The following is a 144,179-nucleotide window of genomic DNA, read 5'->3' on the forward strand; positions in this document are numbered from 1 at the left end:
GCGGTTTTTCTGCTTGACTCTGCAAAGTTGGGCCCAGGACATTGCTTTTTGCATGGGAGAGGCAATCGTGGGAAAAGGTGGCCCAAGAGAAGAGGGTAGAGAAGGCAACTGCAGGAAAATCAGGGAGGAAAAAGCGATCAGGTGCCTGTGAAGTACAGTAATTTGGCCTTTTCCTGCTTGTTGGGGGCGGGGGGGGGGCGGTGAGGGGGTGGGGGAGGGTCAATGAGTGGAGCAAGGGAGCCGAGGCTGGCAAGGAAGTTCTGAAGCGTGCTCCCTTCAGCTCCCACCCATCAAACTTCTGGCTGCTCCTGACCTCAGCTCCCTGCCTCCAGTGGAGAGGAACCTACCCTCCAAGCGCTGAAGCCTGGAGGAAAACGAGCCTCTAAACCCCGGAAACCGACCACTCCCTGCTGGGCCTCAAGTCGCTCTTCTGTCTACACAGGAGGAAAGTCAATTCCCCAGCGCAGGGAATCTGGGGGCTCCTCTGGGCGCCCCATCATCCCAAGTCAGAGCTGAGGACAATGAGCAGGGAGGGGCCGCCCCAAGACCCGAGGCCTGGGGTTCTCTTCCGGGGGCTGGGCCCTCGCAGCAGGAGCGGACGCCCCTCTTAGCCCTCCAAGGGCCCTCGGAGGAGTCTCCTGGTGGGAGGAAATCACTAAATTCTGAAAATCCTCGTAGATGGGCGCTGGGAGTTCTAACAAGGCCTTTCGCCTCCGGAGTAGGAGGTGAGGCCCGGCAGGGGAGAGGGGCTTCTGGGGCCTGGGGTGCGCGGCGGGGCCCCTGAGGCTGGAAGCCGGCTGAGGAGGAGTGGGAAGGCGGCCAGGGCAGAGGCAGGGCTCTGGCGGGGCGCAGATCGGTGCTGGCGCCCAGCCGGCCTCCGCCCGGCGCGCCGGGCCTCCTGCTCGCTCCCGCCGCGCCCGCTCGCGGCCACTCACCGGGCCCTGCGGCCAGCCCGGGCGGGGACGCACGCAAACAAGGATGCTTCTATTTACTCGCCTCTGCCTGTGGATTTCTAAGACATTCAGCAGGCACAATCATTAAACTAATTTGTATTTGATTGTTTGGGCGGACGGAGGGTAGTTTTATTGCGCTAAGCATTCAAGCAGGCACGCATCGCTGATTACCAGTATACATTAAATAAAGTTGTTTGTACACATTGTCTTACCACATATAGGCAGAGGCTTATTATTCTAATTACTCTAATTAGTGCATTGAAATGTTTTCTACTTGATTTGAGGAGACAGTGATTAGTTCTATTACTTCTTTTAACTCGTATTTTATGGAAAACTGTTGGTGCATGTTCAAATTACTTTATTTGCCCCTGGAATATAACGTTGACCCAAACGCAGTGAACTGCACGGCCCTTGTGGGGCTCCAACTTTGATGTGGGCCTCGGCTTGGAAGAGGCGTCAGTTATTTATTATCCCCCCCGCCCCCCCTGCACTGCCGCGGCTCCCAGAACAGGTCCCACCGCCCCCTGCCGCATCCTGAGCCCCAGATGCGCGCCCCACGCTGGCCGAGTCCGAGCAGACGCGGATCCGAAACTCGCTCGGACGCCGCGTCGCTGGCCTGCTGCCCGCTGGTTCCCTGGGTGCGATTACTTTTAAAAGACGCCCTAAAGCATATTTTCCGTGAATCTGTTTCTTGAGCTTTAATGTTACTATTAATTGATAAGATCAGCTCATCAAACATACTATTTCGATAGGGAATTGTAATTAAAACCTTAATCCTGTTTGAGACTCTTTTCCTTTAAATTCCTTTTTCTTATGGAAGGGGTGCAAAGTTCACTATAAAAAGTATTATAACAGGGAGATTAATTCGTTATCTAAATAACAATCTTTGCTATTGATCCAACGTACTTTCCGCTACCTTTTGTGTTGGTCGGGGAGGCCCTTAAAAAGGAGAATATGACAAAGCAGAAGATTTGGACCGAGCCCCGCAGACTCGGATCGACTTGGCAAAGCGAGGGGGTCCGCGGCCCTCCCCGCTGAACCACAATCCGAGGAAGCTCCCGAGATGGGTCCTGGCGGGCTCCAGCGATGCCTGGGGGATGCGCCGCGCCAGAGCCGCAGGCCTGGGAGCCGGGCCTCCTCCGCGCTCCTCTCCCCTGGCAAAAGGAGATCTGCTCAGTTTCTAGGTAAATATTCCACCGGTTCTGCTTTTACTGTTAATATTTAAACTCGGATTATCCCGTCTCTAAATGTGCGTTCCTAACCTTTGCCGGTGGCTGGGATGTAATAAACCCTGGCGGGGCCGGGGCGCTCAGCCTCCCCTGGTCGCGGCCGCCGCCTCCAGCCTCCGGCCTCCCGCCCCCACCCCGCCCCGCCGGCCCCCGCCCCTCGCCGCCCGCAGCCAAAGCCGCCCCGGAATGAAATCAGCGCCTCCCGGCAGCTGACGGCTGAGCATCCAGGACGCTCACAGGCTGGGGGGGGGGGGGGGGGGGGGGCGCTTTACCCCGGCTGAGAAGTCCTCGGGGGCTGCAGATGGAGTTGGGCAACCCCGGGGCGCCCAGGAGGAGAAAGAGCCCGGCGTCCTGGAGGTAGCAGACCCCACAGTGGGGTGGGAGGCGGGGAGCTTGGGCGGGGCAGCTGGTGTGTTTGTGGACAGCAGATTCTCTCCAAACCTGAGTCCCCTCCTCGAACGCCCCCTTTAAAAGAGGTCGTGGCCTCAGTTTGAGAAGACGCCCAAGAATTTCTGAAGCGAAGAAGAGCGTCTGTGCTCCTTGGTCAGTTCGGTGGTCCGAGATTTTCTTCTTTTCTAAGAGCTCGCCCCCTCCCCCAACCTCCTTCTTCCCTTCTAACAAAGTCTTCTTCCTCCACGCACAGACTTGTTATGTAACAAAGTCTCCCAGGCGAGTTTAAGTGGAGAAAAAAGGACACCCCAGCCCCACCCCCTCCTTTCCTTTCCCTTCCCTCCTTCCTCCCCCCTCTCTTCCCCCAGTGCATCTGTTCTCCAGGACTTCTGTCCTTGCACCCAAGACGGCTGCAGGCCTTAGCCGAGTAGAACTTTGGCGCCCCACAGTGGCATCGGCTCGGAATGACTCTTGATTTTACAGCCTCCTAATGTGTTCAAATGTTTTGTTTCAGTTCCAATTCTCCTTTCCCCTCCCCTTCCTCTCCCTCGTCACCCTGCATTCTTTCCCTCCACTCCTCCTGGCCAAATCTTTATGAAGGTGACTCTATGCATACGACTCATGCAAAAGTTTCTAAACATCCATTTCTAAGTAGTTCCTGAGTAGGGATTTGAAAAGCTTCCTCTGGGAAGGCCATATATTCTATACCAGAAAAGTTCCCCAAGGTAAGAAGAAAAACATCGCTCCCCCAATTCTTGGTTCCTACATGTTTGGACTGTGGTAGGCAAGTCTTCAGTCTCTCAGAGAAGCCCCAGCTTCTCAGGGCCATCAGGACCCAAATACCAGGTAGGAAGCAATGGTTAATAACAGGTAGGATCCTTCAGCAGGAAAAAGGCAGCCCAGTGAATGCTATTTTAACTAATCCCAGGTTTCACCTGTGACTTCTTCCCATACAGTAGGTTTGTTCATAAGCTTTAAGGTTCAAAAGTGAGTTTCCAGCTGTCACTTGAACAGGGACCTATCCATGGAAGAACTTTCCAGAATGGAGAGAAAACATCCCCCCACTCCTAGATACAACCACCAACGATGTCAATTCAGCACGCGGAGCAGAACTTTGCTCCCTTCAGAGCCCAGTGATTTAGTCCTTCTCCCACACTATAGGCCGTTTCCACCACAACTGGTGATTTTTCCTTCTGCCTTTATCCCAAGTAACATGACAAGAAGGAGGAAGAGGAGAACAAGGCCCACAGGCAGCCCCCAGCAGACCTAACAGAACGGGAAATGGGCCTGCATCAGAACACCTGCATTTGTGCACCAGCTCTGAGCTTATGTGTGAGCAACCTCGAGGAAGTCAGTTGACACCTGCGAATCTCACTTTCTTCACATGCAGAATGTGGATAATCCCACTTCTTTCTTTCCAACAGGATTTAAGTAAGTCCCAGAGGAAACAATGTCTATAAAGTGCAAGGCCAACGTGAAGTGCTGTTGTGGCCAACTTCAGGGGAGGCCTCTGCTGTGACTGTCCAGCAAGATATGTTAATTTAAAAATAATGATGCAGCCTTACGTGTATCAGTGTGGGGAAAGAGAAATGCAGCGACAGCCATCTCAATTGCATTATCCAGGAAAAGCACTAGTGATTCTGATGAGCTTTAAATCAGGGCTGCCACCGCAGGGGATTTTTTTGTATTTAGGATGTTCAAGCCCTGGCTTGTAGCTAAAACCATCATTAGTGCCTCCAGCGCCACACACCAGTAATCACAGCGATTGTAGCTCCAGTGCGATGCCAGGGCTAGCCCAGTGCTCCTGCAAACCACTCCATTCCTTTAACATCTTACCACCGCTTGATGTTTATAGCGTCCTTCTCTGGGTGTCATTTATAGCAGCCTGCATTCGTCAAGAAGGGATACTGGGATCATACTCTTAAAACCAGTCACACACACACACAAAGCAAAGCAGCAGCAGCAACAGCACTAACCACCAGCAGCTTATCTTGTATGGATACAGGCCTCCCACCTGTGGAGAGCTCCAGCGGGCGACGGCCACATCCGGTCCCTGGGCTTGGAAAGACAGTTTGGATCCAAAAGGCGCTCCGCGACATCCCGGAGTCGCCCGGAGGGGCGCTGTGGCGGAAGCCGGTCCCCAACTCTGGGGTCCCCTCCGCCACTCAGAGTTCCCATCCCACTCAGAGCGTCCTTCCACCACCCCAAGGTCCCTTCTGGGGGTCCCTCCGCCACTTTGGCGGAGGAGGAGTGGCCCGGCCGGTCCCTCCCTTTGCCTGCACACGGAGAACCCCCGGGGGCACCCAGCCGGTCAGAGTGGGAGGAGAGGGGCCGGGCGCTCCCCGCCCGTGGCGAAGCCGGGCCCCCAGCGGGCCGGGTGCGGGTGAGGCCGGGTCTCCGCGCAGTCCCCGCGCAGCGACCCGACGGCGCGGGCGGGCCCCGGGCGCCTGCAGAGCAGACAAGGAAGGGTTTCGCCCCGGCCGCTCCGGGGCTGCCTCCTTCTTCTCCTAGTTGGCAAGGCGGGGGCGGCAGCTGCTCCAGGGCCAAGGTTTACAAACACTTTGTCTCCCCAGGAATTCTCAGGGAGGGGGTGGCGAGAGGCGGTTGGGGACCAGAGCCGCCACCCCGAGCGGAGCAGCGGGGCCCCAGCACCGGGACACCCGCGGGACCCGGCAAAGTCGTCTCACGCCGACCGGGAGGTGGCCAGACCGGGAAATGACCAGCGGCCTACGGTCCCCTCCTCTCGGCCCAGCCGCGCTCCAGCGGCTCTCGCCTAGATGTTTCCTCCTGAACCCCGGAGGCCCCCGAGGCTCCCCCATCCCATCGCGCGGGACGGGAGAGCCGCACGGCCCAGGCTGCAGATGGCCCCGACGGCAGGCAGCGCGCCTTGCCGGCGGGAAGGGAAGTAGAAAGACACCAAGACGGTCTCCGAGAGCCCGCCTATCCTGCCTGAGCCGAGCACCTTCATCTGCTGTTGGGAAAAGCCAAACCACTAGCCGAGGTCAGCAGGACTTCTGCCAAATGCGGAGTCCCTGAACCCAGCGGTGTGGGCACTGCCCCCGCAACCAGGCGTCGATAATGCGGATACGTGACACGCGCGCATTCCCGAAAGCACAGATCCAAGTTCAATCCATCAACATTCTTAGTTGGAATAACCCAGGTTGGAAGGGAAAGGTAATTTAGCAATCGTTCTTTTTTTTTTTTTTTTTGGGTTGAGAGACAGGGAGCTTTGGCAAAAAGAAGAAAGAGGTGCACTGGGCACTCTGGGTAGGAGGCAACTGGCACGCTGTGAGGCAGGGAGGCTGGGCCGGCTGGGCCGGAGAACAGGAGCCGCGCCCGGCGTGAGAAGGCTGCTAAGGGAGCCTGCGTATGGAGTTAATTGGTAGAGGGTCTTGAAGAAGTTTTAATTAGATTCAGAGGCAATTAAGAGCCATTGTAGAGGAGTGATCCGATGAAAATAATGCTTCAGGAAGGAAGAGAGTTGGTGTAGTGCATCGGATAGGTTGGAGAGGATGAAAAGCTCGGAGGTAGAGAGGAGGCTGCGGGAGGAGTGATGCTAAGTGGTCACAGAGGTCTGCAAAAGAGGCGGATGATGGTGCCGGAATGGCTGTAGGGGCTCAAAAGGAGAGAGAAAGAATATCGAGACCATGATTACGTTCTTGCGGAATCAGATGGACAAGGATAGAGAGATGGGAACCAAGGAGAATTGTAGAAATTGCGTTCGGTTTCAGATATGCTAGTTTCACTACTTGTTCTCTCTCTCTCCCCCTCACACACACATACACACACGCGCACACACGCACATGCAGACACACAGAGTATCATGAAGCCATCAGGATGGCAGGTTTGTCAGCAACATTTATCTTATATTGAACCCACCTCCAACGCTGACCCTAGTAAAATCAACGTAATTTCAATTCAGGAAATTTGTATTAAGTATCTACCACATGCTAGGCCCTTTCCTAAATGATGTGTCTGTAACCGAGCTGGAGAAAATAGGAAGAGAAAAAAGTGAACTTAAATCAGAGGCCAACGTTTTTCTTACACGGTAGGCGCTAACCACGGTGCGGAGAAACCTTTACAGGAGGACCGCAGCCAGGCTTCCAGCAACTTCCCAGAAGGAGGCCTCCTTGAGCCACAACACTTCTTTTTTCACGTATCTTCTACCACATATTTTCATCCAAATCTTTATTTGCTTCTAAGGGAGTTAAAGAAAGGAGTCTATTTTAAAGAAATTTAGACGGACATTAAACTTTCCTTATTTAACGTGTCAAGTCAACTAAAATTATGAAGGGTTAGATTTGGGGATAATATATTTGTTTATATTTACTATTATTTCCCAGTTAAAAGATAGGGATGCTCTACTGGATTACTCTGAGTTAGGAAGAAAGGACGGCAATCTGAATAGAGGCCAGTGGAGCACAAGCATGTCGATATCCTCTTGAATATAGTTTAAAGTAACTGACACTGCCTGGCTTAAAACACAGAGCATGAACGGACTTCCATACCATTTCTCTTCCTCTTTTGTGTGCCACAGATAGTCAACCTACATTGCTTCTATTTTCCACTTCTTATTTAAAATCAAGCTCACCAGAGGACCTTAATTTTCTTTTTCTTGGAAGCATCCTAAGTAATATTCAGAAAAGGACTTTCCACCTGAAAACGTTTGTTAGATATTAATATTTTGGGGATACTGGGGAAAGAATGAGAAACTATTTTCAGCAATATATGTCAGAATAAGATTTAGCCCTAATTTGTTAAGAGGATTAAAGTTTACTGGAGTCCTTTCGCAAGCATCTTTTTCAGATGTTGACATACAACTCCCAGCCCACCCCACCCCCTGCCATGTTTTACAAAATGTACCATATAAGAAACCTTTCAGGTGCAACTAAGTGGCCGGGAGAGGCTTGTGGCTCTGAATGAGAAGATGTGGCTCCGAATGAGAAGATGTATGTGTGCAGTGGAGGAGCTGCCGGATGCTGCCTGCCTGGCTGCTTGTCATTACCATAATTAATTTGGAAAGAAGAAGAAATGGCATTATGGAATGGTACTGCATGTGGGCTGAATTATCAGAATTATCCGTATAGTGAGGCAACACTTTAGAAACCAATAGAAAAATTATTTCTGGAAGAGTTCCAGGTAGCATAGATTTGAATGATAATTAGAAGATAATTATGAAGTATTAAATTCTCTTTATAATTTTGTAGTATTTAATATAGAAATATCTTTAAAAAAAATAACAAATACCTGCATAGCTGCCACACCATTTAAGAAATAAAACATTGCCAATACGTTATTCACCTCTCAGTTAGGGGTCCTCGATGGCCTTCTCCTCGCTTCCCCGCCAGAGGTAACAACCATCCTGAATGTAGTATTTGCCATCCATGAGTTTCTTTCCATTTTTACACAAATATTTTTATTCTTCAGTTTCTTATGTATTAAAACTTTATATAAATTATATAAAACTTTTGAATAAACCACACCATAGGAAAAATGTTAAATATCTCAAATGAAAATAACGGCATTGTGGCTACACTGCTACACTTCTCAGACTTACAGAATGCAATGTATTGGTTCAAAGGCCTGTATGACTCTTTCAACCTAGTTATGTTTTCAAAAACTAAAGCTCTACAGAGCAGAGTAAAAGGCAGAATGGATAGTAATTACAATATTTATGTTTTGCCTTTTCCAACAAGAGCAGAATCTTTCTTTTTTACAAATTTATCAGCTTAGCTGTGTATATAAGCCAAAGAAAATAGACTAGCATATGTGTGTACTTATAAATAACTGTATGTCCTAATACATGGCACTTCAGAAATATTTACTTCGCAATGAAAAGCATTATTTTTCATTTTGAGTACTTTTATAAGTATTAAATGGTTCAGGAAGGATTCTATTGAATGCACCAAGAGGATTTGGAAATAAAAAGGTGCACTGGTTTTTCTCCAATTATAAATAACAACAACAGGGTTTCCACAGATGGTCACCACAATAGCCCGCATCCTGCACAGTTTCTGTGATGAGGCTTTGCCACTCCTCTCGTCAACTGGTGGAATTATTCCCCCTACCACCAGTCCTGCTTAAGCTGGGCTGGTCCTTGCTTTGATCAAGAAAATGCGACCATGCAAATGACTCTACATGGGTTGTAAGATGAGCTTCTAGAGACCTTGAAACTTCTATTTTTGCACTCTCAGAACCGCTGAGGGAAGAGGAGAGGTTACCTCAGCCACCAACCTGGCAGAACCCAAGCCCGGCCAATCAGCTAGGTGAATGCAGCCATAAGTGAGCTTGGGCAGGAACAGAAGAATTGCCCAAACAACCCACAGAATCACGGGAAGTAATAAACCATTATTGTTTTAAGCCGTACATTTTGAGGTGGTTACAATGCAGCAACAAGTAACTGAAAGAAAACAATATGAGAATGGGCTCGTGCTATAGGTCTGGCGTATTTGCACTGTAAGGTGAGGCCATAAGAAAACGTTCACAAAAGGAAGTCTTCCTAGTTCTACATCACAGCAAAACTCAACATTTAAAGGTTCTTGGGGTGTCATTCCTGCCCAACTCCCAGTCCTCCGAGGTATGTCAAAAGTGGGTGAAAAATTTTCAACCAACGAGTCCAAATGACACAGTCCTTGTTGCTAAGGGTGTGGGGAACCCTGAACTACTCTGATATCAATACTATTTATAACTGCCACAAGAAGCTTATAATCCAAGTACACAAATACGTATCAATTTCCAGAACAACAGAAGCATGTGAATAGTATGTGTAAGCTGACTCAATTAGAATTCTGAGTTGGAGGAGAATTCAAAGCTAGGAAGGGTAATATAAGAAAATGGTTCAGCAGTGTTTAATAAAATGAGAGATGTGATTTGGCAGGAAGAAACGGGATGGTACTTTACAGAGGGAACAACTGGAAAAGACACAAAGGGAACTTGCCCTTTATGGGAAATGAGTGGGAGAATTATAAGAATATTTTCTTCAAAGTAGTAATATATGACTAGTAGTATATGACTTTCATTTGTAAGTAACCGAAACTAAATCAAACAGATTTAACAAACAACTAAAAAATAAATTTATTGGGTCATGCAACATAAAACTTCTGAAATGACTCGATCCAGGAGGACAAGAGCATCAACAGGACTGAGTCGGGCTCTCTTCCTCTTCTGGCAGGTGAACTCATTCTGGTGACTGGAACTGCTGGCTTGATGATAGGTTAGGTTTGTATCCTGTCCAACAAGGAGCCGCACCTTGAAGAGTTGCACAGGAGGCCCAGAATGAGTCTTATTGCCCATCTTTTTAAACACTCCGTGTCTGGGTGATTGCAGCATGAGTGCATGGGTGAGCGTGCGTGTGTGGACACCTCTGCGTAAGGGGGTTGCAATGCTCTGATTGGCCAGACCTGAGTTCACGTGCCAACTTCTAAAACCAAGGAATTGGCTCCATCCAAACCACATGTCCTGAGAGTCTGAGAGAGGTGTTTCCCCAAAGAAAGGCGGGGTGGTGGTTCAAGAGGAGTCAAAAGATGGCTAAATAGGAAAAAAAAAACTAAAGAAAAATGAAAAGTGTCTACTAGAAGCAGTGCACTTTCAATACAGTAATGCTTTTATTTTAAACATCTGCACGCTAAGACCTAAAAGTAAGGGTATTTGGAAAGCTCTTTTTCTTCTCTATCTTGACTTAGCAACTTAAAGGAAAACGTTATATCAATATTTAAGTGAGTTAGAACAGTGAAGATTATTAGTCTCTTAACCCACAGTTTCCCTATTTTTTCCTGTAGAGGTAATAGACCTTTCTAGGAAACTACGCTTAGAAGATTAAAAGATTTCAGCTAAAAAAATGTACTTATTTGAAATTCCACAACATTCTTAATGAAAAAAATATTATCTGCATAATTACATTAAATGGCTTCTGGAATACATTACCACTAATGATGCTAATAGAGTTAGTCCAGATGCAAACTATAAAAACATCCATTATCTTTTGTCCTTGAAGGAACTTCAAAAATTGCTTTTTTTTCCTTGTAGGAAGCCTACTAATGGTATACTCTAATTTCTTGTATGTTGTTGTGTAAACTGTTCTACAGAGCCTCAATATCTCACAGAAGTTTCTGAAATGATTCTGAAAATATATCCCATAATTTTGTAATTTTTTCTGTGGCCTGATTTCATATTGATTTAATGAATGTAGTAGCCAACGTATTTGAGTCTGATTTTCACATTCCTTCCTAGCTTGTATTCAGCTTACCAATGTTAGGTAGCACCATACACAATAAAAGCATTTTTTACTATTTTGTAAGAAATAAGTTACCATTATTGATAATACATAAAGTTGAAAACAAATTTCATTGAGCATCAGTGTTATGTTAACTTATAGAATTTACAAAATATGTCTGCAGTGATAAAGTGTTTAAATATTCTGGGTCTCAAGTTCATTAAAAAAGTCCTACGAAAATGCTGTTTATTAAAAATAGAGTAGATGTTTGTAAGGTAGGCAAGATCATGGCGATAGTTCAGTCTACACGCTTAAAGCTCAATGAATGACTAGATCTCTCCAATAACGTATGTATAATGCAAACTTCTGCTACCTTTGAGTGATTGTATGACACGGTCATTAGCACAAACAAATGTTTTGAATCTAGTTAATAAAATGTCATTTCCTTGTAAATAATTTTAGGTCACAGACTTTTTTGTCCTTGTTGGGAAGTGTATTAGTCAGGGTTCTCTACAGAAATGGAACCAACAGGATATGTATGTATGCATGTATGTATATATATTTATACAATATTAGGAGGAATTGGCTCATGGGATTATAGAGGCTGGCAAGTCCAAAATCTGCAAGGTAGGCTGACAGGCTGGAGACCTGGGAGAAGCAATGTTCCAGTTTGAGTTCAAAAGCAGTCTGCTGGAGAACTCTCTCTTGCCTGGGAGAGGCCGAGCTTTTTGTTCTAGTCAGGCCTTCAACTGATTGGGTAAGGTCCATCTACGTTAGTTAAGCTTTACTCAAAGCCCACCAATTTAAATATTAATCTCATCCAAATATAGAACACACCCAGAATAATGTTTGAGCAAATATCTGAGCACTCTGTGGCGCCAAGTTGACACATAAAATTAACTATCCTGAGTGCACCCCTTGTCAACTTGGCATCCATACACACCTCTTGAAACCATACTTAATCTCCAAAATAAGAGAATAAGAAGGGCATAATACCACTCAACATGAAACAACTATTCTGCATACAACCAAAACCACACTAATGCTTTCTGCAGAAGAGGATGCAAAGTCCTTAGACGATGATCGCTCGTCTTGATATCCCGTAACTTAAATACTACGACGTAAAGTTAACAATACTTAACTACTCTGATATAAAGTCAATACATCTTATATTACATGATAAGGAGATAAGAGAGAAGACAAAGATATTTGCTGTACAGACACACATAAACATATTCATAACAAAATAAAGAGGAAATACTCATGAGAATTACAGTTCTTATTTCTGAAAGTGTTCACATGGTCATATCCATGACCTCCTCCTTCCACTCCTCATTCCATATTCCCTTTACCTTTAGCAAGCACCTCTGCTGGTCCTGGTTCTTTACCTGGAAGGTGATCCGCCCTTCATTCCCGACAGTTTACTGGCACATAGGGCATTTCTAGTACCTGGTCTGGTAAGTAACAAGCAGGGAAGTCTAGGCCAAGGCAGGGAAAATGTCCAAATAAGTGGACTATTTTAATTTTATTTTAGTAAAAATGTTGTAAACATTGCAACAGCTACTTTTTCTCCTTTAGTTTTCAAAGTGCTTTGGACCTATTGCCTAAATAAGCTCAGTTCTCTTATAGTCAGTTATATTTTTATGGCATAAAAACCTCTATTGATACATATGCTTGTTTTAGAGGGCATGAATCAGAGGATGCTAAGGAATAAATTATCCTTTTAGTTAGTTAGTTTGTTTTTTAATCAAGAAGATTTCTAGTTTTCAGAGGAAATCCAGAATGCTATTACCCACTCATATACCTACCTCATATACGTAGCACATAAAGGTAAGTGCTCAGTTTTATGGGAATGTAAATCTGGTGCCTTTCACCAACAGTGAATTCATAGTTGGAGTTTCATATTTCAATTAAGTAATTAAAACTTGTTGAAATGAAATATCAACTTTAAATTGCCCATAATTCAAAATAAAGTATCACACATAATTAAAAAATAGACTAGAAAAAGATGGAAAGAAGAGAGTTTGCAAAAAGGATGATGAATCTGAAAGTAATAAATTAAAATGGCTTTCAAAATAGATGGGAAATTAAGAGAAAATAAAAAGCCTTTAAAACATTGTCTACTTTATAAAACTTAGATCTTAATAGTCTTGCCTTATACTGGAGACAGGCCAAGCTGCAGAGAATCTCCAAAATTTATTCAACAAATATTTATTGAGTACCTACTATGTGCCAGGTATTATTCTAAGCCCTGTAGATACAGCAGTGAACAGAAGAGTCCTTGTGCTTATAGACCTAAAATTATAGAGTGGTGGGTATAAATCAATACATAATATGTCAAATAGTTATAAGTGCTATAAACAAAAATATAGCAGAGAATGAAGGTTAGTGATTGATGGATAGAAGGGAATATGCTATTTAATTTTGGATGGTCATAAGGGCCTCTCTCTGAGTAGTTAATATTTGAGCAGAGACCTGAAGAAAGTGAGAGCTGTTATGGTGAAGCTATATGGAGAAGGGTATTTCAGCGAGGAGCGAGGTGCAGAGGGCGAGTGGGGATTTGGGGAGATAAGATCCTACAGGAGCCAGGAAGAGGGCTTTGGTTTTTATTCTGGAGGATTTTAAACAGAGAAATGACAAGATCAAGTATGTTTTAAAGGAGTACTTTGGCTGTGGAGATTCGACTGTAAGCTAACAAGAGAAGAACAGGGGGGCTGGATGTAATAAGCCAACTGTAGTCTCGTTTCATAGCATTTCATTCTGAGATGAATCTGCCCTGTATGCATTTAGAGAATGTTAATACCAAAGCACTTTCACTTTAAAGGTATATTAAGATATTTTGGTTTCCACATTTCTAAAATTTATATATGAACATAATTCCGTCACTTACAGAGGTCCAATACACTAAAAGTGGTAACAAAAAACATTAAATTCATGAAGACAAAATATGAACACCCAATAAAGAATGTATAATTGAGAAGCATGCTATTATCAACAACTAATTTTAAATTATTATGATAAGTATATAGGATCCCAGTATGTGGGGTTTTATTATTATTATTATTATCAAAATAATTTATAGGGTTTGTACTGCTTAGACTAGTTTGGACACCTGGGGTGCTTGTTAAAAATGTAGTTTTCTGGGTTCTATCTAGTTTCAGAAACTCCAGGGGTTTGGGGACTGCAAATTTACATTTTAAACAAGCTCCCAGATGATTCTTATATATAATGATGTTTAAACCAGCAAATCTCAGAGTAACGGAAGAGGACTAGTTTGAATATCAAGATTAACAACAAGGAGGACTGTATTTTATCACTTTCCCTCAAATACATTTTTGAATAGGGTAGGATATGAACAAAGGAAAATTAAAATTGCTCTGCTATAATTCTAAGAAAAACAATGAATTAAACTATAATAAAAATTGCAGAAGTATATGCTTTGTTAATTAAATGACAATAAAAAAGCAGTAGAATGAGAGCTTTAGAGTAAGAATGACCTTAGGAAGCTTGTGAAACAACTTTCTTATTTTACAGATGAGGAAATTGAGACCCAGAAAAGTTAAATAACAGCCAAAAGGCAGTGCAGTCCAGATTGTGGACTCCTCATGACTCCTGTTTCCCCTCTGTCATTTCCATTGCTACACCATCAGTTATCTAGGAATGTCTATTAACTTACATTTTTTATTTCCTACAGAATTAGGTGATAGTGATATTGGGAAAAATTTCTTTTATTTTCCAAAAACAAAATAAAGAGAGTGGGGATCCTTTTAAAAATTCTGATTCTAAACCAACATAATCAGTAATACATTTCTTTTTAAAAAATTCAGAGGTAATTCCATTTTATATTATTTTGACATCCTTGGGCTACTCTTGGTGAGCTCAAATATTTGCGGTACACTATGTTACCTGGAGTACTATTGGTTAAAATTATTAGTTCCCAACACTTTTGGCTATGACTTATGATGGTTTCCTCTAGGAAGGGGAGTCTTTTTGCTCAATGGCTGGGCTTGGCCACGTGACTTGCTTTGGCGAACAGAATGTGAACAGACTTGATGAGCAGTATGTCTTAGACACTTTTAGATAAATTTAATGTTGCTGCCAGTTCTCCTGCATCTGTGCCCTCTGCCACTAGAAGGGCATATCCCAGGTAGGGCCTTCTCTTTCAGCCTGGGTCCTGGACGGAGCAGGCCTGAACCCAAAACACAGCCTGGAGGACAACCACAGCAACCCATTTACGGTAGCCAACATGCCACATGAGTGAGAAATACATGCTATTGAAAGCCACTGAGATTTTTGAGGTTGTTATTCATTGTAGCCTGACAAAAGCTAATATATAAATGCTTCCAAATCTGGACCAAAAATGTGGTACCCGAGGCAGAAAGATATCAAAAGTAAAAATTCTGAGGTTCCTAAACTAAGAATCTTTGTTATAAAAATGTGTAAATATCTTATCAATGTGCCTGCATATATATTAGTGATAGAATGTTTTTATGCAGTTTAGAGTTCTGTATATGATAAGTACATATTTGAGTTATGGTCATTTGCGTTGGGAAAATAGGTGTAATGAATCTACGTGACAATTTCATAATATAAAATTGGACCAACATGCAGAAAGGAAATGTCAGAGTTTATCTGGGGATATAGTTTTCAAAGTCTGTGAAAATATAGTGGGAGGTTTTTTAAAATTGTAATCCCACAAACACACACTGCCCCATCCATTTACGTGACCAACGTCAGATTTACATCAGCAAAAACAATTTGCTTCTCGTCATAAGTTTTTTCAAAGTTTTTCTTCTTAATATTCTTAGTTCTCCTACTAATGATTATTGGATATTAGTTTAGGAAAATTTATTTTAATTTTATTCCTTCAGTGTATTCTGTGGCACGGAAGAATTGCACAGATTTTGAAGGACCACTTGACTACGGATGTTACCATCTCTGGGGGAAAACCAGCTATAGTTTATTATGACTACTCTTCAGAAATTATGAGATCAATTTCAATAACTTTATCTGGCAGTGGTGAGCTGGAGCCGGTTCATATCAACTCAAAAGAGCAAAGTGTGTGCATCTGATCCCAACCCAGCACTGAGCGACTTCACAGTGAGAGCTTGAAATCCGTCACAGTGGGAGGACATATTTACATGACAAAAATTGGAAAGCACTGCAACTCGCGGCTTTCCTCAGCTCCCCCACCACCACCCAGAGAGTTGGTGGTTAAACATTTATCAGTGTACCACTAGGCTTAAAAATTCACCTTCCTTGACCTTTGGTACTTTCACGTTCAAAACATAAAAATTAGGGGGCCTAATTTGATTTATGGGGGAGGACTGAAAGCCAGAGTTAACACTGAAGCCAGTGGCTTGTCACAGAGGGTTAGAAGGCTGGAGGCTCTCAGGAATGAGGCCTGATAACGCTTCAGGAACACTCCTGCTCCGACTGTAGGCCCTGGTAAAAGAGATGCACCGGGAGGAGGAAATGAGAGCCTTGACTTTGGCAAGGAGTGTCCCTAGATGGAAAATCAGAAGATATTTTGAGAGACAGAAGGAAAACAGTAGTCTCATAGTGTTTCTCTCTTCTGTGCAGATACCCATGGTCAGACACAGTGCTGACAAACGGGAAGGGAGCATCTGCTGGGAATACACATTTCGCGGGTCTCTCAAGTTTACAAATATTTCTGATTATAAGGACTTACGAATATTCACTTTAGGTTTTATTGGTTGAAACTACCTTTAGGACTTTTGAAAAAGTAAACAGGGCTTCAACACTATCAATTCTTTATTTGAGGTATCTATCAGCAGAAACATCTCAAGTGAGAACAATGGTGTGCCAGAATTTGTGTTAGTATTAATTCTCTAGCTTTTGTTGTTGTAATCTTAGTGGCAATTTATAAATATTCTATAGAAACCATAGCAGAAATGTAACTTCCCATTAAAAAATAGTTTAACAAAATAAACACATATTTCCTTGATAGACTGAAATGAATATGTGTGTGTGTATATATATATGACCACATATATAAAATAGGCTTCATATAAAAGTATCTATTTGGGAAGAAATGATTCTTGTAATAAACTACCGCCTTCCTTCATTCACAGACTTGAGTAAAACAGATGCTGGTAGTGAATTTTTACTATATCTTTCTTTAAAAAAATTATTACATATTAAACATTTTTTAAATAGTCGCTCATCAGAATTTAATCTAAAATTTGTAATTTTTTCTATTACTACAGAATTGATTAAAATAGTTAATGGACTAGCACAATCTATAAATATAAATAAAGCCACTTGACAGTGATATCCTACATTCAAGTATTAAAAGTCATCAGATAGCACAGCAGTCCCTTTAGCCATTCCCAATGACTAGACTCGGATTCATATTTCACAGAATTCTAGGATACTAAAGGTAACCACATATTCTAAAAAACCTAATATATGAATAAAAATTGAGTTAGGAATTGTGGGCCAAAATAAAAAGTAACCATGCTCAGAAATATTTTGTGAATCACATCACCCAAGTATTAGTCAACTTCCTCATCTTCTTAAATAATAAAGACATTTTTCTTAGAAACAAATTACAATGCATAATCTTTAGCAAGTATATTAAGTTACTGTAGTGAATACTTTTTTTTTTTTTTAAAGATTTTATTTTTTCCTTTTTCTCCCCAAAGCCCCCCGGTACATAGTTGTGTATTCTTCGTTGTGGGTTCCTCTAGTTGTGGCATGTGGGACACTGCCTCAGCGTGGTCTGATGAGCAGTGCCATGTCCGCGCCCAGGATTCGAACCGACGAAACACTGGGCCGCCTGCAGCGGAGCACGCGAACTTAACCACTCGGCCACGGGGCCAGCCCCTGTAGTGAATACTTTTTATAATACATCATATAATGCTGCTTAGCAACATTGTCCAAACTGTACTCTGAGAAAGTGAAGTTTCCACAGAAAACTGAGAAACACTACAAAACTTAACTCATTCCACCTTCACAGTGTCCATGAGATATCAAAGGTTTTGCAGTTCCGCAGTAAAGAAACCTAACTTTGTTGAATTCATTGTAGCCCATGTTTATTTCACCATAGAATTTTTTCTTGGCATATAACCATTTTTGAAAATTGCGCTGTGGTTTTTATACGCATTCTGTAAACCTGGCCCCATTACCCCAAGCTGTGCCTAGCACACAGATGTCAATATATATTTGCTGTCAATATATATTATTGACTAAATAGATGAATGAATGTGTCTTGTGTTTGGGTGTGACTAAGAACCGCTGAACGATTTGGGAGCTAATTAGCAATGAAGGAATTGGCTTCTACAAAAAGCAAATACCACATTACATGATAACTTAGAAGTAGGAAAATGCTGTATCAAAACTTTGGTTTGTTCTAAGTAACAAATCAAACAAACTTCAAGTAAATAAATCTTATTTGGGGAAATTACTGAGAGAGCAGAAAGAAGTAAATAACAGAGTGAATGCCGTTTACAGTTTAATTGCAGACTCATGTAATTGTAGAGTTTAAAATGCATCTGAGCTGATGTCATTTTATAGCCTGAGGACGGGCTGTTAGTGTTCAGCATGTAGATGACAGCTCATCTTCCGGGCTTAGCCTCATCTCATTTCAGAGGCTGTGACACAAACCTATTTACCCAAACCTTCCATTACATTCAGCAGTGTCCTGAAATGATCAATTTTGAAAGTGAGCTAATGAGATACTCAAGCTTATCTTATTATTCTAAAGTACAGAATAATACAAACAATAAAAATCATTAGACATTGAACTGCATTTTTATACAAATAAAATTTTAAATATCTCAGTCTATACAGATTCTCATTTGTAATAGAAAGAGCTGTCTTATCTTTGGTGTAATCTACTCGTCTGATCACATGACTGCTTTGCTTTCAAGTTTTTCCTTAAAAATTTTATACCTCAGACTGCACTAATTTGCTTTTTACCAAAAACATTAATAAAGATCTTCCTTCCTCTGAAAATGTCAACTTCGACATAATTACTTTTTTCCTTTCAAAATGCAATCAAATAAACCAGTAACAGTATTCATAAGTACAAAAATTCAAGCCAAAAATTCAGACTTACAGGCAAAAATCTTAAATACACTTTCTGCTGTGCCAAGGGTAAAATCTTGGCCTCTATCCATATTTATAAAAATATATATATAATAAATCATGATCTCTGATTAAAGTATCTTTTCTCTTTGACTTGTAGCTATTGCTGTCACTTATCACCTCATTTGCTTATTGACATTAGTGCACCACTAGGGAACTAGGCTGCAAGTATAAAACCATGGTTGCTAGCATAGTTTTTTGGCAATAGTTAACATTTTAAGGGTCATTGACAAAATTTTCAGAGTAGCTGAAAAGAAAAATTCTTCTCAAGTATCCATGTGTTAAAAGCTGGAAAAACTAGATGCAACACTGATAAATCGGCATAAACGGCTTTGAAAATGAAAATTACTCTATAACAAGCATCCTTTAATACCCTAAAGTGAAAAGTGAAAAGCCAAACACTCATTATTAATATACATGGTAACCAAATGTAACTTTTTTTTTTTGAGGAAGATTAGCCCTGAGCTAACATCTGCCACCAATCCTCCTCTTTTTTGCTGAGGAAGACTGGCCCTGAGCTAACATCCATGCCCATCTTCCTCTACTTTATATGTGAGATGCCTACCACAGCATGGCTTGCCAAGTGGTGGCATGTCCGCACCCGGGATCCAAACTGGCGAACCCTGGGCTGCCAAAGCAGAACATGCAAACTAAACTGCTGCACCACTGAGCTGGCCCCCAAATGTAATCTTTATTGAGTCTCCTTGCTAGTGTTATTACACTTGAAAATATGAGCTTTCAGTCGTTAGTTAATTCCTGGGAAATACCAAAAAATAAAGACTTCTGCAAAGAAATCAGTTTTTCTTCGCTAGGTATTGGTTCAAAACTCATCACTCCAAAGGGAAGGAAGAATAGTAACTGTCTAAATGTTTTGCTACATATTGTATATTTTCAGGGTCTTATTTCAGAGCAATTTACATTGAGAGGCTCCTTTAATTATCCTCAGAGAGTCAGGGATATATCTTTACTATTACTAGCCAATGGGAAGAAATTTATCTTACCAAAATGCTAAGATAAATGATTATTACAAAGTTTAAGTCAGCTGACAATGTTAATAACTCACTCGGCTTCAAACTTTCATGGTAGTCTACATATTCTCTCTTGTTAGGGGAATCCTTGTACACTGTTGGTGGACTGTAAATTGGCACAGCCATCATGAAAAATAGCATGGAGTTCCCTCAGAAAATTAAAAATAGAAATATCATAGGATCCAGCGAAACCACTCCTGGATATACATCCAAAGGAAACGAAATTAGGATTTGAAAGAGAGATCTGTACTCCCACATTCATTTCAGCATTATTCACAATAGCCAAGAAATGGAGACAACCTAAATGCATGTCAGCAGATGAATGGATAAAGAAAATGTGGTGTGTGTGCTTATATATACACATCATTATATATATATATATAAATGGAATATTATTCAGATTTAAAAAGTAGGAAAGGGGCCGGCCCCATGGCTGAGTGGTTAAGTTCGCACGCTCTGCTTCAGCGGCCCGGGGTTTCACCGGTTCGGATCCTGGGTGCGGACATGGCACCACTGGTCAGGACACGCTGAGGTGGCGTCCCACATGCCACAACTAGAAGGACCCACAACCAAAAAAAAAATGTATACAACTATGTGCCAGGGGGCTTTGGGGAGAAAAAGGAAAAAATAAAATCTTAAAAAAAAAAGTAGGAAATACTGCATTTGCAACACGGATGAACCTGGAGAACACCGTGTTAAGTGAAATAAACCAGACACAGAAAGAAAAGTACTGTACAATCTCACCGACATGTGGAATCTAAAATAGTCAAATTCATAGAAGCAGAGAGTAGAATGGTGGTTACCAGGGACTGCGGGAGGGGAAATGGGGAGATGTTGGTCAAAACGTACAAAGTTTCAGTTATGCAAGATGAATAAGCTCTGGAGATCTAATGTACAACAACATGAGTACGGTTAACAATACATTATCGTACACTTGAAATTTGCCAAGAGGTTAGATTCTAAGCGTCACCACCAAAAAAAAGTGGTAACTCTCTGAAGAGACAGATACGTTAATCAGCTTGAACGTGGTGATTATCTCACAACGTACATGTATTATCAAATCATCAAATTGTATACCTTAAATATATACAATTCTTTGAGTTAACATACACTGCCAATCCTCTTTTTGGAGGTGAGCTGCTACCACAGCATGGCTACTGACAGATGAGTGGTGTAGGCTGGTGGCTGGGAATTGGGCCTGGGCACCCGAAGCAGAGCACGCTGAACTTAACCACTAGGCCACCAGGGCTGGCCCCAAATATATACAATTCTTTATTGTCAAATATACCTCAATAAAAAAGAAAAAAATTCCAAAATTCTCTTGTTATAGTAAAAAGTTTTTGTTTTCTTTATGTCCATAAAATACTGTTCTTCATTTTAAAATCTAAATGGTAGAATGAGAAAGATAAAGGCTGAGAACAGGTTTGATTGTGGTTTATAAAATTAGGGATGGGCAAACCTGGGTTTACTAACTGATTTGAGAATATCCTAGAACGGGGGTTGCAAATCCAGTCCACAAAGCAAATCCAGACAGCCACTTAAAAATGGTTTTTACATTTTCTAATGGCTAAAAATAAAAATCAGAGGAAGAATAATATGTTGTGACACATGAAAACTGTATGAAATTCAACTTTCACTGTCTATAAGTAAATAGTTTTACTGGAATCTGGCCACACTCACTGATTTATGCACCGTCTATGGTTGTTTCCACACTACAATGGCAGACTTGAGTAGTTGTAGAGACCTACCTGGTGCTCTTATCCTTTGCACTGCTGCTTGACACATTACAAGTTGCAGCTATAACTACCAGCATTTTGAATGCCACACATAGTCACACGACAATATTTTTTAAATTTTTTATTATCAGTGCATACCCATAATGTCCTAACAAAAAAAAGTAGACTTCAAATGTCATGTATTTAAGGCACAGTGGAGTATGGATTATTTTGTTACCGAATTAGATGGCAAAGCATTGTGTTTAACATGCAATGACACCGTAGCTGCTCTGAAAGAATACTTTATATACATCGGAATGACCGGACGAAGTACTCATCACAATATTCTCAATTCATAGGAATGCAGTGGAGAGAAAAGTTAGAAAATTTAAAACAAGGTATCTCATCACAGCAGGGTTCTTCACAAAACTAAAAAATGAAAATAAAGCTGCAGCCAAAGTGAGTTTTTGAGCGGCTCATTTATTAGCCAAGCACGGGAAGCCTTTTACCAATGGTGAGTTAATTAAATTGTTTTTGATTCATCAGCTGAAGAAATATGTCCAAAGTAAATGTGCTTAAGACTATTTAAATTAGCCATTTGGCAAGAACAGTTGCTCGAAGAATTGTGAACATTGGGAAAAACATCAGTAGTAATAAAAAAACAAGGCAAATGATTCTGAGTGGTTTTCCTTGGCCCTTGATGAGTCATCAGATGTTACTGATACAGCCTAGTTATTGTTTATTTGATAAGTCAAGGCCAAGGTTGAGGTGACTGTGAGTTAGTTTCTATGAATAGTCTGAGTGGAACAATGACAGGCAAGAATATTTTCTAAGAGGTAAGAAAACATGAATTCAGTACAATCTGAAGTAGAATCTGGTAAGATGGATTACAACTGGAGGTGGTGAAAATGCATATGGAATAAAAAAAGGCTTAGTTGGTCAAATTTACAAAGCTTGTGAAAATATAAAGTATTTAAAACCAAGGGTTCTTTACTGTATTATTCATCAGCAGGTACTCTGTGGAATATCTGACTCAATCTTGTGTTACTGAAGCAGTTGGGTCAACGGTGAATTTCCCGTAACCACCATCAGTTATCTTTTGTCAGGTAGAGAAGCTGAATACCCAGACTGGCCCTACCCCACAGCAGTTTGTTGGCTTAGCAGTGGTACTTTTATTGTGACTTTTTGAGCTCAGAGCTGATACTGAAATTTTTCTGGTCAAAAAGAAATACCCTCAATCACTATTAAGAGAATGCTGATGGCTTTGGAATTCAGCTTTTGTTGCACACTTGAAAATGTTTTGTAATGACTTCCATCAAAAATTGAAACAGTGCAAAACAACACAAACTGTTATTCCCACTGTATGTAGGATTCATTGGGGTTCAGGAAAAGGCTCCAGACTCAAAGAGAGTTCTAGAGCAGTGCTTCTCAAAGGCAGACCAGCAGCATCAGCATCACCTGACTACTCAGTAGAAATGCAAATTCTACTGCATCAGAAGCTCTGGAGGTGGAGCCAGCAAATCAGTGTTTATACGTGAAACCTACTAAAGTAATTTTGATGACAACTAACACTGTGTGAATCACAAAGTAACCCAGCAAGCTGCTTTGTATACTTCCTGTGCTATCAAAAGGTAAGACAAGAAGTGAGATCTCCATTCTCAGGCGAATTTGCAGCAGACATATTCTCTGAGGTTTCCTCACCTGTAAACGGGAGTAAGTGATGGTATCCATCCTACAGGGCTGTGGTGAGGATGAAGTGAGCCAGTAAATGCAAAGAACAAGAAACAGGGCCTGGCACACAGTAAGCATTAACTCAATGTCAGCTGTTGATTTAAGATAAAAGTACTGCTTCATCCAGTTGGTAGTCAAATGATAAATCTCATCCTCCTAAAAGGTCCACCGAATACAACCTTTAAAATGCTTACATATATTTGTGAGTGAAAAGAAAATCCAAGTGCATGAAGATAACAATGGAAGATAACCAAGATCTTTTCCAACTGCCCCTTGCTTCTGCCATCAAATAGAAGAAAGGGCGGGGCAAACAGGACAATTCTCACACAGATGTTTCTTACATGGAGGAGATCATTTTAACATTTTAATATTTTAAATGTCACAATATTACTTTATATTCTATAAAAGAATAAACACAGTACTACTAGTAATAATTTATAACACCTACATTTTTAAAATTGGACATATTGTATGGCTTAACTCAATAATATATTCTTATTTATTCAGTAAATATTTATTGAATGCCTAGTATTTGCCATACGTATAATTCACTAGCTTAATAACTTTGGGGGGAAAACGCTTTCATATACGTACTGTGGAGAATACCCTCAAGAATTGCCTACAGATATATATATTAACCATGCTAATTTTTTAACTATGTGCTTTTTCTTAAATGCCTATATCTAATAACACAAGAAATTCTAGAATAATGCTGTCTGATATGATAACCACTAGCCTCAGGGGACTAGGGAACACCCGAAATGTGTTAGTACAAATGAGGAATGTGTTAGTGCAAAAATGTGCTAGTACAACTGAGGAACAGAATTTTTTTTTTTTTTTTTGGTGAGGAAGAGTGGCCCTGAGCGACTATCTGCACCCATCTTCCTCTATTTGTCTGTAGGATGCCTCCAGCATGGCTTGCTGAGTGGTGTAGGTCTGTACCCTGGATCTGAATCCATGAACCCCAGCCGCTGAAGCAAAGTATGCTGAATTTAACCACTACCCCCCCAGGTCAGCCCCAGGAACAGAATTTTTTTATTACATTTAAGTTAACTGAAATTAAAACAGCCACACATGGCTCATGGCTACCATACTGGACAGCAGAGTTCTACGAGATCACTCTCAGACTTGCAGATGTTAGAACATTTTGCCCTATGTGGGAAAATAAATTTTGTTACATTATACCCTTAATATCAGTTTGCTATTCAAAATAGCCCTGCCTTTTCATGCCACAGAATATTCTGTCTACTTTCTTGGCAGCAGAACTAAATCAATTCACTGTTTAGCAAAACAATGTTTCTTCTTCCACTATAGCTGACTTCTAATTATTTAAGGTGCTAGGACACAGAAAAAGAAAACCCATAAAATCCACAAATAATTCAAGTCTTAAACCTTTCCCTCTGGCAAATTTTTAAGGCATCTGCTTAACAGTTGGAAAGCTAGTTTGTTCAGTAGTTTACATCTTGTTCTAGATTATGCCCATATTTTTATACTGGTATTATCCAGTTATAAAACAGATAAATACATCAGAAGAAAAGTAGAAAAACTAAAAATTTTCAAGTTGAGGAGTTACTGTATCAGCTTAAAACAATAATCTTAACAGATGAAAAAGTAAGACTCTTTTCTCCAGCTAACTCTGACAATTTTGTACATATCAAACAAAATACTGGCCAGGTCATAAGGCTTATTAATAAGGCATCCTTACATGCAGGTGTGAAAAATTCATTTTATTTTGCATAAATATCATGACAGTTTATTGCCCAACGTGTTCCTTTAAAAATAAGTTAAAATGTTTCCATAATACCTTTTTTATTAAACACATAATTATTGACTAAAGCATAATATCACTGATTAACATAAGATAAAAATAATATGAGCCCCTCAAAAATTCTTGAAGAAAAGTGCTTGCAATATTTTGTGAAAACATTTGTTTACATTTTTACTTGATTTAATGGACAAATTCATATTTTTCTTTAAAATCTACAAACGTCCTAATTCCCACCATTATAAAAACTAAGCAAAACAAAAAACAAAACCACCCCCAAATAGAACCCTAAAAAAGAGCATTAATTTTATTATAGACTATACATTAAGTCACTGAGTAAAGCTCTTTTTTATGAACACTTTTGGAAAGCTCGCATTGAGTTCTAGCACAGCTCTATTATCAATCTGTGAACAGAAGGACACATCAAGTAAGGAGAGATCTCTACAAGATTCCAGGAGTTTTCTTAAGGATGCTGGACTTACCATTCTTGTCCCTGTTTAAAAAAACAAAATCAAACAAAACACCTTAAATATAACATTTACATAATATCCTGATAAAGAGTCACTTAATTATTTATTGTTTAAAATGCATTTAAAATAATTTGCCTTTTAAAAATTTATTTAAAAAAACATTTTTTAAAAAAACATTTCTTTAAACAAAAGACTTCATACTGAAACAGTCCTCTAAAAAAATACAAACTGAGTCTTCCCAGCCAACTCGGCATCTAGGACCTGAATTTTGTCACTACTCTATCCACTATCTTCATTCCTGCCTCTTCTCCCTTCCGATCAGCTCTCCAGACTTTCCTATTTCTGTCACCCCAGTTCAAAAGGATTTGCACATCTCAGTTTCCTCAACCCATGGGTCAAATCAGGCAGCAATGCTTACAATGATTCAACCTCTAATTCTGAGCAATTACTGAGCAACATCCCTGTAGAAACTTCTGTTTCAAGCACCCAAGATGCAAAGATGAATAAGACCTGTGTCTGCCTCAAGGAACTCTTGGATCAGAGTTGAAAGCAAATGACTACAACACAAGGTGATCGGTTTTACAGTAAGTGGTGGGTATAAAATGGCACTACTGGAAGATGGACGATGAGTACTATTTAGCCCATATTTAATCTGAAGTGATTATGGGCTATTTGGATGGAAGCTAAATTATAGAAATTATGTAAAGCACGTGATACATGGCAGGCACTCACTAGGCTCAGATGATACCGTCAAAACATACCTTGCTTTAACTACAGCTTCACTAGGGAGGAAAAAAAAATCAAAATTGTATTATATAGACACATCTACTGGGATGGGGATTAAAGTTTCTGAAATGTTAACCTATACCTTTTTTTCTGAGAACGCCTTTCTTACTCTCCTCTCTGCCATGGGCTCCAGAAGCTGTAACTATACTGTTACCCTATACTGCTGTGAGTGGCCCCACACCAAACCAATACAGATTCTCCTGGGAATTTAGAACTGGAATTCAGCAAAGCCTTCAGTGTCCACAGATCCCTTGAACTAAAGACATGGACAACTGGGTTGGGACCAATATATTGGGCCATGGTACCTGGAGAAGGAGACATGAAGGTCCTTGTGAGAGTACTGTGCCTGAGGGCAGGGGTAGGGCACAGGGCCAGGGGACAGGTGCCTGAGCATGCAGGATAGGAAAACGAAGGAAAAAGAGAAAACAGCTTCCTTGCCTTTTGATGGTTTTCCAGTACCTCCTGAGGGCTGACCATAGCTAGCTCCTAACCATGGGATCTGAGAGAGACACCTGTATCTTTATAATAATTTTCTTTGCTTTTGCTTAAGTTATCCTGAGTGGGTTTCTGTGAGATAAGATCAGAGACCCTCAACTAAGACACTTGGCGATGGGGTGCTCTTCACGTAGGGTTGTGACTGTTCTTTATTTGCCTGTCTGGGTCATTAGAATCTGAGTTTCCTGATAAATCAGGAGTTCCTAAAGCCTGAGAGAATGCCACGGAAGGAAGCTGGAGACTGAAAATTTAACTAGGCTAGCATCCCCTGTCCTATGCTTCCAGAGCACCCTGTAAAGCTTTTCTTTTGTTATCCACTGATGACACAACTATGTTTTCAGTCAGCTTGATCCTTCACGCAGGGGCCATGTCTGTTTTGTTCACTGACATATCTCCAGTGTTTAAAAGAATGCCTGACACAGTATATGCTCAGTAAGTGTGTAAAGAATGGATGAATGAAGGGATGGTAGTTAATTTCCTAATACTATCACCCTGGTTTGGACCCTCATTAGATGGATTATTGCAGCTAATCTCTCTGATTTTGATCTCTTCCTTCTCCAATTCACCTACTACTTGTTTCCAGATTAATATTCCTAAAACACAGCTCTAAATATATCACTCATACCCCTAATTAAACCCAATAATAGCTCTTGCTTGTTTAATTTTGTGCAGATTCCTCATCCTGGTATTCAAAATGCTCCATGAAAGCCTCATTATACTAACATTCTAACTCAAATTAGATTGCCTATTCTCTGAACATATTCTGGATTTTTAAGTCCTATGCTTTTGTTTCATTCTATTCATTCAGGCTAAAATGCCCTCCTCACCCTATTTCTTACTCACTTTTCAAGGATATCTTTCAAATACCTATTAACCTTTTTAATTAAGCTTTTCCTTATTTCTCTAATCATATACACTCTCTATTCTTTGAGGCCCACCAAAATGGACTTGCTTCTGGCTTGCATTACAGTTATTTATATATTTGTTTTACTCCTCCTTGCTGTGTCATAAACTCTCTGAAGGCAGGGACTGTATCTAATTCAGCCTTGAACTGATCAGGAAGCATTTTCAGCATGAAGAAGGTATGCCATTTAACACTCAAATGTGCTCATCAGAAAATGACAAATAAAATAACTATGAGCTTTATTTGACTCAGAATCCTTAAAAAAAAAAAAGGGGATTCCAACACTTAAGGATGAAAGGAAACCAAAAAACAATAAAAATAAATAAAATACAGCATAGTGGTTAAGAGCGTACATTCTGGTTTAAATCTGGATTCCTTATTAGCCATGAGACTCTGAGCAAATCACTTAACCTGTTTCAGGCTGTCTCTTCAATTGTGGCTAACAATAACGACCTCATAAGGTTGTTGTGAAAATTAAATCAGCTAATATACACTTAGAACAGTATAAAGAATACAGTAACACTGCTATTAACATTACCATAAATTATTATTATTGATATCATTTTTTACTATGCTCTTTATATTTGAAATAAGATATTCCAATATATTGGCATGATGGCTGTCTGCCATCTATAATTAGTTTTGACATATAGATAATGATACTTCCTTGCTCTTATGCTCATGAAAGTTACAAATGTTTTCAAAAAGAAGTCATTATACTTCTTACCTATTTTTCTTTTATGTCTCTGCCAAGTAATTCATAAACTTACAGGCCAAAGCTAGGTCACCTGACAACAGACCCCACTGTTCATCATTGTGAACAGTGCTTTTGTTTTAGAATCAGTGTTACTGATGTCTCTGTGGTTCTGTAGCATCTCTTTTAGACACGAGCTACTCTTCATCTCTAGCGTATGAATCTGGTATTTTTTTCTTTTTTTTGGTGGGGGAGAGTTGTAAAATAGATCTTAACCAACAATAGCACCATCCTCTCAAGTGAAGCCTGATGCAATTAGTGATCCATTTTAAAAGCGCTAGCCGCCTTTCTTCATTCTCCCTGTAAATTCATGACTCCTTGAACTTTTCAAAATATTTCTCTTATAAAAGGTCTAGGCTAATTCCAGGAGAAGGTGGGTAGGAAGGAAGGAAACAAGCAAGGTAAGTGGGTATGCTGTAATGAAAAAACAGTACGGACTGTGGGGTCAAAAACCTTGGGTTTGAACCCTTGCTCTGGCACATACTAACTGCTGGGTTTCAGTACCCTCATTTATGAAAAGACAATGATGTCCAACTCCCTGAGCCATGAAGATTAAGGAAAATACAACACAGATGAAGTACCTAGCCCCAAGTGTGCATATACTAGGCAAGAATTTCTCCCTAAATTTTTAGCTTAAATAAGTAACATACAACTATATAAGCAACATCTATAAATGTATCATCAACCTGGACTGTGGAGAGATTTTAAGTGAAACCACAAACACAGGTGTTGAAATCTCCAGGTTTTCCTTTTGTTCAATGTTTAATAAACAGGAACAGATATAATTAGCACTTCATGGACTACTCTATCAGTACTTAGTAATGATTAGCATTAGTAGCAATCCACTGGTAATAGATTACCAGAGAACACAGTGCAAGTGCTCTGTGGGTTCACAAAGTCCCAGTTGTGTGGGCAATCGTAACTGTGGCATTGCTAGCATTTCTGAAAGTTAAGGTAAGAAGGCACAAAATCTCCTGGGGCTCCTGGCTGATAAATTGCAATAAGGACACAAGAAATCCCAGAACTGGGAAGGATTTTCAATAGACCTGCCTTGGGGTAGAACTATTCCTAAAAACTAGAATCATCAGGGATGGAGATCTTCCAATAGTCCTTAATCAAGTTTAACATCAAGAATGAACCTGAATTCATTTTACAAATGGATTAACTTCTTACCCGGCCTTCATAACAATGGAGAACACAGCTCATATAAGTTCTCACTCTTCTTACTAGAGCAAGAACTAATGGTCATTTAGAGCTTTCTGATAGGTTTAGACTAAAAAATTCTGTTATTGTCCTCACTCTTTTACTTAAATTCATATATAATTACTCTCTATATCAGCTGGCCTGTCTTGCACTTCTGATCAAACCAAACAGTCTTAGTAAGACAAAATTTTTACTGCATCCAAGAAGTTTTTCTTTTCCTTGCAGGAAGTCTGAGATTAGCTTTTATGTCAAAGAAATAGACGTTATCACAAATTTATATATAGCATCCTTACCTAATATGTCCAGTTGCCGTAATCGGGTACAATTACATGCCAGCTCTTCAATGTCTGTGTCACACACAGACCTGTTAGCCGTGAGGAAGAGTTTCTGCAAGTTGGGGAGCTGGCGCGCCAGTCTAGCGAAGCACCCGGTGCTGCTCTGCAGAGTGGGACACCAGCCGAGGTCAAGCTCCTCCAGCAGCGGACACCCAGCAGCCAGCTCTGCTATCCCGTTCTCAGTGATGTTCTTACACCTCCACAGATCCAGAGTGCGGAGTTTTTTGCACTTGGCTCCTATCATGCTAGCTATCACATCATAGTCTTCAATCTGGAAACCAAGAAATTCCAATCTTTCACATATTATGCTCAGAAATGCAAACTATTGAGAGCAAGTTAAGACATTCTTAATCATCTCCTATTGTTTGTTTCCATGTAAACATACCCACATTCTCATTAATACAGATCTGCCCACTCATCTCACAGATCTGCCACTGTTTCATAAAACAGCAAGAGTAATCACTTACTTAAAAATCCATTTAACAGAACTCCAGACAGAGGACGTTAATGAATTGAATCCCAAGGCAGCTGGAACTCCTCAGTCCCTCAGGAAGAATTTGAGGATTCTGTGCTGTTCTTGTAAGCCTCCCATTCTGACCTTGCTGCTGCTACTCATTGAGACGGCTGGTCTCTCCTCTTTTATATATGATGATTAATAAACTGGTAGGTATATAAGATCTCCCTGAGAAGGGTGTGCACTTCGCTAGGCTCTAAAATAGTATGTGAATACGTTGATAGTACTAAAAAGGACCTAGTTTTGGGTTAAATGAGGCATCTGGGGACTGAATATACGAGACGAAAATAATTGAGATTAGGCTATGTTCACTGTTGTCAGTTACTGGAGGTGTCACCTGATTTATCTCATGATCACAGGATAAACCTCTACTAATCAAGGATTAAACACTTCCGTTCACAGGCTTTATATGCTTCAACAACGTTTCTTTAAACAGGTTCTTGTAATTGTTTCATTTGATTTTGTTATAAGCAGGTGTCCAACCTACACCAGAAGTCAAAAAGAAATAAAATAGCAAACATTTCCAATGATTATTTCCTTTGGATCATTTGATTATTCATACTTTCAACTACCATGCGCCAGCACCACTCTCGATGCTAGGAACAACAGGGAACCAAATAAAACTCTGTTCACATTTTGGGGAAAGACATACAAATAAACGGGCCAAATAAATTCAGAGAGTAGTATGACAATAATAAAACAGGGTGACATGAGAGCAAACAGAGTGTCGGGTGTTGAGGGAGGGAGTGTGGTTGTTGGGATCTCCAGGAAAGAGCGTGGCGCACTTGAGGAACAGAAATAAGATGGGTATGTCTCAAGGCAGCAAGGGAGAGGAAAGGCTGCGAGGGCAGAGGCTACACAGGGCCAGGTGAGTAGGCCATGAAAGCATTTGAATTTTTAAGTACTAAGGAAATCAATGGAAGGTTTGAAACAAATATGATTAACATTAAAACAAAACCAAAAAACAGCTCTGGCTTCTGTCTGGAGCATGGTCTATGGTGCAAAAGAATGGGGGTGGAAGCCCAGTGAAGAGGCCTGCACTAGCTTGGAGATGAAGGGGCTTGGACTAAAGTAGTGGAATTAGAGACATGGACAGATTGAGGGCTATATTTTGAGTAAGAACCAAAGGCTTAGACACAGTGGTGATGATTTCTGAGGTTCTGGTCTTCAGCGCTGTGTATGTAGAATCAAGTAGAAGACCGGAGAAACAGATTGGGGGAATGGAACTATCTAGGTGAGTGTACCCAAACAACACAAAACCATAGCTTTGATAAGCAGTGTAGCCAATTAGCTTTTTTAGAAAGAAGCAATTTAAAAACTTTACATAACCCATGATTCTGATTGCTATTATTTTGATAGTCAAAAATAAAATATCAAACGAATCATCTTGTCTTTTGGTCAATTAACAGGAAAGAAACTGAAATAAACATGGTACTAAAATATCGACCAAGAGCTGTCTGTGTTACTGTCCTGGTGAACCCTGGACAATGTTTCAATCTTTATGTTAGTGGCGGTTTCGGTAATAGCAGTATTTCTGAACTTCAATGTCAAGTCCTTAAAACCTCATTTCCTGGCAAACAAATATCAATGGTAACAATACTTTACTGGTAACTACATACTTTAATTTAAAAAATAGTCTATTTACCTAAAGTAGTCTTTCCCATAATATAGTACATATTAATAGATATAAAATGAAAAAATGAATTCGGTAGTCAGGTAAAATTGGAAAAGACTGGTTTAAGCAAAGGCAAACAGTTTCTTTGCTGTAGGACATACCACTGAAAACTCTAGGAGGACATAAGTAGCCTCATTTCCTAATTTTGACCAGGAAACCCTACTCACCCTCTCCCCAGCCCATATACATCTTTTATTAAGTTAATATCTTTTAGGACTAATGATCCAGGGGTCAACTCTGGAAAATGTTGACTTGAAATACACCTAATTCCAACTATAAACATATATATATAATTCCAACTCTAAAGTGACTGTGGTCAGAGACCTGCTTTCTAGAGAATGCTGCCCCATTTTAAGGGGAGGTAAATAAGAGGCAGAATAAGGTACTTCTAGCCAAAGTTAAAAAAGGTCCTTAACAATCTAGAGAGGGGAGGCTAGCAATAAGTAAAGATCCAAGTGGCAGTAATTGGCTGGTTTGTTGTCACAGAAAGTGCCATCAAATGTCACAGGGCCCTTATAGAAGAGCCACTGGAGGGACCCAACAGAAGCCCATGAAATGGCTTGCTATGGTAAGAATTTGACCATAAGTAAGGAAAACCTAACGCTGAGTTACTGGGCTCCCAAGATTGTTTCCAGAGACAGGAGAGGGCCTGAGCCCATACTTGGGGTTTAATCAGGCTAGCGATCAGGATTAAAAACCATGGAGACATGGAGATAAATGTGTCATTAGAACAGGCCTCTCTAGCCCACACTGCCAAATCTTGGGGCATCTCTAAAGCCAGTGTTGAGCTCAAAAAGGTGCTCAAATGCGATCTATTTTAGGTTGAATCCAAGCATAGGGCACCAGAAGAAATTCTCTGATCTTGCAAGCATCCTGCTTATTCAGGTCTTTCTAAAAAAAGGATGCAAAACTGGAATGGTTTCTGCTTTGAAGGGGTAAGGAATGAAGAGGAATGGACTGCTCCACCGTCAGTTATACTGGGAGATGCATTTCCTGTGAGGGTCCGTATACGTGCATGCACACACACGAGTTTTATTGTTCCTTGAGTCTCAATAGTATTCACAAGCCATGTAAAAAAGACTTGACTTGTCCCATGAGCTCTTTCAATGGCACATAAAATCATAATTTTAAATCTGGGAGGACTTTAAAGACTATGTAGTTCAATAGTCCCTGGGCTTTTGGATTTCACAGACCACTAACATTTCAAAACGATCTGAGTTCTGACATAGGGTGTCCATCTTTTTATCTTACCCAGAAAGAACAGTGAAACAAACAAAAATAAACCTATCTACTATCATCAGCATTTCCAGGAAATAACCTCAGAACTTAAAAACTAAAATTGGCTTTGTGAAAACTTACTGAACTGCTGGCATTTGGGTATGATGGATATCTTATTTTGTAAAGAAATCCAGAGAGGTAAATAGCTTGTCTGAGATAACATCTGCCTTGAGGCAGAACCGAACTCTTTCCACCACACTGTATGCTTTCCTTGCTCTCACAGATAAATAATGTCAATGTTCCACAGACATATTCTCTGATTTAAGAAAAATACTTGAAAGTGGGGTACACAGTAGTGAACCATAAACCTGAAAAGTTGTGGGTGGGGGCGGGGTGGGGTGGCTCAGGATTAAATTCACCCATGGAAAGAAAGAGAAAAAGTGATTGAGTGAAAAGAATTTTTAAACACTTACCATGACACAACTACCCAAACTGAGGTGCTGAAGCTCTGAGCAGAAGTTCAAAATGCTGAGCAGCGCAGTTTGCTGCCATCAGGGACCACATCAGAGGCAAACGTGAAAAGTGAAAGAAAGTGAAACAAAGAGAAGAGGTCAATTAGACATTAAAGGCTGTCACTGCTTTTCCTGAAATAGAGCTCAAAACCTACGTTACAGACACCACAAATGCCATTTAATGAGTCCCCAGTGCTCCTGCCATTGATTAGCTTGGAGTCAAGGTAATCATTACAAGTCCCCATGTAAGCCGTCACTTTGTATATGGTTTTGCATGCCATAAACACACCTATATTCCCTCTGACCTCTCAGTTCATTTCCCAGAGGTAAGCAATTTGGAAGTCTGGTTAGGACTGAACAACGAGACAAGCTAAACAACCCCTCCCTCCAAAACACCCACAGAGGGCTAGTGACACTCTGAAGAACAGAGGCAGCTCTGACATTCGCTGATCAGCTGCAGCCTGATGGAACTGCCAATAGAGTCACCCGAAATCAGGACTGCGCTGGTGACTTTAATGTCAAAGGATTCTCTCTGCTGACAAGGATACCAACAACCATTGAGCACCTGTCACTAGCAACATGCCGACTGAAATATACACAATGTGCACTTTCTAGTCATGTTCCTGCCATTTAAGCCCATCTATCCTGCACAATGAAAACGGTCTCACCACTAAAGAAAGTGAAAGGGACGCTACACTGCTCCATAACCACGGTACCTAAAATATTTCTAAACAGTCATAATTTCATTTGATAACATGCTTGCCATGAAAAATTGTCAAAAACAAACAGTGCAAAACACTCAAATTTATGGTTTTTCTTTTACAAATTGAGAAAAAAACTATCCAAACTTATGTGGCAAAATTTCTTTCTAAACATTTGAACTAAATCATATCTAACCAAATTAAGATGATATTACAGAAACTCTGTTTAATCTGTTACAAGTGATCAGAAACAGAAAAGTATCAGTTGGGAAGGGGATGAAGGAGGTGTCAATGACAATACAGAACATTTGTACAAACTCTAGATAAGATTCTCATTGAGAAAATAAAGTATTTCAGATAAATAAACTTAGTTAAGGCAAAAATAAAATAATAATAGTTCTAATAGGTCCTAGGGCAATACTGGACTTAAGACTGTTTCCCTGTCAGCACTTCTTTAAATTTAAGCAAAAAATAAATGTCTACTTGATTTTATGCTTAATTTTCAATACAACTTATAATATTTACAAGACAATCCCATGTAGCACTCAGAAATCTGACATTAGATGAGGTATATGCACATAAGTTAATTTTCAGATTCTCCAAACTAAAACTTAGCTATTTTAACTTACTACCAGATGGGAAAATGACGTTAGGTTTGTTTTTATTAAAGTACCAGATCCTTATAACAAGGTTATTTTATAAGATTTTCCCATGAGCAAGATTCAGAACATATTAGAGAATGAAATTAAAAAAAAAATACACACATTTCATTCATGGAACCTGTTTGGTAATTTGTTTTTAAATTACTTACAATGAAGAATTTGAAACAGACAAACAAGTATAGAGTCTAAAATAATGAACATCCATGTAGCCATAACTCAGATTTATCAAATCTTAACATTTTGCCTTTTTTGCTCATCCTTTTCTATTTGTGTACCCCTCCAACCATTCATATACTTCCTCAGAGGTAACGTTTATCTTGACTCAGTGTTTAAAAAACATGCTTGAAAATTATGCAAGTTTACTATACGTTATGGATCCATAAATAGCATACAATATTGTCCCACAGGGTTTTTACATACATGGTATTACAGTGTGCATACACTTCTGCATCTTCCTCAACAGTATCTTTGAGGGAATTGTCCATGTTGATATTCACGGCTTTAGTCCACCAACTTTTTAACTGCTGTATACTATTCTGTTATGCAAATATACAATATACACTCTCATTTGATATTTACTTTAGAGTTTTACCATAACAAAGAATGTTAGACTAAACATTCTCATATGTGCTTCCCATGCATTTATAGAAGAGTATTTCTCTAGAGCACATAGCAGAGGAAGAATTTCCAGGTGTTTAGGTATGCTCTGACTATTCGATTCTGCAAAATAGCTCTCCTGAGTGCTTGTGTCAATTGATGCTCCCACCACAGTGTAAGAATGCTGGGTCCCCACATCTTTGCCACTGTATAGTCTTTTCACCCTTTCTAATGTCTGCCTATCTGATGAGTATGGAGTGGGATAATGTTCATTAGTATGATTACTAATGGGGTTGAAGATCTTTGCAAATGTTTATGGGCCACTCATATTTCCTGCTCTAGAAATTGCTTAATCATATGCTTTGCTGATTTTTCCATTAGGCTGTTTCTTCCTTCTTGACCTGTAGGAAGTCTTTTTTATCCTGGATACCAATCTTTGTCAGTTATATCCATTACAAATATCATCTCTAAATCTGAGACTTGTCTTTTTGCTTTGTTTACAGAATCTTCTGAGACACGAAACTTTAGATTTTAATATAGTCACATCAATCTTTTTTTCCCCTTTATGTTTGTACTCTGTTTTCTTTTCTAGAAAGTCCCTCTTTACCCAAAGAAGAATATTCTTCTATTTTTTTTTTAATGACAGCTTTAAAGTTATTTTTTTTACACTTGGGTTTTTAACCCAACTGGAATTGATTTTTATACATGGTAGGATATCAAATTTCACTTTTTTTCCTTAAGAATAACCACTTGTCCCTGTTCAATTTATTGAAGAGTCTACCTTATCCACTGATTTGTGATGCTTCCTGTCAGAAACCAAGTTTCTGTATATGTGTGAGTCTATTTTCTGGGTCATTTTGTTTCACTGGTCTATTTGCTTTTCCCGGCACCAATCCTTCAGTCTTAATTATTATAGTTTGTAATAAGTCTATAATTCTAGTAAGAAAAATATGCTTTCCTCATTCTTCAAAACTCCCTTAGCTGATTCTTGGCCCTTTGTGCTTTCAAATGAATTTTAGAATCACCTTAAAGATTTTAGTTTACCTTTTTAAAAATAATACAAAAAGATTAGGTTTTTCTTCTTCCTCGATAGTCATTATTTTAATTTACTGGCATTTTATCAATTTCTGTGTCATAATTGCTTATTACATCTGATACCTTCTTACGGAATTTTTCTTCTTTTTGAAGAATATTTTTAATAGTTCTCTTCACGAGTGTCCCTGAGTGGCAAAATCTTAACAACAATGACATTTACCAAGTAGCTAATATGTCAGGCACTGCTGTAAATTCTTTATACATACATCTTCATCCTCACAACAACCCTAGTGTTCATATGTTTAATCTTCACAACAACCCTGTTCAGTCGTTTACTCACTCAATAAATCTTTATTGAATGCCTACTATGTGTCAGGCAGTGTCCAGGCACTGGGATACATCAGTAAACAGAGCAGATAATAACCTATAAAGAGATACCATTATTCCCACTACACACAAGGAACTGGAGTCAAGGGAAGGTGAGTAACTTTAGTCTTTATACTTCCCCTGAATCTTGAATGAAAGTTGAGCCAGGCTGAAAACTTTAGGGTAACTATCTTCTCTCATCACTTTGAAAGTATCACTCCATTACTCACTAGCCTCTACTGTTTGGTAAGAAGTCCACTGTCAGTCTAATTGTCTTCTTCTGCAAGGAATGTCTTTTCTCTCTGACAGCTCTTATCCATTTGTGTATTATATTCTACAATTTCATCACAAGTATGTCTAGATAAAGATTTACTTTCATTTATTCTGTTTAGTATCCTGAGTGAACACTTGATTTGAAGACTTGCATCGTTCTTCATGAAAGATGAAGATTCTTAACATTTCCCTTTTCAATTTTTGCTTCTCTATCATGCCTTCCATTTTTTTTCTTTTGGAACTCCTACTAAATGAACACTGGAGTCTCCTAAGTACCAGTGCCTAGAGCAGTTTAAAAAATATGTCCACAAACTATTCTGTACTTCTTCCTTCCAGAGGTGGAGATTAATTCCTCTCCCTTTGAGTGTGGGCTGGACTTACTTATCTCTGACAAACAGAACAGAGCAGAATGGTATGATGGTATGTTAGGTTATTGTGATGGTTAATTTCATGTGTCTTGAGTGTCATGGCTCACTTGACTGAGCCATGCTGTGCCCATATTTTTGTTCAACCATTATTCTGGGTGTTTATAGGAGGGTGTTTTGGGGTGGGATTAATATTTAAATCAGTAGGCAGAGTAAAGCAGATTTCTCCATATTGTGGGTGGTCCTCATCCGATCAGTCAAAGACCTAAAGAGAACAAAAGGCTGACTCTCCCCCAAGTAACAGAGAATTCTTCCTGCTTCAAACTGGGACATCAGCTTCTCCTGACCTCAGACTGCAACTGAAACTTCAGCTCTTCCTGGATCTCAGGTCTGCCAGCCATCAAACTGGAACCACACCATTGGCTCTACTGGTTCTCAGGCCTTCGGACTTGGACTGCACCACACCATTGGCTCTCCTGGGTCCCCAGCTTGCCGACTCACCCTGTAGGACTTGGGACTTGCCAGCTTCCATTATCACATGAGCTAGCTCCTTATAATAAAGCCACACACACACACACACACATACACATGTCCTCATATCTGTTTCTCTGTAGAACTCTAATACGGTTACAAACGGGCTGTGGCTCCTCTTGGGTTCCTCTCTCCTCCAGTGCTCGCTCAGGCAAAGTCAGCTGCCATGTCATGAGGACACTCAGGCAGCCAACGGAGAGGCCTATGTAGAAACACTAAAGAGGAACTCTGCCAATAGCCACGTGTGAGCTTGGAAGCTGATCCTTCAGCTGCAGTCAGGCCCTAAGACAACGGCAGCCCCAGCAACAACTTGGCCGCAACCTTATTAGAGACCCCAAGAAAAACTACCCAGCCAAACCGCTCCCAGAATCCTGACCTAAGAAACCGAGTGAGATCATGAACGCAGGATGTTTTAAGCCATTACGTTTTGGGGCAATTGATACACAACAATAGATAAATAATACAGTGACTGGCACATAGTAGGCACAATATATTTATTAAGGCAATTGCTATGAGGATTGAGTTTATACATATATATACATAACAAATAAACTACTTCAGTGGTGCCTGACATTCAAAACTTTTACAAATTTAAGTACATTCCTCAGACCTCTCTTCTAATTTAGGAATTCTCTCTATATCCAATTAAGGATTTATGAACTTATTTTTTTATTACAATGACTGTCATTTATTTCCTAGATTTTTTTTACTACTTGTTCTTGCTGTTTTAGCTTATTAATGTTCCATGATTTCTTTTCTCTTTAAAAAGATGCTTTCATTTACTTCTTTGAACTCCCATGTGCCGACCTCACTCTTTTTCTTCTTCCCTGTCTATGGGTCTTGCAGACTGCCCCCATCCAGAACCGGACTTCTATGGAAAGTGCAGTGGTCGTGCTCTGCAGTGGTGCTGGGCATACTGCAGAACCAGAAGGAGGCTTGGCTCAGTCTGACCATGAGGTGCGGCCAATGCCAGGTCACTATATACCTTTTGGTATATCTGCCCAGGCCCAAATCTCTCCTTTCTCTCAGATTTCCATCCAACCCCTGGGGTGGCTTGGCCAGCCATCCAACACTGTCAGTCTAGCTCTAACCAATTACTCCCATACTGGGACAATGAGATCCTCTTGATATAGTTTGACATTTATTCCATGTTGAATCAGTCCTTCTAGTTAAAAATAAGAGTAGGACAAAAAATATTTGTTGTTGAGAACACCATATTAACCTCTTGGACTGTTCCTTAGAGGAGCTGTATCTATTGGTTACTGTCCCTCTTAAAGATTGTATGCAACTTTAAGGCATAGACTTAACTCACTTTTGAATTAAGAGTCTCATAATTATACATCTAGAAAACATTTTGAGTAAAGGTAGATGTATGCTGGAGGAATTTCAAATTGTAAAAGAGCAACACATGGATACTATACTTAATCAGGCAAATATTTTATAATAACTATAGTCTGCCCTTTAAATTGGGAATTAAAGTTCATTTAATAGTAGAGAGAATTATCATTTTTCATTCCCACCTTAAAGAAGGAACTAATATAGAACAAAGATATGCATGCTGAACAATATCACACATCTTTGCTAAATAAGAGATGTGAGATCAAATGTTGAGACCAAGATATAAGGGGACGGAGGTGATGGCTAAAGGAAACAAGGACGACCTTGGAAGAGATGCTGTGAGGAATGTAACAAGGAGTCAGACAGAGATAAATAAAAGGGCTGACAGGTAGCACTGAGGTGAGCAAGTAGAGGTTAACAGTTTCATGACTTTCTCCAGCAGAGCTCATGATAAGCCAGAGGCTGAGGGTGTACCAAGGTTGGTAGAACAAGGTCTATAGATTGGTATGCAATCTCTCTAAATCCTTTTACCCAGTTTCCTCCTAGAATATCTTTAGGATATCCTTTCTCTATGCTGTTAATATTCAGAATTAAAGTACTGCAATTGATACTAAAACAAAGAGGAGAAACTAACTCTTCATTTCCAGATATAAAAGGGCCTGATTTTGGAGAGACCACAGGCTCAGTGGTTTAGAGGAGAAGTTGGCAAACTACTGCCCACAGGCCAAATCCAGCCCACGGCCTGTTTTTGTAAATAAAGTTTTATTGGAACAAAGGCACACCCGTCCATTTATGTATTGTCTAAGGCTGTTTTCACACTACACCAGCAGGGATGAGTAGCTGTGACAATGACCATATGGCCTACAAGGCCTAAAAGATTTACTATCTGGCCCTTCGCAAAAAAAGTTGGCCCACCTCTGCTTAAGAGAGTAATTCTGCCATAATGAGTACTTGCAGCACTTCTGCACATCTAGAACACACAAATAGGTGCATTAAAGCTACATGATTAAGTGTACTATGAAAAAGGTATTCAGAAATAAAAAGTGAAAAATTTTAGGAACTTCTTATTAAGACCTAAGGTATCTTTTAGATCTCCAAGTCCACACAGATTCTGCTGGTTTGTTTTGTGAAACTGAATAGAAGCACAAGAATAATTCTATAAAATTAAAATACAAGTTTAATAGTTAGAAGCTTTAATAATGGAAGGCAGCAGATTCATTTCAAATGAGTCTGTAATTTTTAGACAAAGGCCAACCTTATTTAAATCTCTGTGGAAAGGAATTCACTAAGAAGTGACTGGATCCATGTTAATTTCTTCTATAGAATTATCAAAACATGCCCTAGGTGAATGCTGGCATCTAGTAGTAGAATATATGATCATAAAGAAAGAATCCTTTTGTATTCCACCTAAAATCTACCTACTAACCCTGTTAAGCAGCTTCAGAATCTAATGGATAACTATAAGTTATAGAGAATTATTATCAATGCCTCTACTTGTTACAAGGAAATCTATTGAGGTGAAAAAAAAAGGTAGAAATTCAAATTTTCATTAACAGCTTTTTTTTTTTTTTTTAAAGATTTTATTTTTTCCTTTTTCTCCCCAAAGCCCCCCGGTACATAGTTGTATATTCTTTGTTGTGGGTCCTTCTAGTTGTGGCATGTGGGACGCTGCCTCAGCGTGGTTTGATGAGCAGTGTCATGTCCGCGCCCAGGATTCGAACCAACGAAACACTGGGCCGCCTGCAGCGGAGCGCACGAACTTAACCGCTCGGCCACGGGGCCAGCCCCTCATTAACAGCTTTTTAAGAGATACTACCCATAAATATCAGAACCTCCCATCCTCCAGACGTCTAAAGTGCTAAGCAAAAATACTTAATAAAATGATAACTGAGGTTTATTATACTCACATATAAGTTTTAGACAGTCCAGATTTACAGCTTAGTAAGAGTTATATTTATGCATACATTATGTATATTTCAATAACATAGTGAGACTTTGTATAATCAACGTATGCAGTATTCTGTTCACTATTTAACATTAATACAGGTTTATAGTTGTTATAACTAGTTTATGACTTTTTTTGCTCAGTTAAAAATTAATTATTGCTTATCTTTAATAAAGAATGCTTCCTTTAATTATAACACTTAATATAGGAAGGTAGGATTCTACATCAGCATTCTCCACGCTGAAACATGGTTCCTAGAAAGCATATTAAAGGAACATACAATGAGTTTATATACTACAGACATACGTTAGCTAAAATATAGACTAGTGACATCACCTAAGAACAAACAAATGTGCTTTCACTGATCATGATATATTTCAAACACATCAGAGCAATATCTACAAGTAATGAGACCTGATTTTATAAAAGCATATTTGCTAAATGAAAATTCATAAATTTGCATAACAAATACCACCAAAGAAATCCTAAGAACACAATCGCTCAATTATTAGAATTTAAAATACATATATATGTATGGATTTCTCTTTCTGTAATTTTTTTTTTTGGTCCCAGTGTTCCAATCTCAATAAATTTGAGGAGGGGAATATAGAATAAAAGTTGAAGCATTTTGAGAACTATTTAAAGTGCTTGAAACTAACTCTATGTAGAAATAAATAATCATCATTCCAAAATGCTTAAATTCAATTACTTTACAGAGGTTTGCTCTGAACCATCTACTACAAATTGTTCTCTTTTATACAGTTTAAATATACAATATGGTATAGGTTATGTGCTGATACATAATCATAACTTGAAAATAATATTCTTTTATAAGTTAAACTTTAAGATCAACATTGTGGTGGAAAAGTTAAACTTCTGATTGATCCCTAAAAAGAAAAGGTTAAAGATCATAAATGAACATAAATTAATATAAAGCTCTTACACACGGCTTTAAGGAAAAAAAATGAAAGTTCTCTAAACCTAACTGTAAATGGCTAAAGCTACTCAAGATCACAGACTTAGAAATTTGGCTATATACTACAAGTTTCAGTATAAGGTTCAAATAATTTGTTACATTACAAAAATCCATGTGTATGATAGAATAAAATCTGAGACTAAATCACACACATTCACCTCCCCCTGTAGTCTCATTTCAGAACCCTTTTTACCATGGTAGTGGATCTCTCCTATAATAATACAGTTGAATACATCTTTGCTCACAAATGACTAAACTGATCGATTTCCATATCAACCCATAATGGATGATGGCAGAGATCTGCAGTCAAAAAGTCATGGCAGTTTGCACACCAGCTAGATTTTACAGTAACCTTATTGACTATCTAAAGGAAGAACTTTTGCTCAGAGGAGTCAGGGGTGAACTGTCAACATGTAAGAGGAGTCTGAGGCATATGTTGGTTGGCGCTGTTCATCTAAAGGATGCCCAGCTAAGAGAGTGCACTGGTCCAAAGGTTTTATCTATCTTCTTCCAAAAGCACCTCTTTCCTTCCTGTTAAGATGAAGGTGTCAATCTGTTCTGTGCTGATGCCTTTAAGCATTTAAGGCACATAACTAATTCTCAGTGTTGTCATTCTAAACTCACTAAACAAGTCTTATAACTAATTTGGTTTCCCTTGTGACATGCTAACAGTACGAGACTGTGTTCATCAGCTCTCTCTAATGAATGGTGTCCTTCCCAGGTAGATTTCTCATACCTGGTTTATGGGTCACAGTCATGAATGTGGATAACGAGTCCGAACTCCAAGAGATGATCACCCTCCCCACCACCACCTCAGTGCACTGCCAAGTCAGGCTTCTTGACCCTGACTGAACCGCACACTCAGGTCACACACACACACAACTCAACCAAAAGCCTCATATTCCCACCGGAACTTCTATAAAGCCAATCAGGATAGAGGGAAGTACAGATATATTCTTGCCTGGAGACATATCAAAGACTTTTTAAAAGTTTGTTACTTTTAGTATCTGATAGTCAATAAGTTAAATATATTAAAAGTTATTAAAAATCTTAACTCGACTCTATTTAAGAATAATTATTAATATCCTTTTGTTTCATATGTTATCTAGCTAAATTAATCTGTCTGAAATTGACTGTATTTTAGGTGACAGCTAATGACAGCCTGCATTAGTCAACTTAGGTGATCAAAGCAGTTTCTTCCTATTTCAATTTCTCCTCTTGGTCTTAGTTAGTTATCAGCACTGGCTCTGTTAGGTGAGAGGCCATCCCTTTCATTTGAGTTTGTTAGCTGTACTGCCTCTATTAAAGGAAAGGCCATGCCTGCTTCTTCTTACCAACATGAATAATGTGTTCTTTAAATCAAATAAGAATGCAGGGACCGGCCTCGTGGCCAAGTGGTTAGTTCGTGCGCTCTGCTTCGGCAGCCCAGGGTTTCACCGGTTTGGATCCTGGATGTGGACCTAGCACTGCTCATCAGGCCATGCTGAGGCAAGGTCCCACATGGCACAACCAGAGGGACCTACAACTAGAATATACAACTATGTACTGGGGGGTTTTGGGGTGAAGAAGAAGAAGCAGAAAAAAAAGAAGACTGGCAATAGATGATAGAGCTCGAGTGCCAATCTTTAAAAAGAAAAAAGAATGCACTAAGACCACCATTATCTACGTATTGGGAAGGAAATTCATGGTACTAAATCAAATCATACTGTTTTCAAAAGACAGTTTATATATCTTTTGTAGGAAAGCCCAGATGCCTTCATCAACAGACAGGATGAAATGAATTTTTACTTATATATCTTCTGCTGAATTACTCTGCTGAATAAACTGGCACCAGAGGAAAAAAAATATGAAGCGAGTTGATATCCAGCAGAAGTAAAGATCAACTACTTTTGTTGTCTTCCAGTTCATGAGGACAAAGGCAGCGGGGTCCTTGAAACTGTCCTCCAGAGCTAGCAGGCCAAGTAAACCGTTGCTGAACCATACTTATGGATTACTGTCATATACTAGTCCCCCACAATACCTATAATCAGTTTTCTCACTTCTTCAGATTCTTTCAATTTATGCTCTATCATTCCTGAAGTGAGGCAATCAAAACTGGATGCAGGTGTTCCATTTATAACTCCAACTTTTAAAAAACACTCTTGGTTTCTTGTCTGCTGCTAAGCAACAGAATGACATTCTTACTGAGCAACCTTTCATGTCCCATCTCAACCCCGAATCCAGATTTTTTTTTTGCAAACAAAGAATAGGTTAACAGGCTCAAACTTCTAACACTAATCTAGATTGTCTTAGTATATACACAGGACTTCTCTTAAAGACACGTTTTATGCAATACGCTAAAAAGTTATTCTTATGCCATTCTTACAAGTTGTATTAGTTCACTAGGGCTGCCATAACAAAGAACCACAGATGAGGTGGCTTAAACAATGGAAATTGATTTTTTCACAATTCTGGAGACTAGAAGCCTGAGATTAAGGCGTCAGCAGGGTTAGTTTCTTCTAAGGCCTCTCCTCTTGGCTTGAAACTAGCTATCTTCTTCAGTTATCTTCATATGGTCTTCCCTCTGTGTGTGTCTGTGTCCTAGCTTCATCTTCTTATAAGGACACCAGTCATATTGCATTAGGGCCCAGGCTAATCACCTCATTTAACCTTAATTAGCCCTTTAAAGAGCCTGTCTCCAAATACAGTCACATGGTGAGGTACTTGGGGTGAGGACTTCAACACATGAATTTTGGGGAGACACAATTTAGCCCATTACGCAAGTATTGAAGAGTAGGCTACAGATATATGGCCTTTTAGGGATAAAGGAGAATTATATCTTCTACTTATTTTCAAATGGTTCAGAAAAAAAATCATGCATATAGTAGGGGAATTTACTTTTTATGCAACTTTTCTGTAAGTCTGAAACTATTTCAATATAAAAGGTTTTTCCTTCTAAGTATTTAAAAATCTATTCAATGAGTTAAATTTTCACAGCCCTCCTCTCATGAAAATACATCATCATATGGGTAAAGAAGTGCCTGCAATCGATGTCTATGATACATAATAAGAATCTTGTGAATGGAGAAAAAGGGACCAAAGGGACTGAGACAAAGTCCTTCTAATCATCATATATCTTACTCTACTGTAATTACTTCCTTGTCACGCTGGTAAAAGAAACTAAGTACAATAGAACTAAAGTTTCTTTCCCGTCTGTTCCAAGTTGCCATCTTTTGCCTAAAGTGTTGTCTATGTAACCCTAAAAGATCCACCAAATTCAGTAAAAAGGAAATTACCCTATTTACCAACCCAGTCCATTAATTACTCTGGGATCACACAGTAAATAGGGCCTAAATCTCAGCTTGAAGGTCATCTCCTCTCAAAAGCTTTCCCAGTACAGACCATTCTCCAACCAAGCACAGATGTGTGGCACTGCCGGCAAGCCTTTGGACTTGACTGTATACCAGTCCACTCTCTCTCTTCAACGTAACAGTACCTCGTTCTTTACCAGGCACATGTTTACTGCTCTGCAACTATTGAACTTCAACAACTGTATACTACTAATGCTGCAAATAGCTTATTTAGTGATTTTTTGGGGGTTGGTGTTATGACACTTGTTATTTCTCTAATAAAGCGATTTTTTCATAGCAATCCTAAACACATGTAAAGAAAGAAAAAGATCTCATGAGATAAACTAACAAAAGAAATTAAACTATATTTCACTATCTTTTAGGGCTAAAAATTCTGAATACAGTTCAAATATTTTCTTACAAGTTTTTCAAGTTGCCAATCCACTCATTCATCTGCTTAATGTTCAGTACAAAGACAAACTCATCTCATGCTTACTAACTTACCTAATAATGAAAAAATGAATTGATAAGAGATAGCTATCAGTCATTATTTCAACACGAATTTACTGAATATCTACTATATATATTCACTACGGTGAATACCAGACATTAGTCTATGTACTAGATGTAAAGAAGTAAAGAAACATGGTCCCTCTCATTATGGAGTTTACAAGTTAGGAATGAACGTTCCTTTTACCAGAAACAAATCATAACGGTGAAAGAGACAATTCAGTCTAAGTCTCTCTTAGCATATGATGGAAAAGGTACTCCTATTTAGGCAGATTTATAGGAATACTTCACGAATGTGGGAACAACTGTGTAGGACCATGATGAGTAAATCTATACTATCATTTTCACATTTACACATGCCCATCTAATTTATAAAGTGTGAGCATTGCTTTTACATGTATGACCTAATTGGGTCTTCTCAATAGCCTAAGTGATAGGGTTTTTTTTTTTAACAGATAGATAAACTTTCAGCTTAGTATAAGTTACTTACCCAAGCACATAAATCTTTCAAGTTGGGAAAGCCAAGATAAGGACTGAGTTTTATGACTGGGGTCCATGACACAGACTAAATAACAAATATCTTCCCAGTTTTCAACCATCAAATAATGTATCAATCAGATACCTGAACCTCACTGCTAAGCAGTTTTGATCTTAGCTAAAGTCTCAACAAGATCCTACTACTGCTTTCTCTCACTGTAGGATGTTAGCAATAGTATTTCCAAAGCAGTGGAGCTGGAGAGAAAAATCTTCACGAGCTAGGCCAGACCATAAAAGGCTGGGCTTGAAAATTACTGACAATTTTTGAGTGACACCTGGGACTTGTTTTAAGGTTGCTCTCATTTTAGTTTACTACCAAAACAGCAATCAAGCAGTACAAAGGATGTGCACTAGGATACCACCCCGGTTCCTGACAAGGCTACACTTGAGGCTCGGTGGTCAACGCAGCAGCCTTGTTGGTAATATCTGTCAGGCAGAGAGAAGCCCAGCGCCCGAGGCCCACTGCCTGTTTCACCACTGGCTCAGGGAGGGGCCACATCAGCATGCCAGGATCCACCATCTGGCATATAAAGCAATTCTGATCCTCCCATAGTTTCATTCTCCTGGGTTCTCATTTTTATTGAGTTATCAGGCCTGCAATAACCTGGCTATGCCTAACCACTTAAGAACACATTCATATCTTCTTTTTCTTCTCATATATTTCCTTAGAGCAAACAGAGACACTTGAAGTCAAATGCCATTCCTTTGTTTCAAAACAGTTTATAACATCTGAATGTACGGCCAGTGATTACGTGGAAGGTTTAGAGAGAAGCCAGTCCTCTAAATCTTGTCTTCTCCTTCCCCGTGTGCTCTCATCCACCACCATCATCGAGTGCAGGACCGAAAGGGTGGGTGTACGGAAGGGAGAAGGGGGTGACATGAGGCTTTGCTTAAGTGACAAGGGAGATGTGTACAGATTGTATGAAGACCAGGGCTGTGGCATCTGCTTGTTTCAAAAGAGACCAGCTGACGGTGTTGCCTTCTCCCTTTATTCTCCTGAGTTACTTAGTGCCCACGTGGGAGTCTGATATAGATCTCACAAATGAGAAGATGATAGAAGGGAATAAAGTACAGGCAGAGAGCAGTGAATACAGAGTTTGGAAGCAGAAAAAGTGAACAATGCCTGGGGAAGTGTTTTGTAATTTAAAATTTTGCCATTTATATCACTAAAATGATATTATTTTTAATTTTATTATAAGTCAACTGTAGACCAATGAAAATCAATTTTATAAATTTTTCTACATACTCAATGTCAGAAAAATTGTATAGGATAAATTTATAAATGATTTTTACAGTATTTTAGCAAAGGGACTACTAAAAACAAACTTCAATAGGTGGTAACAGAGGATACAACCCAAATTTTAACGCATTCACACAATGATTTTACATCTATGTTTAAGTAACTGAGGGAATCTGGAGCTGATGCTATCTAGACCTAGATACACATATATAGATCTCCACTCTTGAGATATGAAAGCTTCTCAATCCTTATAAATCATATTTTTAAAAAATATAATCATATTTCATAAGTTTCTTGAAGAAAATTATGGACTATTTAATGATTCTCTGACAATTAGATCATGTAAATATATGGGATATATTTTTACAAATCATCACAGATTATATTAATTAGCAAGCTACTAAGAAGGTTTCTTAGTTTTTACCCTATTTTTTTCCCAAAGGTTTATTTAATAATTAACTCTGCTACATTTCCTCTTAAAGTTAAATTTAATCAGAAAATTGCTAAATGAGGCATTATCTTGCTCAGAGAATCTTAGACTTTATACTACAGACCAATAAAATAGTAACAAGCAGGTATGGCATAATTTCGAAGGGACAGGCCTAGCCAAGATAAGATAGCTGACAATTTTATACCCACACAAATGGTGAGTCATTTCACCACAGACCAATGAAAACACGGGTTAACACTCCCTTCTAACTGGCATTCAAGGACGGTTGTCCTCTCGTTTTACAAATAAAGAACCAGGGAATTTGGCAGACTATGTGACTTAACCTAGATCACTAAGCTGTCACTGGTAGGGCCAGAACTAGAATCAAAGTCTTCTTTCCACAATACCAGGTCGCCAGTTAAACTCTAGCTAAACATTTTGCCCAAAATCAGGAATACTGCATTAAACAGAAGCTCTCATACGCATATACTATCAGGCTTCCATAGATTAGGAAAAAAGCTATGTCCAGAAAAAGGTATCTATTCTTTACCAATTTTACCAATTGGTAAAAAAGGCTATTTTATTTACCAACAAAAAAGGCTATACATTCAGATGGCTTTACAGGTAAACTCTATCTAACAGATAATTTCCATTTATTCAAGTAATTCCAGATCAAAGAAAAAGGTGGAAGTTTCCCAAATCATTTTACTAAGCTTTCATAACCCCAGCCCCAAACTTGATAAAATAGCATGAAAAATCACAGCTCAATTTCCCTTAAAAAGCAGATGTAAAAAGTATTTATGTGTTAACCCTTAAAGAATATTTACTATGAACCATGCACTATTGTGTATATTAAATCATTTAATCCTCACAACAACTCTTTGAGATGCATACTATCATTATCTGCACTTTATAGAAGGGAAAGCTGAAGCACAGGGGGTCAAGAAACATCCTCAAGGTAACACAGTTACTAAGTGATAAAGCTAGAATTCAAATCCAGGCAGTTTGGCTCCAAAATATTAGGAAATTAACCTAGCTACGTATTAAATTTAAAACATGTAAGGATTACCCCAGGAACATAAGGACTGTTCAACATAAATTCATATATTAATAAATAAATAGAAGAAAAAAGATGAGTGTGTTAATGGGGGCTTAAAAACTTACAATATACATTTTTGATAAAATAATCAAACAAGAATGATAAAGACTAACTATCAGAAAGCAACATCAAACAACACATAAGATTAGCAAGCCATATGAGGAATTGTCTATTTAGCTCACTACTTAAGTCCTACTGCTTAGAACAGTGCCTGGCACACATAGGTACTCAAATATTTGTTGTATAAATATTAAAAAAATGAAACATTGAAGACATTCCCACTATATTAGAAATAAGATTGATATGCCTGTTGTGACTCTATTATTCCACATTATTTAGGAAGTTCTATCTAATGTAGCAACACTTCAAATACAGCTGTCCCTCGGTATACATTCGGGATTGGTTCCAGGACCCCCACAGATACCAAAATCCATGGATACTCGAGTCTCTTATATAAAATGGCATAGTTTTTGCATATAACCTACACACATACCCCCGTATACTTTACATCATCTTTAGATTACTTATAAAACCTAATACAACATAGATGCTATGTAATACTGTACGTTATATTGTATTCTTTAGGAAACAATGACAACAAAAAAAACTCTGTACATGTTAGGACAGACAGAACCATCACAGGTCTTTGATCTATGTTAGGTTGAATCCACAGATGCGAATTCAACCACCGGATACAGAGAGCCAACTGTATTGTAAAAGGAAGAAAAGCATATTAATTTCCAAATTATATAATTGTATCATCAGAAAATCTAAAAGATATAAGTAAAAAATTATTAGAACAATTATAAGCACTCAGTAAGGTGGGCAGATACAAGATAAATATACGAAAACCAAATTTTTATTTACACTAACAACAACCAATTAAAATTAAATAGAAGAGAAAATAGTATCTGAGACTACAAAATGCAAGGGATAAATTTAACCAGAAAGACATAAAACCTAAGTGAAGAAAACTATAACATGCTCTTGGACATAAAACAAGACCTAAATGAACAGACAGGAAGCCTTATTAAAGAGCAAAAGGGAATATAATGAATGTGCTTCTAATAAAATCCTTGCTGAAAAAGATACCTGGAAGAATAATATACAAGGATTTAAAACAAAAAAATCCCAAAACATTTAAAAAGAATAGAGAGAGGAGACTTCCCCTACCACATAATACAACATACTACAAAACTACCATGATGATAGTATTACTACCACTGTTATTAGCAGCTCATATTTCTTGACAGTTTACTATGTTCTAGGCACCCTCTAAACTACTTTACATGTAACTTAATTCTCATGATGACCCTCTGAGAGCTGTATTTTTACTATCTCCATTCTAGAGGTGAGGAAACTGAAATATTGAGAGGTTGAACACCTTGACCAAGGTAACATTCAAGACAGACAAGGATTCACTATAATGGAAAAGCCATTGGTTTATCATTTAGGAAAAGTAATTTGGTTATATTATTCATTTGCTTAATAAATATTTATTGAATGGTCAATTTTTACCAAGTACTATTCTAGATGCTGGACACATGGCAATGAAAAAGATAGACAAGGCTCCTACCTTCATGAAACTTATATCCCAGTTTAAGAAGACATATAATAGCAAGAAAACAAATAAGATAATTTCAGAGTGATAAAGATTCTGAAAAGGAAAGAAAACTAGGTGATACGAAAGAAACCACCCAGAAGTAGGGCTACCTTTTATCAATGTCCAAGAAGCCATCTCTGACAAAAAAATACTTAAGTTTAACATTGAGCTGAGAAGAAGGCAGCCATGTAATAAGCTGAAAGAATTTTCCAGACAGGCAGAAGAGAAAAAGCCATGAGCTGGGACCAGATCAAAATGTTCAAGGAATAGAAAGAAGGGCAACATGACTGGTGTCAAGGCAATAAGTACATGACAATAAGTGGGCTAATCAATTAAAAAAAGCAACACAACAGACTCTAAATAATTTTGAAATGACTGAATCAGCTCTAATGATTTTACAATAGTCAGGTGGCATCATAAACTTAATCTATTTAAAAATCAGAAATTACATTATTATGAGCAATGATAGGCAACCAAGTATTCAGTTGGCTATTACACTAGCAAAGATGTAAATAATGAGTATATTCTTACCTCTACTTTTGTTCGATAGAGAATAAGTCGTTTAAGGCCACATAATTTGGCAACGTGGTTGAAAGCTTGCGGTGGCAGTTTATCACAGGAAGAGAGATTTAAGTCTTGTAGATTTGGACACATCTCAGAAATAATCTCCAAGCACGTTTCATTAAGAAAGTGGCTGCAAGATAATTCAAGGCGCACTAATTCAGATCCACAAACCTTTAGAAACCTGTAAAGACAATGTTCCATGTGAATTTTGTAAAACTAAAAGATTTTTGCAAGTACTTTGAATTATATCAACTCTAAGCAGACACTTTCAGAAGAATAGGTTCCTATTAAGGAAAACATAAAATTGTTTCACTTAAATTTTCATTTACTGCATACTGAAATGGTTAGGCTAAAATAATCAACCCAAGAAGATAAAATGGATTCACATCACATAAAAAGTCAGCTCATGCTACGTGGAAAATTAAGGAAGCAGAGGGTGTATTTCTCCTTCTTACCTGTAATTCACACCCGAGTTGGCAGCGCCAAAAAACAAAATATAACCAAACTCTAAACTCTTGGAAGCTATTTCCCCCTAAACAGTACCCATTCAGTACTGGATAATTTATTTTGAATGTGGCACACAAAGTGAGAGCTTTAATTAAATGACCTTAAAACAAACCAGAGTAGCCTTCTCTCAACTCAGAAAATTTCTGGGTTGGTTTCACTGTACTATTATGATACGTTCCTTGTAACTGTTACTATTTAGCAGCTAGACTGATGTTGAAATTATTACAAGACACACAATTGCAGCTTCACATAAAATACACAGAAATAATTACACTTAGAGAACACAAAATTCCCTATCAGAGTAGGAATAACAATATTTATCTTAGTTACATTACAGACGGGGGGAAAACAGCCCTGTCCATCACCATCATCTGAAAATAATCTAAAAGTACATGCAAGTCTAGGAGTATTTGCATGCATGAAACTTTATCAACTAAGTAACTTGAACCCTTAAACAGGTGCACCAATCATTCCTGTCCAGATCTCTTGACATTTTCTTGCTTCAGTGTCACATCAGTAACATGCTGTTTATTTATGCCACATCTTTTCCTAAATGATTTAATTAGCTTACAGACACACATACAAAAGAAAATTGACTAAATCAAACACTTATGTAAATAAAGGAAGTGCCCAGTTCCACTACTTCTTAGCATGGGACCTTAGAAAAGGTGTCTAGCCGAGTCTCAGCATTTCCTCAGCTATAAAAGGCTGACTGGAATTATATAACAGCACTCACCACGCTGCATCACAATCAACACGCAACATCAAACAACATGTGAAAGCAGTCTGTAAAGGCCAGAGAGCACCCAGAAACAGTAAACTAAAAGTTAAATCTTGGCCAACTCACATTCAGACAACAGCAAAAAAAACTCAGTTGCTACAAATTTATTTTAAATATTGCAAATAACTCAGTAGCCTACATGTTTTATAGACACCTGAATACCCATTATTCTTAATCCATTGCAATACGTGTTCTCTTCTCCCTAAATTCACCCTTTGCTTTTAAACATCAAATTCAATGGCCTTTCTTTTCAGTCTTCATAGGACTGATTGTAGCATTTCACACAACTGCCCACTCCTTCTTGAAAATTCTGACACCCCTCAAGCTACTCCCTCTCCTGGATTTCCCCCAACCCCTCTTACCACTGTTACCTTAGCTAAATTTCAGTTTGCATCAAGCAGGTTCCTTTGTTCATTCAACAAATATTTACTGAGCTCCTGCTATGACCTGGGCATTACTCCAGACACTGGGGAGTTCACAGTGGACAAAATAAAGTCCCTGCTCTCATGGAGCTCACCGACTTTTTGATCAGAGAGGCAGACTATAAACAAACAAATGAGTAAAATAAATAGTAAGTTACAGAGTGAAAAGTGCCAAGGAGGAGATTAAAGCAGGGAAGGACAACAGGAAGTTAACACTTGGTTAATATCACCATACTCTCTCTTCCTAAACCTACAAGGTCTACACTGCCTACTTCTTCATAACATCTCCGTTCCAAGAAGGCAGAAGTAGCAGCAGACTCAAAAACTTAGCCACACAAACACTTGTCTCTTTCCTGAATGCTCCTCATGTAAGTTTCATTTTACTGCATGATTATATGTATGTTTTTGGCTTGGTCATCTATTTATTCACCTCAGTTCTATACTGGTCACCTGAAAGGAGGACTACAGCTTCCTTATTTCCTACAGCCTATTCATTCCATGTGATGGAGCCTCATAAAGTGTTTCTTGATATTGAGGGTATTATGAGAAGACCTAAGTTCAGATAAACAATCCCAAACTAGGTCTCCTGCTACGAGAAAAGAAGTCTCTAGAGAGAGAAATAAATTGCTTATCCTTATGAGGTGAATTAATTTTTCCAGAATAATATAAGTACATAAGAAGCAATTTACTAAATGGTATCTTGTATCCCAAAATAATTAACATCATGTGAACGAACGATTTAATCTGAGTTTACTCATCACAAAATAAAAGGCACTAATCCTCACAACCTGTCTGATGTCTAAAGGAAAGGAGAGAATGAGATATAAATATCCCTGGCTTCTGGTTCCTAATCTTATGTTTTCTTAGCTGACCCTCACTGAGTTTTATAAAACAGCATATTTAAGAAAATTTTTAATCCAAATAACCTTAGAACATTATTTAATATATCTGATCCAAAATAAAGTCATTAAAAACAAAACTTCCTGCTCAGCTGTGTATGGTATTATCCAGCAATGGGAGAAGGAAGAGGAAAGGAAATCTTAAAATCGTCTCTATTCTCTAGGAATTGACAATCTAAAAGAGACACTGTGTAAAGCATAGGTAGGCAATGGAATAAACAAATATATGAATAGGCAATAAGCTCTTTATCTCATAAAACTGTAGCTCTGTGTTAAAACATCCAATAAAGTTCTTGAATCTAGAATGCATCCAAGAATGTTTTCTGAAGGAAACAAGTAGAGGGGTTAGGGGTAAAGATCTCTACATAACTGAGGCAGAGATCAAGGTGATATGATTAAGCCTCAAAGCACAAACAGGCAGAGAGGCAAAGGAACAGCCAAGACTTTAGAGAACTGCATTATCAAAGAAAAGTGGAATTATAAGAGATGTGATTTTAATGAGTAATGATATGCATGAGCAGTACTTGAAGCTGCAAATCACAAATCTGTAGACAGAATAGGATTTTAATAACTGATTAAAAGTTTTAAGTTCTCGTTATTCCAATTCAACCTATTTCCCTGCTATGTTGAAAAATACAAATTCCTAAAAAGTTCTTTAAAATCCAGTTAAATAGTTCCAACTTGTGAACATAAGGTTTTTAGGCAACAAAAATAAACTATATCAAACTCTACCGGGGCCGGCCTGGTTTTCCCAAGATTTGCTCAAAAAGCAACTCATCATCATTGGTCTCCAGTTTAAAAATGTACCCTTTTCCTTTAAAGCATTATAAATAAATCTTCTTCACAGTAATGAGCATAAATAGACCATACTTATTCATAGATTATTCATTAATAATCAAGTCATGAATATTTATTGTTTATTCTGGGAATGCTGCCTACAAGCCATCATGACTATGGATTCAGCAGTCAAGTCAAGGGGGCCAACAGCAACCAGCAGGCAAAACTCCAACATCTGCCACCCCAAAAAAGAGTCTCTCTCCTTGCTTTTTAGGCTTTCCTTTTCTTAATGGGAACAATCTCTATGCTTAAGGAATGCCATCAAGATTTATGGTTTTAGTGACTGAAATACTACAGTAAAATATGGAAACAAATTTATGTATATACTTTTGTGATTATTTACACAGTCTCACAGCAACCAACATGGCTGAATTGAAAATGGAAGAGAAACTGCTGGCAAGAAAGCAGACTGAGGATTTAACCTTGCAAAAGAAGATCTTTTTTATCCATTATGAGTCTAAAATTTAAACACAGCATTGCTAAGTTTTCTTCCCACTACTTTTGTTTCTGCTCATGCACCAGAATGAGCTACATAAAGAGAGTTAAAAAAAACTGATTTTTTTTATTACCTTTACATTTTATTCATTATATTATGGCTATATGCAACATTTCACCAAAGAAGCTGGACTTCAGCCATTCACTACCAATGTTTTCTTTAATGCCTATACTCTACAGTTGCCACCCTATTTTATTTATAAAAATATAAGGACATATTGATATGTTTATATCTTTATCTTTTCTGTAGCCTGAAGGCAGGAACTATATTAGCCATCTCCTTACATGGTCAACACCACTCACTAGAATGCCTTACACACAAAAGCTGAAAACAAACACTTGAGTAATTAAAGTACCTGAAAAGGTCCTTATAAGGTAAAATAATGCTTACTGAAACCAATTGTTCTATGTGCTCTCAAAGTCAGTTAGTCTTGGTTTATGATCCACAGAGCATGCTCTAACCACCCACAGTTCAGCTTAGCTTCAGTTCTTCTTGGTCCTATTAGCAGACAGGAAAATTTCCAAATGAAGTCTGTGTGTCTGGGACAAGAGGCAGTAGAAAGGACTAAGCTGTGTTTCGCTGGATAGCTGTTAAATGTCCAGCAATTTTTATTCTATAAAAATTCACTGAAATCACACTGCCAAAAAGAAATGCCTTATTTTTCTACTATAGATATCCCCTCTTAAGCAAATTTACATAATGACAAAGAATGTTGCATCCATAGCATGTTATAAAGTCTTTAGGCTCTCTGACCCACAACACCATTCTCTTTTATCTAAGATCCCCTTCCCCTGATTCTATTTCTGGCAGAAAAGAAGGAAACTCAGTGCATCCATGGTTTCAACATATGCTATAAGCCATTACCGCCTGTGTTTATTTTTTACTTTGATGCATGAACTATCAATACCAGCATTTTGAAGACATTATTACTATTTAAACATTATTATTTCATCCAAATCTAATGGTATCAAATATGTATTTCTGGAACTGAGACTTTATTTTTGATAATCTGAGTCAAGGGGAAACAAGGCTCAATACACAAATTTCTAATTCATAAACCACTGTTCAAGAATGCACCCACTGGGGATGTGCGTAGGGAGAGCTGTAGTTCATTTCTAACTTCTAAAAACAGAATAGAAGATTATTCATTAATCAAAAATAGGTGATTTCCCCAAAGTTTCTACTCTTCATTATTTAACAACGAAATCATGGGATTATACTGTAACATACAATGAAAATAAGCATCATCAAGGTTAAGAGAAAAACACCTGTTTGTATCATAAGACCAACTACTATGACATTACTAATGAAATCGCACTTGTGCAAGCTTTCAAATGTTTAACAGGTGACATTTAATAGTAAGGAAACTAAATGCTTAAATAGAAAGGAGCAGAAACACCTGGGCAGGTCTGCAAGTATGGTCGCCTGTTTAGCATGCAATTGCATTTTCAACATAATTAGTTTAAATGAGCTTCTAAATTTGGGTGATGTACTGCACATGTAATTAAGATTTAATTAAAAATGTTCTATAATAAATTGTTTTCCATTTCTGACAAATCACATTAGAGAGGTAGATTTTGATTTGGAAATAGTTTTTAAAATGTGTTAATCATCTTTGCTGAAAATATGAGAAAGGAAAAAAAAAGGAGCTCTGTTGAAAGTTACTTGGGATTTTAAAAATATGAGGTAAAGGGCATAGTTTCCCTTCCTATTACCGTGAATTTTAGCTCAAGAGGACGGTGAAACTCATTCACTTTCACAAGCAGAAGCATTCTTGAACATAACAATACACAAAACGTCTTTCTTGTTCATTTCTGTAAAGTACATGGTCTATAATTCCAAACTTTTATTATGGAAACTACGACACAGTAAGTACACCCTGCTGGTGAAATAACTTCTGCAAGGCTTGGTACTAACCTGCTAAATCCTGCAACCGAAATGAAGCCTCTATTGCCAGTCCAAGATAAATTAAGCCACTGGACGAGAGTGCAGCGAGCCTGCAGAAATTCCAGGGAGGCGTCATTGAGTTTTGCCCAGTAGGGCTGCAGATTGAGGTGGAGGTACTGCAGTGGGTCACAGCAATGCTGGTTCAGGAGTTTGCAAGTCTGTGCTAATCTACACAGGTCTGGGAGAGTAAGGTGATTCAGGATCAGCTGAATGAGCTACACAGAACAGAGAAAGCAAGATCATCAAGACTGAAAAACACTATCACTTTAGTAAGCATATAATATGGTCTAACATAGAACAATAGTATCATATATTTTATAACAATGTTTTCACATCCTAAATAAGTCAACATTCAACAGAATTATCCAGATCAGAAGAAACCACACATACATAGGACCACATTACATTTCAAAACTATTCAAAGTATACTCAGCTCATGTTAACCACTCATTTTTTTTACAGTGCAAAGACATATTTTGGTAATCCGTTGAACAATACAATTATTCATAGACTCGACATTCACTGAACATCTACAACACACCAAACACTGCTGACAGAGAGAAAAGAGTTTCCATTTTCAGAGTTTTCAGAGGCTGGTGGAGATTGGTAAGTATGATGATAAGTACAATGTTTTCATAGCTTTGATGAAGAGAAGCATAAAATGCTCCTAGAGCCTCAAACAAAACACAAGCCTGACCCCAAGTGAACGTGTATTTGTGCCAGGAAGGCTCTGCTTTAAAGGGTGAGAGGCCAAGCAGGTGAAAGGAAAGACTAGTTAGTGGTAAGGATTGGGTTACAAAGAGCATCATGGAGGAGGCTGGATTCATCCCAAAAGCAATGAGGAGTCTTGAAGGGATTTAAACTGCAGAGCGACATGGTCAGACTTAGAAAGATCAGTGTAGGAGGTACTACCGGAGGCAGGGAGACAGGAAGGGAAACCAGCCAGGAGGCTGCTGCAGAATTCTAGGAAAGAGAACACAGGGGCCTGGGTAAGGTAGCCGGCAGTGATGATGGAGGAGCAAACAGATGCCAAAAAGTATTGAGGAGGAATCAAAAAGATTTTCGGAGCAGGCCTGGTGGCATAGTGGTAAAGTTCGGCGTGCTCCACTTTGGTGGCCCAGGGTTTGCAGGTTGGTGGCATAGTGGTTAAGTTCAGTACACTCCACTTCAGCAGCCCAGGGTTCGTGGATTTGGATCCCAGGTACAACCTACAGCACCCATCAAGCCATGCTAGGGTGGTGACCCACATACAAAAATAGAAGAAGACAGCCACAGATGCTAGCTCCGGGCCAAGCTTCCACACAAAAAGAAAAAAAAAAAATTTGTCTCTAATTAGAATAGTTTCCTTCAGTTAGTCCAAGATTTGTTTTTTCCTTATGGTAAACAGTTGAGGGCTTCTACACAAATTTTCAAAGAACTACTGCTGATAGCCTATTCTGAACCAAGAAACATAAAGGAAAAAAAAAGACCAAATATTTGCTAAATGGTAAAAATCTTTAGATGAGAGAGAAGGTGGAGCTTTTTTAACTTAATGCAGTGCATTTATCTAGCTACAGTTTTTGCCTTGCAAATATGACCTTTAACCTAAATGCTCTTCCTCAATTTATTTGACTATGTAGGCCCAGTATTGATTTCAGGTCAGAAGTTCACTGTTTTTGGCCAAAATATTACAAAATAAAGAATGACAACAGCATGATATGTAAAATAAGTTTGCTTTTTTCCTAAAGATTGGCCCTGAGTTAACAACTGTTGCCAATCTTCTACTGTTTTCTTCTTCTTCTCCCCAAAGCCCCCCAGTACATAGTTGTACATTCTAGTTGTGAGTGTCTCTGCTTGTGGCATGTGGGATGCCACCTCAGCATGGCCTGATGAGCAGTGCCATGTCCACACCCAGGATCCAAACTGATGAAACCCTGGGGCGCCGAAGCCGAGCGTGTGAACTTAACCATTCGGCCACAGGGCCAGTGGCCACCGGGCCAGCCCCCTAAAATAAGTTTAAAGAGTGTATATAAAACATAGGCATTTCTGACTAACATATATATTGAGTATAGCAAGGCTTGAGGTGTTTTTGCTATTTTTTTAAAAATTTCTTTTTTCTTCTTCTTCCCAAAGCCCCCCAGTAGACAGTTGTATGTTCTAGTTGTGAGTGCCTCTGGTTGCGCTATGTGGGATGCCGCCTCAGCATGGCTTGATGGCCAGTGCTAGGTCTGAGCCCAGGATCCGAACCAGCAAAACCCTGGGCCGCCAAAGCCGAGCGTGTGAACTTAACCACTCGGCCACAGGGCCAGTATTTATTTTTAACATTTGAACTGGGCTTTTAAAAAATAACATTAAGGTGTACGTCTGTTGTTATAAAAACAAGGAACTATAAAGAAATTAAAAATTAGTCTAAAATCTTATCATCCAGATAACATGTAAACTGTTGACATGTAAAATATTATACAAGCAACGAAAGAAAACTTCAGGTCCAACATTAGAAAACCCAAACACTGAAGAAAAGGTAGAAAATAAGAAGTTTCTCCCTCTCTATTCTCAAATCTTACAGTCTCTCTCTCCATTGGTAAGCCCTGTTAACAGCTTTTCTGATCTCTTCCAGATAAATATGTACGAAATTCTATTCTTTGATTTGCACTCTAAGAATGATACTATGTACACTGTTCTGTACCTTAGTTTTCTCATTTAATGATCTGTCTTGTAGATATTTCTATATCTGTACATACAAATCCACCCCACTCCATTTTACAGATGTGACATGCTGATTCAACTAATTTCTCATTGATGTATTTCCTGGGGTTTTTTCCTATTGCAAATAACACCACAATATCATTGCGTGTATGTATGCAAGAACATCTTGGCCAACTTTGCAAATATACTTTAGCGTAAACTTAAAAGTTTTGATATAAGCCCAAAATTGCCCTTCACAATGTTTGCATCAATTTACCACAGTGTATAAAAGTACTCATTCTCTTATATCCTAGACAGCACTGCTATCAAGACTTCATTTTTTGCCATTCTGAAAGGCAGAAAAAGAAGGAAAAAAAAAAACCAATATGGCACTGCTGTTTTTATTTGCAGTTTTGGGTTTTTCTTTTTTTTAATTATAGTAATGTAACCCTTTGCCAAGGGGGCTGCCAATAATACTTCCTCTTTCGTTTGGTCTGTTTCTGGACTCCATTCTGATCCATTTATTTATCCACTATTTCTCCCATGTCAGTAGCCCTCTGGATCAAATAAATACATTTGTTCTCAATTTTTAGAAGTTTATGTGTGGGAATGCACTGGATTGTTTGGTTGCAAAAGAGACTCAATCTTCATTGTCGACCCACAAATATCAGTATTATAGCTTCATAATATGCTTTATCTGGTGGGATAGTGGCCCTTCCATCACTTTTTTTTCCCAGAATTTTCCTGAGTATTTTCATGGTTTTTCAGATGAACTTTTCAATTAAAACACGAACAAACAGAAGTTCTGTTTCCGTTTTAACTGGGACTTCATGGAATACATAGATTACTTTAAGGGAAACTGACACCTTTACTGTGTCCTCCTACTCAAGGGCATCTATGATTTATCATTTAATGATCATCTGTGTTCCTAGAGTTCCTAAAGCTATTGATTTTTGTCTATTAACTTCGTAACCTGACAACGTACTTATTGTTCCCAATAGTTTTTGGTCTATTTTCCCGAGTATTCTAGTACATAATCATATTGTCTGCAAATGATGATGACTTTACAGCCTCCTTACCAAAAACTGTGACTAATTTCTGTCTTATATGTTCCAGCAATGAGTACTTCCAGAACAACGTTAAGTAACATTGTTGCCTTGTTCCTGGCTTTAATTTGAATGTGAGGCACATACGTAATTTAAAATATTTTAGTAACTACGTTTTTTAAAAAGTCAAAAAGATTATAGTGAATAATACAGTATGGTATACTTGAAAGTTGCTGAGAGTAGATCTTAAGCATTCTTATCACACACACACAGAAAAAGAGTTAATGTGAGGTGATATATGTGTTAATTATCTTGATCAAGGTAATCATTCCACAATGTATATGTATATCAAATCGTCATGTTGTATACTTTAAATATATACAATTATATTTGTCAATTATTCATCAATAAAGAATTTAAAAATAAAATAAGGTCAAAAGAAACAGGTGATATTAATACATTTCATTTAATAAGATATTAAAAATTATCAACATGTAATCAATTTAAAAATTATTACTGAGATACTTTATTCCCTTTTTTTTGTATTGTCTTTGAAACTCTGTGTGTCTTACACTTTCAGCACGTCTCACTTCAGACTAGCCATGTTTCAAGTGCTCAGTAGCACATGTCGCTAGTGGCTACTATATTAAATAATGCATACCTAGTGTTTGACAATTAAATATGATGTTTTGGTTAATAGCTTTTGGTTAACAACACTTGGTAGTGGACAATTAGTAGATAGCTCAATAAGGTATTTACTTTTTAACAGAGATAGATAAAAATTTGGATTTCTATCCAGCTGTCATTTATCAACCAATTTTGTACATCTACTGAGATGATCATGGGCTTTTTCTCCTTTTGACCTAGTACTATGGTATTATTATATAGATTCTCTAATATTAAAACAACTTTGAATTCCAGGAATACATCCTGAATGATTCTATTATCTTTTAAAATAATTCTATTGCTATATTTTATTTGTTTGCAGAAGTAAAATTAGTCTGTAGTTTTGTGTGATATAGCATTACACTGGCTTCATAAAAAAGCCCCAAACTTTCCTTTTTCTTTATGCTCTGAAACAGTTTAAATAATATAGGATTTATCTTTCTTAAATGTTTGAAAGAACCTATGAGCCATCTGGGCTTGGCCACAGTAGGACCTTAAACATTTGTAGAATGAATTAAAAATGTGTTGTTTTAACTATAATATTAAAAGTTACTTCAGTAGAATTTTTAAGCAGTTAGTGCAAAGAGGCATTAAAAGTTAAATATATCCCAGTATCAGAGGATAAATAATTTACTTTTTCCAGATTGTTTGTAATTTAAATAACTCCCAGCAATTTCTGGCATTATTCCAAACAAAAGTCACTAATATCCAAAGATGCATAATGTGTGAAAACATTCTATGATCCTTAATATTACATTTTAAGCAAACATCAAAATAGAAAAAGAACAATGAAAAGTCATGGAGACCATGACATTGACATGTGAAAGAACACTTTGGGATTTTCATTAAATAAAAGATAACAGGTTTCAGGCCTGTTACCCAGACAATACCCATAAATCATTACTCATCCAGTATCTAGTGTCTGTCAAAACGTGTTTTTATATAGGGGTATCCTAGCATAAAGTACCATTTGATACCATGGTGAATGCAGGATGTGATGTGTTGGGAAGGACCCCCAAAACACAGTTGCTCTATCTGCCCTCAAAACCCACTCTATTCATAATACAATTACTTTCAACTGTGCAAACATTTTACCACTGGATATATTTCAATGTTTTTTTTCCTTTAAATAATTTGGATTTCCTTTAAATAATTTGGGTAACTTTTATTTAAAGGAGTGTCTTTTTGTACTCACTATGGAATCATTCAGTGTTTTGTAGTATTAACTCTTTACGTGTGGTACTCTGCTTTTATCATGGCTAATTAACGTCCTCTAGGACCTCAGATTCTATCTCTTGGTTCCATCTACATGACTTTGTCAAAGTGATTAAACCCCCTGCATGTACTGGAACCTTTCCCTCTCTAGTGGCTCCTTCCCTTTAGCAAATAAACATGTTCAAATCTCTCCCAACCTGCATCACAAACAGAAATCTTCCCATTCTGCTGTCATCCACCACTCACTTGTCTGTTCTCCCTTTAAAAACTAAGTTAGGGGACTGGCCCCAGGGCCTAGCAGTTAAGTTTAGTGTGCTCTGCTTCGGCAGCCTGGGTTTGCAGATTTGCACCCCAGGCGTGGACCTACACCACTCATCAGCCATGTTGTGGCAGTGACTCACATATAAAGTAAAGGAAGATTGGCAACAGATGTTAGCTCAGGGCTAATCTTCCTCAGCAAAAGAAAAAAGAGGTAGGTTAGAACAGATAATATGTGTAATAATTTCATACTCTCCTTCATTGTGATATGCATTTTTTGAGTGTAACATAAAGGGGTGGAGTGTTAGTTTTGATGCCAGGTGTTATTCCTTATTGGTGGATAGTCTTATTCATGTTAGAGCCTATATTAGAGTATATTAACAGAAGTATTTTTCTGCTTATACTCAGAGTAAACACTCTTTGTCTCTGCTTCCTCCCTGCTCCTTGATGCCTTAAGTAAATATGGTCAGATTTTCTCATCCCTCACCCCATGGTCATGGCTCTGTTGAACTGATAATAGTAAAGGATTATCAAAGATCTCCCAATGACCAAAACCAGTGGGCACTTGTCACTTGGCTCTCTGCAGCAATGTGGCTGACTACATCCTTTTTATGGTTTTTACACCTCTTTAGTTTCCTATTGCTTTGCTTTTAAGACTCTCATCTTTGTCTCAAGTGCCCTTTCTGACTTGTCTTTGTCTATGGTACTCTTAGATGTTAGTATTACCAGAATTCTATTCTTGACCCTTTATTCACACTCCACAGAGTTTTGCTGCCAATTTTATCTCCATGGTGCCCCTCCCCTCTTTCAAGCAGACTCACTCAAACACAAACTCAGACCTCCTTTTGGTGTTTCAAACTCAAATAGCAACTGCCTACTGTCTTCACCCAGACAGGTCTGCTCTGATGAATCACAGGCACCTCAAAGTCAAATGCTCTTCCCACCTTCCCCCACTGTTTTACGGTTAATGGCATGTCCATCCACCAAGTTATTTCAACCAGAAACCTAAAAGTCCCTCTGATGTTCTGCTTCATCTCTACATTCACTAGTTACTTTTGATTTCTACCTTCTGCATCTCTGAAATATTTCTCCCACTCATCGCCTTTCCAAACCTTCCAGTATCCAGGGCTTCATCATTTCTTGACTAAATCACTGTAGTAGCTTCGTAACTGATGTCTCTGCCTCCCACCTGGACCACCTTTTGGTCTATTCTTCATTTACCAACAGAGTAATCTAAGACAGAAATCTCATTTTGTTATTCTCCTTTTTAAAATAAATAAAATGAAACCCTCAATGTTTCCCTACTAACTACAGAAAAGGTTCCCAATCATTTTTTATACCATGACACATATGAAAGACAAAATTTACATGAGGCCAAACACCTGGGCAATTATGCTAATTGTGAGCCAAAGCATGTGCAAAAATGCCTGCATATTATGGATAATTCCTGGAATGTTCGCTATTATTCCACACCTTTCTCTCCCACTCAAAAAAAGCATATGAAGAATATAAGAGAACCCGACAAAGTGAGTGTGAAATTACTACAGCTATAATCTTGAATCTGCTCTAATTTTTCACCAAAAGTAAGTTATTTATAATGTCTGGAGTACCTATGACTCTCCCAACTGATTCTGCTGTGTACTGGAGAAACACAGCACCTCGAGGACCACTGGCTGAAGGGATAAAATGCAAACCTCTTGGTAAAACCCACAGGGCCCTCTATGATGCAGCCAAGCAGGCTGTGCATGCACTGCCACCGCTAGGAGGTCCCAATCATTGTCGTCTATGTGAATGATGTCCTGAGGAGTTATTCACTGAGGCCACCTTGAGCCTCCATCCAATTTCATTTCTTGCAGCTTCTGCTGCCAAATCCTGTTCCAGCCATAATGAAACAGTGGAGTTCCCAAACAGGTCACAGAGTTTTACGTCTTCTCACCTTTGTACAATCTCTTCCCTCTGCCTGAAGTTCCCATCAGTTACTCATCTGATTGCTATGTGTCAAGCATTTTATCAGGACTGGATAGAATTCAATAAACTGTTTAAATATATTTGCTGAATTTAAATTTCTATTTCGTAGTTTTAGGAAATGGGTAAGAATCAAAGGGATTTAGTTTCCTCCAGACGAACTGCTCCCACCGCTGCCAGGACAGATCCTCCTCAGAACAACACTGTCAATATCCAGTGCTCCTCTCTTTCCCCAGCTCAACTCTTTCTTCGTCTTCTCTCCTTCCTCCCACTAAGAGCCAGAGGGTCTTGTCCAATCTGCGAAGCCTCCCTTCCATAACACAAGACTTGACCTAGAAGGCTTAGGTTGGATCCTGGTCCCATGGTTTACTGACTGAATTACCTTGGATCCTTAAATTCAACTTCATGTGGCAACTTTCGCTACTGCACAGGATGCACCATCGCGTTTTAACTGTAAGATGTTGCACAGGCATTACAGTTACCGTCACGCATCGAAGGGGCTACCGTATGGTTCCATGCAATTAAGCTACCTGGGTTATTACACTGAAACCCGAAATACTCACCAATTTGGAAGGGGAGATAGTCTGAATTCGTTAAAAGTTGACTTTATACATTTTTCTTTAAAAGATTTGATTATATTATTTTTAACCACACACAGCAGTTCTCAGCAGGACACAGAAATACCTGGCCCATCCCTCCCTCGCCCCCCGCCCCAGGGGTGCGCTACTGGCATTTGATGCCTGGGAGCCAGGGAGGCTAAATTTGCTGCAGCAACGCCCCTGTAGGGACACACTGAAAAAAGACTTTCAATAAAGGCACTCTGCACCTGTCTAGAACAAAAATTATAGCTAGTTAGAAGAATACAGAATAGAGTTAGTATAGAAGAATGAATGACACTTGGAGAAACTGTGGACTATTAAACAGAATAAACATTTCTCTCACAATCTTGTTAATGCTCTTATTTTTAATAGCAAATCATCTTTAACATAACTGGTATAAAGTTAAGCACACATTGCCCATATTTACATTGCATAATTATGAATTAAAGTGGAGTGTAATTTATAATTGGGTTATGTATTTTGGTTATTGTTAATCCGTGATATAGTAACATATATTTAATAGTTTATCCAGAATCACTAAAGTCAACCCAGAACAAAAGCGGTGAAATTACTCAACATAATTTTGCCTAGTTTTTCCAAAATCAAAATAGACAATACATCAGATTATGCACACCTTACCAATGATTCTATTTCTCAGATGTCTAGCAAAAAAAAAAAAAAAAAAAATCATGACCTAAAAATTTAAAAATTATAGTGCTATGTCCACTATTACTACTAAATATCTTTGGCTTACCTCATAAGGTAGTTTATCAAAATATCCATTATTTGGCCCTTCCCTGAGGGCAGTACTGCTGAACTTTTTGTTAAGATTGTCCATTCCACAACCATCCTTTTCTTCATAGTCATCATCTTCTAGATCATTCATGTCAACGAGTGAAGTCTTGAGGGAAAGCACTGGCTTGTCCTTCATACCATGTAAGACAACTGCATCTAATTCAGTGTAATAATCCAGAAGAGAACTATTTACTTCCAGCCGTATAAGATTTGTGGGAAAGTTTATCTGCTTAATACAAGGTTTAAACTGGCGAGCCTGGGAAGCATTCACCTTCGTAGGTCTCTCTGACCAAAGAATCTCCCATCTGCCAAAGAAAGAGACTTCCCTATAATACCGTTGAGAACGAGATTTGCTGTTACCTTATGGTTATGGCCCCACGCCCAATACATGATAGTGTGAAGCAAAGGCATTAAATACGGTGAATAGAACAAACACAAGTATTGCTTCCAGGACATGAAAAAAATTTAAAAACCAAATGCCATAGACCGTACTACTTAAAATATTTTTACTACTTAAATTATTTTCACCACTCCTAGAAAGTCCTTTTTGGCAGATTTCACACTGGTCAGTTAAAACTGGAATAGGCAGACAGAGACACATGAAAAGCGACATTCGGCTTTACTGGCATCATAAAAATGCAAAACTTTCATTAGCTTTGATTTTCTTTTATCCAGTTGGTAGGTTTTGTCCAATTTGTCATGAAATTGTCTCATATATACCCTTATCCTAAATTTCCATTATTGTCATCTTTTAGTCATCTCGTACCTAGCAAGTATCTACCACATAACAGGTAAATAACATTTTCTCCTGTTCCTCCAAAATGAACTCCCACTTTCCAGCCAGATTAACCATTACTTTCCACATAATAAACTTATTTCCACCTTTGCATCTTTTTTCATGTTGTCTTCCCCCAAGGAAATGAACAACCTTCTATTATCTGCCCAACTGTTCTTTAAGGTCCAACTCATATTCCGTCTCTTCATATATACCTTCTTATAAAACTATTTCCCTAAGTTATTTAAAGATTCGTTATAGTATCATTAGATACATCATATTCTTACATATATGTCATAAGTAACCATTTCTAATATTGTTTCCTAATATATCAGAACAATTAGAAACACAGACAAAAAGTACTTTAATAAACATCTTTCTTCTATTTCTAATTATTTACCTTAGCAGAATATTTTAAATAAAGATTTCATCTCAAAGACTATTTTCAAGTCTCTCAATACACACTACAAACTGCTTTCAAAGAACCTTATGCCAGTAGTATATAAGAATGACCACTGAAAGCATTATTCATTTTTAAAAATAACCTCTAATTTCATAGAGGCCATATCTCCATATGAGGTAATTTATAATTCACTGATTACTAATAACACTTAAAATGTTTTCACACATGTATTAATCACATGAGAGTTTTTTTCCCTCCAATATATTGTCAGTTCATTTCCTTGGCCCAATGACCTATTGAGATGTAGGTAAAATCTGATTACAACAAGGCATTTGGAAAACTGAACTAGACAAAACGATGTGAAACTCAGGGAAGAAATCTGAGCCCGAACTATAGAAATCATCAACATACAGGTAACCTAAAGGTTTTTAGGCCAAGATGGGAGCACAAAGGGCAGAGAGCAGCAATCTTGGGAGAATAGAGAAAGGAAGTATGGTAATTCCTACCTTTGGGAATAAAAGCAAAAATTAGAAGCTCAATGGGGATCCTAGTAAACATATCACTAAACATAACAGTGGGCACTTCTGCAGTTACCAGAACCTCTATAATCACCCCACATTTGCTAGTTTTGCTGATTCTCTTTTGAAAATTAGGACTAAAACCCATCAAACATAAATTTAAGCCTGTGAGTATTTGTATTTGGAGACGACACGAAAGTAGGAATGGAGAGATTGGTCCCACTCTATAACCAATCCTGGGAAGCTGGGGAAGAGCTCCAAGGGACAGAGCAGGCTGTGGCAGGTTCACAGAGGAAAGGAAAGCAGGCTGGGCACCTTCTTCTTCCTGTGACAAGGCAGAAAAGCAAATACGGAATGCCAGCCTAGACCCAAGAGCCCCTAGAGCTGAAGGGCAACAATCTTGAGGGTTCCTAACCATGGAAGTGATCCGAAGGTTCCAATGTAAACCTATACAGCTAAGCGAGCCAGCCACCCAGGTACAGCGGAACCAAAGGACGAAACATTAGAACTTGTTGGTGGGAAGACACACTCCTAATTTTGGACAGGATACATCCAAGAATCATGGCATAAATGGTGGAATGCATCAGAAAATTCAAACTTTGGTTTTACTCATCCTTTTGTTGCTCCTACAAAATGATATCAGATGATCTTGGAGGAACTTTTCATGTCTAAGAAACGGGACTGTTCAGGCCCCTGTGAAATAACTGCCAGTACTAGTTCACAACACATGTGGACTAAACCAGCCCAATTTACTGCTGAGCTTCAACAAGGGGTTTTTACAAGGCTTAACAGAAATACTAACAATGTAACAGAGAAATCACCTCTGACAGGTCCTTTGCAATAAATGAATACACAGAGAACATATGTTCTTCATGTATAGCTTGAATTTCATTATAATGTAAATTACATTATAAAATTACAAATATAAGCTTAAAGAAAAGCATTGATTAGAGTAGAAATATTTTATTTTAATAATGTGTTAATCTACTAAAGTCCTCTCTGTCCACCTTGCAGAACGGACAAGGTTAAGACGATGCTTTAAATTGACATCCTTAACACTTCTAGTGTGTTTAAACTTACCAAGTTTAATGCTATTTTAGCATCATTTTTGCTTCTGACTTCTATATAGCATGAACATTATATATTTAGTTATATACAAGTTGTAAATATGATAGCATACTTAAAGTAGAATAATATCAAAATATTTAAAAATATGTCTAAATTTTAAAAACTCTCAAGTATCAGTTTTATTTTGGTTTTTCTTGATAATCTAAAAAGTAACAAAGAAAAATGATAAAAAGACAGAAAAATTCTTTTACAGGTCTGTGGCCATTTGAATTAAGTTAACATTAACTATGAGATCAATACAAATTGATTTGGGGTGATCTACATTACGGTGACTTTTTGTTTAAAATTCCCTAATAGAAGTGGAACATATTATTTCAAAGTAGAAAGAGAAAGGTATCTATTTTACCCAACAAGAGAATATGCCAATATCTTTTTATTCTGGAAAACTAAAGCCAGAATCTTGAAAACTAGTCAGTGAAAACAAGGAAGCAAATACAAACCAATGCACACATGTGCGTGTGTGTGTACACACACACACACACTCTCTGTGACACAGCCCCAACTCTTTTAATCCCCCAGACCCAGGGCAGTGTTGACGTGATTAAACTACTGTAAGCCACGGCCTTTGTAGTCTGTACTTTTACATGTTTACTGTATATGCTCACAATACTGTATTTATCTACTGGACAAATCGGACAAATCTGACGTCCTATGTAAGTATTTTAAGTGTACGGTATCATATGTGCAAAATTCAGCTGGGAATCCTTTTCAGGCTGTGCTTCAGTCTGCTCTTGGAACACTTAATTCTGGGATGGTAACCAATAGCATTCTCTTTACCGGCCCATTTATTTCTCTTTCTGTTGATTGTACTGAATAATGGAACCATGCATCCAGTGCCTAGAAACAAAGAAACAAACCACTCTGTCTTTGTGACTGTCGATCTGTTGTTACCTCACTAAGAAAGTCTGTCTAGGGCTCCCAGGAAGCAGCAGGTAGACAAGACAGAAAGAGAAGTTCATCAAGGGAAACCAGAGAAAACATGTTTTCCTTCAGGTTGGAAGCCAGGTACATGAACGGCCAAACCTTCCTTATAACCAAAATTCTCCTGGTTAGTAAGCATGTCTAGCAGCCAGCGCAAAGAAAGTTCTCTTGCTAACACTGTTCCATTTCACCAGCTGCAAGTGAAAGGAAAGAACAGAAAAACAAACGAAAGAAAAATATTCTGATAGATGTACCTACTCACTGCCTGCCTCCCAGCCCGTCTCTAACTGGAGCTAACAAACTGGCATCTGCTTTAAAAAGAATCAACCAGTAAAGGGTCTGGTCAATTGTGATTTAAATGAGACAATCAAGTTTCTTGGCCCATAAAGTCAAGAGGACCAGAATATGACCAATTTGTGAAATCGTTGCTTAAGCAACTCCCTTTGGCAGCAAATTCTCTCTGTGACAGCCACATTTTCTTTCCCTGCTTTCTTAACTTTAATATTATATAGTTATAACGCTTTTAACACTCAAAAAAACCAAGATCCATACCACTAAATTTTATCCCCAAATAAGTTTATTCCAATGACTTTCTTCAATCTGATCTGACTTTGTCATTTTCTTCTTCTCTTTTCACTGTCTCTCTCTTCCCACGTGGAACCCTGCACTAGGCGACTTTCTGACTCTTATACAAGCATCCGTTAAGATCTTATCCTCAGGACCAGTACACTCTATATTTCCTTTTTTCTTTTCTCTTAATATGGCACTAGGCAAGGAAGGTGTCAGAAGACTTTGAGATCTTATAGAACTACCTATAACTTTCCTACTTCACTCACTGAACAAAGAAATGCAGCCAGATGAATGGGGGAAGACTGCTTTTAAACTTTGAATGTTCTGGGACTTCAAGTCTATTTCCTGCAAAATACCCCTGAGCTACTCCAACACACTCTTGTTTGCCAACTCTGAAGGTGGGCATAAAACCATGTGCTCGATGACTTAATAGGCAGTATAGTCCAGTGGGTCCCAAACAATTGCGTGTGATGAAGCTTTCTATTACTAAATGTGAAAAATAAGGAACACATTGGTATATATCAAAATATGCACACATATACATGTACACGTATACATGTAAAATTGCCAGCCATTCTTTATTAGAGATTCTGATCTGCTAGTTTATCAGTAGAAATTGAGGTTTCTTTTATGAAATGATGGTGATGATAAATGATGTTGCTATTTCATTTGTTTGTCTTTTTAATGTGTGCTTACTTAGCAGAGTAAATAATCTGAAAACCCTATATCAGTCCTCTAATTTTTATTATACTATTATTACGTTTTCTAGTTTATCGTAGCCAACTTTCCCTACCTGTGCTCCGCTCAGATCTTCTGGTGGGTTCTGTGTGCCCACCCTCCAGACCTGCTTGCTTTCTCCTAAGGGCTTCCAAATGCAGCCTTCTTCAGAGAACTGCCTGGGCTCCTGGAGCCTCTGCATCCAGAGGGGAATGTGCCTGGAAGATTTCCATTCCTTTTCCTACTTCCTCAGCCCATAGCTCAAGACACATGGGTGCAGGGGTGTAAGAGCCCAGCTCCCTAGCAAGTTTGCCTCCAGGCAGACAGGGACTTCAGGTGACATTGCATCCTGGCCTGACTTCTTCCCTTCCCTCCAGCACTTTCCCCACTCCCTGCCCAGTTTCTCCAGGAGCACTTCCATAACAAACCGTTTGCACAAGAATAGTCCTCTCCAGGTCTGCTTCTGGGAAACTGGACCCCAAAGCTCTGGGAAATCCCAAAGTCTGGAAACCACTAGTCTAGATCTTAAGAATGCCACTCCTGCGCTTGCAGCCCTTCAACAGCTGGTTCTTACACTCTTGGACTCTCCTCACTTCTTCGAACACCAAGCTCTCACCTCAGGATTTCACCTCTGCCTGTGCTTTCTCTCTCCACTTTTCCTATCCAAAATAATCCCTCAACCCTCTGGTCTCAGTTACGTCTCTTCCTCAGGGAAGGCCTCTCTGAGCCCCACAGATGAAGTGTTTCCCTCCACAACAGACGCTCTCTGCGATATCACAGTCTTCCAGGCTGGCCTGTGAACTCAAAGAACAGGAGCCAGGTCTGTCTGCCTCTCTGTTTTGTTCCTGGCAGTGAACTGGCAGAGAAGGTGTTAATCTTTCTGACTGTCTAAAGAAATTCGCAAAATGTTAATAGTTACTGAATCTGGGCAGAAGAATTGCAGGGGTTTTTTTTCCTGTATATTTTCTTTTTTGGTATTTTCTAACAAGTTTTTCAAGCAATGAAACATCTATTGATTTCATAATCAGTAAAATTTAAAAAGTTCTTTATTATTCTGCCAATAATATATACTGGTTAGATTCTTTTTCTCTTCAAATTTAATGGTATTTTCTGTGGAATAAAGCTAAAAATCAGTTATGCAAATTAGAGATACATCTGTAAATAAAGTTGTCACTTTAATCCCAATCACACACTACAAGTCTCAGCTAGGAACCCACGAGCATGATTTATATTCAAAATCAGTTAGGCAGACGTTAAGTTTTCAATTAGCAGAAAGACATTACATGTTTCTTAGATCTCATCCCCAAATTTGTTCAGCTTTTTAGGAAAAAAGTAAGTAACTCTGTAAGAAAGAGGCAAAGAATGACAGAGTCCAATAAAAGAATTCTCACATAAGGAAGGATCCTATCTGAAGTACTGTTTTCCTCTCAGGAAAAAAAAAAAAGCTGTATATTAAAGGACGCTGGTTTTCTGTGTTTTAAAAAAATTGATTCATTAATAATATTGTTCACAATGAATTATCAAAGTAGTTCTGAAAAGAACAGATAAAGATTATACCAGCAGTCTCCAGCTTGAGTTGAGCAGTACTCTGCATTGCTGTCCTGGTGGGCTGGAGAGGTGTCCCTTAGAGCCAAGGGGACAGGGACTTCAAGGAAGCAGTGTGTCAGGTGGCAGTTGATCCCTGGCCCCACTCCTCCTCCACTGGCAGCCGGGGTCCTACAGTTTAACGGGTGCCCACAAACTGCTCTGTCGCTAGAATAAGCTCATAAAGGCAAGGATTTTGTCTATTTTTGTTAAGTGTTCACTGATGCATTTCCAGTACCTAGAACAATGCTTAGCAATGGTAATGCACAAATATGTAATGAATGAATGAACTCATAAAGTCATAGAAAGACCTAAAAACTGATAATATCAACAAGTAATAGAAAAATGGGCAGATACTATGATCAGATTTGTTTACAAATCAAATTTGTTCAAATTACTTCAGACAATGCTTCCAATAAAAAAAGACCTCCAATATTAAAACAACCAAAACCTTTCAGTCATGTAACTTGGTCATTAAAAAATGAGTCTTACCTTACTTCAGCTGGCGGGCTTGGGGAATAGGGATTTGCAGAACAAGCTAGAATTCTAATGACTGCTCCAGGGTGATAGGTTTCCAGAACATGAACAGCTGTAGGATACACCTGATGTTCAAAAGTAAGTTCCACATAGTCTTGGCTCTGAAAATTAGGCGGTGTCCTCTTGAATGGCAAGGAAGCACTAGGACACTGATCCCACCATGTTCCATAAGTTCGAAACACAGCTGTCTGGGTGAAGTCACCGGAATTTGGGAATACATTTGGTACACCTGCCAAATTCCACATAGTATAGGACATACTATTCTCACTTCCATAATGGGAACTGAAATCCACTACTTCTTTGGCATACTGGACCACCTCTGCCTTGAGAGGGGAAGTCCGGCTGTTTGATTCTATGGGTCTATGGCTGTTCATCATTTCTCCTCTTGTAGCTGTCCTGGCTCGGCGCCAAAGGCATATATAATAAAACATAGTCAGAACTGTTAACATGGGGAAGACTGGTGACATCTAGATGTGAATTATGAAGCTTCAAAAGGTCAGGTGTCCTCAGTAAGACGCATGAACTCTTTGAAGGATGTTCTAAAAAAATGAATGGCTTGGTGAAGTAAAATAATTTAAATAAGCAGAAAAATGCATGAAGAAGCTAATAAACAGGGCTTTTATTCAATGTAATCTCCCAGAATGAAACTAAGGAACAAAACTCACTGTAAATGTGAATCTCTGGTATAATTTATCTAATGTATTTTTAAGAAACCTAAATATTGAAAATGAATACAATTTTATGCTATACGGGAAGCAAAACTGATATTATAAGGCAATGGAAGACGTATGATCCAAAAAGTCCTATTTTATACAAAATTATAACTATCCTTCAAGAAAGCCCTTGAACTTTTAAAATTAAAATTATTTAAAATATATGGTGAACTGCTGAAATACTATAAATCCAAAAGAATCTTAGGCATTTTATAATTTCACATTTTAGTAAATAATTCCCTATTGTTAATTATTACTCACTTCTAAACACACTAAGTACATGTTTCACATTATGGGAATATAGTTTTCTGGAGCTGACGGTTAATCCAGACGAGCTAAATTAACTGCCTTACACATCACAGATCACCAGACAGTGTTTAATTTATAACCCTTAGCATTATTTGTTAGGGCAGTCCCTGGCTGGCTGGCATCTGGTTTGTTGCCAGCTACTCTTAGAAATCACTCACTCCAGATAGAATGGTCACAGGACACACACACGAAATGCAAAAGTTGGCATCCATCCATGCGGCTTGAAAATTGCATGCTCATTTCAGGTACAAAAGTTGAAATGTGACATTCTTTTACCTGTAAGACAAGAGTTTTAGAAAATAATTTATTTCCAACTTAGTAAGTCAAATCTCCCAAAAAGATTATCATCATAGATAAAAAGCTACTTCTTAGACACAGCATTTTCTAATTGAACGGGTCACATTTTTGTGGAAAATTTTAAATAATATATTTTTTAAATTTTAGGATAGAATGTAATAAAAATACAATAATGAACCCTTTCTATATAAGGTTGCAGACCCATAGCTTATGGGTCATACTATGCTGGCAGATATTTTATGGGGGCCAAACAGTGTTTTTTTAAATTTGGACTAGTTTGCAACCTTTAACAACTGAGAGGACCCCTGTGAAAAGAGGCCTGAGTTCTTCCGGAGGCCACTATTGCTGTTCCCACCCAGCTCTACTAGTTTATAACACATGCCTGATCCCTGTCCGCATTGAGTGGGTAACCTCTTGTCTACACAAACAGGGAAATCAACATACTTATTTTTGTACCTGTAAAGTCTCGAGTTTAACTTCTAAGTAAAGAAGGAGAATGTACCAACTTTTCTTCATAGAGAAACGTGCTAGGCTTTCAAAACTTTAGCATTAAGATTATAAAACATTAAATGTCCCTCACACTCAAAAATCTCCCATGGTTTTTTCTTACCACAAGATATAATCTAAATTCTTTGGTTTGACGCTTCAAGGCTATCCTCAAGCTAGCCCCATTTCTTCTTGTCTAACCCAATAAATTCAGTCAACTTCTAAACATTCTTCATGTTTTACCTCGAGTCTCACTACCTCATCATTTCTTTTCCGACCACTTTATTCCACATAAGCAGGCTATTCTCCGGCACCTACTGGCACCATCTTTGTATCAAATGTATACCCTAGCTCTACAAGGGCCTACATCAGGACCAAGTTTTTGAAGGAGAGAATCTAGCCAAATATCTTGATTTCTCAAAGTACTCAATACACAGTAGGCACCAAATATTTGACATGTTGACAGGTGATGAACAAACAAATTTATAAAGAGCTAAAATAATTTAAAATTACATAACAGCATCCTTCTGCCTCTCAATCTCAGCCATATCCACACACACTGAAATGAATGACAAAATACAACCAGTAAACCAGCAAATAAAGACCTGAGCTTGAAACAAATGAGGAAAATTCAAGGTGTGAGAAACAAAGAGGAAAAGTCAAAGAGCTGAGAGCAGGAGCTGAAGCTGATATGACTCATGCAACCAGTTATAGGCCATAATGGTTATCAGGGAACTTTCTAACACCTATGCAGAGAGGTTATTTCAAGCCACAGGGTACATTTGGAAGGACTTTTATAAAGCCAAAACTTAAGAAAGATCACCCTATCTTTGAAACCAGGAATGTGAAAGCTTAGCTCACTGGCCAGGAAGTCCAAGGAGACATGACATCAACTTAGGCAATGGGGGAAAGTCACCAGAGGAAATCAGAACCCTGCTAGGCAAGTACCATGCATAGTGTGGGCCTAAATTCACACTACCCTATGCTTTATTATCCCCACCTCAAGCCAAAAAATGTAAAAAGAAAAAGTAGTCCTGAACTGGTAAACCTTTAGGACCTGGTAGGGGCAGATGAAGACCTCTTTGCAGGGATGCTTCCACAACACTGAACAGACGACACTGTTACGTCACAGTACAGTTACAGTAAAGATGCAGCACAGCGAAAACTTTCAGACCATGAGAGAACAGGAACCACGATGAGGCGGAGTCAGCAGGTAGACTGTGGAGGAACTCGCACCCCACCAATAAGAAATAACGGAACAATGTGAATAAGACTTTTGCTATAGAAGAGTAACAAAGCATGTACCAAAATAAACAAGGTGTTTCTGCAGCACACATTCCTAGTGCTGATGTTTCATGAATCAACGAGCAAGATTCACCTCAGGAAGTGTAACACCCAGGGCTGAAGAATAGGTCATATTATAAACACAGGAAAAAGTAATTATCTAGTATATCATTTCTTTACTCAAACATTTCACCCACCATAAATATAAATCTGTCAAACAAAAAAATATTTTACAGCTGCACAAATCTCAAATCCTTAACACCAAATTTTGAAATGATGCAGCTCTTTCTTTTACCATATATACTTTATTTCAAAATAGGCTCCTAGGCAAATTAAGAAGCGTTATGTTCCACAGAGGTTATTTGGTCCTTCTCTTTCTTAAAAGAATTAATGAAATACACTTAAATTGCAAAAATAAAATTCAGGAAATAACACTTTGCAAGTATCCAACTCAATGGAGAGATGAGCTAATCTGGAAGATTGTGGCTGCGCTATTGCTGGAAGTCTTCGCGGGAAGGACAGAAAACTTTATCTCCCAAGGTGCATGGATGAGTTTGACAGTATAATTGTCGGACATCACTTCTCACTCCACGGCCTATAAACGGCTTCAGCGAGGCGTCTTTCAATTTCTTTATAAAACTCCACTTATCAGAAAGTAAAAGTTTTATAAAACCAAAGAAACATCCATAAAGTAAGATACCACCATTTAGTGAACTTTCACAATGATTCTTGGCAAAAAGATTGAGACAAATTGTGAAAGTCAAATTCTATTTGACACACCAAGCCACAAACTTTGTAACTGTTTCCCAGCTAGCTTTTACCATTGTAGGTTATGGGATATCAAAAGTAGCAAGATTGTCATACGGGCAATATCATTTTTAAGCTGTTTTAAAGGTAAGCAAAATTTTGCATTGAGGCAACATTTGTAAAAGTGAGTTATAAATGGTAGATACATGTATTACATATTCAAATTTCTTCAGTGCAGAAATGTAAATAGATGCTTTATATCTTCCAACTATGGATAACAATAATCTTTAGAGTTCGTTTTTTGTGAGGTAAAGCTAAAAACGACACAAGAAATTTTTGAAAGAAGGAAAAGCAGTGTATAGTAAACTGAAAAAGCAAATATATTTATTCTTTTCCCAGCGATACTATCTGAAAGAATGTAATGAAGTTAAAACCTGTTTTTGAAAATAAACAAGGCACAGAAATAAAAAAAGGAAATGTGCAAACCCACTGTTAACATCCTTCGCTGATTCTAAACTCCTTTCCAACCAAGATGATGCATAAAAGTGTTTTGGGGGTGGGGAAGAACATATGGAGAAGAAAGGATAGCTCACTCTTCTTTTCCCTGGGAAATGAAGCTGAAAAAGGGAATAGACCCATAGTCTCAGGACTCATGTGGGCAGCAACGACCAATGAGAAGTCCAAATTGTCCATGTACTGCCTGGACTTTTGCTAAGGCATGGAGGCAATCTGTGATAACCAATGAATATCCCAATGGGCAATGAACCAAATGCAAAAGACACAGTAACCATTTGATGAGGAGAACGGGACTCAAAGACAAAATGATTTTTCCCACCTGGTGCAGATAAATAAATATTAGTCCGCTACACTAAATTTACCCAGAAGGGTGATTATAAAAAAATACCTTTCGGGAGACATTTTCTTTTCCAGTTCACTCAAAACACTAATTTTAAAGACTCAAAACATATAAAAAGATTATTTCCATTTAACAAAATTAGAAATAGGGTGATCTTTATTTTATTAGCTGTTTAATCCAATCACTTATCAACGATGGTTATGAGGTGAGAAATTCTCTGCAACACACTGAACTTTTATCCCAGCACAGTCAAGGAACACAAAACAACAGCCATTTTAACTTGTATCATGAGACTTTCAGACTCCTTGGGAAACAACTTGCTTTATACGACATAATTTTATCATAATACAACTTTACTTTCAACCACATCTTTCATATTATAAAGTGCTTAACAAAGTTAAATAATACAATTACAGAGAAAGCAATAACAGTGGAAAAGAGAAATTAAGAGGTACAGACAAGGGAGAACATATGTTTACTACTGAGATTTGAAGTGAGATGGGGAGTCGATGAGGCGGAGAGAAGCAGGATGGCAGGAACCGCAGAGAAGACGGCTTGTGCTTGGGCAGAGGAACAAGGAGGAAGGGAAAGGACTTTGCACGAACTAAACAAAAGGACGCAATTGGAATGAACCCGAGCCAGGAAAACGCAAAGGCTAGGTTCACAGTGTGATGATCTAACCAGGAAAACAAGTCTAAAACTCAAAAAAGCACTCTCACTTTAAAGTCAAAAGATATACAGAAAGATAGAAAGGACAGGCGATAAGGCACAGCCAGATATTGAAGGCAAGTCATAACACAATACTTACTTGCAAAATAGCCCACACAGACAAGACAAATGAAGTGATAGAAAAATCGAGGGCTTAGGCAGCTTGGCAGCATAGTACCAAAATATAACAGAGCGCATAACGAGGTAACCAATCAAAAGTAAAGACTGAACTTTAAATGTTACCATTTCTGAATCCTGTTGAAATTGATGGGGAGATACTATTTTGAGGAAGACTTTTCTGGTGGAGTTTAGAAATCAAGACATTGGGGAACGGAGGAAACTATCAATCAAGAAGAGTGGAATTATATTTGAATTTGGTGTAGCAGCTGACACTCATAACCAGTCCTCTTTCCTGGCCCGCCCCCTCTAGGCTTCTATGCCACCACATGCTCTTCTATCTCCTTCCGCCTCTCTGATAACCTCTGCTCAGTCTCCTCCCTGGGTCTTCTTCTTCCTCATTCTCAAATATATAGAGGTACCATTAAAGGATGGCTGTCTTTTTGCTAAAATGATACATAAGAACGTTCCATCTACCTTGGCACCAGCCTTCCCCACTCCCTTCCACTCCCGCGCACCCACCACCCTCGCTGTAGACCCACCAGAACATCTACCTCGCCCTCACTTGCACATTTGCTTTCACATCTCAGCATCTTCAAGTCTTCCTCCGAGGCTGGGCTGCTCTGGAACGCCCTCGCTCTTCCTCTGCTTCGCACCCTCTTATTCATCCTTTAAGGTCAGGTTCAGACCTTATCCATCACACACTTTTTCTTTGCTCTTACATTTTGTTCACTTTTTCTTACATGCTAAGATATTTTTCTACCCTAATAGACTATGAATTCCTCAAATTCAGAGGATGTGTCTTAATTATAACTATACCCTTAGGGCCTAGCACATGCTAATATATGCTCAATAAACATTTGTTCTGTTTTTTGAAAATTGGCAGAGTAGATGGCAGCAGCAGATTAAAATAAACACAGAAATGAAACCAGTGATTCTTCAAGATAAGGCATACGTGGACCAGAAAAATGAGGCAAAAAACCTTCCATGTATTGATATAGAGAAAAAGAGGGAAAAAATGTATAACAAAAACCGAAACACAATAGCTAAGAATCAAATGTATGACTTTTGAAACCATCCAATAAGGACTAGTACACATATTGAAATTTTACTGTTCAAAGAGAAGATAAAAAAGTTATAACTTCTGTTAGTACAAAAGCAGCCCCTGAAGATATAAGACACTTGATCTTGGCCACAAAGAAACTCTGATTGAAATTAAAGAAAGATTCATGAAAGAGGTGACTGAAGAGGGAAAAGAAAGCTATTTTCTCACAAGGATTTTTTTGAACGTCCCAAATCTATATCAAGACCATAGGGTGATTATGGGAAACTGGAAAAACTATGAATGAAAAGAAGTTCTTTAAAAAAAGGATAACCTAAGAGCAAGAGGGAAGAGAGAGGCCAAGAGAGGCAATCACATAAGAGCAGGTGTAAAAAGACAGGTTGATACTTCTGGTATTAGACATGCTGGGGAGGAGCACAGGCCAAGTGTCAGCAAAAGCATCCCTTTTTCTTCATCATCATTATTTCATTCCAATGTGTGTACCAAAAACATGTATCAGGAAGAAGACTACTGGGGACGAAATATTACAACTTTATGTGCCTCTGTCTTCCTCTATGTAAATTCTCCTCCAATCAAAATATTTCTATTATGATTATAGTTTTTAATCAACAAGGCCCCAATCTAGAATAAATAGGTAGAGTCCTTCACTGAACCAAGTCAATGAACAGAGAGAACAGAGCCTCCTGTCCAGCTTCAGAGATTCTCTTTTTGCTGTTTTTTTGGTTTGCTTTTCATCTCGAAGATTGACCCTGAGCTAACATCTATTGCCAATCTTCCTCTTTTGGCTTGAGGAAGATTGTCACTGAGCTAACACCTGTGCCGATCTTCCCCTACTTTATATGGGATGCCACCGCAGCATGGCTTGACCAGTGGTGCTAGATCTGCACCCAGGATCCAAACCTGCAAACCCCGGGCTGCCAAAGCGGAGCCTGCGAATTTAACCACTACGACACTGGGCCCACTCCCAGCTTCAGAGCTTCCTGAAAATCCAGGCAAATAAAGCTTAAGGAGAAGGCAGGGGAAACAAACAGGAAGCGATAGATAAATGGCAAGCAATAGGATATATTGGGGTATTTGGTGTCAAACTAATTCGGCCTGGCCTGACCTTGTTTTTCCAAAAGGGCCTGACATGGCCATCGAGCATGAATTGTATATCTGCCTTAAGTATTTATTATGTCCCAAAGACAAGAACAATGCCCTTTAAGATAAACAAAGATGTAACTTCCCCCACACTGGCATTTCCTTAAGGATAAGCATCTCTCCCTAGGCTAGGAATTGATTGCTGACCTGCTGTGACCACCCAGCTGGAGACCACAGACCTGCTACCTGCTGTATTCATCAATTGCTATGTGAATCGCTGTACGGGCCAGGCAACCTCAAGTGAATGTTGTAAAAGGGACACTCCTATCATACGTGATACACGTTCTTTGACAGTATATAACCACTCTGCCCACCCCCACTTCTTCAGAGTGCTCCATTCCTTTGTGAAAAGACTCTCCCAGGCTATATGGTCCTCAGATCTGGCTCATAATAAACTCACCCCAATTGTGATTTATAGATTGGTTATCGATTATTTGCATCGACAAAAGAAAAACCTAAAGGCCAAGGAAAACTCTTGAAAACCAAAGAGATAAGCAGTACGTCTCTTTCTTCTACAAATCAAAATAGGTTTCAAAAATACAAAAAAGATGGAACCCAGTGGGCTCTTCAAAACTCTTGCTGAGTTAATGAAGAACTGGCAAGGACTAAGCAAGAAGCACCTAAGAAGTCGAGCTGGGAATGAACTCGTCCGAAAACAAGGGATGAGACAGAGAACCAATTTAAACTAGGAATTGAGAACAGTTAATTCTGCAGGATGTTTCCTCTCTCCTCTTTCTTGCCTAGACTTTAACAAGCATATCTAAATTTATGAAATATTTCATAAGCAACCTTTAGCAGCAAGAAAAAGAAATTAAGGAATCAATTTTTTTTTTTTTAAAAAGCAGAGTTGTAGAATAAGTGAATGGTGATTTTCTGATAAGATGGATCTAGAAATGCTCTTCCTGCCCAAGGTACAAAGTGACAAGGAAGGACATGTTTCTAATTAGACAGGTATGATAATACAAAGCACCTTAGATAAAATGCCACTATGCTAATATTATCTGTATTTTACCATGGGTAAGAACAGACCATCTGAATGGGAAGACTACAAATTTAGAATAACCCTAAGTCTTTAGGAGATGTACAGTGTACATTTAACTAAAACCTAGAATATTAAAAATTAGGAATACTTGACTGAGGATAATTTTTGTGTACATGTGAGGAAGATTGGCCCTGAGCTAACATCTGTTGCTAATCTTCCTCTTTTTGCTTGAGGAAGATAGGCCCTGAGCTAACATCTGTGCCAATCTTCCTCTGTTTTTTGTGGGATGCTGCCGCAGCATGGGTTGATAAGCAGTGCTGGGTCCATGCCCGGGACTGGAACCTGCAAACCTGGTCTACCAATGCAGAGCACGAAAACTTCACCATCACACCACTGGGCTGGCCTCTGACTGAGGATAATTTTAATGGATGTACTAAAGAGAAAAAATAATGTCTCTCTCCAGCTATTAAAAACCATAAAGTAAATGTGAATTTACTTTAGCCGAATTCTAGCTATACATTTTTGTATGTTAAAACAAAGAGCACTTTACATAATAAAAATATACCGAATTTAGTTAGCCTTTGTAACAAAAATCCTAGTGCAAGATCATAGGTATGCCACTGTCAGCCATTCAAGCTAAAAGAACAATTAACTAAAATGGTGTATTACTATTAAATTAACTTTGGGATATAATTTACATTCCAAAACATGTACTCCATTTTAAGTGCACAGTTGAATGAGTTTTGACAAAGACATATACCAGTGTACACCACAACCAAGATATGGACATAGACTATGTCCATCCTCCCAATCATCCATGCCCTCCCTGGGCCAGGAATAAACTGATCTGCTTGCTGTCACTATAAATCAGATTGTCCTTTATTCGAGAGTCACATGTAAGTGAAATATGCATGTACTTTGTGTCCAGGTTATTCTGCTCAGCGTTATCTTTAAGATTTATCCCTGTTATTACGTGTCAGTGGTTTGTTCCGTTTTCTTGCTGAATCATATCCATTGTATGGACATATCCATTCCCCTGTTGATAGACACCTGGATTGTTTCTAGTGCCAAAATGTTTTCAAAATGGCTGTAGCATTTTGCGTTTCCAGCAGCAATATACGAGAGTTCCAGCTGCTCCACATCCTCACCAACAGTTAATATTTTCAGTCTTTAGCCATTCCAGTGGGTGAGTGGTAGTATCTTGTGGTATTAATTTGCATTTCTCAATTGACTAATAATGATGTGGAGAATCTTTTCATGTCCTTACTTGCCATTTGTATCTTCTTTAGTGAAATGTCTAGTTTGACCATTTTTTAAATAGGTGTTTTTTTTTTGTTGAGTTGTAAGAGTTCTTTATATATTCTAAATACAAGCTCTTTATCAAATATATGTTCTGCAAATATTTCCTCCCAGTCTGTGCTTGCCTTTTCATTTACTTGATAATATCTTTTAAACAGAAAAGTTTTCCATTTTTATTAAGTCTAATCATCATTTTTTATGCCACATTTTTGTGGGTCCTAGCAAACATTTTACTTAAGAGCAGTAGCAGGCATAGTGTCCAAAAGGTAAACCCTGGGATGGACAGTATTTAATATTTTAAATCTAGGAACCATTAATTACAGATTAATCAAATTTTAAGATGTTACCAAACTGCATACTGCAAACACTTCCAGTGGGAATGCAAAGTGGTATAGCCACTTTGGAAAAGTTTGGCAGATTATTATAAAGTTCAACATACCCTTACCAACCACCCAGCAATACCACTCTTGGATATTTACCCAAGTGTATTGAAAACCTATATTCAAACACAGGTGTATAGCAGATTTATTCATAATCACGCCAACCTGGAAACATCTAACATGTCCTTCAACAGGTGAATGGATAAACAGTGGTCCCTCCATACAACGAAATACTACTCAGTAACAAAAAAGAATGAATCACTGATTCATGCAATAGCACAGATGAATCTTACAATGCATTTTATAAGTGAAAGAAGCCATGCCCAAACGCTACAGATTAAACAATTTCATTTACACGATACTCTGGAAAAGACAAAACTACAGGGAAGGCAAAAACATCAGTGGTTGCCAAGGAGGTAGGGGAGAAGACAGGGTTGATTCCAATGACTAGAAAGGGGTAGCAATTCTACAAAGGAATTCTTAGGGTGACGGAACTGTTCTACATGCTTTTGTCTTCAGTCTTTGTTTTGGACCAAAATAAGTCAAGTAGAAGATCTGAAACTCCAGCATCAGCTTGTTTATGGGCCTCCTAGCTTATCAATCTGTTCTTCATCAGCACACCCTGAGAGACAGCTACGAGTTGGCATGTCCTACCCATTCATTACACGCAGAGCAAAGCCTGATCACAGAGCCCCAACCACTCAGCTGGCCTGAGGGAACTACTTGTCCAGAAAAGAGCATAGTGACCTTCATGACTTCACAGAGACTCCTGACCAGGAACAATATCAATACAGTGAATATAGCTCTGCATTTATATATACGAGTAGAATTAGTCTTCTTAAAGATGGGGGAAAAGTTGGGCGATTAGAGCAAAGGGTTTCCAATAACGGTTAATGCAAAAATATAGGAGGATCATTTTAAAGTAATTACTGTCATTGTTAGCGTGAATTAATCAGGTACTGGATCCATAAAACAAGTACAAGCTAATTTTTTTAAATTTTTAAGTTCCCAGAAATTAAAAAGATGGTGGTCAAAATAAATTAAAAATGAAAATAATGATAGGTGACCCAGAACACAGATTCAAGAAGAGACTGAAGCTGATGAAAATTCAAGCAAATGTTAGAAGATATGTAATATTCTGGTAATTCTAAAGGAAAAGAACTGACTCAAACTCTTATTCACATAGAAAAACAACAAAACGAAAAATATTTCTAGACATGCAAGTGTACTTCCCATAATTCTTTTTGAAAACATTACTCAAGAAAGCATTTTAGTCAAAGAAAAAATGAATTAAAATAAATAATTTTAAAGAGGAAGATACAATGTTCCAGTAATCAGTGACCTTATAGTTAAATTCAAATCATTATAGATACAGTACTGGTAAAGTTGAAAAGGATGGTTAGAGAAAAAAACAGAAGATAAGTAATAAAAAAAAGAAATCAAATCAATAAAACCAAGAATGTGAGGAAAGCAAGGAGTCAAGGTCCCACCTTATTAAATGGAATCGTGAGAGCAACAGAAAGTCAGTTATAGATGGTTTTAAAATTTCCAAACTTGCAAAGGGGAGAAAAAAAGGAAATATGAATAGGTTAAATTTTCCTATTAAAAAATAAACTCTTTTGTGGGCCAGCCTAGTAGCATAGTGATTAAGTTTATGCATTCTGCTTCAGTAGCCCAGGGTTTATAGGTTCATACCCCAGGCATGGACCTAGCACCACTCCTCAAGCCATGCTGTGGCGGCATCCCACATAAAATAGAGGAAGATTGGCACAGATGTTAGCTCAGGGCCAATCTTCCTCACCAAAAAAAAGGAAAAAGATAAACCCCTTTGCACAAGAGATCCTTATAATGGAAATGTTCTGTATTTAGACTATGGTGGTAGTCACAAGATCTACATAAAATTGCAGAGAACTAAACACGCACACACACGTCTGTAAAACAGATGAAATCTGGATAAGACCTGTGGGTTGTAACAATGTCAATTTCCTGGTTGTAATATTGTACTACAGTTAGGCAACATTTTACCATAAGGGGAAACTGGGTGAAGTAAACACAGGATCTCTCTGCATTATTTCTTATAATTGCATGTGAATCTATAATTATCTTTAAAATAAAGTTTTTAAAAAATGCAAATAAATAAATAAAGGCAAACTTTCAAATTGGAGGGGAAAACTGGAAGGAAAAGTAAGTCCAGCTATAAGATGTTGATGTTTATAGGAGAGGCAAGTAAAGCAAAATGATGAAGAATAGCTGAAAACAAACACATGGGCAACAATGAGATCTATCCGGTACACAAAAAACTGAGAGATAGCAACAGTAATGTCAGACAATGTAGAGTCCAAGGCAAAAATCATTAAACAAGGCAGAAAAAGATACTTTATATTTTGTAAGATTAAAATCCACTAAGAACCATCTCTGTAATCTATAAGGATGAAATCAACCAAATTCCTGGTCACAGGAGACTAATATATTTTGCTTACTGATTTTCCAGTTTTGAGAAAACAATAAATAAAGATACAGCATGTTATGAAAATGTGTTAAGTCAAAACAACAGGGAAAGGACAGCTTATTAAAATAAATGTTTTGAGAAAATGACCAGACATTTTTAAAAGTAAGTTTAGAATACTATAGCATTTTTAAAAAATCTAAATATATGATACAAAATATCCAATTAGAGAATATGTACAAAGAGTATTTTAATAATCTTCAGGTGTAAACTCAGACCATAAAGGAAGAGAATAACAGAAATGATATCACATACAAGATTTCTATATAGCAAAAGCTCCCAGAAATAGCATTAAATAAAGAGATTATGAAAAAGTTCTAGCAAATGGCACACCAAGTCATTAATAGCTACCATATGTAAAGAGTTACCACAAATTAATAAGAAAAAGAGGAACACTTAAACAGAAAACTAAGCAAAGAATATGAAAGAGTAACAAAAGATTACAAATGGCCAATAAACATTTACAGATATTCAACTCCATCAATAAGCAAAGAAATACAAAATTACAACAATAATAAAAATTTCCATCCATAAAATTACTAAAATGTACAAAATGACTGTATCATCTTAGCAGTAATTGTTTTGAGACAATTCTTCACAAGTCTCTCACACGTTTGCATGTCTTATAAGCAGGAGTACTGATGGCCTTTGTTCCAGACTATCTTTTCAAGGGTGTTTATATAGCAAACATCCTTTGCAGATAAAGAGAGCTTTCCTTCTGGAGTAGAGGGCAGGTTTGTTTACTACCCAGCATAATAAAGATAATCTCTCTCTAGTGCAGAGTTTAAGCAGGTTTACTTGCAGCCCATTATGAAAGAGTCAGGTTCCCTAAGCTCAGGGTTCCTTTCCTGTAATGCAATCTACTACATGTGCTAGAGTCATCTGGCCGTTGTCACATCACCCTGCAGAAACTGGGGCTCAAGAAAGCACCGCAAGAAATGTGATACTCTGGCTACTGTTGTTGCTCTGCTTTGTCTCTGACCCAGGAGTCTCATGTCTTCTGCCAGTATCCACGAAACTGTTAGCTTGCAAGTAGGGTAAAATCTCAGATCCTTGACAATTCTCAGCAATGACGTGGCAGCAGCAGCATTCTTATAAACTGTATAAATTTACTCTTACAACAACCTTTTGAAGAGCAATATTCCATAATCCATCATATTTTAAAATGTATGTAGCCTTTCACCCAGGAATTGCACATCTAAGCACTTACACTAAGGAAATTAACAAACATGCAAATACATACATACAAAAAGGATCTCTGTAGTATTGTTTGTAATGGAAATAAATTTGGAATAGTGTAAATATGAACAGGGGATTGGTTAAATAAATTTTGGTTATTCCTACAATGAAATACCAAAAAGACTTTAAAAAGATAATGTTATATGCACTGACATAGAAATATGCTCATCAATTATTACTGACTGGAAGTTATAGAAAATTATAGATAATACACTGCAACTTATGAAACAAACTTATGTAGACTTATTCACATGTATTTTTAATGTCTGGAAGGAGAAAGAACAAATGATTAAATAGAGATGATCTCTGGGAAATGGGGTCATAAGGTAGGTGGGCACATGACATTTTCATTTTCTCCTTTGGCTATTTCTGTATTACTTGACTTCTTTTTTCTAAGATATACATTTACTTTATAATCAAATAGAGTTTCAAAGCATCTACTATAGCAACACCTGAAAATTCATTATATTTAAGATGTCCAGTTGGGATGGTAAAATACAAATGGACGTGAAGCGGTCTCAGGGATCACTCCTACAGGCATTTATCGTGTAGAGCTGCTAGAACCAGGTACGGAATGTCCCAAGTCACAGCTGATGCGGAGAGACACACTACACTTGCTAATACACAATGCAAAGTCAGGAAATGCAAATCAAAACTACAGTGAGATACCATCTCACACCCATCAGAATGGCTATCATTAAAAAGACAAGAAATAATGAGTATTGGAGAGGATGTGGAGAAAAGGGAACCCTCGTACAATGCTGGTGGGAATGCAAACTGATGCATCCACTATGGAAAACAGTACAGAGATTTCTCAAAAAGTTAAAAATAGAAATACCATATGATCCAACTATTCTACTTTTGGGTATTTATCCAAAGAACGTGAAAACATTAATTCGAAAAGATCTATGTATCCCTATGTTCATTGCAGCAGTATTCCCAATAGCCAAGACTTGCGAGCAACCCAAGTGCCCATCAATGGATGAATGGATAAAGAAGATGTGGTATATATATATATACATATACAATGGAATACTACTCAGCCATAAAAAAGAGGAAATTGTGTGATTTTTGACAACATGGATGCACCTTGAGAGTTTTTTGCTAAGCAAAACAAGTATGACAGAGAAAGACAATTACTGTATGGGGGCCAGCCTAGTGATGCAGTGGTTAAGTTAGTGCATTTCACTTTGACAGCCTGGGGTTTGCAGGTTCTGATCCCAGGAAAGGCACCTACACACCACTCATCAAGACACATTGTGGAGGAATCCCACATACAAAATAGAGGAAGACTGACACAGGTGTTAGCTTACTGACAATGTTCCTCAAGCAAAAAGAAGAAGATTGGCAAGAGATGTTAGTTTAGGGCCAATCTTCCTCACCAAAAAAAAAAAAGAGGGGAGAGAGACAGAAAGGATTACTGTATGACTTCACTCACATGTCGAAGATAAACAAACAAATGCATAGATAGGGAGAACAGATTGGTGGTTACCAGAGGGGAAGGGGGTACAAAAGGGATAAAGGGGCACATACATATGGTGACAGATGGAAACAAGACTTTTGGTGGTGAACACAATGCAGTCTATACATAAGCCAAAATATAATGATGTACATCTGAAATTTACATGATGTTATAAACCAATGTGACCTCAATAAAATAAAGAGAGATGCAGATTTTTAATTGAGCTGCTTCTCTATGTACAACTCTTGAGGAGCAACTCTACGTGGGGAGTTCTGAGTTAACAGGAGAGGGAATTTATTTAACAATGGTTAATTACTGACTGACCATGGCAAAGGCAAGCTGAAAAATAGAACTTCGACAATAGGCAAGAAACTTTAAAGGAAGGGAAGAAAGGAGAAAAACAAGGAAATCAACTTACCCCCACTAAATTTATTCATCCCCAAAATATTTAGTGATATCTACAATATGCCAGGCAGTATTTAAATCACTAGATATTAAAACACATTCTAAAGCTAGAGTAATAAGAACAGCATGGCATTAGCACCAGAAGCCAGAGGTCACTGAATAACAGTTCAGAAAAAGTCCCAAGGATATACAAGAATTAGATCCTAGAATAAATACAGTATTTGTTATCAGTAGGAAAAAACATAACTCAACAAATGATGATCCCAGTCACTGGCTAACAATTTTGGAAAAAAAAGTTAGAGCCTTATTTCCTTTTTCACACTAAAATATGGTTGAGGTAGGTTAAAGATTTAAATAAGAAAAATAGGAGCATTAAAAGTGCTAGAAGAAAACAAAGGTGGATATTTATATACAATTCATGTGTCCAATAGTCTTTTTAAGAGAACACGACAATTAGCTCCATGAAGTTAAGACAGAGAAATGCTGATCACGGGAAAATTAAGAGGATGAGGCACTGAAACCAAAACAGTCAAGGAAGAAGGAGCAGTTTTTGTTAACCGACCACAGGGAAAGCAAAAGATAGACAGTTAACAATATTTTAAGATGCCACTGTACAGACGACTACAATTGCATCACTGGATCATAGCATGAGTAAAAAGGAATTAACCATCTTACATTGACCTGACCTCTCCGATTTTCAGGTCCATTACAGAAGGGAAGACCATGAAAATGCAGGGTTCAGAAAAGCCAAAATTTGGGACAGTAGTTACAAAAAAAGAGTTGATACTCGGAAAGGAAAAATGGAAAGAAGGATCCAATTCAATGAACAATTACACAGTCATTACAATTACTATGGGGTAATGCACACTGCCACTAGAAAGAAAAGTACACTGTGCCTTTCCCCCAAGAACTTAATATCTAATAAAGTACTATAGGTGTATGGATGTATCAGAAAAATCTCCCTCTAGTCAACCAACAGGTACAATATGTAATAGAGGAGAACAGAAGCATCAAGCGAATTTTAAGGGAAAACTGTGCCTATATTCTGAACTTAAGAAACCGCGGAGGCCAGGCCGGGAAGCAGTAAAGGCAGCTTGTGTGCTCAAACAGGCCAGAACAAGCAAGATCGCCGCACCTGGTGTCAGCGAGCATTCCAGGGCATAAAACCAGACATGGTGTCCTGCCAGCAAAACTACCTGACCACTCAGGTTTCTATCAGTTTGACTTTCTTTCTAATCATTTGTATATTTCAATTAGTGAATGCATCCCGGGCCTTTGTGGCAATGAGCATTTGGGAAACCATCAAGGAAATCCAAAACCACTCTCACTGCAAACACGTTGACAAGGAGGCCAAGTGGATGTTCATCATCACACTACACTCTAAGGACATCCCTAAACATAGAAACAAGGTTGCAGCCGGCTAGCTTGTGGCCGTTCGGAAGAAAGACATGAGCCTGGTTAGGCAAAACCCATCAGATGCCAGAGGGCAATCAAGGAAGTACGCACAGCAGCAATAACTACCCAGGCAGCCGGTGGCCAACCCGGGACTGCAGTCAGCCAGCCCCGCAGACCCCGCGGGGTAAACCATCACGCGCCGCGCGCACGTAGGGGCAACGCCCCACGCCCTGCGGACACGCTGGTACAGAGAAGCGGCGCCCAAGTCACGTCAGCGGATTTTAGGGTCCCCAGCAAGCTCCGCCAGAGCAGCGCAGACTTTGGGGGAGGGACGACCGGCGGGGACCTCACCCGGGCGCCCAGGCTCCCCAAAGCGCGGCGCTCCGCCACGGCCTGGCCCCGCCCCAACGCCGAAGGAGCAAGACACAGACCCTCGGGAGGAAGAAGTAAAGGGCCGTACCCTGCAGCGTCCGGGAGAGGCGCGCGCCGCAGGCTTCACCAGCGACCGGCCAGCGCGGGAGCCCCGCCCAGAGCGACCCGGAAGGAAGACGCGAGGAGGGGCGGGGCCTGGAGGCGGGGCGGGGCCTGCGGGCGGGACGGGGGGAGGCGGGGCGCTGCGCCAGCTGGAGGCCCTCCGCAGCGTCTGGACCGCCTTCTCCCAGGCCGAGGGGAGGAGCTTCCAGCTGGTTTCCCAGCCCCGGTGGTGCCCTATAAATTGCCAGTTGCGCTCCAGTGGGCAGTGGTTGCAAACCCATTGCAGGAGTATTTCCTTCCTCCCACCGGCCTGCCACCTGTAGGGTAGTCCTGCTAGGGCTTCTTCAGTCCCAAGTTGGTGGGTGAGGTGATACATAGGGATTACAGGTGGTAAAGCCCTTAGAGGAAAAGTGGAACATAAATTATAGGCACTCTAAAGGCATAATTCACCAAGTTTGCAAACCTCTTCTGCCCCAGATAACAAATCCTTCCTGCAGGTTCATCTCTCTTCCAACATTCTGAAGCCCGTGATCATTCCCTCTGATGAAGAAGATGCGCTCATGGGCTTCCTTACTCAGTTGTTTTTATTTATTTTCAGTAGATACAATGTCACCCTTTTTTTAGTTTGCATCATATTTATCTCGTTACAAGGTTTCTGTTAAGATGCAAGAACATTTAATAATGAAGAGATGTTAAACTACACATTACTTGCTATCTAATTTGCTCCTAAAAGGCAAAATAGTAAGGATATTTATTTATAAATTATATACATGAACTGAGCTGATACATGATGTGCAGTGTAAATTGTATCCAAAAATGAAGATTTTGAAAAGAAAGTGAAGCTTAATCTGCATCCCACCCCCAAACCCCCTTGCGTATGGCCAACATTTAGTGACTTTCTTCCAAAGAACGTGGAAAGGAGGGAAGAGTATCGTGGAGAAACCTGGTAAATAGTACCTTAGTGAGATGAAAGTTAACACCATCAGCAGTAAGCTGAGTTGATAGCATGCACCCTGATATGGTGTGAGGAGAAGGGAGCTTCATCTCTCTGCTGTTCTTCCTCAAAACCTGTGAATCCCGTCTAACCCTGAGACAACATCAGAAAACCCAGATATCCTACAAAATACCTGAACAAGCTGTCAAGTTAATGAAAAAGAAAAGCAAGGAAAAACTGAGAAATTGTCACAGACCAGAGTGGACTTAGGAGGCAGCACTACTATATGTAACACAATATTTTGAATGGGAACCACAAACAGAAAAAGAACATTGGTGGGAAAACTAGTGAAATTGGAATAAAAAGTGGCACTTAGTTAATAGTAATGTACCAGTGTTGGTTTCTTAGTTGTAACAAATGTACTATTGTAATGTAAGATGTTAAAAGTGGAAAACCCATAAGTAGTGTAAGGAAACCCTATGTACCATTGTTACAACTTTGCTGTAAGTCTCAGCCTATTCCAAAATCAAAAGTGGATTACAAATGATAAGTTAACTTATGAATAAGTAAATAAAACTAACTCTTTTATGGTTACCAGTGAGACTCAATTGAGTTGATGCCTTTAGGGTACTTCGCCCCAGTCTAACTAAAGCACTTTCTCATTTCTAACACAATTTCTGGATAAACTTTTCATTGAAGTATAAAATAGACTCAGACAAGGACACGAAATATGAGGGTAGAGTTTGATGAAACGTGAACACACCCATGTGTTCACCACTCAGATCAAAAAATAGATCATTGCTGGCACTCAGAAACACCCCACTTCACCTCCTAAATCTTCCCTTTCCTCCTCCCAAAGGTAACCATTATCCTGACTTTTAATACCACAGGTTAATTTTGCTAAGTTTTTGTCTTTATGTAGATGGACCCATACATTATACAGTCTTTCGAGTCTGGCTTCTTTCTCTCAACATTAGCTTTGTGTATAGTTTTTCGTGTTGTTGAGTGTAGTGGTAGTTTCTTGAGTTTCTATTGTATAATTATACCATAATTTATTTATCTATTCTACTCTTGATGGACATTGAGCTGTTTTTAGTTTTGATTGTTATAAACAATGCTGCTATGAACATTCTTATTCATATCTTTTCGTGCATATCTTTTGCATGCCACTCCGTGCATTTTCATCTCCTCGGTGTCTAAGAGATGTGGTAGCTGGTGGTGTTATTTGTTTAGTGTTTTTGGTGAGTTTTGTTTTTAAAGGCACTTAAAGTGCTGCTTGGAAAGTATATAAGTTTATATTTAAGAAAAGGAGAAGATTAGGGCAAAGTTCCATTTCTCTGACTAGCCGGAATTTTAGTCATCACTGCTCACTCTCCCCTTCCTCCAACCTTCTCGTCTCGAGGGCCAAGCCATTGCCATGCTTGGTTTCCTGAAGAAGAGCCAAGTGAGGCCATGGAAAAGGGCGATACTTATCAGTTAGTGATGGCGCTGATTTAATGGATGAACTAATGCCTAGTTATTAAAAGGAATGTTGTTTGGAGCTGAATAGCATCCCACGCTGTAACAGGACTATTACAAATAAAGAAAGTCCCAACAAAGCTTAATTGTGCCTAAAGTCACGAGCTTAGCAAGCTGGTTATGATCCATTCTATGTGAGCTTCAAAAGTTACAATGTTCTTCTCAGACAGGGAGGCGGGCAAAAAAGCAGCAGGTTCAAAACTCCTCTGTCTCTAACTCTGGAAACACTGACCATCATACCCTCCACTATTTTCAAGTGATTTTTCTGTATCTTAAAGCAAAATGTCTATCAATTATAAACTTTTGGGGTGAAGAGTATGCATGACAATAAGACTGTATCAGGGAGGTAGAGATATTCAGCACATAGCAGAGAGGGCCAAAAACGTGTCCATAATGAGCTCCCGTAGCTTTTCTATCATTGGTTCCCAAGGAAGGTCTTTGGTCAAGTAAAGACCTCTCAGATAATGCAACTCCATGCATTTTCTACATAACTCAGCCAAAATCATTTACCTCTCTGTGAAATCTTAGGTTAACTAGTCTGTTGGAAAGTGGTATTCAGTCAGTAATATTAGTCCAAGGTTTTTAAAAGGCCAGTGGCCAAAGAGCTTGAGTAATAGCCAGTAGAAGTGATCTCTTAGTGTACTCTTTTTTAACCTCTTAGAGTCTATAAAAAAGTTTCATTTTAATATCAATCTATTATAATATTAATCTAGAAGCAGTCACAGCCATTAAAAAGAAAATAAGAATTTTAAGCAAGAAGTAAGCCCAAAAGTCGTGAAGTCCAAACCCCTTTTTTTACAGGTGAGGAGCCTGAGGCGGAGAGAGGTTAAGTGACTACCCCAAATCATAGCGTCAGAACTGTCAATGAAACTTACTTCTCTGACGTTCAATCCAGAGGGGTTTTTTTTAACGATACTACATTACTTTATGATTTAACAAAAACTTAGCTGATCATTCTTCCATATGACCATAACCTTGAATTAGCTGAATAAAGCTGAAAGAAGATTGAACTGAGGAGTGAGAGAACCCGTCTGTCCAGCTCTGCTACGTACGTCACTCTGCCATCTTGGATAAGTTACAATTTCTCTGAGCTTGTTCCCACTTCTATGAAATGTGCCTAACTCGCTGGCACTGGAGAGATTTAAAAGAGATCTTATAAGGGAAAGCACTTTGTGACCTATAAAGTAGTATGCAAATGTATGAATATTATCAATATTTAGTAGAACATGTTGAAGATCAGAAATTGTCTTTCCAGCACAAAATGTGAGATTAGCACCTTCAAGTTCATTCTAGTCTAATCCTTTCAATTTTCACTGAAGGAGAGAAAAGCCTAGGAAGACTGGGTAATTTACCCAAAGACTTATGGCAAGTTGCTAGCAAAGCCAAGACTTAAATGTCGGTCTCCTAACTTGCAGTTTCCAATGAACAACTCTAATATCTTTGATAAGTGAATACTAATTACAAACCAGTAAGATGGTTTCAAATAATCTGATAAAACTTTAGACTGAATTTACATGGGCCTAGAAGGGATATCCTAAAATATTTTTTTAAATATTTTAAAATTACATTTTAGGGGCTGACCTGGTAGCGTAGCAGTTACGTTCACATTATCCACTTTGGTGGCCCGGGGTTCACTGGTTCAGATCCCGGCATGGACCTACTCACGGCTTATCAAGCCATGCTCTGGCAGGTATCCCACATATAAAGGAGGGGAAGATGGGCACTGATGTTAGCTCAGGGCCAATCTTCCTCACCAAAAAAGAAAAAAAGAAAAGAAAATCTAGCTGTGAAAAAGAAAACTATCATTAAATCTAAAACCACAATAATGTACCAATGCCTTACAGATTCAGCAATATTAATTGTATAATTTCTTTCATAGTGCTGAGTGTAGAAAGGTCATTTCAGGATGTGAATAAGGTGGTCCTATAAAAACAGTTTTGAAAAGGGGCTTAAGCATCAACATTTTTTTAAAAACCCAGGCCACGAAACATAAATGAGCTTTCCTGCTACTACTACGGTCAGAATGCTGATACTTCCAGTGGCCGGCCTGGTGGTGTAGTAGTTAAGTTCCCCTGCTCCACTTCACCTGCCCAGGGTTCGCAGGTTTGGATCCTGGGCACTGACCTAGCACCACTCATCAAGCCATGCTGTGGTGGTGTCCCACGTAAAATAGAGGAAGACTGGCACAGATGTTAGCTCAGGGTCAATCTTCCTCCCAAAAACCTCCAAAAAACTTAGCATTAATAAAAGATTGTCAGTGGTCGAGAATGCTGTAGGAGAGATATAACCTGGAGACAATGGACAGAATAGGTCTCTTCCTGAGATAGCTTCACGCCTGTGGTTCTGCAATGGCTGGAACACACAGCCATGAAAATGAAGGTCATGGCCAAGGCTTTGGGTAAGCCCAATTGAGGCTACAATCCCTCTCCTTCGTACTTTTTCCTTTTTAAGTGCAGATGCTTTTAAAAGAGTTCCTGTGTATCTGCATTAGCCAGATCCCTATAGTCCATCCACAGAGTAACATGGTAATCAAGAGAACAAAAGCAAAGATTTTCAGTCCATAAGGGGAAAGCAAAAGCAATATGTGACTTTCTAAGTATCAATATTAATATTCCATATAACTCAAAGTCTTCAATACTTCACTGTTATTTTTTCCTCAATGGAAGATTTGAGGGGACCGAATTATCCAGATAAACATTCAGTATTCACCCATTTATTTGTGCCCTTGCACAACTGTAAATGTCCCTTCTCCATTGTAACATAATCTGTGTATTTAAAACAAAAAATTCAAAATATGATTTTCTGGGTTGCCTATATCCTTTGGAAAATAAAGAAGCGTATCCTATTTTCCCCATCTAGTTGATATGGGTAACAAAATGTATATAGTCAATACAATATTTTCCCCGTCTGGTTAACATGGGTAATAAAATGTATATAGTCAATGCAAATGATTCAAGAGTAATTTATTAAGCGTAGTTTAAAATGAAATCTTGACAATAAATGATGAACCGTTATTACAAAGCTTTGCCCAAACCCAATACCCTTTGATGGTGCATTTCCTTCATCTAGCTGTCCTATGTCTCTCCTGGACAGGGTGTGGAAGGACAAAGGTGATCTGGTAAGTTGCTTTCCAAAGGTGCATCTTTAAATATTATCCTTTGTGATACTGTAGCTGTTTGGGGTTTCTCAGTTAGATTCCTCAGTGCCTTATTGGGAAAAACTTCTCTATGTCAATGTCATTAAAAAAACATAGAGTCGGGCCGGTCCAGTGGCATAGTAGTTAAGTGCATAGGCTTTGCTTCGGCAGCCAGGGTTCACAGGTTTGAATCCTGGGTGTGGACCTGTGCACCACTCATCAAGCCATGCTGTGGCAGCATCCCACATACAAAATAAAGGAAGATTGGCACAGATGTTAGCTCAGGGACAATCTTCCTCAAGCAAAAAAGGGAAAGATTGGCAACAGATGTTAGCTCACGGCCCACCTTCCTCACCAAAAAAAAAAAAAAAAAAAAAAGACACATAAATCCCATAGAACAAGTTTAAAAGTAGGCTTGCTTCTTTTTCTGGTTATAAATTGTATAAATTTTCCAGAATTTTGAGGAGGAATTGACTTTCCTCTTAAATAGGTTTCTCAAAATGTTACCAAAGATAAAGCTCCCTATTATAGACTTGCTGTGTTTTTTTCTTGCTTATCATTTCAGCTTTTAATGGTGAGAGATTTGATTGCTTTAGAGTAAGGGTCTTTTCCTCCAAATCAAATGACTCACAAAGCAAGTCACTAAGAGAAGAGAGTGAGAAGCCAGAATGGGCTGTTGGCAGCGTTCCCCCTTCCGCCCCCCCTCCTGGCCTCCTGCCCCCTGAGAACGCCTGCAGCTGCCAGGACAGCACAAACAACTTGGAGATGGGCCAGACAAGATTTAACGATGGTCAGTTGGGATGGATCTGTTATGGAACTGGGCACTTTATTTACTATTTACTAAGTAGATTGCTATTCATATAGTGTTAGGCTATTTTATAGGATGAGAGGTCTTGAGCTAATTTCATATATGTGTGTCTTATTTCCCTAATAATGAATATTTTTCCATAGCCTCTAGTGCAACTAGAAAGCAAGCTTAATGCAATCACTCAAAAGTACCTCTTTAGGGAACCAACACAAGTATTTGAAATTCAGAAGAGTGGGTCTTGAGCTACTTTCTTTGAAGGTCATATTTTGAGGATGCGAGGGGTCACTTTTTGTAAGGACAATATCAGTATTTTGTTCTCCCACTAATAAAAATTTATGTTCATTTTGACCAAGAGTTGGACCTCATATACAAATTGTATTTGGTGGGTTTTTTCTATTCGAATTTTGTCTGTGCCTCCAACTACAGTAAGGAATCTAAGCAGGCATTCTTTCATACAGAATGCCTGAGACATACCATTTTCAGTAAAAATAGAAGTCCTATAGGCCAATACTTCTCAAACTTTAATGTGCAATGGAATATTATTCAGCCATGAGAAAGGAAGATATCCTCGAATTTGTGATGGCATGGATGGACCTTGAGCTCATCACACTAAGAGAGATAAGTCAGACAAAGGAAGACAAATACTGTATGATCTCACTTATATGTGGAATCTGAAAAGGTTAAACGTGTGAAAAACAGAGAGTAAAGTGGTGGTTACCAGGGCATGAGGGGGTGGGGAATAAGAGTGCTGGTTTTTAAAGGTACAAACTTCTAACAAGAAGTAAATAAACCGTAGAAATCTAATTCAGAATATAATGAATGTAGACAATAATATTGTACTATAATTATGTAATGTGATAAATATTACTACACTGGCAATCATATTACAATATATAAATGTATCAAAGTTACACCTTGTACACCTTAAATTTATACAATGTTACACGTCACATTTATTCAATTAAAAAATAACTTTAATGTGCATATGAATCTCCTAGGAATCATGGTAAAATACAGATTCTGATTCTGGGTGGAGCCTAAATTCTGAACTTATCACAAGCTCCCAGGTGATCTGGATGCTACTGAACCCTGAGCTACACTTTGAGTAGGAAGGTTTAGGCCATTTCCCTTGCAGAATATTGTATCCAAACTACGAAGATTTAACATGAACAGGTACTAATATGATAAAGCAATACCTCAGCTTTAACTAGAAACTTGAACAAAGTAAATGGATAGAATCCTGTAGAACATCTGTGTTGACTCCTTTAGGTGGTTTTAGGTTTCCTTGGGAATGAAGGGAAGTAATCCATATTCTATTTTCATTTTACTGAAAAGGCAGGTGCAAGAGATAAATCTATGAGGTGATGGCACAAGTGGGCATTCCTTTAGTTTCAGCAGACTATGGCTGGTCCATCTTGCAAAGTAATTGAGGAAGCCAGCAGCTGATATTAGAAGAGTTTTGGGGATGAAATTCTGGCATGTGCCAGGACTGCATGAGTGTGACCAGTTCAACTTTCTGTATGTCAAAGTTCTCAACCGGTAATGTCGCGTCTCCAGATGCTGTTCTACTCCAGCCTACCTTTGTTTTCATCAAGTGCAAGCACAGCTCGGAAATGAGGGCATAAGAAAGCATCAGATTTGTTATTCACAGCAACAGCTCCAAACCCAGACAGCTCCAAAGTAAATCTGAGCAAGGTCTTTCTGTGACTTTGTGACCAAAGACTTAATGTTCTCATACCATTAGTGGGCTCTGGCACTTTATCAAACCTGTGATATTGACTAACTACCAGTAATTGCTGATTTATGGGCAAAGTTTTCTCAGCCTTGTTTTCTTCAGGACTCTAATATACTTCCATCTTCCGGAAAGGTGTTGAATCAGTCAGTTCACGTGCTCTGCAAGCTTTGCTGTTGACATATCTAAATAGAGGACGTCTTGCTCTTTTACCTGTTGCTGTTGAGAGGAACTTGTAGTACTTTAATTGCCTTAAGGTGTCTCTTTAAAAGAAACAACCACACTTCTGTGAATGTAGGGAAGGCAGCTAACAGAATATAGCATGTGGGAAATAAATTTCATTGTTCTATAATTTTCAGAAGCTCTTTACTTAAGCAGGATAAGGTAATGATGTAACTAGAAGGGTTTCTAGAGATCATCTAGTCCAGGATGACAAATGCTGTCACTTCCAGTGCCATAGGACAGGGGAACGAGGGCAGATGTGCCTTTTATTTTCCAAACCAGATGTAGTGTCAACCCTCACTTCTAGTCCATGCTTTTCTTTTCCTCTGGTTCTATCTTTCTTTCTCTTTTTTCCCCATTATCTGGAAACCTTTACCTAAAACAATTACCAATCAGGCCCCAAAGATTAGATGCGAGGAAGGATTAGGGTCTCATCAAAAGCCTAGGACTGCCTCTGGTTTTCATTTACATATTTTTTCGGAATCAAGGCCTCAAAATTCCCATCAGGTGCCTCCTCCATCTCTTTTCACACTTACTCATTCATTACAAACAGCATTGGGAAGGAGGCAGAGGTTGGTGACAGCATCATTTGAGACCTTATAATATCTTGGAAGTGTCCAAGTACAGAAATATATTTTGTCTTGTTTATTTCTGGGTTCAGGAGAGTGCTAATTGCAGCCAAGACGTGTAGAGCTGATTTAAACTTCTCTCTGGCTCTGTGACCTTGGATGAGTTACTTCACCTTTTTGATATTTTGTCAAGTGTGGATAATGGCATCTGCTCTTAAATGTGGTTAATCAAAGAAGATATGCAAAAGAACTTTGCTCTCTCCACAGGAAAAGTTCTAGTCTATATAAACACAAGGAATTATTAAGATACTGATATTTTCGGGCTGAGTTAAGTGTGATTGAATTTTACACCATTAAATGTGCCTGTTCAGTGATTTCGTTATTGGTGGGCTGATTCTTGGTATGTTAATGAGGACCTATGTATAGTTTTCTTGATTAACTCATGCCTCAGGACTTGTTACTTCAAGCACCAAACAAGATTCAGTTTTTTGAGGCATTGCATCCAATATCTCAATTATTCATCTTAGGAATTAGTGTAAAATTAGCACAGATCCCTGTTCATATGGAAATAGATGGGTATGTTAATTGGAATGCTGTAGCTAGAAAAAGTCTTGCATAATGAAAGGATTGATATTAATGTCTTTGAATGGAAGATGTACATCATATTGTTAGTAAGGAATAATTCATTCATGTGTGCTTGTTCTGAACTATTATGTGGTTTGTTTCACTTTCAAAGTAGATGCTATTCAATATATCTAGCAAATATTTTGAAACAGAAATATGCTGACACTTTTTAACTTAAAGGAAAAGCTATGTTAAAACATTGAAATTTCTTTCTTGCTCCTTCTTATCATATTTTCTATCACTTTTCATGTTCAAATTTCACTTTCAGCTGCTGTAAGGGTTTATTAATTCTAATCAGAACTGGATAATTAGGATACACTTCCACTAATGATCCAGATTAAATACCATGTGTGTGTGATAACTTGCCATCACTAAAATTCCTTGGTTCTTCCAGATAGGTCTCTCAGAGCCTTTTCTGAGTTTACATACAAAGTTAAGCCCAGATAGTTGCAACAATAATTTATAGAAATGCTGAAGGAAATGAGATACCAATTTACATCACATGTAACTATATGTACGTATACTTATATATATATGTATACACGTACACACACACACACACATACCCTGGACTCAAGTCAAGGCCTCTAGTCAGTTTTAAATTTCTGAAGCTTATTATAATATATAATACATATACATTACATATAAACCTTATTATATTATAACCTTATTATAATATTTCATCATTCCTTTTCATTTAGAAATTTAACTTGATAAACTTATATTAAAGCTCTGTTATGTGAAAGACATTCTACTGAATGTTGTAGAGGAAATAAAGACCAACAACAACATCGCTATCCATGTGTACAAATATCTTAATCACAAAATAGGGTTTAAAAGCACTATAAACAAAATTGTGTGTGAGCATAAAGTTGGACAAGATTGCCGCTAAGCATGGCTGCTTAAAGGAGTTGGCATGATTAACTGAGCTAAAAAGATAGGTACAATTCCAGGGATTTCCAGGCAAAGGCAACTAGCAAGAAAAGCCTGCAGGGAAAAAAAGGCAGGAAGTAGTTTGGGGCTGGTGATGAGAGAGTTGCAAAAAGTAGCAAAGTAGCTCCTACCCTTTTTCTACCCAGAGCACTTTGTGATAATTTTACCTCCGCTTCGTCAATGCTGTGAAAATATAATTTTTGAATAAAGATTGATATGTGAAGAAATTCTAAAGCAGAGATTTTCCAGAGAGAACATACATAATGATTTCACTGCTTCAAATTGCCCAAGACAACTGAGGATGGCATTAACTAAGATTGTAAACGTTCACTGGGAGCCTAAGGAGTACCTAAAAGGAGGAAAGAATCATCTGGTAATACAATGTGGGCAGCCATCTGACAAGCCCGGTGCACAGAGAAGTTGGCTGGCAAAGCGTAAGAGGCCACTTGAGTGAGAATCTGTCAGCAGACACTGTCCAGGCTTCAAGTATCACTTCATGCTCCAGTTGAAACCCCTAATCCTGAAATGGAGGGGCTTCTCCAACCATTTCTAACTCAAAATTCTGGGAAGAGAACCCCTAAACTTACTATGTATCTACTTACTTGCCCAAATGGCCTGTTCTACTTAGTATGACTGCATAACAAATTAGTCTACAACCTAGTGGAGAAAAGCGATTTATTATGCTCAGAGAAACTGTGGGTCAGGTTTTTGACAGAGCATGGTGGGGTCAGCTTGCCTCTGCTCTGTACTGTCTGGGGTTCAGCTGGAAGACTTGAAAGCTGAGGACTAAAATTGTCTGAAGACCCATTCACTCACTGGTCTTGCAGGTAACTCTGGCTGTCGGCTGGGGGCCTCAGTTCCTCTCCACTTGGGCTTCTCCATGTGGTCTTTCTGCAAAAAAGCCTGTTTGACTTTGTCACAACACGGTGGCAGACTTCACAGGGCAAGCATCCTAAGGGAGAGAACCCAAAGTAGGCTAGCTATATCCTTTCTGTGCCCAGGCTGTGGAAGTCATGTAGCATCACTTCAGTCATATTTTACTTGTGGAAAAAGGAGCAAGCTCCTGCCCAAATTCAGGGTGAGAAAACAGAGACCTCAACTCTTGGTGAAAAAACAGGAGGAATGGCAATGTTCTGAAGAGCATGTCAAACCAAAAATACTGCCATGGCCATATTTGGAAAATACAGTCTGCCACAGGGCCCTTGAGAGCTTGTAGAACAAATACCACACCGCTCTCTGTTTCTGCCCCATGCTTCCCTTTCCTGTACCTTTTGTAACTATTGCACTTTCTTGAATAAAGAGAGGCCAGAGGACTTAACAAGAAGATTAGACTCTGCTTAGGGGAATTATTAATAAAGTTTATTGCAAGTTTCCAAAATTCCAACTCAGTATAGATTAATATTCCTGAAGCATGGAAAGGAGAAAGGTATTTGGAGAGGTGATATGGGAGGAATCGTTGAAGACTTTAAATGCCATGCTGAGAATTTAGGTTTTATGCCAGACTCAGGACCTTGTTCTGTGACAATGGAGAGACGGCTGCATGTTTGTGGTCAGGTGAGTGACATAATCATTTAGGAAAATGACTCACTCCGAAAGCCCTGGGAAGGATGGCAAGAGTTTGGAAACTGAGAGAGAAAAGAAGTTCTCTTAACTGACATTCCCTTAACTGAAATGCCACATTAGTCCTTTCTCTCAGTGTTGTCCCTAAAATCCAGGGACTGATTTGCAGGGCACTCAGGATGCTGAGACCAGTAAGACACACTCTAACACTCCCTAGTATTCCTACTTTTTCCAGATGAGGTTCTTCCTGAGTCTTAACTTATCTCCCTGCTTTCATAACTGGTATCTCTGCCTTCATGCTTTCTTCTTCTAATCCATGCCTCACATTGGTATCAGAGTTATCTTTATAAAACGCAATATGATCATACTACACAAATGGTTAAAACTCTTCAGTGGCTCTCCATTGTCTGTAGGACCTAGCCCCAAATTCTATAGATGGTACATAACACACGTGACACGTTGTGATCTGCTCTCTGCCTCTCTCTCCAGATTCATCTCTACCCCTTACACTCTATGAGCAGCCACAAGGAATTTTCATGAAAACAACCCCACTTCCCAGAATTTACCATTCAAAAACTTTCCACAATGGAGTTTTCAAGGCAGAAAATCTTAACTTGATTAATGAAGAGCATCTCTATTGCTTCAAGGATCTTTCAAGAAACAGAAAAAAACAATCTCAATCCAAACTTTCTGAATTCATTTTAAGAAAGCTTACCTAGCATCACTCTCAGAGGAAAATCCTCAAAAAGGGATGTTCGCAATCTATATTTTATTCTAAACATTTGTTTTGTGAATTTATAAGTATTTGCTTCTAGTTAACAATTGTATATTTTCCTTTGTTTACTTTGTGATTAATATTGGCATTTTTATAGTATTAATAGGACCAGAACTCTGACTCGTAATATTGTATCTATAAGACAAAAAGAATTTATCTAAGAATGACTTGACTTCTAACAATTATACAAGCACCAATTATGCTGTCAGAAGTGCCCTATAGAAACAACAAATGTTGGAGAGGATGAGGAGAGAAGGGAACCCTTGTACACTGCTGGTGGGAGGGCAAACTGGTACAGCCACTATGGAAAGCAGTATGGAGTATCCTCAGAAAATTAAGAATAGATCTACCAATGATCCAGCTATCCCACTGCTGGGTATTTATCCAAAGAACTTGAAAACACAAAGGCACAAAGATACATGCACCCCTATGTTCATTGCAGCATTATTCACAATAGCCAAGACTTGGAAGCAACCTAGGTGCCCATCAAGGGACGAATGGATAAAGAAGATGTGGTATTTATACACAATGGAATACTACTCAGCCATAAGAAGTGATGAAATCTGGCCATTTGTGACGGCATGAACAGCCCTTGAGGGTATTATGCTGAGTGAAATTAGTCAGAGGGAGAAAGTCAAATACCACATGATCTCACTCATAAGTAGAAGATCAAAACAATGACAAACAAACACATAGCAATGGAAACTGGATTGATGGTTACCATGGGGAAGAGGGGGGAGGGCAAAAGGGGGCATTAGGCTCACATGTGAAGGGATGGACTATAATTAGTTTTTGGGTGGTGAACACGATGTAATCTACACAGAATTCGAAATATATTACGATGTACATCTGAAAGCTATATAATGTTATAATCCAATGGTGCTGCAATTAAAAAAAAAAAGAAGCACACTATACATAAAGTTAGAAATAAAAAAGAGAACAAGAGAGGATATTAAAAGAACTCCAAGAAAACACTTTGCACAGCTCTATAATAATAAAATCTAAAAAAAAAAATGAACAGTAGTCTAAGAAAACATAAATTTCCAAAATTGGCCCTTGAAGAGGTAGTAAATCTAAATAAATCAATTTTCATGGAAAAAATAAAGTTGTCACAGAACTACTCCTCAAAAATGTGCAGGACCCAGATGGTTTTACAGATGAATTGTTTCAAACTTTCCAGGAAAAAATTGTTTCTTTGTTACATAAACTGGTCCAGAACATAGATAAAGAAAGAAACTTTCTCTATTTCTTGTATCAAGTTAGCATCCAGCTAACAGAAGAGCACAAACTTCAGACCAATCACCCTTAAAAGAACTGACATAAAACTCATAAGTACAAGATGAACCCATTACTTTAAATATTTTTAAATGTCAAAGAATGACCTAGCAAAGTTAATTTCAAAAATACAAGGATAGTTCAGTAGTAGAAAATGTATAAATAGATCAAAACAGGAAAACCATATTATTATCTTGTAATGCAAGAAAAAAGTATTTATTTTGGTAAACTTGAACTAGGAGGATGCACAGATACTCCATGTTTGGTGTAACTATCACCTACTCTTAAAATGGGTATGAAATGGTTAAACAATAAAGCCCTGAGTTGCCACAAGGTATCATAAACGCCATACATTCTGTGCAGTGGAAGAGCCTGTTTCGGTTCAGTTCTGTCTACTTCCTCCTCCCAGAAACGGAATGAAAAGTGAAATGCTTCCCACAGCTGCCCTGGAGCAGGGTGCGTTTAGATAGAGCACAGGGAGACAAGGCAGGGAGCAGAGGGCACTGCACACGTATAAATACCCCAGTCCTGGGAAAGCAGGCAGCCACAGCAGGCATTTAAATGAGCACGTAGACAGGGAGAAATACAACTGATGAAGCAAATGCTGATTCAAAGGCTGTTCATTCTCTGAAATTGACATTACGGCTCTGGTGTGAAGAGGTGATCATTTAATATAGATGACAGAAGACCTGAACAGCAGGGGACAGAGAAAAAAAGTCATTGATCCAGCTCAATACAAGAAGAGCTTCCAAACTCTTAGCCACACCTGGAACCACACTGGGTATGTGCTATAGCTTTGACTATGTATTTATAGTTAAGTTCATCGTCCAACTTGTAGGGTAAAGAAAGAGAGATGTACTAGTCATGTTACACCAGTCCATGAAGACCTCTGTGCCTACAGGGTACACTGCTCCTTTCTAAGAAGAGTCTCCTGAACTGTTTTGTTTTGTTTTTTCTCCCTTCAAAAGGTGGGATGAGATGTGCCTCCAGCTACAAATGAAAACAACCTACCACTTTAGCCATTGCTGATTGGGGAAGAGATTGGTATAAGAAGCAAAGCTGGCCTTATAGTGGAGCCTATAGACATTAAACTAAGAGTAAATAATGAAAATTGTTTATAAAGCAATAAGTTTAAATTTAAGTAAAAAGATGATGTTTGAACTCTAAGTACGTGATTACCTTTTGAAAATATACTTTGGTGGCTTGTGTGCATGGGCAGCTATGTCCAGAGTCCCAAGACCACCTTCAGGCTGAATGGTTCATTGAAAGGACTCACAGGGCTCAAGAAAGCTGTTGTACTCGTGGGTATGGCTCATTACGGTGAGAGGACACAGACGAAGATTAGCATAGGGTAAAGTTACACAAGGTGAGGTCCAGGAAACACCAGGCACAAACTGCCAGATGTCCCTTTCCAGTGGAATTGCACAGGGACACACTTAATACTCCCAGTAACAATGTTTGACAACACATACAAGGTGTTCCCAAGTAAGTAACTCAACTGAGTGTTGGTGTCCAAGGTTTTAGCTGGAAATCAGTCACGCAGGCATGCCTGGCTCCTTGAATGATCATAGCTACTGAGACTCCACCCACCTGCCTAGAGCAACAACAAGCATTCACCATAAATCACATTTTAAAAAAAATAGACCTTATTTGTTACAGCAGTGTTAGGTTCACAGCCATATTGAACAGAGTGGACAGGGATTTCCCATATACCCCCACCATCCCCACATCCATAGCCTCCCCCATTACCACCAGAGTGATACATTTGTTATAACTGATGAAGCTACATTGACAAATTATTGTCATCCAAAGTCCATAGTTTACATTAAGCTTCATTCTTGGTGTTGTACATTCTATGGGTTAGAGAAAATTAGTAATGTGTATCCACTATTATAGTATCACATAGAGTAGTTTCACTGACCTAAATATTCTCTGTGCTCAGCCTCTTCCTCCTTCACTTTCCCTAATCCCTGGAAACCACTGATCTTTTTTCGCTGTCTTCTTAATTGTGCCTTTTCCGGAATGTCATATACTTGGAATCATTCAGTATGAAGCCTTTTCTGATTGGCTTCTTCACTTAGTAATACGAATTTAAGGTTCCTCCATGTCTTTTCATGGCTTGATAGCTCATTTCCTTTTAGTGTTGAATAATATTCCATTGTCTGGATGTATCATAGTTTATTTATCCATTCGTCTACTGAAGGACATCTTGGTTGCTCCCAAGTTTTAGCAATTATTAATTAAGCTGCTATAAACATCCATGTGCAGGTTTTTGTGTGGACATAAGTTTTCATCCTCTTTGGGAAAATACCAAGGAACACAATTGCTGGATCACATGGTAAGAGTATATTTAGTTTTGTAAGAAATTGCCAAACTGTCTTCCAAAGTGGCTGTATTACTTTGCATTCCCACCAGCAGTGAATGAGCGTTCCTGTTGCTCCATACATAAATCTCATTTTTAGGGTAAACTTATCTGGTTGAATGGGTATAGAATGACCCAGGGTCTCAGGCACACAAAAACATTCTTATCAAACAGAATATTCCAAGGTCTCAGAGGTTATCTCCCAGAAGTGGGCCAAGGGCCAGCCCTGAAGACAGGCCTTGAATTTGAGCAGCCAAGCCTTCCGAGTTAACCCTTTCCTGCCCCCACAGCCCAGGTCCTGAGAGCCCAGCTGCTCTCGGTAAGAATCTGTCTACACCCAATTAGTGTCATAATTGGGAAGTGCCCCATGACCTTCTCCCAGGCAGCCTGAAGTAACAAGAAGCACCCAGTCTGAAATGCTGGTCCTTCTCTGCTCAGACCATCATTCCCAGCTGATAGCACTCCAGTCCCCAGTTCTCACCTTTCTGCCCAGCTGGCACTGCACCCTGACTAGAGAGATGAGAAATGAAGCCTTCTCCCATCCTCTGGGCCAGAAATGCAACTCCTGCCCATCCACAGAGTCCGAGGGAGGCTGGGAGGAAGCACCTGGTTTGATCTGGACTTGGTGAGTTGGAGTTCTTGTAAAAGGATATATTTGGTTAAAGGAAAAGAATCTGCTCTCAGTTCCTTCTTTGGAACTAAGCAAAATATTACCCTTTAACTAAACTACTTTAGAGACAATCTTTGCAAGGCTGGGATGTGACCCTACAGAATGAACCATGTGCTCTGGATCGGTGATGCCCCATCTCTCTCACAGCTGGAATGTTTGGGTCCAGAACACAAAAGTCAGAGGTGAGGGTGATGCCACTCATAATGACACCTAAGGACCCACTCTGAACATTTCAAGTTAGACAAGGCCAGACTAAGAAAAATAGTGCATGCCATGTTAAGAAAATTGGGTTTTCCTGGAGGTAATGGGATACTATTGAAGTAACTTACATGGACCACAGCGCACTAAGGTTTACATTTTAAAAACATTCTTCTGAACGCGATGAGGTTTGGAAGGAACAAGAGTGGATGCCAGTTTACGAGGTTACTGCATTAGTTAAGGCAAAAACTGACTGAATTAAGATAGTATCCGTGGGAATGGAGAAGAACTCGGATAAGAGATATTCAGAGAATAAAACTGACGTGTGCTGGAAATAATCTAGCATGATGCCCATATTCTGGGTTGGATGAGAGGAGGATAGAGAATCCATTAGTCCAAGGCTTCCAGTAAGGAATACAGAGGAGGGAGTAACACCTCGCAAGGTGAACTACACATAGATGGGGTTAATACTTCTTTATTAAACTGAATGTTGGCAGAGGAATTTTAGGAAGATTATTCTGGAAGCAATAAGTCATAGGCCCTGGATAAGGGCTAAACAAAGGCAAGAGAGACTTCAATTAGAGTGTGACAGTGAGAATAGAAAAGGCATAAGCACTAACGAACTTTTAAAGGAAAAATCCATAAGCTCTGATGACTGATTAATAGAATACAACGTATGAACGAGAAAACAATGAGTTAAATGTGCCTCCTGTTTTCCAATTTTTAATTCCTGGCTAACGTACTATACATGACTGAAGTCCCATAGATGAATAATATTATTAATTCTAGTAAGAAAATTCAATTTGAATTTTTATTATATGGCTAAATTGTTTTTCTCCATTTGGCACAAAAGTCTCATTATATTTACAACCGTTATCCCCATTGGGGAAAGAAGTTTTCTTGCCCAGAATTACGCTGATTGCCAAGTTACCATTTGTGCTGATGATGCTTAAGTGCCATAGCTTTTGTTTCTGTTACCCTTGCTCCCTGAAGAATGGTCATTTAATCTGTGTAACTGCTTAGTGCACCAAATTTTAAAGCCTGATGGCAACTTTTAGTTTGAGATGTTTGACCTTTTAGCCACATTTAAATATCTGAAAAACATTTAGAAACTTCAGCTGGAAGATCAAACAAAATTCTGTCACAAAGGTTCCAGACCTTTCTACATTTCTGAGAAAAGGAATTAAGACATCGGGCTTTCTTAATACACATTTGAAACCAAGTTCATTGATTGAGACCTTTCTGTTCTGCGTTTGTCTCCTCGGCTTCACCAAATGTCAGTGTGAAATCTGTGGCTCTCCATCCGTTTCTTTCTCTTTTTCCCTCTAACCTCTATAAAGTTCAAGTGACTTTCAGTTGAGCAAATACAAGACCAGATTCTGTTTAGGTTTGAGTACGTATTGCTAAATTGGTCGGAGTCTTCTACTGGAAAGCTAAGATATCAATAATCCTAACAATGACTGGCAGAGAATTTACTTAAATTTGTAAACTCAGTCTTGTTTTCATTTTAATAAAACTGAATATTTTCCATTTCTTCATTTATTTACTCAAGGATTCCTTCTCGGGGTGTACTGTGTGCCAGATACTTGGTGTGCATCAAGGAACAAAACTAAGACCTTTCACTCATAAAGCTTACACTTGAGTGGGGATGTAATACAATAGGCGTAGTAAACAAGTAAATCTATGGTATGTGAGGAGGTGATTACTGTTCTGAGAACAAGAAAATCTAGAGCAGGCTAGGGAGGAAGGAGGAGAGGGGGTGGGGTATATGGACAAGGTGGACTTCTTGGGGGAGGTGAGATAGGAGCATAAACCTGAAGGACATGAGGGAAATAACCAGAAAGATATCTGGGGAAAGAGCATTCCAGGCAGAGGAAACAGCAGGAGCAAAGACTCTAAGGCAGGATGATGCCTAAAATGTTCCAGAAACAGCAAGGAGGCCAATGTAGGTGGAGTGTAGAGGGTAGGAGGATAGTGGTAGGGGAAGCTGTCGGAATTGTACCATGAAAGCTGCAGATCAGCAGGGCTTTGCGAGCTCTTGTAAGGACTCTGGCTTTACTCTTTTTTTTTTTTAATGACTTTTTTTTTTTTTTTTGGTTTAGCAGAGGATGTAGGCTATTGCAAACATAGGCATGTATAGGTACACAGAAATACCTCTTGACAAACTCAAGGCCCCATTTGATCTGTCCATAACTATGTAATCATTTTTTACCCCCCAAATGAATTTTCTGCTTGTTAAGCTCATGTTTCCTCCATCTCGCCACGACTTTCATGTCTAGTTCTATCTCTATGCCTGTGCACATTCCTCTTACACCACATTTAGTACCTTTCTCTTGGTAGTAAAATTCTCTCCTTTGCTAAGGTCTACCCCATGGTTCATCCATCCTTGATGATGTTTTCCCTAATGTTCCCTTACTAATTTTTTTTTTCATTTACTCGGTGCAGCACATTTTATCCCTTAAGAATTGGCTGTCTTGTGTCATCCCTTTATCACATCGTGCATGTTACTCTTTTCTTATAGAGTATGTGCTTGTGGATGTCCCAGATCATGTGTCATACTTTATCTATATTTAACTAGCTTTTGCAGAGTGTTTGTGTCATATCAAGCACGAGTTATACAGAGATGAATAAGACTCCATCCCTATCCTGGAGGAGTTTAATCTGGAGAGAAAATGACTGGCAAATCAATAAAGATGATGCTGTACGATCGATGTACAGCTATGATTCTGAGAGAGACAGCACTCTGAACAGAGAGGAAAAGAAGAACCAATATGTATCAGATGTCATACGTTATCTTGTTTAATTCCTGCAATAGTCTGGCAGATAGAGGTTTTACACCTCATTTTAGAAGATGAGGAAATTGAGGTCCAGAGAGATGAAATTTCTTGGCCATGGTTACTCAGGTAGCTATGATCAGTCCTGGGACAGGAGCTAGGCCTTGATTTCTATTTAACTACCCCATTCTTCCACTCGCCTATTTTCCTTTGCCGGTCCAAAGAACACAGCAACTAAGAAATACATTTCACTTCATCCAAAAATAGCGATTTTTCATTTGTCCTTATGTTGCCTTTCAAATATTAGAGAATGCCCATGGTAAGCATACTTTTCTTTATTTTATAAACTTCAATCTTGTCTCTCCTCAGACTTTGACTTAAAAAAAAAAAAGAACTCTAGCCCTAGCTATATTTTTCTCTTACAATTCCTATTATATGTTTGTTTAAAGATCACTTGTGAAACGAAAATGTCAAGTTCAAATTCTAACTCTGCCTTTTACTTATTATAGGTTATTCAGTTTAGCAGTTTTAGGTCACTCCATTTGCAAAATAGAGATGCCAATATGAAGACCCTGGTAGAGTTAATTAATATTTTTAAAACATCTGATACTATGCAACTGAAAAATGTTATTTAAGTGAACAGAATTACAATTTTCCTTTCATGCTTAGAACACACTATAGGGTACAGGCATTAGACAATTGTGAGACTTCTCAAGTAACTGTTGTGGCAAAAATCTAAGACCATTCAAATGAGGACAGAGGCTATTCATTCAGAGCTTGCTATAGCAAGGGAGTCAGCCGCCATCTCTTATATTTTGGCAGAGAGTCAAGGGCAGGTAGGGGAGCGGGAAAGCTTTATAATAGGAAAAAAGGAAACTTCAGGTGTGCCCTGACTGGAGGCTGTTGGCTGGGGGAAGTGGCAGACAGGCCAGCTAGAAGTGGGGCATTCCGTGTGATTGGTTAATACCGTTTATTTGGCTCTCTCTGGTTGGTCCTTAGTAGGGAGCAGGAACAAAAATTAGGGAAGCCGTCAGTTATTAATCAAGTCCTGGCCATTTGTTTACAGAGGTTATTGTTTGGCTTTCTGGGTGTGTTGCTAGAGACAGTGGTCTGACTTCGTACAAGTCCGGCTTGTAGCAGGTCATCTTGGACTAGTTACTGCAGATAATGGACTGGTTTCCTGGGCTGGTTGCTGCAGATGGTGGGCCAAGTTCTGTTTTTATATATGGCTGGCCATCATCTATTTGTATATTCAGATTCAGATTGTAGACCTATCAACCCCTTATTTACCAGCTATCTATGATTTACAGAACTTTATATGTGCTTTAATGAATTGCTATTTTTTAAAATTCATTCCAAATTCATCTAGAGTACATGTACCAATTTTTCTAAGCATGAATCTCATTAAATTTGATGTTAATAATGTGAGTGTTTCCTTCTCTTGTCAAAACTTTTAGCTAAATATTCCAAATGTGACCTGAAATTTCTGTCATGATTCATTAGACGATATATGTAGGGTGGAAAAGTCATTGTTGGATGCTAAAGAGTTTATTACCACTGTTAATTAGCCCTCCAAAAAAAGTTAGGTTGACCTAACTATACATATATGTGCTCATATACTCCAAAAGCTTACAGGAAATAAAAAACTATAACTGGAACTCAAGGTGCTATACATTAAACAATATGAAATTTCTGGAAAATGAATTCATTCTCAAAACTCTCCTTGACAAAAATCACAGTCGCCAACACAGAAGAGGTAATTCAGATAATGCGGAGAGAGTCACAAGACTATTATCAGCATTGTGGCTTTAGTAAGTACTCTCTTGGTAACTTACATGAAGAAGGCCAGAAAGACAGAGTGGACATTTGTTGTTTGCCTGCCTGGATAATTTAATGCACCCCTCCTCCACCCTCAGTTCTCATTGTCAAGGCGAGATGAGGCTCCTCTCCTAGCCTTAGAGGGTAGACCCAGGCCTAACCCAATCAATATGTCAAATTTCATGACCACAATGATTGGTTCGAAGATGGAGTCATGACCTAATCTGGTTCAATCAAAGTGAATGTCAAGACTTTAAATGAGAATGCTGGAACAAACACTCTTACACTTTCCTGGTGAGTATGAGCCAGGAAGACTATACACCAAGGGCAGTTGGCAGCCATCTTGCAACCACAGGAAGGGTGCCAGTCTGAGAATAAGATCAACAGAGATGAATCACAGTCCAGCAGTAAAGAGAGAAACCAGAGAGCAACTGATCGTATCATTATATCTATTTTCTATTTGTAACTTTATAGTCTTTCCCTAATTATAAAACAGCATGGCAAAGCATAAAGACAACATAAAGGCTAAGGAGGCAAATAATCCCACTGCCCGTAATTCTATCATCCAGCGATAACCACGCTAACATTTCAGAGGACAGAATTTCAATTGGCAGAGTCAACTGGAGGGAGATAAGTTTGCAGCTGGAAAATGAGGAGGGTATTTAGGAAGCAAACCAGAACAGCAACATTGTAGAATACTTATCATCAATAGCAATAGATGGCAATTGCCACACAAGATAGAACAATTTCTTCGGCAAAAACTCTGTGGCAAAGATGATGATTTCCTGCAAGGAGGAGCTGTAACCCCAAACCAAAAAGCAGGATTTGACTATAGACAACATAAGAAACATGGCTAGTCTAGCTCAGGTTTGATCAGACAAATTCACTCATTTAACCTTAGTGTCAAAGAAAAATTGCAAAGTCACTGGCTGAAGCCAAGACAAAAGTCATTGCTCTGAAGGGGGAGATCTGTTTAGATGTCCCTGAGGCTTCCCTTCCCTCAGAAAGCTTTCCATCAAGAAACTGGCTTCTCAGCCCTTACAGGAAGTGAAATAGGCAGTCATGGGCGTCGTGTGATTTTAGGACTACAAGTCTTCATTTGATCAGAAAAGTACCTTCAGGTTGGGCCTTTGATATGCCATGGTACTTAAGCCAAAAGCTCCCACCCCAGAGACATTTCTGTGCCTTAGAGAACAAAGCTTAGTGCACCAGTCTTAAAAAGATATTTTTTACCTCTACAAGTAACAAAAGTCGACAGAGCCAGAGTTGAGTAAATGAGTCAGAGACAGTCCCTGTGTGTTAGCCTAAAATGGCCCCAGTGTTATTTACTTCTTCACAGCAGGCTGAGGCCATTAGACCAGAGCCTGTTGGCACCAAGCTCAAATTCTCACACATCCAATTGCTTTAAATAGAGTCCATATAAACACATTTTTAGCCATCTGGAGCCTACCTACTTTACATACCCTGTGAAACTGCACCCAATATCTGCTAACCATAGATAAGACGAAGCCTGCAGCTATGAAAGACACGGAACCTCAAACTCCGTTGCCCTTCAGAGCTCTCTAACCCAGAATCTCCCACCTGCTGCTAGACACAAAGCCTCCCCTCCAGTTTCCCCTTCTGCCCTAGGAGTTCCGCTGCCCTATTCCCCTTTGAGGTGGTGGCCTCATGCTGCTCTCTGGAAGGTCTCCTGCTGGGAGGGGCTCCCTCTGTCATGCAACCCTGTCCAAGCCCTCCCCAAGAAAGCTTGTTGTATGTTCCTGCCGCTCACCGTCCTGTCTTTCTTTGTTCAACCGCAAGATCTCTGAACTTACCAGAGCTAGCTGAGTCCAGCCTTTCTTAATGCACTTGTACCATTTTGTTTGGAAGAAATGTGTTCCCAAAATCTTATTAATGAAACAAATTTAATTGTACATTAATATTAATGTATTTCCCCTGATCACCCAAGTTCTGAACTGACTGAGAGAAAAAGGAGTCAGGGGCAGGTGATCAAATTTCTGATAAAGCTATGAAGATGATGGCATTTGTGTGTGAATTCAACAATGGGTTTCCTATTGCTACATGCAGAATTAGACAGATTTACTCACTCAGTCTCAGGCGGGGCTGAGTTTCCCACTCCAGAGGCAGATCAGAGCTCCTGCTTTCTCCAGGCAGCCAGGCAGATGCACCCCAAAAGGACAGGCAGAGAAAGGGGCTTAGTCTTTTCCCAAGTGCATCAGCCAGAGAAGACACTGAGTGATGGGAGAATACAGGCCAAGATCTTCCTAATGGATGGCCCTTCACATGGAAGGAAACAGCAGCATCGGAAATAAGCGTTCTCCCCTAATAACCATATCCTCTTCTGTCATTGCATCCTTATAAAGGAAGAAATGTTTCTGTGGAGAAAGTTTAGATCTAAGATGGTATGATTTGACCCGAGAACCACCACTTTTACAATCATATATTTAAGGGAGGAATACTATTATCTCTTTTGATAAAATGCTCACTAGGATACTCAAATTATATCAAGGAACATGACCAAATTTATTTTTATGTTTAGAGTAATAATATATATGCCTAAAAATAGGTCAGCTTACCTGAGCAAAACACAATGGACTGACCAACCCTTAGTTTAATCGATGAAAATTTCATACTATATTCTATGCTAGGAAAACACACTACAGTTTCGGGCTTGCTTAGAAAGTTTTCTAGTGATTGTAGTTACTTTCCGGCTTTTCAAAACGAATGATTCTGTCTTGGCTTTCAGAAAGATGAGGCGCTAAACTCCAACAGTGGTGACAGCCTAAAATATAGCAACAAAGCAAAGGAGAAGATGTGTGGGAACACATCGACCTAAGCATCTCCAAGGCAGGTTGTCATGTGACATTTATCAAATCACAACCTTGATTACAAATTCCATAAGCTCACTTATCTGCCTGGCGTGCTTCCGTGTTTTGAGGTATGCTTGTAAATATCAACTGGGTGGGAAGGAAGCATAGTAAACCTAAGTCACAGGAAACAAGGAGGGAAAAGTTTTGAGCACATGAGAAGAGAGAGGTTATATGAGGGTACTGCGGCTTTAACTGTAAGCCCTGAAACCCTGAACATGTTGTGACACTGTTGTGACATTTGAGAAGAGTTACACCAGACACTTTAGATTTCACTGTGACATATGCTGTATAAATTCTTTAATGTTTAGCTTATCTTGCACTAAACAGCAGAAGAATACTTAGTAAGTGCAAGTAGGTCAACATCACTTTAATTTGCATTATCAGTTCAGAAGAACATTTTACACTATATGTGTTGTGATAAAACACTGTGTCATTTCTGTCACCCAATGCAGAGTATTTTTAGGTCTTTGCACATTATGTGTAGAGATATTTGGTATTGCCTTTAATGTAACTTGCCATCTGTGTTCTAGTTTCTAAGCATTGGCAGAAGTGAGCTAAAAGCATTGGCCAAACTTCAAGGGGTTAAGATTTTTGCTAACAAATATGGATTATTTGATATGAAAACCATCATTGTTTGATGTGTCAAATAAAACATTTGTCAATCAAAAGTCTTTAAGCACTGGGCTATGTGACATTTACTCTTTTATAAACCAACAAAGTCCCTCGTGGCATGCCTTTTTTCCTCTCATTTAAATAGTGGTAGGAGAACAAATCATACTTCAGGGCAAGTTGATAACTGCCAGTCACGATTCCTGCCTTGTTTACTATAATGAGGAGGGTAATAAATGCATCTGACCATTTCGGCTGGCATTTGCATAGATGAATGATTTGTCCAGTCAGTCGCTCTCCAGTGATTTGGGTCTTTTTGTCAGCACAAAGAGCATTCAGTCTCTCTGGAATTTACAGCAGCCGAGCTCTCATTAGCAAACATCCTTTACCATGAATGATTCAAATAATTACCACTGAAATAATAAACTGTTTCACAAAAACATTTTATTTGATGGCCCCAAACATCAACTTTTCTGAATTGTTGACATTCAGATAAGCCAGAGAGCTTCATTGTTGAGGAACAATGGCGCTCTTGTTAACGGGTGGGCATTGTTTTACCTCAGTAGACCTTTAAACTGGGCCAGCTATCAAATGCGTCCCTCCAACGGCCAGCCAACTTTCTGGGTAATCAGAGGGCATGGACCAGATGGAGCTGTTAAAACTTTACGCATTCAAACTCCAGGAAATATTCTTTAGATTTTCTTTTGAGGTTGCAAACCTAGAACTCCAGATTAATTTGCATCTGCTACTTTGTATCTTTTTTGCACCTAGTGGAGCCAAATAATATTAAATGTCCTCACTTATACTGAGCTATTCAAGTGCGAGTTCTTTGCTGTAATGGTATTCTATGTGTATAATTAAGTGTTATTTGATATAGTTTTGGAGTTCAAGCAAATGAGCAAGCAACAATTATACCTTATTATGATCTTCTCCAGTGCATAGCCATCGGGTTGCTCTCAGTGCATTACCAAATTCATAGCACCAGGCAGGCAGCAGTTCCTGTTATCAACTTTTTTCACCCTCCGCGCCATGCATAATTTAGAGAGTTTTATTAATTTTGAGCTGGTTTAATGTATGCGCATGTTCTAAAGATCTAGGTAGATTGTATGACTAAGTTTAGCTTTCATACTGCAATTGTTTATGCATGTAAATGTCTGAAAAATATTTGCCCTCAAAGCTTAAAAAGCTATGGTTTCATTTAAATAGATTAACTTGCACATTGCACCTTCTTCCTTACCTGCAAGGAAAAATTCAGGAAGGGAAGGAATGGAATATATTTCTGTGCTTTGCAAATTCCCTCATTACTTTGCTTTCACTTTCAAATTTAGACATGTTATATATAGCAGGAATGGGAAACCGTCAACGATACTGAAATATCTTGATGTTTATACAAAATCACAACACGATACAGGAAAGTCGCGATCATTGGTAAGCAAAATTTTAAAATGTTAACTTTATGGAAGAGCTTAAGGACATTACTATATCAAGTAGATTTGATAGACCTTATAGCCACTCTTTCATAGAAGTCAAGGACATCAAAATTACCCTTCAAGATGGCCTAATATAGGCGGCCACTTAAAATGGCATACAATTCCTTAAGCTTCCATTTCTATCCCACAAGGATGGATGCAAATTAGACACACAATTTGTCATACTTAAATAATTTACTTTCCTTTATTGAGACTTCGTGTCCAAATTCTCAAGTTTCTCCTTTGCCACCAGCTCAGAACCTTTTACTCCGAATGAAGTAGCTTTTTCTTTCTCCTTTCTCATGCTGCCTGCCCTGGTTGGTAATCATGGTCAAGACTACAGAGCCCATTTTTCATTTTGTTATTTGGGTTGTCAAATCAAAGGTCAAGAGATGATGAAGAAACCCCAAAATAGGGCACGATTGGCAGATTTTCCCCCAAGTTTTTGAACGGAATTTGCTGCTTATGGAATTGAGGGAATAAGGAACTGGCTATAGCCATAAATCATGCAGGCAAGAGCTTTCCAAGTTTTGCACAGTTTCACTGCCTAGTGCCCAGAGGCCCAGAAAAGAAAAGCAGGCATCGTACCCTTCATAGTGGCATCTTCAGGATCTCAGGACTGAGGGTGTGCAAGGACAGCTTTCTGACACTGGCTCATCCCTTATGATGTCTGTGTGGACAAAGAAGAAGTGCAGCCTTAGCTTTTTAGCTGGGATCCCTTTCAGACATGACTTGATATATGAGGAATATAGAATCACAGAGTGTTAGTGCCAGGAGCAACATCAGGACCACGGTCAGCAGCAGAACTTGTACCTGAATCCAGGTGTCTTGACAGTCTAAGCAGAGGGCATTCTCCTAGGGGTAGACCACAGTGAAATGCCGCTACAGCTTGAACCTTACTTGTGAGGACACTTACATTACAAGTTGACACAGGCACATGCCTCATACATGCAGGCACTTTCTTTCATGTCAATACAAATGATTCCACACAGTGCTGCTCTTGGTCAACAGGTCTTTCAGCGATGATGTCACTGTAGGAGCTGGACAAGAATCATTCATGGAATATTGTCAGTTCTTCTCCACTGACCAAGGCAGAATTGTCTGGTATTGTGCTAATAGAGTAAGGGGCATATGTTCTCTTTAAAAGGCAGGGGTTTTTGTTTGTTTTTTTGTTTGTGGTTTAACGAAATATTCCAGGGATTGCTACTATCAAGTTGCTGAGATGTTTTTAAGCCCAGATCTTCAACTCATGTGGGCAAAGGATTGGTTTCAGTTCCATTTGGTAGGGAGAAGAGAAAGTCCCATAGTTCCTTTTGAAACAATTAATACAATCTCTTGAATTGTCCCAAAATACTGATGTATTTGACATTGTGGTTTGGTTGTAGAATGTACGCAAGTATTTTCTCTTTATCAATGCTTTCATACTATAAAATCTGCTTTAAGCTCTGTTATGGGCTGAATTGTGTCCCCCTAAAATTCTGACGTTGAGGATCTAGCCTGCCATATCTCAAAATGTGACTATATTTGGAGATAAGGCCTTTACAGAAATGATTAAGTTAAAACGAGGCTGTTAGAGGGGCCCTAATGCCATCTGACTGGTGTCCTTATAGGACGAGGAAATTTGGACACAAAGAGAGACGCCAGGGATGCGCCCAACAGAGAAAAGATCACTTGAAGAGGCAGCAAGAGGGCAGCCACTTGTGAGCCAAGGAGAGCAGCCTCGGAGGAAAACAACCTCGCCAGCACCTTGATCTTGGACTCCCAGCCTCCAGAAATAAGAAATGAGAAAAAAAGTTTCTGCTGTTTAAGCTACCCAGTTGGTGGCATTTTGTTACAGCAGCCCTAGCAAACTCATACAAGTTCCTTGAATGTGTGACTTTCTCTTACCTCGAAAGTAGCCCTTGCTAAGCGCTCTACCTGAAATGTGGCTCCTCCTTGTCTTTTTCCTGGCTAAGTCCTACTCATTCTTCAGTTTTCAGCTTAGATAACACCTCCTCCAGGAAGACTTCCTTCACTGTGCAGCCCTGGTCCAATGCCCCCCTGGTCCAGTGTCCCTTCTTTGGGTTCAATAGCATGTCACAACTCTCATCACGTGGCATTAAGCAGTAAACCTGAGTTGGAACTCTTGAAAGCAGCAACCAAGGGCTAATAGATTTGACATGTGACACTATCTAGCCCAATTTCAATGGAAAATGCATTATGTTACAAATCTTAGTGACATTGTCAGCTTGAACGTCTGTAAGGAAAGTGAGAAAGTTCTACGCACATGTGCCCTGTACTAGCTTTAGTGAGACATTTTCTTAATTAGGGCTGGTAAAAAAAATAGCATAAACCAAAAAGTTAGAGTTAGGATAGGCAATAAAAGTTGCATCTAAAGGGTTTTATAAAGCAAGACATGTGTCGACCCATAAGTGAGAACAATGTAAGTTAAAAATTTGGGGAGGTTCTGTGGTTAAAACACATACGCAATGGAAAATCATCAACTTGAGAAATCAAATAAAAAGCAGCATTGTTAAAGTCTTGGACTTAGGCTCTCAGACTTGCCATGCTGACTGCTGGTCTACTAGAGACATACATGTACACATATGCATTCACACATGCATACACACATGCTCACATGTACACACTTGTACACACATATGCATGTACATGCACACGCAAGTGTGCGTGCATTTGAGGAGGAGGCAAACTGGACAATCCCAGAAGGGAGCTGTCACTCATTAACACTTTACCTAATCATGTGTATTTTTCCTGTTTAGCCTTCATTAGCTGTTTTGAGACTGCTTTTCACGGTCAGTCTGATGTGGAAAGTCTTCTGATTGGGTAGCACTTAACTAAAGCAAGAAATTCACCTAGTGGAATTGCCTCCCTACCCTGAAGCTCCCTGAGAGCAGGAACTGCTTCCACTGCATCCTCAGTGCCCATGGGCACAGGACCTGGAATGTACAAGGCGCCCAATAAATATTGTTCTTGAGGTGGAATACAGTGAGAGAGGGAGAAAGAAAGAGTAAAGTCAGGAGAGAGAGGAAAGGGAGGGCAAGCTTTCTTATTATTCTTGTTCATTCCTCAACTGCTTGCCTCAAACCCAACAGCCTCCCGGATTTGCATTCATTCTTTTTGTACTTGAACCTCTGCCAAATGACCATGTTTACATTTCTTTTTAATTTTGAAAGGGATGGATTTGAATCCAGGTTTTCTGAGTTAGAACAGCAAATTCTGCCTTTCCTAGCTGACTAAATAAAGATACAGCGACAACCCTTCTGATAACTTCTCCTGTTTGACTCTAAATAGTTATCATGAAATAATTATAGATGCTTTCTCCTGTTACGTGGAATAATTGCCTCTCCACCCCTACCCCTCAACTTATTCACTAAGCTTTAATCATCACAAAAAATTTATTTATGCAAGGAAATAGCAAGTTATGCACTCAGCTCATTTTATTCACCATTGTCTTCTGATTTCTTCACACTACTTAATTTAGCACGTCAAGGTGAAACGATCAGTTTTTCTCACCTTGACACAGCTATAGTCCACTGACAAAACTCGTTCATGGACATTCTTGCTGGATACTTTCTTTCTAGTAATATCTGTCTCCTGAATTACTTATTTTGGTTGGTATTTCCAAGTCAGAATAAGTATGTGACCAGCAGGTAAATCTGGTAGATAATAAATCAGAACAAACAAGGGCATCGAAGAAAATGCCATCTCTTAGGACCACTACACACAATAAGTGGTTATTTCAGATCACATCTGCTTTTACTCCTCTTGATGATAAGAAAAGCCCAATTAACACCCTCACTTTAAAAAGATGCAACTTTTTATTTATCTGAGACTCTACTGCTAAAAACCTTGCCAGATTTACAATTCTAAAGACAACAGCTTTTTGTAAATGTGTTTTATTTGCAGTTATAATATCTATAGTTAAGTCAGTTCATTAAAAATAGAGTTGTAAACTATCTCCCCAACTGCCATATTTGAGTGTTTAAAACAAAATGATTAAATCATATTCTTACACTGCATTTGGGTAGAACTGTGAAGTCATCTAGTATACAAAATAATGTTCCTAGATAGGAAATCCTTCCTTAATGAAGATAGAGGTTAGGGCCGTGTAATTTTACATTACATATCTAGTCACTCAACCCAGGATTAGATAAGAATTGTCCCCAAGCACTTTACTGTGGTCGTATTTGCTACACTTAACTTCTAAAGAGTTGTTACCTGTCTAGGTCTCAAGGCAAATGAGCAAGAGTATATGATCAACAGAAAAAGTGACACCTTCTTCAGGCCAGAAACAACCACGGAATACACTCAAGGTACAAAACCTTTAGTCTAGGTGAAAGCAGGCTGTTTTTGCCTTTTGAATTATATTATTTCTTACAGGCTTACTTGGCTTCATTCTTTTCACAAGAAAGCTAAGGGACTTTTGCCTTTTAATAAGAGCTGAAAAGATCCTAGAGTTTCCATGCGGCTCTGTTGTGGAAAAAGTCCTGTGAACGAGGGTGCACAGGCAGGAGAAGAAGTTGTGGACTCACAGCCAGAGGCCTGGGTCCCCAGGGCAGCCCTGCTCTGCTAATTGGTGATTTGTGTTTGTCTCTTAATTGCCTCTTCACCTTTATGTCTTCATTGTTAAAACAGAAATACTGATAGCTGCCCTGCCTGAATAGTTGTTATGAGGATCAGATGAATTAATAGATGTGAGAATGCTTGGGAAAAGTTGAAAGTGCCACTCAAGCATTAGCTATTCTTATTTGACTTTCATGTTCTTCAGAAACCCCATTTATAATAAGGCTTTCCCAGAGAAGCAGCTGTGTCTTGAAATCCCATGAAAGCTTTATCCTTGTATTATCTCCTATGGGTTCCTTTGGAAGTTCAGCAAGTCTGTCTGTTCCCCCACTGTGCTGTGCATACATTGCCCCAAGTGGTTCTGCAATGGACGGTCTGCTCAGCACATGGTCAGCGGACTGGTGCTATGGTGATGAGATTAAAAATACATATGCTGTTATTGTCCTTTTTTGGTTACTAAAGTGATACACATTCTTAGTAGAACATTTTGAAAGGAACTCACAAAGAAAGAAAAAAAATGTAAACTACCCTCAATCTTACTACCTTAACTCAAGCATTGTTAACATTTTGATGTATAGGAGGTCCTTCAGACCTTTTTCCATGTATATGTAATACATGTTGTGTATTTGTAAATATGCATATTGTTGTGGACTAGATGTTTGTGCCCCACCTCTCATTCATATGTTGAAGCCTTAACTCCCGATGTGACTATATTGGGAAATACGACCTTCAGGAGGTAATTAAGGTTAAATGATGTCAGCAGAATGGGACCGTGATCAGATAGGATTAACATCCTCATAAGAAGAGGCACAGAAAGTCTCTTTGGTCTCTCCCTGCCATGTGAGGACACAGCAAAAGGCCTCCTGCAAGACAGGAAGAGAGTTCTCACCAAGAACCAAAGTGGCTGGCATGTTGATCTTGGACTTCTAGCCTCCAGAAGTCTTAGCCTACCATATCATTTGTGTTTTTTCACTTAGCAGGATATGCTGAACATTTCTGCATGTATTAACCATTCTACAATGTGATTTTTAATGGCTTTAAACTATGAAGAAACACAGATGCAACCTAAATTTTTAACAATGCTCCATTATTAGACATTTGGATGATTCCCAATTTTTGGTTATTATAAATAATGCTGTAATGAATATCCTTGGATTTGTCTTTTTGAGTAGCTCTCATTCCTCAAAGTAGAATGGCTGGATCAAAAGGAATAAAAATTTTTAAGTTTTTGATATATGAATTAAAACGTCCTCTAGAAAGACTGCATAAATTTACACTCTGAGAGTTATTTGAGGTTGCCTATTTTCAAGAACTCCCACCAACAAAATGCACCAGCATTATAGAATGATACTTGTTGATTTGAAGGTAAAAAGCTATCTAATTACTATTTTAATGTCTATTCTTAATTACTAAAACTGATGAATTATGTTTATTTTGGATTTATTCTTTAGAGATAGAAAGGAATGAATGTCCTTCTTAACATGTATTATTACTATTAACAATTTTATTATTAAAATCTTAATTTTTCAATATAGTACTTTGTTTTATGACATACAATTTACCACACATAGAATACAGAATGTAATCACCAATCCTGTAGGTTCCAACATCATTTGCACAACCTCACTGCTTCACATTTCATGATTCTTAGAAAACCCCAGAAACATGGAAGTTTTATAGGTTTTAAGGGAAACTGGAATTTAAGTCTGAATTAGACTTTAAAAACTTCCAGGAATCCTTAATACAGAGGATTATGAAATGCTTCAAGATAAATGATATGCTGATAAAATGATAATAGGATCTTCAGAATGAGTAAGTTTAATTTTATTGCCTGGGTGTCTTTTTCTATAAGCCTTAATTATCCACTCTTATTCTTCATTATGGCACATAGTAGATGCAAAATAAATATTTTTTTGATGAGTGAATGGATTAAGAGGGGAATCATCTACTATTTTCTTGTTTCAAATAGAAGCAAATAAAATCTGATTCTATTCTAAACCATTTTAAATTAATGACTATTATCTTATCCATTCCTATCTCCAATGTAATCCTTCTTTACATTCCCCTTTGTTATGACGAATTTTACTTTTTTCTTCCAAGATCTCCTGAAAGACCATCTTTCTAAAAGTTACTGAGTAGCTAAAGGCTCAATTGTTCTGCTAATGCTCTAACTGGATGACCAGGTCTTTAGCTGAGTTTCAAAGTAGCAAGGGGTAAAACTAGGGAAAGTATGCTTCACAATTTCTCCAAGTCAGATGGAGAACAAGTGACATGTAAAGCTCCCTATTTACTCTTTTATTTCATCAGCAATTGTCATAGAAAATTTGCCCTAAATTGGCCTTGGAAAATTCTTTTTTTTTTTCAGCTCATTACCCCAGGAGGCTTTTTGATCTTTATTTTCTTTGACTGAAACTAACCTTGATCTACCCTCCACTTTTGTCCACTCCCAATGAAAATATCTGTTTTTAAAAATTAGTGTCTATTTGATGGTCATTTGTGAAGAGGCAATTGCTGAAAGAGCTGTCATAGCATTTTTGACACAGTTAAAAAAGAGTTAAAAGAAATTTTCTTCAAAAAGACCAGTACAAAAATACTCCTACATGTACTAGGCTTTCAGATGCCTCAAATATTTTCATGAATGAAAGCCCTTTTGGTTATTTTCATTATAGGAGAAATTCTTTTAGGGAAAATTCAAACCAACAAAGGAAGCTCAGATTGCAGTTCTAACATTTTTCAGCAGAGTTGACCAAACATGAGTCCTAAATTGACGTATTATGAACACAATAAATAAGGTTTTAAAGATTGGCTAACACTGCAAAGCTTTTTGAAACAGACCTCTCCTTTATCTATCTATCTTTCTGGGAGTTCATGGATCATGAGAGGACATGGAATTTGAAGGCCGCTGGTTATTCTTACAATAGCCACAGCTAACGGACAGCTGGGCAGTGAGGGTCAGTCACTTCCGTAGAATTATCTGTGATGAATTACCCTTGTTGCCAGTTCAGAAGTGGAAGAGCACTTACATTGCCTGACCAGGCAGAGTTATTAAAAGACTGCACCGGCACTGTGACAGGTTAATTGCTAATGGATAAACAATTCAACTCAAACAATTTCTGTTGAATTCCTACTTTGTATAAGGCACAAAGATGGTAGTGTTGGCAGCTGAGGCATGGGCAGTGGTGGTGGTGATGGAGGTGGAGGCAGTGGAGGAAGGGGGTGTCTGTGATGGGGAGAGAGTTACAAAGAGGAATGACCCACTCTCTGCCCTCAAGTGTAGAGAAGCTATAACAGAAGCATAGTGAAGGGCAGTGGGAGCAAAGGGGCAGGAGACATCCATTCTAAAAGATGGGGAAGAGGTGTGGATCACCCAGGAGAAGCCAAATCGTTCTAGTCTCAAGGTATAGGAGATCAAAATTAAAGTCAATGGAGTGGGTCAAGAGGCAGAGGATAGTTTTAGAAAGAAGTGTCTTGTAGGTGGCCATGGGAGTATAGCTCAGACGGACTAAGGATTCATCAATGAGAGAGAGAGAGAGAGAGAGAGGCAGAAGTCTCATTGCAAGAAAAGCAGAATCTGGAATAGCCCAGGGCATTTGGTGAGACCTAATTCCTTTCAGCTTCTTATCTGTAATAACCTACCTACACATAGAACGTTTGCTTCATCACTAGAGTGCAAGCTCAGTGGAGGCAGCCAGTTGGTCTGTTTTGTTCATTGCCCCCAATGGAGCACCTAGAACAAGTAAGCACAGAAAAATATCAGAAGAAAGAATATATGAATGAATGTGATGGATGACTTATAGAACCACAAGAGAGGCCTGTGTTCCAGAGCTGGGATTTGCCACTCCCCTCCCCACAATATCAGGTGGTAGCATAAATCTGTAAATTGCAAACTGCAAGAAATGTGTAGGATATAACAAGAGATTGCTTAGAAATTTTCTTTTATTCCCCAGGAATTGGCATCTAGGACCCAAGACTGACACTAAAAAGGAATTAATTACACCATATTTTCAAAAGAGCAGAAAATCATTAGAAACAAACACGTCTTCAGAGTTTACTAAGAGTTGGCTAAATTGGTTGTGCTATTACAGGGAAAGGGGAATCAAAGAGATGGCTGGAGTCAGAAGTCATCAGCTCAGCGGGGAGTGCTGTGTGTTTTTTTGCTCTTTCGTCCTTCCTACTAACCCTCCACTCCTTTGTGAAGTTAGGAGGAGGGTTTTAGGAGACTTACTTGTAGAGATTGAGGTTGTCCATAAGAAGAGGCTGCCCCTCATTCTCTGGCTGAACACGTACTATGCAGCGTACTACTCTGGGTGCCTTTTTGAGTAGAAAGAAAAGAGAGGGATGGCAGAATGAAGAAGAGGACTAAAGACAAATGGTCTGACTCCCACCATTTGGTGTGGCAAGGATGGCTGAAGTCCCCATGGGTCAAACAGGAGCCTCAGAAGGTAGCTGAGCTGAAGTCCAGAGTGAGAGGACAGCAGAAGCAAGAGGTAGTGGGGCCTATTCCTAGAGATGAAGGTGGAGAGATTGGAAGAGATTGAGCTGAGTGGACCTCCCACGTCAGGACACGGTACAGTGGGAAGGTGCGACATCCTTGCAGGGCCTCCCCAAAGAGCTAGAACCCTCATGTAGAAGACCCAGAGCACCTTCGTCTGATGAGAAAGACAGCATGTGGGTGCCTGCCATGCAGAGAATCTCATGGCCTGTCACTCTTGGCTAAGAAGCAGAGACAGCTATGAACAGATCAAGGCCACACTCAGGTAAGTAAGAGATTCTTGTCTCTTTCCATCGTCCTCCTCCCTGCGCCAACTCATGGGAGGAGAATGAGACCCAGTGAGAGAAGAAGCCAAGCCATTTTTGGGGAGGGAAGAAAGGATGAATGTGAAATTGAATGTGAAACTAAAAACTTCAGTTAAAATGGACTTTTCCTTTTTAACTGAAAGAGACTGTTGAAGATGCTATGGAATGATGAAAAAGGAGGATTTGGCAGACTATAGTTAAAGGCTGTGATTTGGGGGGAAAAAAGATGATGTTGTTGCTGTCAATATCAGACTGCTCAATAATTGATGACAGGTGTAATCATGGTCTTTCCTCACTGGGAAATCAGCAAGACTTTGAGCCCAGAGGGGTAGGTTGGTATTGTTATTCTAATGCTGGCCAGATGCCTTAAATTTCAACATCCTGGTTCTCCGTCATCTGTTTAACATGTCAATGAATCATTCAACAAACATTTCTTAAATCTATAACACTATGAACTAGGTCCTGTGCTGGGCACTGGATGTAGAAAGGAATGAGACGGCCTGGGTCTCTGCTTTGTGTCACAGGTCCACAGTAGAACATGCTGGACTGGTTGTTTCCTTGGATAGAAGATTAGACACTAATTGCACCCAGTTTGCCCTCTTAATGTCTGCAGAGGTTCAAAGCTCAAGTTTCAAAATACAAAGAGTTTTTGCCTTACATAATATAAACGTTTGTATTGTTTTTTCGAATTCCTTCTTGCAACTACATAGTTTCACCAGTGACGATCAGCTCAAGTAGGACTTGGCAAACTTTTCCTGTAATGGGCTAGACAGTAAATATTTTAGGCCTTGTGGGTCATACTCTCCCTGTTGCAACTATTCAGCTTTCTCTGTGGGGCATGAAAGCAGCCAGAGACAATACATAGATAAATGGGTATGGCTGTGTTCCACTAAAATTTTACTTAAGGACACTGAAATGTAAATTTTGCATGATTTTCATATGTCATGAAATATTGTTCCCCTTTGGATTTATTTTCAACTACTAAAAAATGTGCAAACCATTCTTAGCTTGTGGGCTGTAAAAGAACAGGTCGATGGTCGGATTTGGCCCACAAACCATAATCTGCTGATCCCTGGGCTACAGGCTTGATCTTTATATGCAAATTCATCTGCAAATGCCTCCTGCAGAATACCGGCTTCTTGTTAGAGTTTGTGAGTTTCTTTTGTCCATGAATGTCTGTAGTACTCATGATAAGAGGGGATTTATAACTCTCTTGGTTTTAGATTTTACAAATTTTCTCGACTGCATGTGATTTGGAAAACTCTTCTCCCCTTATTCAGTTCTTCCTCTGTGGGATACCTCCTGACACCATCTGGTAGTCATGTGGGTTAAAAGTGGTTTCTTTTGCCTTGATATTCTGCTGTTTCCAGCTAACATCGCATTCCCTAGAACGAGCCGTGTTCCTTCTCATCTTGGCCCGCTGCTTATGCTGTGTTTTGGGCCTGCAATGCTCTTCCAGGGACTGCTGTCTTCCTTTACCAGGCTAACTTCCCTTGGCTCTTCAATCAGTTCAAATGTCAGTTCCTCAGAGAGGTGCCAAACTGTAATTATTTTTGTAACACTTTGATTAACGGATGTCTTTTCTTCTAGACTGTAGCTTTCCCAAGGGCAAGGGACCCGGGCTCTTTGGCTCACTGTTGCCTTCCAGTACCCGGCACAGTCCTTGGCATGGAGTTGTAGCCTGGTGGTGAGGAGGGTCAGCTCTGGGGTTAGATTACTTGTTAGAATACTGGTGTCAGCCTCGTCTACCAGTCACTGCTCTAAGCCTCAGTCTTCTCATCTGTAAAATGGGATAAAAAATGTATTGACTCCATAGGGTTATTGTGAAGATTAAGTAAAATAATACATGTAAAATGTGTAGCTTAATGCCTGACACACAGTTATTATCCACAAAATGGTCAGCTATTGCTATGATTGGCATTCAGCAAATATTTGCTGAATTGAATTAATAGCAAGAGCCAATAGTATTGGGTGCTCATTATGTACCAAGCACTGTTGAAACTACTTTACATTTATTATTTCATTTCATTCTTCAACCACTTTAAGAAGAAGGTTCTACTATCAACCTTCTTTTACTGGTAAGGGAGCTGAACTACAAAGAGGTTAAGTAATTTGCTCAGAGTTACGCTGATTAAAGTGACGAAAACAGGTTAAGGAGCGTCCCAGGTCATGACATAGATTATTGGTTTCCAACAGGTTTGTTGTAAATGCTTTCTTATCGTTAACATCCTCTTTTCTGGTCCAAACCAGAGTTGTTAGCAAACATCATCTTATATGAGAACACTTATTTTATATAGATATGTACTAAAAATAGATAATTTTTGAAAGCACAATCAAACAATCAAGGGAACTTCTTCTGTGGTCACATATAGTATTTCCCACAATTCAATAAATTATGTCATTTGTATCAAGGTCATTTTGTTATTTGCTTTTATGGGACAAATGCAAATTTAGAAGATACCTTAGCATCTGTCAACCTGGAAGTGAATAAACACTACAGCATTGATGTAAATATAAATCACTCAAAATATATCAAGGTAGGAATTCTAGGAAAAGTTTGAATGAGGAAAAAAAATCATAGATGTCTATATTTGGCGATGTTCACATCGACCTATGTAAATAAGTAACAGTCTACTCATACTCATAAATATTTAATTCAGCAGTCTTTTAAATTCGGATTCTTACCTTTGAATGGAGCTTACACTTCACTCACTGACTAATTTAACTTAAAAAAATCTTCAGGCAAGTAGTCCACTTAAAGCATTTTACCCAGAAAGTTAATAATTTTTTCAGTGTGTAAGCAATGCACTGCACAGTATTAAACAGCATTTCCTTCAGAGTCTCGTCTTTATTAAATGCACAGACAGATTCAGTAGACTGAGTAGTTGGGAGCTCAGCTCTTGAGTTATATTGACTTGAATTCAAATTCTGACATTACTCAGTCAAGATATTTAAACTGCTTAATCCTCAGTGTCTCCATCTGTAAAATGGGATAATAACAATATTTACCTCCTGGGCTGTTTAAATCATTAAATAAGATAATCATTGTGAAGTGCTCAACAGGTTAATGACTATAACTGTTAATCTACATGAAGAAAAATAACTTCTAACCATGTTTATTAGTGGTTCCCAAAGAATACTTAGTAGATGTTTAAATTATCATTGTTGAATTGAATCCAAATTCAGAAGGGAAACTGTTGAGGGTCAAACAGCATAGTCTTAGTGTGAATGGCTATTTAGTCTTTCTCCCACGCATTCAAAGACTGGTTACCTAAGACTCACCCTGAAAGCTTTTGAACATTTCGGATTCTGATAGTCTGACAATTCTGGTCAGTCAGTAGTTCTGGGATTAGGCCGTGAATGCATATTTTTAAAAGCCCCATAGGGATTCTGATAGACAGCCAGGTTTGGGGACAATGTCCCAAACACACTTTCAGTTCAGTAAAAAATTTCCCCGGTACTTCTACTGGCCAGATGAGCCCCCAGTAGATGGAAACTGGAGCCCACTCGTTCCCTGGTTAAAGAATGTCCATATCACAGCACCTGCAGCCTCATTCCAGAAACGACCTTTTCAAGTCTCTAAAGGTTTGGCCAATGCGAGGCAGTCCCAGAATAGCACCAGAGAAACCCTAGGGAAGGGTACCAAGGCATTAGCACCTGCAACCCAGAGATCAGTAGCTCTTCCCAACCAGAACGTTAGAACAAGGGGCGTGGAGTTAAAAGAAGATACAGCTCTTTCACATCCTCGTTGGATTGCTGTTCTTTCATGGCTCCCTGTTCCATCTAGTACAAAGGCAGTCAATAAATACTCAGTGACTAATTATTGTAAGCTTAGAAGGAGTCAGCCTCCCCTCATATCAGCCCTTAATACGTATCACCTATGGGATGTGAATTTGGCCAGTGTGGTTGATTTAATTAATATGCCTCCTCATTGAATCTTATGAAAAACCGCGTACGTTTTATTCTCTCCCACCTTCATGTCTCCTCTTTCTCTAGCCATGTGTTTTAATTCCCTCCTCTACCCTGCTCTCTAACACCTTCAGGCATGCCATGGAGTCACATGCTATGGGATATAAATAACCGCAAAACATTAATCTCTGTGGTGGCAGAGAAGCTGCTGCCACTTTTTTTTTTTTTCCTGGAAACTTGCCTTTGGTGTGACAGTATACTACAGCAGTTTGAAACATTTTCACAAAACATTTCTGAGTGAAGCAGGGAAAGGAGATGGGGAAGTTAAGATACTGCTGTGGCCTTCACACATCAGTTTATAACTTGCCTAAATATTTATTTATCATCATGTCAACAAGGCTTAAACATGAGCCAATAATTCATTTCAATCCAGATCTGTATTCTCTGAAATGTTCTTCTCGGGGAAAAAGGTTGATCTGTGCTTCCAAACTTTTATTCCTTTATCACTGGGAAAATATCCATAATTTACTTATTTAGTGTTTTCTTTAGGAAATATAACAAACATGTAAGTTCCAGGGGAGCAGGCAGTGTGTCTGTTTCTGCCCACCATCATATCTCCTGTACTTAGCATAACGATTGGCAATAGGAAGTGCCTAAAAATATATATATTTTTTAATCAGTGAAGACACGCTTTAGAAAAGAGAGTTGGAGGACTTAAGGTGACAGAGATATCTTTGGAAGACCATTTTGGGGGAGAGAGAACACCCATTTTCCAGATGGGAAATTTTTTTCTGCCAGTGCATGCGTACACACACACACGCACAAGCAGAAGCATAAAGAGAGGAAGAAGACAATACAGTATTTGTCAAAGGAAGGAATTATGTCCCTCTTCCCCTTCCTTGCCCATGATAACAAGGGGAGTGTAGATAATATATACAAGGTTCAGATAGAAGATCCTGGAATGGCTCCCAATTGCTCTAAGAAGGAAGTCTTAACTTAGCATGGTTTATAAGGCCCCACATGACCTAGCCCCTGCCCACCTGTCTAGCTCCAGTCTTATCTCCACCACTCCATCACAAGTGTCCTATATTCCAGCCGTGATGAATTTCCCTCACATTTTTTGCACATAGGCATTGGCATATGCTGTACCATCTGCCAGGAACAAGTTCACCTCTTCACCGTCCAATTCCCTTTCCTCCTTTAGTTGCCTGCTTAAGTGTCATTTCCTCCAGGAAGTCTCCTCAGGTCTTTGGGTTGGGTTTCCCTCCTATGTTTCTCCATTACGGCATCCCCTATATTGTACTGTAATCGCTCATGTAGCTGCCTTTGCTGAGACTGTAGGCTCCAGAGGGCAGTAAACAAGCCTATGTTGCTCATTATTGTTTCTTCAGCATTTAGCACAGTCCAACACATAGTCTGTAAATAATTATTGAATGAATGAAGAAAAGAAGAGGGGAAGGGAAGAAATCTCCAGCCTGAGCAAACAGAAAGGAACCATGTTAGAGGATAGATGTGGGTACACTGAGTCAATGTTGTCTTGGTTTTCCTGGCTCCTATAAGACCCATTCAGTGGAGTCTCAGAAGATGTGGGAAGGTGAACACTGAAGCAACTGAGCCCCAAATTATGTTTGGGAAAGGAAAGAAAAGAAGAGTAAATGATTACTGATGAGGTTAATAGGTTTTAAAACTCAAAGATTATTTGTAGTTAATACACTATTACTAATTATGTATGTTATAAAGTAGTTATTAAATAGAATTGTCACTTAACATCAGACAGAAGTTCATGTCCCATTTTTTAGTTTTATTTTGACTTATGAAGAACATGCCAACCAAAATAATTCCATGCAACACTTTCCTAGAAAATTCTCAAAACAAATAACTTGATTTAGGTGTACAGAAACCATCAAAAGAGTTTTTAATTAATTTTGAGATTTACGTTTTGAACATGGAGCTCATTTAAGTCAGGAACTATTACTTTTGGTCTCTGTCATCTATAATTCTGTCTTGAACACTTACTTGCTCAAGGTGATGTCTCAACAAAACCATTTGTTATTCTGGTTAAAAAAGAGGGGGAAAATCAAGTCACAATTATGAAGATGACCCAAATTGCTATGTATTTCCTGACTAGTTTAACTCTCTCACTCCAACACAACATGGTGTTAAGTTGTGGCTCTCCCACAAACAGACTTTCAGTTTACCATGTGAATGTAGTGGTCTAAGCGCCATAAAAGTGGGAGTGAGAGATCTGACAGGAGTCCTGGATGCCCCAAATATTTGGGGGGTCCTGTCTGACTTGGATACTCCCCTGCTCCCTGACTAGAGTTATTTATTTGAATTTTTGTACCCTCATTTTTCCATCTATAACGGGAAATTTTCTCATCATTAATTTTGTATAATTATATATAACTTTCTTGCAATCTATCCATCTTATTTAAAACTCTTATGTAATTTATTTAATAATATAACTATAGTGTGCTTTTTTATCATATAATTGGTCAAAGGCTTTGCAAATAAAAACTGATTGTTTAGAGATTCGAGAAGAGAAACTTGGCAGGAAACATTAATTTAATGAGCAAATCTATTTTCTATAGTTATCTATTTTATATCATCATTAGAGGGAAAACATTATGTCTAATAATTCTTTTGAATACTGCCAAGGCACTTAGCACATAGATATCCAACTAATGCTCATTGATACATGATTCTAAGCACACCAGGCACAAATCAAATATCCTTTGTCAGTCCGTGATAATTTTCATCTATGAGATAAGAGGTTGGCCAATAAGGTTTAATTGACGTACAAATCACAAAGTTAAACCTCAAAAAAATATATATGGAGTCTCGAGAAATTGCAGAATGGAATAAGAGAATGAGTTAAAAATATGCTAGTAATGCGTTAAATGTCATACCTTTGAAATTACCTTGTTTCTTAATTAGAATTCTTCAAGTATATCAATTGAACTCATGCTTGCTGAGAACCACACCCTAGGCAAATTCAAAGCGAGGAAGGGAATTATTTTCTAGTTAATGGAGCATGTAAGTTTATTTTAATCTTCAAGGTTATGATGGGTGAAATGTAAACTGAAAACTTTTCCTTTTCATCATGGGTCATGGTATAATAGCAGTACTTACTTTATGAAATAAATGTCCAATTACCATAAAACAAATGGAAAGTCATTATATTTTACTCCGCTTTTGTATGCCGTCTGTGAAATGTGTTTCCTTACAAATTGGCACGCTGTAATACTTTGTACTTGATCCGGGGAACCCAGCCTTATCTTTTCCTCCTTACAAGCAGGGCTCCATTCTAGCAGTGATCGATTAGGCTTTCTCATCTCTGGACCTTTGCATAAACCATTCTCTTTGCTTAAAATGACTTCTTCCTTTCCTCTACCAATCCATGAAGATTTTCTCCTTCAAGACCTTTCAGAAACTCATCTTTCCTACATATGCCTTCCCTATCGTGTCCCTTAATCGTTTATAATTATACATATGTGAAGGTGGGGTCAGTTATCTTAATTGTCTAGATAACCCAAGTAACAAATGAGTCACTTATCTTTGCCTGAGAAAAGATTGCTAGTCTCCGCTCTCTACTGTGTTTGTTTATGGGGAGAAGGGTGGAGGGGTTGGAAGGGAAAGACTAGTTAGGAGAGTTCCAGGTTGTGTGGCTCAATGCTAGTTATCACACTTGGAACAGAGTTTGCATTATACACCAATATTGCCCTTTTACTTAGGTTGTTCTTTGTAATTGCATGCTTATTTCATTTGTATTTGCTTGCCCTCGCCATTAAATTCTGTCTATTTCTTCCATTTATGGTGAGTCTTTTGAAACCAACAATGTTAGAATTATTATGTATTTCTTTGATGAGGAGTGAGAATACATTGGTTGATGATGCCACGGTTATAACTCAATTGCTTTCAGAGCCCAGGCAAGTTACACAAATGTGCAAAGAGGCACAGTGTTAGACAGGGAGCAGAGGCTATGTAAACTGGAGGGTACCTGCCCAGCCTAGGGGCATTCAAGTGCCAAAATTCACAACACCCCTGCCAGTCCAATTTGGCCTTCCAGTCACTAGTTTGCAAGCCCTTACCCCTTATTTCTTGCTCAGAGCCTGTGAGGTATGTTGCTAGTGATAGGGTGATTAGCTACATTTTGATGAAGGAATTGAAACACGGAATGGTAACTTTACAAAAGTCACACAGGAAAATCAGCTTCATGCAAAGGTTTTGTCCAAAAAGAACAGACTGCAAACAGATAAAATTAAAGTGAAGTGAAGAAGCAAGACATTTTCTTAAAGAAAAATATTTTCTAATGTTTGGAAGCAGTTTTTTGGTACATTCAATAAATTTTAAAAGCATCATTGAATCAGTCAGTCTTCTTACTGTGATTTAGATACACATTACACACACACACACACACACACACACACTCTTTATGATTAAATTATAATTACTTTGGGAAATTTGGCATCTCATCTTTCCTAGGAGAGTTTGACTAATATGTTAATTATGTGGATTTATAGAATATCTAATTTTACGGGGAGAATTGTTCCTTTCCTAGATGTCCTATAGGTTTTTAATTTTTTTAAGATTATGCTTTATTTACTACTATCACCCTTAGCTTTGAAGGGAAAAGAAGGTTGAGTAACAGATCCTAGAATCCACTGTTTAATGTGAATGCTTTGAAATTTTTATTCACTTCTACTACAAGCTGAGAAGTAGGCAAAGCATATTCTGCAAATCAAGCCCGTTAAAATTCCACAGCAAAGCGTGGACTTGACTGACTGCAAGTGGAGCTGTCAGCTCATACAGGCGTCACTGTCAAAGGGCCGTGTCATCTGTCAGTGTCGGTTCCAGCTCACTGTTCCACATAGAGCGAATGCACTGTTGCCTCCCAATTGATAACACGCTGCCAGAAGCATGTTACTTTCTCATCCGTCTTCTTGTAGCTGTCAAAAATGGAATCCATTAATTAGTTTGTTCTTGTGAATTTTAGTTGTTCTAAAGACATGTAAATTTCAAAGTAAGACAAATGAAAATCCCAACCCAAACCATGATGCCAATAAGGGCTCAAAATCCCAAAGTGGCAGCTGTTGCTGACAGTGGTGAGAACTGACCAGCTAAACTCTGCCTTAAGTGAATGTAATGATGTGGCTAGTTCGCCATCTCTTTTAATGAGAGCAAGCTTCCCACGGCAGCAGAGGGAATGGAGAAAGCTAGAGGAAAAGGCAAGAGATGCCCTGTATACAGCTCTAACTAGTCAGGCAGTTTGACACAACTTAGGGAGTCTGGTTGCTGCTGCTACTGCATGATTACCTTTTTGTATTTTATTCGTCTCCAGTGGCTTTCAAAAAAAGTTTGATGGGCTTTATTTCTCTCATTTTGAGGTCCCACAATGCTTAGGCAATTCTGTAAACTCCATATACTTTACACAGGGTGCCTCATGTGTAATTCACTCCAGCACTCCAATATAGAGTGTATCTATGAATTGAAGGAATATTCTATAAAAAACTTGAAACAAATATATTGAACAATCTTTATGTCTGGAATAGTATATTGTAAAAATGAGTATGGTTCAGCTTGACCCAATTTTTTCCCTTTCCATCTTTTCAAGTCAGTGATGAAGGATTGCACTGACACTAAATTATTTTATTCTATTCAATTCAATGAGCATTTATTAAGTGACGACCCTGTGTAACTCACTGTGCAAGCTACTCTGGGAAATACAAAATGATTAAAATACAGCCTGAGTCTTCTTGAAGCTCATGCTTTAGAGGAAGAGGCAGGCACATCCACAAAGAGCCCAAATTCAAGACAGACTGTAGGAAGTATGAATAATGAGCCATGGGAGAGGGGAAAGAGAGATGAACTCCATCACAGGGGCTCTCAGTTGGATTCTTGGAGTAGGCCATGTTTGAGCAAGGCTTTGAAGAAAGGGTGGTCTTCACATGGCTGTGACAGCCTCAATTTTGAAGGATATACCATATATGGAGGGAAAAGTATACACTCAAGGAGTGAGTCTACAAATGACCAGGAAGATTGACCCTGCACGGGTGGAGATGTGCAGGGAAGGGCTCTTCATACAGAGGCGCCCTCACGAGGGCTCACCCAGTCCAGCACAGTGAGGATTCCAGGACAGAGACATCCTCTTATGCACTGTGCCAGCAAAAACTGTGCTCCTTTTGTGAAAAAGGTACAGAGAAGCATTTATTAGGTTTTGAACAATTTGAATTTTTAATGATTTGAAGCATTAGTAAGTGGTAACTATAACCAGAAGTATCTTTCTGAGATGTTTTTCTTCTTTTCAGATTTGCTCATCTCCAGCCAGGATATAATATACAGTAGAAAGTTATGACCACTAGAATGAATGAAAAATAAGATAAAAAATCGTTTAGCAGAATCTTTTTTAAGATTCTCAGAACGTTTAGGGAATTTCTGATTCTTTTCCTGCAAACAGCACAGTGGCTTAGGATCAAGACCCAGGAGGGAAGGGACTGCGTTTTGCTCATGGCTGAATCTCTAAAACTCATATGAGTACATGGCTCATACTAGGAACGCCATCAGCATTCGCTGAATGCACTTTTCACAAAATCTATCAACTGTAGCTCAACAGAGTCTCAGAAGTGGAACAAACCCTGCTTCACTCAGCCTCATGCTGCCCTCAGATAGGATGGTTACCCTCAGTTTGGGATGAAATGTTAGCAGAAGGACAGGGCTGTTTATTATGGGTTTAAGATATGGACATTTGTCAATTATTTTGGTCACAGTGATTTCTTACAATTTGCATAACAGTGATTTAAAAGAGAAGAAAACTTAAATTGATGCCTTAGAAAAATGAATTATTGGCAAAGGAATTTTGCTAATGCTAACAATGTTTGAAATGCTTGTATTTCTTGCTATAAAATGCTAACAGTAAGAGCGTACCTAGAACAAAGTGAGATTGTTAACTATCTGGCTAATTTAGTACCCTTAACTAGCCAATTTGAATAATTCAGACAGCGAAGTGTATTTTATGTGAAGCAATAACACACTTTGACTGCCTTCTCATCTAAATAAGCCAGATAACGGCAGCCTCTCAGCTTCACTTTGGGATGTATGGGCCCAGTCTTGGTGTTAAGAGGCCAAAGAAGTTAACCAGCTGCTTCATTGATAACTATGGGTAATTTACTTGTGTGTTTCCGAATGAATAGGAGTCAGTGTGGTGACCTGTCTAAACTGAAACAAAGGGGACACACCTAAGAAACATCTGTGGAGTGATAGCTAAGCACAAAGCGTAGACATAGGCAGAAGCAGTACTCAAACTATTCAACACTGACCCCTAAGAGTGAGCACTGGTTGCAGCAGGGGTTCAGAGTCCTGCAGGGCCCCTCCTGGGCCAGGCCTTTAGTGACGGGATAGTGAGGGAGAGGCCAGGGCAGCAAGGGTGGAGAACTTTGAGTTCGAGGCTAGCGGGTGCTTGTGGTAGCAGCTGTTTACCACTAGTACAAAAGTATTTTGATCTCTTAACAATTGGTAGAGCCAAACCAGTGCACACTAACTGGAAATTATCCCTGAATACAGGCATAAAATTGGTTTCTACCCAGGAGGAGCTTCTGATGAGCGCTCCGTCCCGTCCAGAAGAACACCTCACCCGGACTGAACATTGGACCAACGACCAGGGGGAGTGTCCAGAAAATTGACTGGACCCTGTACGTCTGTTCATAGATCCAGTGTAAGAACTCAGATCCTGCCTAACGTGTTAATCCCTGGCTGGCTTAGGTTGGATCAAGTGGTTCCTGTTGGGGACTACTGACACATATCACAGAAAGGGATTGAAAGGCTCTCTTAAAACAATTGGGGTGTCATACTTCTGTGAGGTCCTTCACACACCTCTGACACAATGTTTACTCTTCACATCAAAATCCAGCTCTTCTTCTAGAACTTAGCTCCGGTTCTACATGCCTATGACAGACCTGGAACTGACTCCGTTATCCGGCCCTTCTAACCCCTCACAGTCGATGGCAACGTCTCGCTTCCCTTAAACCAACTTTCTTCCCTCTCTCTGTCCCTTTAACTCTACTCCACCCAATCTTCTCTCCATAAACGTTTATTAAAACCTACTCTGTGCTAGGTATAGGAAACAACTTTAAACAGGGGATCATTTTAACACTTAACTGCACACCAGTAATTCAATTAAAGTCTCCCCCAAGATTCTCCCACCCACAGCAGACCCCTTATACTTTGTGTGGGAGGAGTTGATGGTGACAGTTTCTCACAGAGGATGGATGCCGTGGGGGTAGCTAACTGTAGGAAGAATGTACCGTAGAGAAACAGTCTTTTCAATGAGGAAAAGTCATCCCTCATACAGTGGGTGAAAAGCTTTGCAAGTAACACTGAAGTCTTCTCTTCACACACATGTTTCAGTGGCCCTAATAAGAATGGGCCACTGGTGTGATCTTAGCCATACAAGTACCAACTGAAGAGCTGATCTCAGGTGACCCCTCAAGTCAGAAGATCAAATCATTAACTTGACTTTGATCTCACCGGAATTAAATATTGGTGAAAAGTAGGTGGGATTTATCTACTAACAATCCTTTTTAAAAATGAACACACTCGGGGACGGCTCAGTGGCAGAGTGGTTAAAGTTCCGTGTGCTCCTCTTTGGCAACCTGAGTTCAGTCCCTGGGCACAGAACCACACTACTTGTCTCTCAGTAGCCAAGCTGTGGTAGCATCTCCAGACATAGGAGAACCAGAAGAATTTACAACTATACACAACTATGTACTGGAGCTTTGCTGGGGGGAAAAGAAAGAAAAAAAAAGGAGGAAGATTGGCAACAGATGTTAGCTTAGGGCAAATCTTCCCCCCACCCTTACCCCCCAAAAAATGAACACACTTGTGGATGTTGGAAGCCCAGCTATGTCCTTTCCATTAGAGGAATCCCTCAGAAGTACCTGATTGCTCATTTAACGTTTGTATACTGAACATATATATCCTTGACTATGAACTCCTCCCATAAAATAAGACAGCAATTTGGTTAGTTGTTTATAAATAATATAGAAAGATCTATTAACCTAAGTTCTATATGTAAGTTTTCCCCTTTTAATTGAATGCATTTCTGTATCTTTCATTAAAGTCAGCTTCCCATGACCTTTAAATTCAGTTGGAAAAGTTAATCCTCTGGGTAATCTGGACCAATTGGTTTCTGAAACACCACTCGGTGACAAACCATTATTTTCTAGCTCAGCTTTTAATTGGTTAGAATGTTATTGCTGCAAGATCCAGTAGCTGTCAGATTTGCCTGCTAGCCAGTCTGAGCTTTCTGGACATATTCCAAGTCATTAAAGCAACATCTCCTGTTCAAGCCGGGGATATTTATCCTGAACTCAAGCCCGACACTCTCTTCCGCTCTTATTTAATTAAGGCCCAAGGAATGTTGGAGGGAGTGCAGAGAGGGGACAAGTACGCTTCTGAGAAAAAAAAATCTGAGGTTCAGCTTCTTTATATTAAATGGTATTTTTGAATTGTGAGGTGAAATTGCCATACAAATCACTGTTTAGCACTGATGCTAAATACATGTTTTCTCGGATGTTTTATGACTTTTGCCTCAGCTTTGAGTTTTCTCTTGTACTAAAGAGCCCAAAAGAACCCAATTATGTCACAGAGTTAGAGTGAAACTAATCTAATGTCAAAATACAGATAACTTACTACAATGATTTCACTCTTATGAGGAATAGAAGATCTCGCATTTTCTTTTTAATTGTCCTATTAGTATCTGAAGAGCCATAATTAATAACAGATGATCCTTGCAGTCATCTTTCTTTTAAACATTCACGGAATCAGAAGAGATAGTCCACATATACTTTTCCAACTATGCGCCCCAAGGGGTGCTGTCTGTGGGCCTGCGTCACATTTGGGCCTAAGCTTTCTCCTGACTAGCTGAGTGATCTTCGTTAAGTGGCTCAGGTTCTCTGGATTCCAGCGGCCTCCTCTATACAATAGCAGTAAAGTACTCTCTATCTTATAGTTTTCTAAGTGGTGGATGTGAATACTAATCCAAAAACGTATAGGAAGCTCTTAGAAAGCACTGAGAGTCACGCAGTCAACATTTTATTAATATAAAATCATCATATTAAAGGAGCTGTTGGAGTGACAGGCAGGCAGGTTTATTCACATAAATAGGAGAATCTTATTCTTCTTGAGATCTTTCTTCTCTTTCTTCCGCCCAGTCCCCCGCCAGCTCCCTCTCTCCCCGTTTCTAGTGCCCCAGAGTTCCCGCTCCAGCTTCTCATCTTCCCCTTGCACTCTGTGCCCTCAATCTGCCTGATTTCATTAAGGGGTAAGTGCTAGGGAAGATGTTTCTTCCCCACTCCTGATGTTTCCTTTTGTGTGGAAATGTCCCTGCAAGTGAATCCCTCCTGGTCCCTTTCCCTCTTCTCACTTACTTGACCCTTTGGTGGGTCAAGTCGGTTACTAAATTAGTAAATTTGGAAAGAATGAACCGGGTATGCTTGGCCCAACACTTCTCTCATTGTCTCAGCACTATGTGTCATGGTAGCTCACAAGCACATGATAAGCTTCATGGTGAAGGCCCCGACTTAGTAGATATGGTCCCTGGTGGTTCACCATCACTGGGTGGTAATTCTGTGCAATTCCAGCACTCAGTGATACAGAGTCTACTTGTCTGCAGATATGAGCCATATTCTCTGTGAGTTTTATCAGTTTGGTCTTGTTTCTCCTGTTCTCTTTTGTTTTATTTCTTGATTGATTCAGAACTCAGGTGAAGGAGAGGGACATCATTATTTATGGTTGATGGACCCCCTCCAAACCTGAAAACCTATATTTCTATCCTTTTCTCCGCACCGAGCTCCAGATCCATATGCCAATTGCCTTGTAAAAAATTCTACCTGTATGTTTCATTAGTACACAAAATACATGCAAAAAAATCTAAACTAAACTAAATTATTAAATAAACGAATCGCTTTCTCTTTCACCTATCACGTTAGATCGTAATCGTGAATTTGCATGTCTCTGTATGAGTACCCCGAGGGCAAGGATCTGCCGTAACTCTAACACTGCGTAATACATGGAGGATGATGGGGGCGCAAGACTGTTTACTGATTGAATAAACAAGTGAGGGAGCAATAGCTAAACTGCTGGGACATGAGTGATGGGCCAGCTCCCTTTTGTGTCCTGGCCCCCTTCAGCTCCCCCAGCTCCAGACTGACCCAAATATCCTGGGTCAGGGCAACCAGCAGAGCTACACAAAGACTGCTGAGTGCACAGAAGATGAGAAGTCAACTCCACGGGCCCTCAGCTCTTAGCTGAGTATCGGCCTAGCACTGCTATTCTGCTAAGATGGATGATCCCGTCACTGTGTCACTGTACAGGAGGGCACACCATCCTCATCCCCTTGACCTCTGTACATCCTCTAATCGGACTCCATCCCTCACCCCCTCTGGATCCCTAAATCCTTCGACTGCATTCTCTGGAACACATCCAAATTCCCATTATCCTTAACATCTTCTCCCAGCATTCCTTCTGCTTTCTTGTTCTAACTGAAACCTGGCCATACCCTGAAGACACTGCATCCCTTGCAGCCTCAACAAGTGGAAGCTATTCTTCTTACACTCTACCTACTCTCCTGCCTTTAAGCCCTCAGCTCCTTTGAGGTTCTTGCCGTCAGACATACCAACCAAAATTGCAGTCATCTACCAATGCCTAGCCGGCCCATTCATTCCTCAAAGATGTTAGTACCAGGCTCACTGTCACCTCTTCACACTACTTCAATCTTGGTGATTTTTATATCCATGGGGATAGTACTTCTGACATTGTGGTCTCTCTTTCCAATGACCTTGTTC

The 144,179-nt window shown here is 39.0% G+C and overlaps 1 protein-coding gene across 9 annotated transcripts; it reads right to left on the reverse strand.

Annotated features, from left to right (window-relative positions):
* Positions 1-25,076: 25,076 nt before the first annotated feature.
* On the reverse strand, positions 25,077-92,338 carry FBXL4 (F-box and leucine rich repeat protein 4). Of its 9 annotated transcripts, none has more exons than XM_070223583.1 (9): positions 92,201-92,338; positions 75,533-75,650; positions 74,308-74,891; positions 67,159-67,504; positions 57,962-58,206; positions 52,070-52,232; positions 33,963-34,034; positions 30,041-30,353; positions 25,077-25,628 (listed from the first exon to the last, which is right to left on the reverse strand). In XM_070223583.1, the coding sequence occupies exons 3-9, from the start codon at positions 74,817-74,819 to the stop codon at positions 25,465-25,467; spliced, it is 1,815 nt and encodes a 604-aa protein (XP_070079684.1). In that variant the 5' UTR covers positions 74,820-74,891; positions 75,533-75,650; positions 92,201-92,338; the 3' UTR covers positions 25,077-25,464. The 9 variants fall into 9 exon arrangements, with proteins under 9 accessions (XP_070079684.1, XP_001503907.1, XP_070079686.1 ...); XM_001503857.7 differs by having other exon boundaries at positions 52,070-52,283; positions 92,201-92,320; XM_070223585.1 differs by having other exon boundaries at positions 75,562-75,650; positions 92,201-92,311.
* Between the last annotated feature and the right edge of the window lie 51,841 nt (positions 92,339-144,179).

The sequence above is a fragment of the Equus caballus genome, chromosome 10 (genome assembly GCF_041296265.1).
Source record: "Equus caballus isolate H_3958 breed thoroughbred chromosome 10, TB-T2T, whole genome shotgun sequence".
Lineage (NCBI taxonomy): Eukaryota > Metazoa > Chordata > Mammalia > Perissodactyla > Equidae > Equus > Equus caballus.

Bases quoted from the DNA above. Each gene is read 5' to 3' on its own strand.
- FBXL4 (XM_001503857.7), bottom strand. From the start codon at position 74,819: ATGTCACCAGTCTTCCCCATGTTAACAGTTCTGACTATGTTTTATTAT. The intron at 58,207-67,158 runs GTAAGCCAAAGA...TGTTCTGTGTAG, and splicing joins TTGATAAACTACCTTATGAG to CTCATTCAGCTGATCCTGAA. The intron at 30,354-33,962 runs GTAAGTGTTTAA...CTTGGTTTCCAG, and splicing joins GTTTGGGTAGTTGTGTCATG to ATTGAAGACTATGATGTGAT.